General features: G+C 39.8%; 3 protein-coding genes across 12 annotated transcripts; 1 reads left to right on the top strand and 2 right to left on the bottom strand.

Moving 5' to 3' along the window:
• Nucleotides 1-3,641: 3,641 nt before the first annotated feature.
• On the bottom strand, nt 3,642-27,691 carry FAM186B (family with sequence similarity 186 member B). 2 transcript variants are annotated; one of them, XM_051963082.1, is made up of 8 exons: nt 27,336-27,691; nt 26,387-26,612; nt 25,901-26,071; nt 22,954-24,676; nt 22,032-22,224; nt 6,762-6,949; nt 5,818-6,003; nt 3,642-3,911 (listed from the first exon to the last, which is right to left on the bottom strand). In XM_051963082.1, the coding sequence occupies exons 1-8, from the start codon at nt 27,465-27,467 to the stop codon at nt 3,821-3,823; spliced, it is 2,910 nt and encodes a 969-aa protein (XP_051819042.1). In that variant the 5' UTR covers nt 27,468-27,691; the 3' UTR covers nt 3,642-3,820. The 2 variants fall into 2 exon arrangements, with proteins under 2 accessions (XP_051819042.1, XP_051819043.1); XM_051963083.1 differs by having other exon boundaries at nt 5,900-6,003.
• A 14,345-nt stretch (nt 27,692-42,036) lies between these two features.
• PRPF40B (pre-mRNA processing factor 40 homolog B) lies at nt 42,037-58,835 on the top strand. 6 transcript variants are annotated; one of them, XM_051963088.1, is made up of 26 exons: nt 42,037-42,177; nt 48,054-48,134; nt 48,918-49,061; nt 49,516-49,581; nt 50,237-50,264; nt 50,503-50,528; nt 50,634-50,744; nt 51,065-51,185; nt 51,290-51,314; nt 51,519-51,695; nt 51,932-52,046; nt 52,143-52,207; nt 52,617-52,781; nt 52,903-53,011; nt 53,401-53,551; nt 54,287-54,438; nt 54,885-54,999; nt 55,150-55,241; nt 55,452-55,568; nt 55,993-56,130; nt 56,315-56,401; nt 56,639-56,725; nt 56,871-57,045; nt 57,611-57,672; nt 57,893-58,039; nt 58,180-58,835. In XM_051963088.1, the coding sequence occupies exons 1-26, from the start codon at nt 42,175-42,177 to the stop codon at nt 58,204-58,206; spliced, it is 2,586 nt and encodes an 861-aa protein (XP_051819048.1). In that variant the 5' UTR covers nt 42,037-42,174; the 3' UTR covers nt 58,207-58,835. The 6 variants fall into 6 exon arrangements, with proteins under 6 accessions (XP_051819048.1, XP_051819046.1, XP_051819045.1 ...); XM_051963086.1 differs by having other exon boundaries at nt 42,038-42,177; nt 51,065-51,137; nt 58,176-58,835; XM_051963085.1 differs by having other exon boundaries at nt 42,038-42,177; nt 54,305-54,438; nt 58,176-58,835.
• A 462-nt stretch (nt 58,836-59,297) lies between these two features.
• On the bottom strand, nt 59,298-141,537 carry FMNL3 (formin like 3). Of its 4 annotated transcripts, none has more exons than XM_051963078.1 (27): nt 140,970-141,536; nt 87,414-87,497; nt 85,589-85,669; nt 85,252-85,328; nt 78,360-78,443; nt 76,236-76,391; nt 74,266-74,374; nt 73,848-73,924; nt 73,451-73,544; nt 72,898-72,972; nt 71,639-71,749; nt 69,557-69,703; nt 68,956-69,057; nt 68,033-68,306; nt 67,560-67,628; nt 67,099-67,223; nt 66,696-66,898; nt 66,098-66,332; nt 65,889-65,957; nt 65,717-65,797; nt 65,438-65,567; nt 63,086-63,246; nt 62,436-62,537; nt 62,027-62,119; nt 61,403-61,526; nt 61,099-61,216; nt 59,298-60,472 (listed from the first exon to the last, which is right to left on the bottom strand). In XM_051963078.1, the coding sequence occupies exons 1-26, from the start codon at nt 141,093-141,095 to the stop codon at nt 61,125-61,127; spliced, it is 3,081 nt and encodes a 1,026-aa protein (XP_051819038.1). In that variant the 5' UTR covers nt 141,096-141,536; the 3' UTR covers nt 59,298-60,472; nt 61,099-61,124. The 4 variants fall into 4 exon arrangements, with proteins under 4 accessions (XP_051819038.1, XP_051819037.1, XP_051819039.1 ...); XM_051963077.1 differs by having other exon boundaries at nt 69,557-69,706; nt 140,970-141,535; XM_051963079.1 differs by lacking the exon at nt 61,099-61,216 and having other exon boundaries at nt 69,557-69,706; nt 140,970-141,537.
• Between the last annotated feature and the right edge of the window lie 2,642 nt (nt 141,538-144,179).

The raw sequence follows: 144,179 nt of genomic DNA, 5'->3' as shown, positions 1-144,179 counted from the left end.
AATAGTTCAAGCCATTCTCCAATTGATCAAATGATCAAATTTGATCCAAATGATCAAAGCGTATGAACAGACAATTTTCAGATGAAGAAATTGAAACTATTTGTAGTCATATGAATAGGTGCTCTAAATTACTATTGATCAGAGAAATGCAAGTTAAGACAACTGAGATATCACTACACACCTGTCAGATTGTCTAAGATGACAGGAAACAATAATGACTAATGTTGTAGGGAATGTGGGAAAACTGGGACACTGATACATTGTTGGTGGAACTGTGAACGGATCCAATCATTCTGGAGAGCAATTTGGAACTATGCTCAAAAATTTATCAAACTGTACACACCCTTTTAATCCAGCAGTGTTTCTACTGGGATTATATCCCAAAGAAATCTTAAGAAAAAGGGATCCACACGTGCTAAAATGTTTGTGGCAGCCCTTTTTGTAGTGGCAAGAAACTGGAAACTGAGTAGATGCCCATCAATTGGAGAATGGCTGAATAAATTATGGTATATGAATGTTATGGAATATTATTGTTCTATAAGAAATCACCAGCAGGATAATTTCAGAGAGGCCTGGAGAGACTTACATGAACTGATGCTAAGTGAAATGAGCAGAACCAGGACATCAGTATACACCGCAACAATAAGAGTATAGGATGATGTTCTGGAGAGCAATCTGGAATTATGCCCAAAAAGTTATCAAACTGTGCATACCTTTGATCCAGCACTGTTTCTATTGGGCTTATACCCCAAAGAGATACTAAAAAAGGGAAAGGGACCTGTATGTGCCAAAATGTTTGTAGCAGCCCTATTTGTAGTGGCTAGAAACTGGAAAATGAATGGATGCCCATCAATTAGAGAATGGCTGGGTAAATTGTGGTATATGAATGTTATGGAATATTATTGCTCTGTAAGGAATGACCAGCAGGATGAATACAGAGAGGCTTGGAGAGACCTACATGGACTGATGCTAAGTGAGATGAGCAGAACCAGGAGATCATTATACACTTCGACAACAATATTGTATGAGGATGTATTCTGATGGAAGTGGATTTCTCTGACAAAGAGACTTAACTGAGTTTCATTGGATAAATGATGGACAGAAACAGCTACACCCAAAGAAGGAATACTGGGAAATGAATGTGAACTATTTGATTTTTGATTTTCTTCCCGAGTTATTTTTACCTTCTGAATCCAATTCTCCCTGTGCAGCGGGAGAACTGTTTGGTTTTGCAAATATGTATTGTATCTAGGATATACTGCAACATATTTAACATATATAGGACTGCTTGCCATCTTGGGGCGGGGAGGAGGGAGGGAAGGGAAAAAACAAAACATAAGTGAATTATCCTGGCATGGATCTGTCAATACAAAGTTATTATTAAATAAAATTAAATTTTAAAAAAAATAATAATAATATAGTTCAAGGTTTTTCAAGGATGAATGCTGGAAACTATCTTTGCATGTATTTTGAAAATAAAAGGCTATTATTTAAAAAAAAAAAGAGTATAGGATGATGGACGTGGCTCTCTTCAACAATGAGATGATTCAAATCAATGCTACTTGTTCAGTGATGAAGAGAGCCATCTACACCCAGAGAGAGGACAATGGGAACTGACTGTAGTTCACAACATAGCATTTTCACTCTTTTTGTTGTTGCTTGCATTTTATTTTCCCTTTTTTTTTTTTACTGGTTTGATTTGATTACTCTTCTGCAGAACAATAATTATATAAATATGTATACATATATTAGATTTAACATATATTTCTACCATGTTTAATATATATTGGACTATTTGCTATCTAGGGGAGGGTGTAGAGGAAGGGAGGGAAAATTGGAACGCAAGGTTTTGCAAGAGCTAATGTTGAAGGATTGTCCATGCTTATGTTTTGAAAAATAAAAGACTTTAATTTTAATAAAAAATCTATTTGGTTATTGTTCAGTCATGTTCTACTCTTCATAACACTATTTTGGGCAGAGATACTGGAGTAGCTTGCCCTTTCCTTCTCCGATTCATTTTATAGATGAGGAAATTGAGACTAACAGACTTAAGTGACTTGTCTAGGTCACACTACTACTGTCTGAGGCTGAATTTGAACTCTTGACTTCAGGTCTGGCATTCTATCCACTGCTCCAAACACAGTTTAAGTACCACTTCTACATAAATCCTATCCTGATCTCCCCATTTCCTAGTACTCCAGAATATATATATATTTTGTATTTACTTTTTCACATATGTGTTGTTTCTCCTAAATAGAATATAAGTTCATTGAGATCAGGAACTGGTTCCTTAAAAAAAAAAAAAAAACAGCTTTTAATATAATGACTGGCACATTAGCAGGCGTTTAATGTTTGTTGATTGAGTAAAAATTCTGCCCTCCCTAGTTGCCTGCCTCCTTGCCAAGAGGACCATTATTTTTTCAGTAACTCAAAATTCAGCCTCCCTCCTTATAGGGATTTTTGTTTGTTTGTTTGCATTTTGATCAGCATTTATTAAATACTTACTTCACATACTGTCCTGCAATATGTTGGAAAGACTCAAAAGACAGAGAGGTTCCTAGAAGAAATTACAAATAGGGCAGGACGTGTATGTATTTGTTTACAGCCATTGTAACTAAACATTTTATTTGGTTGAGAGGCATTTTCAGGAAAGAGGTAGGTAAGAGGAACCCTGAGAATTGGCACAATGTATTTATTGTGAAAAGCCCAGATTTGGAATGAGAAGCGTTAGGTTTTGTGTTTCCTTTCTGGATCTGTTTCTCTCACTTCCCTTCCAGCTCTAAATTCTATGAACTCTTGAATCCATGGGGATATTTTATTTTTATTTAATTTTTAATTTTTTAATTTTTTGCTGAGGCAATTGGGGTTACGTGATTTGCCCAGGGTCACACAGCTGGGAAGTGTTAAGTGTTTGAGAACACATTTAAACTCAGGTCTTCCTGGCTTCAAGGCTAGTGCTCTATCCACTATGCCACCTAGCTGTCCCCCATAGGGATACTTTAAATAAAAAAAGATACAATATACAAAGTTACATGCAAACCAAGACTACAAAGCTAGAGGTATGAAGAGGGTAGTATTGATCAAAGTAAGTGGAGCTGGGCTTATTTATGGGATATATGGAGGAATATGAGCTAGATTTTGAAGGGTGTAAGGGCAGAAAGATAAAAGAGATTGAAAACCAGAAAAATGAAGTTGCTTCTAGGAAACCTTCCTAGATTTGCTTCCTTATTGCTGCAGATACCCCTTCCCTGACCCAACCCCATTTGGACCTGGAAGTCCCATAGCTATACCCCTTGCATACCTCTTACTCTCTATCCTAATGATGGATTCACCCTTAGCTTCTGCTTCATTATACTTCATCTGATATGAATTTGCTATTGATATTTCAATTTCTATTTGAAGGTACTATGCTTTTTTCTCCTTATGTAATTGCCCACACCTTAGGTTCTATCATCAGTTATAATAAAAGTGTGAATTCTCAGAAGAGAGAAATATCACTTGGGCAAACCTCCTCAGACAATTTCTAGCCCATACTCTGGTAAATCTCTCTAAGTTATACTTATAGAGTATAAAGTATTTGTATTGTTTATGGGGCAGTCATAATAGTCATAGCCTTTGTTTTTTAAATTAATTGGGGGAAATGTGGGCATCAGTGAAGAAATGAAGAAAATAACAGAGATCTATTTTATTCATTAAGCGTGTACAAGAATAGGTTTGAGGAGCTTAGCAAATCAAAGTGGATCAAAATGGTGGAGTTTGGAGAAGGAAGAGGCATCTCTCTGACATCGTCCAATATCTCTATCTATGTTCTTTTCTTAGCTCAGATTTCAGACACTGATTCAGTCGGCTCCTCATGAATGAGTTCATTGTCTCTGTCAACGATGGATTTTCTTTTGAAAATGGTTGGTGATCTGAAAAAGTAAATAAAGCTTCCACAAAGGCTGTGGAGAGGTCTCCTCAAGTAGAGCATGGTGTGCTTTAAAAAATAAAAAGATCTCTCCAGCCTCCCTGGGAGTCAGGTTCACAGGGCAATCCCATTTGGTCTGGACATGAAACCTAGCCTGCATTCCTGCCAAATGCCTTGAGTGCAGCTTTTCTGTCTTGTTGACACCAGCCTCCTAAGGTTACTCTGATGAACAGTGACTCCCTAAGAATCAAAAGTAATTGGGGAGCCTGAAGAAAAGGAATGTGGCTGATAAATGATGAAGAAGTAGAGAGAAAGTAGACAAAATAATGGATGCTCTTCTATTTGGTTTTACCTTCTCTCTCTTGCTTATTCATTCACCCACTCCTTTTTCACATTTCTTATCTGGTTTCTTACCTACTAGAATTTTTTTAATCTATAGATTTGTGTGTTAAGTGACTATTTATGTACAAAACCATATATAAACCTCTTATTTATCAGTCTCCAAGTGTGTTACACTTGCCCCTATCTATGGCTCTATCCAAGTGATTGTGTCAGCAGAACAAGGAATAAAGCATAACCTGCCATAATCGAGGAGCACCAAAAGCTTCCCCTGCACTTTAGACCTCCACGACTTTAGGTCTGCCTGGCATTCTCTCATCCCACTCCTTTGACTAGTAGTATTCCTTCCCTGTTAAATTACAACTGCTACATGGGAGCAACATTAACTTAGTTGCACTCATTGACTTGGATTAGTTTATCAAATTAATTGAGAATCCAGTATAGGGTTGGGCCTGAGGAAATGAGGCACAGGGCAAGTTTGGATGGGGAAGTTGGGTTAGCTTATTGCCCCCTTCCCTCCAAAGGGTTGACCCAGGTAGAATAGAAACCAAGTATTTTAGTGTGAGTAAGGAAGTAGTGGGGAGGATTTTTGAGCAATTAAAGATGTAGCTTCTGAGAGTGGATGAAGAGAGGCAAAACCAGAAGGGAAGTACCACTTATTGCACATTTTTTAAAAGAATGGCCTAATGAAGATTATATATGTATATCCAAGATCACCGATTTCTAACAAATTCAATTGGGACTAAAATGCAAATTTTATGGCTTAACAGCTTGGAGCTCTCAAAAAAAAGTGACAAACAGATGGGATTGAAAGAAGACTAGTTTTTCCATTGGGAAAACCAAATGATCTCCAAGAACTCAGACTAGGGAGAAGCCATTGGCCAATCTAAACCCTACTCTCTTAGTATTTCCCAGCAGTTCTAGAAGCAACAAGGAAACTGAAGCACTAGAGGCCCATCCCTCAGATAGACTGATTGGTTTATAATTTCATTATAGTGTCTAGAAAAGCAATTTGACAGAGTGGAGAGATGGTCAGTCTGGGAGTTAGATATACCAGTACTCATGTCCTGTTTCTGACATACACTAGCTATGTGATCCTAAACAAGTCCCTTAATCTTTCACCACCCAAAACAACCCTCTAAGACATTAAGGAGCAATGTGCTCCTCTGGAGGCAGTTTCCACATCATGGTGAAATCACAAGTCCAGACTGAGTCTAGACCTCTATCACTTTCCTTTACCCAACACATCTTTCCTCTTCATCCAAGCTCACTCTTAATCAAGTATGAGTAAGCAAATATGAAGGGTTAAAAATATATATTGTGAATTACATAAATGCTGAAAGCCAAAAGTTATATTTATGTCATTCTGAAGATCTAAAATATGCTCAAAGACTATTATTTTACATTCATATGAATATATGGTTGGCAAATGGAAACCAATGTCAATTTAAATGAATGAGTTATGAAAGATTTAAAGAAAGAAATAAAACTACTTTGGCTTTTTAAAAATGGAATTGCTGTAATCTGCCTCTTCTTGCCCTTTGTTAAAGCTGACCACTTCTAGCCCTCACCTTGTTCTTAGGAATTCCAAGCATTTGTGGCAGGGGGAATGGATATCTAATTCCACCATTCGAGGAAAATCTGGGTACCCACCAATCTGGGACCATATAACACTCGCAGGAGTCTTCTTTTGTACTGGATAACTGGAGGTAGACAGATCTGTCTTCCAGATAGACTCTATTCCAATCCCTCTTTGTCTAAGAGAATAAGAGAGAGAAAGTTAGAAAACACTCTTCTACCCTGGGTCCTATTTTCTCTTTTAACCAAGGAGAGTCAGCTCTACTTGCCCTTCTCCATGTCTATCCTTTCCCAGCTCTCCATCTATAATTGGAGAGGAAGAGATGCACTCACTTTTCCCCAGGGTGAATCTTCTTTAGTTTTCTGGGAAGGTTCAAGGAACAGAGACTAAATAGGAGGGAGGATATGAACCTGGATACTGTGTTTCTGACCACATTGGAGGTGAGAGACATACAATTGCCAAACACTGGCAGCCAGGGGACCAGTTTTGTCTATAAGTTTTGCTTACTTATAAAAACTTCTTTTGATATGTCTGCTTACTAAGTGGGGAGAAATAGATTTACATAAATGAATAAAAGGTGGGTGGTAGGTGTTTGGACTGAAAAGTTTGCAAATATGTCAAATTGGTAAATATGTTGATGCTAAAGTGGAATAGAACGTGACATCCAAAGCATTTCTCTTTTACTCTGATAACTTGAAATGTAATCGAATCTCAGATCAGAGCATACTCATCTATAATCCCCTCTCAGCCCTGATAGCAATTTGGAACCATTCTTAGCAATAGAGGTGAGGACAAACCATTCACATATCAATAAGAGTTGTCTCCTTCTGCATGGCTACCTGTGGGACCAGAGAAAACCTTTGTTTGTTCCCAAGGCTTATTTTGTCCCGGTTTCTCTATCTTCCAGTCAAATTATCCATTAGTGGTTTTGCCTACCGAGCAATCTTCAGAAATTCAAGATACTCCTGATGTTTAGCCATTGGGGGCTGTTTGGGATGTGTTCCGCCAGTCCTGATGAAATGGGTGTGTTTCTTTGGTATTGTTATTGTTGCTGTTTTTTTCTGCTTCTCTAAAGTAGTTATGAGAATTGGAGCACTCAGGTTCAGATCCCATTCCTCTCGGAGCTGAAGGAACCAAGAAGAGACAGGTTTTCAGGAGAAGAGAAGGGCAGAAAGGATAGCAGTTTTCTCCTCAAAGGTGTTGATATTACTTGGGATCTAGACATAAAAAAGGTTATTAGAGAAATAAGCTCTAAGTGCAGGCATAGACAGGGAAGTATAAGAATTAATAAATAATTGGCAAGTATTGACGGCTTGCAATATGCCCAGCACTAAGCTAGACTTGTGGATATAGAGTAGGATGTTATGCTTCTATATCACAAGGTTATGTGTTATGTTATGATGTCAACACTTCTAAGGCAGAAGGTAAATTACTCAAAATTCAATTCATTAAATACCTTTTTAAGTGCTGATACTATGTGATCAGTACTGTGTTAGGTGCTATAGGAGACAAATGAACAAAAAATCTTGGGTTTGAATCCTACTGTCATTAGCTGGGAGAACTTGAGCAAATCTGTCTTTTTGAATCTCAAGTTTCATCAGTTATAAAAAAGAAATGATAAGATTTGTCCTTCCTTCCTCACAAGATACTTGGGAGAATCAAGCAAATTAACTGATGTAACTTCTTTGTTTCCATAAAGCAGTATATCAATATAATAGAATTATGCTACTTGTGCTCAAGGGAGGCCCCATGATATACTGAGGAGAAGACCAGACTTTGAGCCAGAAAATCCATGTTTGAATCCTGACTTTTTACTACTTGAATCAGATGTATGACTTTAGGCAAATAACTTGACATTTCTGGTCCTCAGTTTCTCCAGCTGTGAAATAGGAATATTGGACTTGACAACTCTAGAGTTGTCTAGAGTGTCAAGTAGAGTATCTTACAGTTCTAATATTCTTAAAGGTCTGACAAATAACATTAAAATCTGATTGGGAGTTTGAAACAAACAACAAAGAAAAAATAAAACGGAAGACTGGAAGGAACTGTAGAACTCATTTCTTCTAATTCTAACCTATGAAAAAACTGAAATACACTCTATTTGATGTTCGCTTGCATTTTATTTTCTTACTCATTTTCTTTCCTTTTTGATCTGATTTTTCTTGTGCAGGAAGAGAATTGTATAAATATCTTTACACATATTGGATTTACCATCTATTTTAACATGTATAACATATGGGGGTGGGGGGAAGAAGGGGAAAATCTGAAACACAAGGCTATGTTTTCAGTGTTGAAAAAATATCTGTGCATATGTTTTGAAAATAAAAAGCTTTTAAAAGCTTGTGATTGAGATAAAGATTTTTTCAAAGTTCCATAGATAGAAGATAAGAGTCTCCAAGATTCCAACCCAGTTTCTCAGACCCACAATCCAATACTGCATCATACAAGAGGGAGGAGCTAAGATGGGGGAGAGAAAACAAGAAGTTGCCTGAGCTCTCCTCACTTTCTCTTAGAAACAATACTAAAGGCTCTAAACAGATTCTGCAGTAACAGAATCCACAAAAATTCGGAGTGAAACAATTTTTCAGCTTAAGATAACTTGGAAAGACTTCAAAAAAGGTCTATCTCACTTGGGCAAAAGGGGAATGGGGCCCAATAGGTACAGTGTTGGGAATCTAGCAAGAGGCACTCAGCCAAAGTATAGACCACTAGTAACAGAGAACCTCCTGTCCTGGCTCAGCAGACCTGCTGTGAGCTCCAATCCAAAGACTGAAAAAAATTGTAAGCCCCTGAACTACAACATAATGGCTAGTGCCTAATGGCCAGGCCAACCCAGTATAGTACAAAAACCAGTAGCACTTCCAGCGCCAATGCAGAAAGCCAATGAGAATGTCCTGTCCCCCATCAAAAGAAGCTTGGGACAGTTTCCCCTATGCCCTAGGAGTAGAGGTCAACTTTTTAAAATGAGACTATCCTGGCACACAAAATAACAGACTATGCCTTTGCTGGAAAGTTAGAGAAATGAAATCTCACAACATTAACTCATTCATCCTGTCATTAAAAAAAAAAAAATTACATTGATCTATAAGTTCAGTTCCCAAAGTCAAACTATCAACCCTGACATTTGTCCCTACTAACCTACTCCTAATTCATATATTCAAAAGTGCTTGGGTCTGTTTATCCTAGATTGGTGCATTTGTAAAAACAAAACTAAACAAAAAATTATAGGCTATTTTTGTCTCCTCAATATAAAACCTCATAGTTCACCTCTAGGTTATTTTTAATTGATTTGAAGTTTCTAGATCAAGAAGATTTCCTGGTAGGTGAACCTGAACAAAACCCAATAATGATAGTGAGATCAAGCTCAAATCTCCTTGATTCTTATTCTTTTTTTTTTTTTCTAGTTCAGTATTCCATTGGTGGGCAGAGGATAAAGTGCCAAACCCAGAGTCAGGAAGACCTGAGTTCAAATCCAGCTTCTGGGCAACTCACTTAGCTCTGTTTGCCTCTATCCTCAACTGTAAAAACAAGCTGGAGAAGGAAATGGCAAAGCCTCCAGCATTTTGTCAAGAAAACTCCACATGGAGTAACACAGACACTGTTAAAATGACTCAACAACAAAAATAACATTCAATTGGTGTTTTAATGCTATTAATAAATCTTGTGTTTTAGATTAGAGAAAGGTATTTTTCTGTTTCTTGAAATCCAGAACAAGGACTTATTCAATAAGGCACGCAACTCTTGGTTATCTAGTTGTTGATGGTCCTGGGCTTTGTTTTTCTTAACACTGTCCCACTCTAGGAGTTTGGAGACAGAGAGAAAATAAAGTCTCCCTAGTGCTTCTGGTCCTTCTGTGGCTTTCTGACCCTAGGCTTAGTATAAGCTACCTTGTGACCTGTAATGTTAGCACAATCCACTAGCAAGTGAAAAAGTATAAATGGAAGTTCCAAAGGCTTCATTAAAAGGAAAAAGACCAGTGGTGAAGGCTATAGGTAGCTACTCTCAATGGTTAAAGCCGTAAACAAATAGCAGTTTTGTGATGCTTTGAAAGATATTGGAGCCTTGTAAAACAATTCACTTTAGTCTAACAAATATTTATCAAAAACGTCCTTTGTGCAACTTTGTTAATTGTGGATGGTGGGGATACAAAAACAAAGAGAAGAATCTCTGTTCTTAGGAAGTTCGCAATCTAATTGGAAGTAGAGTCAAACATGTAGAGAAATGTAATCCACTGTCTAGAGCTTCCCAAGATTCCAGGCTCAATAGACCAGATGTTAACCACCAAAATTAAGTTTCTTCTTTTAGTTTGTTGCCCCCACTTATGGGGAAATCTCTAAATTTAAAATGCTCAGGTCTAAGATTTCACAAATGTGGTTAATAGGTGTCCTCACTTTCCATAAAACCACCTGAGGTAGTAAATTCATGAATACCTGAGCAGACTTATATGAGCTGATACAGAATGAAATAAACAGAACCAGGAAAACATTGCACATGGTATGTACAATAATAAACTGTGAAAGACTTAGCTGTTGTGATCAATACAATAATCCATGACAAATCCAAAGGACTCATGATAAAAAAAAATGCAATTCACCGCCAGAGAGCAAACTGTTGAACTAAATGCAGATTGAAGCATATTTTTTCTCATTTTTATTATTTTTCTTGCTCCTTCCCACACACAACATGGCTTGTATGAAAAATATATTTTACATAATTTCATATGTATTAATATTTCTTTTTATTTTTAAAATGCATTTGAGTATAGGATTGGTTGCCTTTATTTCAGCTCATAGAATCTGCAAATAAGTCACAGAAGCCAAATCAGATAGAGTACATAAGAGAATCGTTCTAGTAATTCCCCTTGGAAGTGACCAAAATTGAGGTTGTTGCTGGAACATCTTGCACATTCTGGTGACTTACTAGTTTTTTCACATAATCTTACTATGATAATATGTAATAATCTTATTACAGGAGTCCTCAAACTTTTTAATAGGGGGCCAGTTCACTGTCCCTCAGACTGTTGGAGGGCCGGACTATAGTAAAAACAAAAACTTTGTTTTGTGGGCCTTTAAATAAAGAAACTTCATAGCCCTGGGTGAGGGGGATAAACGTCCTCAGCTGCCGCATCTGGCCCATGGGCTATAGTTTGAGGACCCCTGCAAGACATATGTCACCTTGTGGTTTGAATTTTGGGGCTATGGAACATGCAATAACTACATTCTAAGGAGTCCCTCTTTTTACCTTCTCCCTTCCCAAGAGACTCATACAGAAACTTGACCAAATGGTACTACTTTGAAGGAAAACAGAAGGACAACACTTTGTGGAAGTGCTAGATGTCAACTTCCTTGCTTAACAAATTGCACTGCCTGAATAAGTCAGTCTGATATTGGAAAGTGGCTGTAACTTTAAGTACTTCTCTAGATTCAGAGGCCCCTTGAGTAGTGTTCTTCTTTTAAAGAGATGCTACCAGTGTTATTACTGGGCTTATATCCCAAAGAGATCTTAAAGAAGGGAAAGGGACTTGTGGAAGAATGTTTGTGTCAGCCCTCTTTGTAGTGGCCAGAAACTGGAAATTGAATGGATGCCCATCATTTGGAGAATGGCTGAATAAATTGTGGTATATGAATGTTATGGAATATTATTGTTCTGTAAGAAATGACTAACAGGATGATTTCAGAGAGGCCTGGAGAGACTTAACACGAACTGATGCTGAGTGAAATGAGCAGGATTAGGAGATCATTATACACTTCAACAACAATACTATATGATGATCAGTTCTGATGGACGTGGCCTCTTCAACAATGAGATGAACCAAATCAATTCCAATAAAGCAGTAATGAATTGAACCAGCTACATTCAGCAAAAGAACTCTGGGAAATGAGTGTGAACCACTACATAGAATTCCCAGTCCCTCTATTTTTGTCCACTTGAATTTTTGTTTTCCTTCACAGGTTAATTGTACACTATTTCTAAATCTGATTCTTCTTGTGCAGCAAAATAATTGCATGGACATGTATACATATATGGTATTTAACATATACTTTAACATATTTAACATGTTTAACATGTCTAACATGTTTACCTCTCGGGGAGGGAGTGGGGCGAAGGAGGGGAAAAATTGGAACAAAAGGTTTTGCAAGGGTCAATGTTAAAAAAATTACCCATCTATATATCTTGTAAATAAAAACAAAAAATAAAGAGATGCTATCCTGGATCTCTACTTTTATCTTTAAACTATAAAATTGGGGTTATTCACAAAGTAACACCCAAAGTTTCCATAGGCAATAAGTCTACCTTTCCTGTTTAGAAGGTTAGCTTATGGGACTTTCAAATGTAGTTTTGCCTTCAAGACAATCTTCAGACCTGGCCCTTGAGGGAAACAATTGGATAAATATCTTGAAAATTTCTCTGATAAAGGTATCATTTTAAGATACACAAGGAGATGATTCAAATTTATGACAAGATTTGCTTCCCCAATGAATATGAACTATTTGCATTATTGATTTTCTTCCCGAGTTATTTTTACCTTCTGAATCCAATTCTCCCTGTGCAACAAGAGAACTGTTCAGTTCTGCAAACGTATATTGTATCTAGGATATACTGCAACATATCTAACATATATAGGACTGCTTGCCATCTAGGGGAGGGGGTGGAGGGAGGGAGGGGAAAAATTGAAACAGAAGCGAGTGCAAGGGATAATGTTGTAAAAAAAAAAATTACCCTGGCATGGATTCTGTCAATATAAAGTTATTATTAAATAAAAAAAAAAAAAAGATTTGCTTCCCCTACAGAGAGATGATCAAAAGATATGTGTAGGCAGTTGGCAAGGGAAAAAATCCAGGCTATCAACAACCATATAAAAATGCTCTAATAATTTTAGAACCTCAAATTTAAGCAATTCTGAGGGTCTACCTCATACCTATCATATTAGCAAAAATGATTAAAATGGAAAGTGGCAAACGTTGGAGGGTCTATGAGGAAACAGGAAACAACTTCATTATTGGTAAAGCTAATAATTTGTCCAGCTACTCTTAAAAAAACTATTTTGAACTATATTCCCCAAAACACTAAATTGTGTTTATATACCTTTTGGGCTAGCAAAATCATACTAGGCTTATACCTTCAGAGTTCAAAGGAATAGGAAAAGAATTCCACATATATACAAAAATATTTGTAGCAGCTTTTTTGTGGTGACAAAGAACTGTAAATTAAGACTTCTCATAAATTGGGGAATCAGTGAACAGATCATGGTATGCGAATATAATTGAATATTACTATTCTATAAAAAATTACAAAGGTAACTATTTCAGAGGAACCTTGGAAGATATGTATGAAATGATGTAGACTGAAATGAGAAGAATCAGGAGAGAAAAATATACAATAACATTATAAAGACAAATGGCTTTGAGAGACTTGAGAATTCTAATCAATATAGTGTCCAACCATGACTCCAAAGTATTGCTAATAAAGCATGCCATTCTCCTGACAGAGAAGTAAGTGACTCAAGATACAAAATGAGACACATTTTTGGACCTATCCAACATGAGACTTTGTTTTGCTTGACTATTTGTTTCAAGGGTTTTTCTTTTCTTTTTTCTTTCTTCTTCTTCTTCTTTTTTTTTTTTTTTTTTTTTTTTTAATGCAGATTGAGTAATGGGAAGGAAAGGAAAAGGATTCCCTTTTCCAAAATGGGAAGAGAACAGAAGGAACCATAGACAAGACAGTTTGAAAGTTATATATTGAATTTATTATATACTTAAAAAGAAAATCAAAGAGTACAAGTCATTCCCCAATTGATAAGTGATTAGAGGATATAAACAGGGAGTTTTGAGATGAGATGATGAAATCAAAACTATCCTTAGTAATATAAAAAAATGCTCTAAATCCCTATCAGTTAAACAAGTACAAATTAAAACAATTTTGATGTACCATTTTACACATATCAGATAAACTAATATGACAGAAAAGGAAAATGATAAATGCTGATGTAGAAAAATTGGGACACTATTACACTATTGGTGGAATTGTGGATTCAACCATTCTGGAGAGCAATTTCTAACTATGTCCAAAAAGCTATAAAACTATGCATATTCTTTGATCTGACAATATTAATACTGAGTCTGTATCCTAAAGAGATCAAAGAAAAAAGGAAAACATATATATAGACAAAAATATTTATAGCAGTGGTGGCATAGAACTGAAAATTGAAGGGATGCCCATTAATTGGGGAATGGTTAAACATGTTTTGGCATGTAATTGTGATGGAATATTATTATACTATAAGACATGACAAACTAGATGATTTCAGAAAAATCTGGGAAGATCAACTGATGCAAAGTGAAATGAGCAGAACCAAGAGAACATTGTACACAGAAACAGTAATATTGTATGATGATCAATTGTGAATGATTTAGCTATTCTCAGCAATATAATGAGCTAAGACAATTCTGAAGAACTAATGATGAAAAATGCTATCCATATCCAAAGAAAGAACTGATAGTGTAAATCGAATCATGCTTTTTTTTAAACTTTATTTTTCTTGTTTTGTTTGGTCTCTTTTCTTTTGCAACATGGATGACACAGAAATGTTTTTCATGACTTCATATGTGTTATCTATATAAAATTGCTTGCCTTCTCAAGGAGGAGGAAAAAGGCAGAAGAGTAAAAGAATTTGAAACAAAAAAATTAATTTATTTTTAATTTAAAATTTTAATTTAATTTAATAGATATTTACATGTAATTGAGAAATATTTAAGGAAATTTTTAAAGTGTTGGAAATTTTTAAAGTAAGCCAGGAAATCACCTAAACTCTTCCAAATTCACCCCCAAACAACTTTAAAATACTGCTTCAAAATAAATTCTGGAATAGCAGAGCCAACAAAAAAATAGATTGGAACAATTTTCCAGTCCAAGACAACTTGGAAAGTAGACAGGAATGATCTGTCACACTCAGGTAAAATAGAAGTGCAGTCCAGAACAGGCAGCATCCAGGCAAGCCAGCAGCAAGTCATGCCCCAGCATACCAATGGGAGGCCCTGAGCCCCTGCACACAGCAATGTCTGAGGACCCATGGTTCCAATGCAGCAACAGTCTTCTAGTGATCAGACCATAAGCAGCACTCGATAAGCAGTCAGATTCTATGAAGACCCAGTGCAATACCAAACCCACTGTAGGTCCTAACACTGGAACAAGTGAATGACCAGACTCCATTGAGAACTCTAGAGTATCACCATGAGAACCGTCAGACCTCCTGTGGCCTAGCACCACGATCTGGTTCCCCACAGGTCCTAGAGCAGCATCAGTATCTAAACATGATATGTTATAATTGATTCTAATTAATATTATGTCTAATCATCATTCATTGAATAACACCATTTAGAATTAACCACGTGCGCTGCAATCATCCTCACTTGATGTCGTTGGATCTTGTTATGTAAGTGACCAGATATCCTTTGGTACCTGCAAACATCGAACAAATAGCCAGGGCTTATAGCTTCTGGTACAAGAAGTTTGGGATCCTGTCCCCCACTCCAGGATCAGAGCTCAACTTTTAAAGTAGTGAAATAGACTAGAAAAAAAGAAGGAAAAAAATGAACCTGATCATAGAAGTTATTATGGTGACAGAATAGATCAAAATACAAACTCAGAATAGAACATCAAAATGCCTATATGCAAAGCCTCAAAAGAAATTGAGAGTTTGTCTCAGAACCAAAACAAACTCCTGGAAGAACTCAAAAAAGGAGTTTAAAAATCAAATAACAGGGGTAGAAGGAAAATGGGTAGGGGAATAAAAAATTCAAGAGAATCATGAAAAAAAAGAATCAACAACTTGATAAAGCATAGAAAATGGAGATTCATAAAAATTTACTGAAAACAATTCCTAAAAAAAGTAGAATTGGTCAAATGGAAAAAGGGGTTTAAAAAAAGATAACTGAGGGAAAAAAAACTCCTTAAAAATTAGAATTGGCTAAGTGGAAGCTAATGACTTCATGTGATATCAAAAATCAATTAAACAAAATCAAAAGAATTAAAAAATTGAAGAAAATACAAATTATTTTTTTGGAAAAACAACTGAAATGGAAAACAGATACAAGAGAGATAATTTAGAAATTATTAGACTACCTGAAAGTCATGATCAAAAAAAAAAAAAAAAGGATCTGAACATTCGAGAAATTATCAAATACATTATTATTTGATAATTATCAAATTATCAAAATAGCTTTGATACATCCTAGATCTAGAGAGTAAAATAGATTGAAATAATTGAAATAATTCATTGATCCCCTCCTGAAAGAGATCCCAAAATGAAAAATCCCAGTAACATTATAGTCAAATTTCAGAATTTCAAAATATTGCCAAGTTGCCAGAAAGAAACAATTCAAATATCATGGAGCCACAGTCAGGATTACACAAATTTTAGCAACTTCTACATTAAAGGATCAGAGAGCATGGAATATGATATTACAAAAGTAAAGGATGTAGTATTACCATCAAAAATTACCTACCCAGTGAAACAGTGTATAATATGTTACAGGGAAAAATGATTATTCAATGAAATAGAGAACTTTCAAACATTCCTGATGAAAAGACCAAAACTGAACAAAAAGATTGAGACTCAAGAGAAGCACAAAAAGATAAAAAGGAAAGAGAAAACATAAAGGATTCAATAAGGCTAAATTATTTACATCCCTATACGAGATAATACTTTTAAGTCTTAAAAACTGTATCACTATTAGTATAGTTAGATTATATTATATAGTATATATATATCTATACTATATAGTATAGATATATTAGTATAGTAATAGTATACTATTAGTATAGTATGTATCAAAGGGTGCAAGTATAAGACAATATGTGAAAAACAATTAAGGGATGAGAAAGAACATTACTCTGGGAGTATAAGGAAGGGAGAGATAGAATGAGGTAAATTATCTCACATGAAGAGGCATTAAAGACCTAGCACCAAGAAGGAGAAGATGGGGGTGGAACATGGAACATCACTTGAACCTTACTTTCATTGGAATGACTCAAAGAAGAATAACATACACAATCAGTTGGGTATAGAAATCTTATCCTAAAGGGAAGTAGTAGGGGAAGACCACCAAAAAAGAGGGCAGTGGTCAGAAGCAAAATACTAGTGAGGAGAAAAATAGAAAGAGAGAATGATAAACAAAAGGAAACATATGATGGAGGGAAATACACCGTTATTAATCATAACTGTGAATGTTATGAACTCACCCATAAAACTGTAGCAGATAGAATGAATTTAAAAAACTAGAATTCTGGGGTAACTAGGTGGTGCAAGGGATAGAGCACCAGCCCTGAAGTACAAATCTGGTCTCAGATACATTTAACACTGTTTGAATGACCCTGGGCAAGTCACTTAACCCCAATTGCCTCAGGGGGGAAAAAAACTAGAATTCTACAATATGTTATCTATAAGAAAAATACTTGAAGCAAAGAGATATCTCTAATCTATTATGCTTAAGATTAAGTTTAAAAAAGCAGGGTTAGCAATCATGAACATAGACAAAGCAAAAGCAAGAACAGATCTAAATTAAAAAGGAAGGAAACTATATCTTGCTAAAGGTACCATAGCCAATGAAATAATATCAATACTAAAAAATATGCTCTAAGTGTATAGCATCCAAATTCTTAAAAGAGAAATTACGTGTCACAGGAGAAAAATAAAGCAAAACTATACTAGTGAGAGACTTCAACTTTCCCTTCTCAGAACTAGACAAATCTAACCACAGAATAAACAAGAAAGAAATTAAGGTGAACAGAGTTTTAGAAAAATTAAGACATGATAGACCTCTGGAGAAAATTGGTTGGAAATAGAAAAGAATATAACTTTTTCTTAGCAATATATGGCACCTACATAAAAGTTGACCATTTGTTAGGGCATAAAAATCTTACAATCAAATTGTAGAAAGGCAGAAATAGTAAATTTAGATCATAATGGAATAAAAATTACATTTGATAAAGGGCAGTGGAAAGATATTTAAAATTAATTGGAAACTGACCTAATCCTAAAAAATCAGTGGGTCAAAGAACAAATCATAGAAACGATCAATAATTTTATCAAAGAGAATGACAACAATGAGATAGCATATCAAAATTTATAGGATGTAGCCAAAACATTATTTAGGAGCAATGTTATATTTCTATTAATAAAAAAGAGAAAGTTCAGAATAATGAATTGGGCATGTGACTAAAAGAAGAAACTAGAAAAAGAACAAATAAAAAAATCTCCAATTATACACCAAAATGGAAATCCTGAAAGCCAAAAGTGAGATTAATGAAATTGAAAGAAAACTATTGAGCTAATAACTAAAAGTAGGAGTTAGTTTTATGGGAACCCCCCCAAAAAAGATTTATAAACCATTGGTTTATCCAAAAAAAGAAAGGAAAAAAACCCCAAATTACCAATATCAAAAATTTTCATTTTTTCAGGATAAATTCACCACCAATGAAGAGGAAATTAAAATAACTGTTAGGAACTATTTTGCCCAACTATATGCCAATAACTCTGATAAACTATGCAAAATCAATGAATATTTATGAAAAAATAAATAAATTGCCCAGATTAACAGAAGAGAAAATAGAATACTAAATCTTAGAAAAAAATTAAACAAGCCATCTATGAACTCCCTTAGAAAAAAATCCCCAGCGTCAGATGGATTCCTAAATGAATTCTGCCAAATATTTAAAGAACTACTAATTCTAATACTTTATAAACTATTTAGAAAAATAGGTAAAGAAGGAGTCCTATCAAATTCTTCATGACATAAATATGGTGCTGGTTCTTAATCCAAGAAGAGCTAAAACCAAGAAAGAAAACTACATTCTAATTTCCCTAATGCACACTGTCAGAAAAGTTTAAATAAAATATTATCAAGGAGATTGCCATAATACATCACATGATTCATACAGTAGGAACATGTGGGCTTTATATCATGAATTCAGGACTGGTTTAATATTAGGAAAACTATCTGCATAATTAACCATGTCAATAATAAAATCAACAGAAATCACCTAATTATCTCAACAGATGCAGAAAAAGTTTCTGACAAAGTACAATACCCATTCCTATTAAAGTCACTAGAGAACATAGAAATAAATGAATAAATTTAAATAGTAATATTTATCTAAACCATCAGCAAGTATTATCTGTAATGGGGATAATCTAGAAGCTTTCCAATATAATTAGGGGTAAAACAATGATGTCCGTTATCACTTCTATTATTTAATATTGCCCTAAAAATGTTAACATAGTAATAAAAGAAGAATATAAAATACAAGAATACAAATTTAAAGGAGTTAGAATAGGCAATAATGGAACAAAATTATTATTCTTTACAGATGATTTGATGTTACACTTAGAAAATCCCAAAGAAGTGACTAAAAAATTACTTGAAATTATAACAACTTTAGCAAAGTTGCGAGATACACAATAAACCCACATAAATAATCAGCATTTTTATATATTACCAACAAGACCGAGCAGCAAGAGATAGAAAGAGAAACTCCATTTAAAACAATTGTAGACAATATAAAATATTTGGGAGTCTACCTGCCAAAACAAACCCAAGAACTATATTAATACAACTATAGAACTTTTTACACCAGAACTAAACAATTGAAAAATATTAATTGTTCCTAGACTGAGCCAATATAATATAATCACAATTCTATCTAAATTAATCTATTTATTCAGTGCCATACCATTGTGAACACACACATACACTGTCTACCCTAAATAAGGAAAAAAACAAGCATTTATTAGGTACCTACTACGTGCCAGGTACTATGCTAATTATTTTAATATATTATTTTATATTGTTGTGATATTATAATATCTCATTTGAGATATTACCCCATTTGGTCCTTTGGAGGTAAGTGTTGTTACCTAAGATAAAATTGATTCTATTCTGTAATTGATTTCATTTTGTGTTGATACTCACATTTTGTATAACTACTTGTCACATTTCTCTAATTTAGAAGTTCAGTTTACCTGCTAATAACTGTTCTATTCTTGTGTCAGGGAAAGCTACTATTCTTAAAGGATAGCATGCAAGCAAATCTGGTCTGTTATCTCTGTAACACTAATTATCCTTCAAGAAAGTCTCATATAATTGCTGTGACACTAACTAGGCTGTGCAGACTGGTACTATCAATGAGCTTTCCATAGTGACAAGATGAAAGAAGGGGTTGTTATTAGTCCTGTATTCCAAATTTCTAGCCAATCATATTGTCCTTCACATCTATGATGCTGCCTTCTAGTTTTTGGATACTCCCTCCTTTTTTCATAAAAATAATCTTTAAGCCCTCCTTTGGGGGTCTTTTGGCTTGCTGAGGAGCTAAAGACCTCTTTTACTAGTAACTGGTAGCCTTACTAATTGAATATGCTCAAAACTTTGGTGCCTCAGTTTATCTTAATTTTTATCACAACAGAACTTTGGGAGTCTCTTCCTGGCCCTGGTATGAGAATCCAGTTCCATTGTCAAGGAATTTTTAACTCAGGGTATATATTATGATTCTTTTAGTTATGATAATACTTAGAGTATAATTATATTATAAGCCCTCTGTAACAACATCAACTGAGAGGAGGAGAGAATGGAGAAGAACCACATCTCTCCCCCCACTTCCCTTTTGATTGGCTATCATAGTAGTCCAAGGTGATAAGGCTCTAAACAAAGATATATAAGCAGAGAGAAGGGGGTGAATGTAAGAGATTTTGTGGAGCTAGAAATAGCAAGACTTGGCAACTGAATGGATGTGTGGAGTGAGGAGTCAGGGATAATACCAAGGTTAGAAATCTATGAGGCTGGAAGAATGGTGAAGCCCTTGACAGAAATAGGGAAGTTTGGAAATGGGGTGGATTCTGGGAAGATGATGAGTTTTGTAATTGGACATATGGAAAACATTGGTCTTGCCTTTCTTTGTATCCCCAGTTGTTAGCACAAGTGCTTGATAAATGCTAGTTTATAGACTTGACATGTTGAACTTGAGATGCCCATGGTACAATTTGAAATATTCAATGGACAGCTGGTGATGAGGGACTGGAGCTCATGAAAAAGGTTAGAACTGAAAATATAGATGTGGGATTTATCTGTATAATTAATATAGGAGCCATTTGCATAGTTTAACCTGTGGGAGCTGAGGAGGTTACCAAGTCAGGGAATGTAGAGAAAGGAGGGCTGCCCAGGACAAGAGCTTAGTCTACCTTCACTTATTAGGCATGATGTAGATGATGAATGAGTAAAAGATGCTGAGATAAAGCGAACAGACAAGTAAGAGGAGATCCAGGAGAGAAAGGGGTCATAAAAACCCAGAGAAGACAGAACATCCATGAAGAGGTGTTCAACAGTGTTAAATCCTTGAGAAGGTTCAAGAAGCATAAACATCAAGAAAAGGCTGATCAGATTTGACAATTAAGAGATCAATGATAACGATTTCTATTCAGTAATGAGATCAGAAGCCAAACTGTGAAGGATTAAAAATGAGAGGATGAGAGTTATTCAAATGTCCTTCTGAAGTCTAGGCAAACTATATCCACAGCATTCCCCTTAACTGTTATTTTAATAATGCCCTCTAAGAAGGAAATGGGAGTTAGTCTGGCATGATCTGTTATTGATGAAACCATGCCAGCTTCTAAAATTATTCTTTCTTTTTCTAAAAGTTTTCTAGCCATCTCCTTCATGAGACATTGTAGAATTTTGTTTGAAGTAGTTAAATTCACTAACCTAAAATTTGTGACGTCACAGGCAGCTAGGTGACACACTGGATAGAGTACCAGTCAGGAGACGGTGCTGAAGTTAGGAGAATCTGAGTTCAAATCTGAGTTCAAATCTGATCTCATACTGGCTGTGTGACCCTTGCAAAGTCATTTAACTCCAATTGCCTCAGGCAAAAAACACGTGATCTCAACTCTGTATTAACCATTTTTTGTTTTGTTTTGTTTTGCTTTGCTTTATCCTATTGTTAATGGATGGTTCCATTAATTCCATTTAGACCAGTTCTTAACATCTCACTCACCCTCTTCAGGATGTGATGCAATTTGTCAATTCACCTGTAACTCTCTTCAGGATCAGGTGGCTGTAACCCTTCTCCTTATCCATCAAATCTAGTCACGTCTCATTTTTCCAGGTATTTTCCTAGCTTCTGCATAAATTAGCATGTTTGGAAATCAGAACCCACCTGGGAGAATAAGGACATCATTTGCTCCAGACAATCTCCTCTGTCCTGCTCCAGAACTTTCTGCTTTTCTGTCCAGATCTGCAGCCTGCGGCTCTCATACTTGTCAATTTTTTCCAGAAAGATGTTAAAGTTTTGTGCATCATCGACATTTCCAGTTATTTGTCTGGCTTCTATATGGTTGCTTACTTCCTGCCTGGAAAGAGAAAACAGGAAGGAATTCTTTGGATAGAGATGTTTCTACAGATTTCTAAGTTTCAACTCAAAAGCCACCTTCTGTAACCAGAGTCTTCTGGTTTGTGGGATGGGAGAAGCGAAATGGAATAATAGGGGAAAAGGGAGTAGGAAAGATATGGTTGGGACAGTTTCCTGGGTTTGTTGTTGTTTTTTTAAAGAAAAGAAGGGGAAAAAAAAGAGATACTCCTGAAAGAATCACTCCCATTCCCATTCCTATCCCCAGTCCAAATGCAAAGTTTCCGGCAGAGTTCTGAGAAAGATCTGATTAAATCCCTTAAGACTATAACTTGGTTGGCAAGGATAGGAATCTAGAGTAAACAGGACCTCCTGTAAAATCTACTTGCATGTTTTGGATGGCTTCACATGTACAATTGATAATTATATTGCTTGCCTTCTCAATGGGTAGGGAAGGGGCTGGAGGACAGGAGAGAATTTTAAAATTAAAATTTCAAAAGAAGGAATGCTAATAAAGAATTAAGTGAATGATAGAAGTCTACTTGGGCATTCATTCTCAGAGGCTTTCTCTAGGTCACACTCCTGCCTTCCCTCAAGGAGACTTTTCACAAAGCTCTAAGTTTCTTCCTTTCCAAAGTGCCTATCAAACTGGCCCATTCCCCTGACATCCTTTTCTCTCCTTTTTTCTGCAGAGTCCTCTCCCCACCTAAGGTCATGGAGCTGAGACACCTACCTTAAACATTGGAACGTCCTATAGGTGCTGTATTTCTGGATCAGGTACCAGAACCTGGCGACATTAGTATAGAGTGTTTCTATGATCAGCTTCCTGGCCAGACTGTGCAGGTGAACAGGAATGCCCATGCTCTCAGCAGCCTCACTCAAGAGCAACAAGTTCTTTCTCTGAGCCAGAACATCCAAATAGTACTTCTTCTCCTTTGGTAGAGAGATCAGTCTTTCAAAAGTGCTGGATTTACTGGGAAAGGGACAGGGAAAAGATTTGAAAGACATTCCAATGCAGGAAAAGGGCCCCATTTTCATGGATCCTTGATGAGCCCCCTGGGATCCAAAAGTCCTGACTGAGGGCAGCTGGGATTCATAGATCATAGATGTTTGGAATTTCTCCCTTGCTAATTGAGTCTGATAAACCCTTTTCACCTCCATCCCCCTCCTTGTAGTTGGTGACAAGGACATAAAAGGCTCCTTGTTCTGCTCCAGCTTCTGCTCATCTAGCTCCCTTCTCTGCTTCATTAATAAGCTATAGTCTATATATTCTTGCATCTTCTTATACAGCTCTTCCTCCTGCAGCTTCCACTGCCGTTGTTTCTCTTTGTGTTCCTTTTCTAGTTGTTTCCACTTTTTCTGCTGCTCTTGCCACCTCTTCTCTTCTGCCTGCCATTCCTTCCTTCTTTTTTGCCAATGTCTCTCTTCCTCTGCTTGCTCTTCTTGTGGGAGGCCTGTCTTCTCTTTTGGAGACATTTTAGTTGGCAGGTCTCCCCAGCTTTCTCTGGACACATCTGAATCTTCTTCATTGATCCAGACTGTACTTTTATCTACTTCTTCTCTTTTTTCAGAATATATGTCATCTGTGCCTCTGTAGCCTGTAGGTTTCAAAGCAGTGACCTTGTACTTGGAAACTATGGCATTTTCAGCATGGATACCTAAGTCTTCAGAGTGTTCAGGGTACAAGTTCATTTTTGGAAGTAGCTGCTTCAAGAAAGGTGTGAAGTCATCCCCCATATCGACAGCCATATCCTTTGTCTGGGTGTTTGAAAAGAGCTGAGCTGCTTCCTCCTTTTCCTCTCTTTCCTCTTCTTCTTTCTTCTCTTCCTCCTCCTTTTCTTCTTCCAGGGATGATTGTCCTACCATTTCCTCAGGCTTCTGTTCCATTTCTGTCTCTAGTCCTTCTTCAGTTGTGGGGAGGCTCATATTTTGAGAGGTCTGAGATTTTAGGGGACTAGAAACATATTCAGTGAAGTCTCTTCTGTCCCTTTTACCTCCACCCATTTGCAATTGGTATCTCATGGTTGTTTCTTCCTGGAGAAGTTGTTGGTATTTCTGCTCTGATGCTTGGACCTGCATCTCTAGAGCATTCTTCATGTCCTCAAGGACTTGGAGCTCCTTCTGAAAGAGGAGCTTTTGCTTGTTTATCTCTTTTGACATCTCTACTTCTAGGAGTCTGTACTGGATTTCCATCTTATGGTTTTCTTGAAACTGAAGTATCAAGGCCTGATTAAGATTTTCTACCATAGTAGACATATACTTGATGGCTTTGATTTCTCCCTTGTTGAATATGGCAAAGTCCAAGAGCTCCTGAAGCATGGCCCGGACCTCAGCTATCTTTGCATTTGTGGTATTTTCATCTTGAAGCATCTGCTCTGGGCTCAGAGGCTGAAGTGAGATGGAAGATTTATGTAGAATCTTTTCCCTCCAGGCTTTCCAAAAATTTCCCTTGGGCCCTAAGGATAAAAGAAAAACTTTTTTAAAATGAGTTCTTGCTATGACCTAGAGTTGGCAAAATTCTCTAGTATTTGTTTGGGTCTAATTCCCATCTAATGCTGTTGGGACTTTAGAATAAATGAGTTGGGGAAAGATGGGAACCACTGGAAACTGTCAGGTAGAAAACTCTGTTATTCCTGAAATCTTACTCCAGGGAAAGCCCTTCAGATTCCATAGGCATGTAATGTACTGATGTATAATCACTCCCTCCTACCTCTCTCTCTTCTACCCACTGAGAAAGCAAGAAAAGGAGCAGTGGATAGAGCACTGGGCCCTGAAATGAGGAGGACCTGAATTCAAGTTTGACTTCATGTTGGAATCCTTACTAACTGCTAACTAATTAGAGTTGATCTAATCTTACAAGAAGATGTTTTGGGCAGAACCTGAAACAAGGTACTAAGTAGAACTACCCATAATCCCTCTCTCTGGAAGGAGCATAAATAGGCCAATGGGCCAGTCGGAGAGTTCTTGAGAGGAAGACGCTACAAGTCGAGATTTCACCGGAATGACATGAAGAGTTGGAGCTGGCTGGAGGCTGAAGAAAGCAGAGGCAGAGGCTGAAGGACCAGACCTTTGGATTTAAAGACATTTGGAGAGAGCTCTTGGAACCAAGCAGAGAGATAGGCCTCTAAGCTAACCGGGCTATATTGGAAATAATAAAAGATCTGAACTTTTATCACCTGGCTGTGTTTTGAGAAGAAAAAGATCACCACAACTTCAGATACTTAACACTTCCCAGCTCTGTGACCCTAAATGAGTCACTTAACTCCAACTGTCTTGCTAGAAATAAAGAAACAAAGAAACAAAGAAAGAAAGGAAGAAACAAAGAAAGAAAGAAAGAAAAAGAAAAGAAAGAAAAGAAAAGAAAGAAAAATCAAGGGAAAAAAGCAAATATTATTAAACCATCTTTCTTTCCCTTGCTTTTCTTCTCCCAGCTCCCTCTAGGATTACAACTGCATTTCCCAGAGGTAGTCCCCCCTTCTTCATCTCTGATAGCTCTGATACCTTAGAAAGAATTCCAGATGAACATACATAATCCTTTGGCCTGTCATTTCCCACCAATTAAAATCAAACTAGGGAATCTTTAGCTTCCATCAGGATCAATGCCCTCTACTCTTCCCTTCTCTATCTCTCCCATCCCATCCCATCCCATCCCATCCCATCCAAGTGCATGTGGGACCTACTTATCGTTCTTTTCTTTTGGTCTTCAATCAGATTAGAACAAAGGGAAATCAAAGACTCGATGCCGCCCTCTGTGGCAATGAGAGAAAGTGGTAGCACCCTCTCCATGACTTCCACCCATTCATCTTGTTTGTCACATTCCTTAGGTTTGATTTCGTAAGACAAACTGTCACCTGAAGAAGAGGCAAAGGGTTAGGAACCTCAGGATTCAGAATGGTGTTTTCTGTTAACAGAGCAAGAGGTGGACACTGACAGCATCAGTCCTGTTCATTGTTGGCAGTGAGCCTGCAAGATCCAAGAAGTCCAGAATTCTATAGGATTTGAGTCCTTGGGGGAGGAAGCAAAGGGGAATACCAGACATCAGTAAGTGGGTGAGAGCTCTCTTGGGACACTAGCTTAATGGGTTTGTACCCTAAATGGGGATAATGGGGATTCTATCCTTAAGACTCTAGATCTTAATCTAAATTAAGATTAAATCAGAATCTTACCCCAGTCACTCATCCAGTTGAGAATTTCATAGAGGTTCTTCTCTTTTGTCTCAGCAGCCTTTGAGAAGGAGGCTATTTTCTCCAGCAAGACGAACCTCTTCTTGCCCTTCTCTCGTTCCCCTCGACTTTTTTTGTTTCCTTTCAGATCTGATCCTAAATCTTCTTGGAAGCGTTTGATGACACCATTGACATTGCCCAAAATGTCAGAAAGCTGGATAGAAATGTCCTATAGGCCAGGGCAGGAAGGAAGAAGATTCACACTGGGACTTACAACAACCAATTCTTCAGCACTTGGGGTTGATGTGAGGCTCTGGATGCCTCTCCTCCCAGGATCTCTAAGGGAATGAATAATTAGAAACTCATTTCCCTTTGGGGAAAATGAGGTGCTAAGAACATCCCTACCCACATTCTGAACAAACCTGTCTTGAAAGATCACAGAGCCTTGGTCTACAAGTTTATATTTTAATCTGATCTGAATCAGCTTAGGGAATCCTATATAGGAAACTAAAATAGAATATATCACTAGAATTCTGTGCCCTTTCTGCCCTCCATGAAAATCTTCTTGAAAAATAATTTTGTAGTCCTGGATCTTTTTCTCAGCACCTCAGCACTTGATTCCCACTTTTCAGTTCTCTTCCTAATTCCTTAGACCTCTTGTCCTATGAAATCTGCTCCTTCTGTTTCAGAGAGTCAATTTGGTTCCACTTCATCCTCCGTGAGACAAATCTGGGAAAGGCATCTACTCTGGCTGGACTTCCTTATGTCTTACTTAGGTCGTAGGTGCTTAGAGCCATGCTCAAGACTATCTGAAAGTTTAGATGTAGGATCTCTGGAACCACCCCAGCAAGCAGTTCCCAGCCTACCACTCAAGACCCTGGAGTCACCACCAACCTATGTCATATGATAGAATCAGTGCCTTCTTTCCGTCCTCCTACTTCATTCCACTCACCTCTTGAGCTCGCTTCAGCTGGGCTGTTTCAATCTTTGAGATGACTGCCTTTACAGTTGAGGGAGTCACCAGTGGCTGACATCTAGTACGGTCTCTCCCAATGAGATCCCTTTTGGCCCTACCTTCTGTCATGGTGAAGACTTAGATCTCAGGGAGGAAGAACTGGGTAGCCTTGCTTATGTAAATGAATTGAAGAAAAAAATAAAAATACTACCAATGGCAGATTTTGTAGGAATATTTATAAAAATGCTTCTTGCTCTACTGCAGTTTTTTCTGTAACTGCCAGACATAGGGTTCCATTCATGTCAGGATTCTCAGAACTGACCCTCAGATGCAGTGACATCATCACTTTTGTAGGATGCTATTCCTCTGATATGCTAGCTATTTCTCTGATACCCATGCTGCACTTTGAAAAACACAGAATAAGTGTTCTACTTATTAATTGAACTAGAGAAGGGGTTAGAATCTCCTTAGAAGGTCACAAAGTCACAGCCAAGTCTGTTCTGTCTCTAATACTCCTTTACCTAATCAATCAATTTTATTAAAATTAATTTAGTATCAACACAGTGTCTGCACTGTGTTAATGCTGGGGATACAAAAAGGAAGATAGTCTATATCCTCAAATATCTCACAATTTAATTGGGGAAGATAAAATATAAAAGCTGAAAACTGGGGAGTAGACCCACTCAAAGAGGCATAAATGGAGTCTAAAGAATATGACTAGCCTGGAAGCACTCTTGAAATTGAGACTTTGGAAAGGATTCCTATAGAAGATTTTAGCTAAGACTTGAAGGAAGGCAGAAGACAGAGAAAGAGTAGGTAGAGAATTCAAAACATGCAAGACAGCAAGTGAAAACAGATTCAGGAGATGGAGTGTCTTGTGCGAAGAACAGAAGATTAGGCCAGTGTCACTGAGTCATGGAGTAGGTGGAGGGAAATAAGGTATAAGAAACCTGAGAAGACAGAAAGGGACCACAATATGAAGGGCTTTAAAAGACAAACAGAATTTTACATCTGATCCTGGAGGTGATGAAGGGTTACTAGAGTTTATTGAATAAAGAGATGATATAGTCAGACCTGGCCTTTGGGAAGATAAGTTTGACAGATGAATGGAAAAAGAATGGGAATGGAGAGATGTGGCAGCTGAAAGATGAAATGCCTGAGGAAATAAAGGTGTGAAATTCCAAATATATCAATTTATTAAGCAATGCTTGCTAATTGCTCAACAAATCAGGACCATCTGCCTTTCTCAGTATGACACTGTCTCAGAATACAGGAGACAGACTTTTTATACATTAAAAAAAACAATCACTCAAATAAGATTGGTTACTTAAAAGAAAAATGAGGATAGAAAATAAATAGAAAATAATCCAATTTCTTGGAAAGGCAAAAGGAGTTATACATCTCAAAACATCCATATATCTTTTCTAAAAATTGACCCCATAACTGATCAATCAGTTTCTATGTTCCTTTTACAGACAGGTGGGAGAGTAGGGTCTCTCTTCTGATTTTAGAAAATTATACTTGTTCACTCATCTCTTAAAGTCCCTAATCTTTCTGCCAATTAGAAATCAGATTATTTAATTTTGTATCCCACTTAATGGTTTTCTTTTAATTAATTAGTTTTGATTTTTTTTTTCCTAATGTATTTAAGTCTAACTCCTTCTATAATAGGGATCCAGTGCCAAAGCTGAGAAAGATCCTGATTTATTGGGCAATTGCAATGCATTGTTTAATAAATCAATATGCTCAGAAGCTCAAACCTTTTTTTTTTTTTATCATTTTATTCACTTCCCATAGTGAGACTTCAGATAGGGAGGCTGACCAGCAAGCTATTTTAATAGTCCAGGTGTGAAGTGATGAGGCCCTATGCTGGAAAGGTGGCAGTGTCAGAGGAGACAAAGGGGCAAATAGGAAAGGTGTTAGAATCAATAGGAGATAGCAAATGATTGAATATAGGGGGTGAGAGATAATGAGGAATCCTAGATGACAGGTTTCAATGATGGTAGCAGGTGAGAGGATGACTGGGAGGATGTTAGACAATGGCTTCAATAGTAAATAAAATCCGTTCTTAACTGTGGTAGCTTAATTTTGGATTCTTTGTTTCTGATTGCTTGCAGTGTTGTTTTTGTTATTGTTTTAATTTGACTTGGAAGCTCTGGATTTTGACTATAACATTTCCTGGGAAATTTTTCCTTTTTTCAAATTTTTTGGGATTTTTTTCCAGGAGATGACTAAAAAACTCCTATTTTTACTTTGCTCTCTGGTTCTGGTAAATCTGAACAATTTCTTGAAGTATGGCATACAAGCTTTTCCTTTTTTGGTCATGGTTTTCAGCTAGAGGAGACATGTCTAGACAGCATTTCATCTGATAAGACAGAGAAGTTTTACTTCTCTGCAAACTAAATATGAGTCAACAGCATGACATAGCTATCCTCCCAAAAGTGAATATGATCTTAGGTCACATTAGGCTAATAATAACTAGCCTTTATATAGCACTTATGATGTGCTTCGATAAGCACAATAATAACAATTGTTATTGTTAATTATAATAACATTTTAAATAAAAACTAACATTGATTCAGCACTTTTTATGTGTCAAGCACTGTGCTTTACAACTATTACCTCTTTTGATTCTAACAACACAAAGAGGTGTGTGCTATTACTTTCTCTGTTTTATAGATGGGATAAAACTGAGATTTAAGTACTTTGCTTGTGGTCAAATTTCATCTGAAACTGAATTTGAATAGAAGTCTTCAGTCAGTTCATCTGCTATGCCATTTAGCTGCAATCAGGAGACAAAGTGTCCATGAATAGGAATCTTTAGTAGTCCTGTTGTACTCTGCCCTGGTTAGAATTCATCTGGACTATTATGTTTAGTTTTACACGCAAAATTTTACTTAGGGAACCTTTCTGGTCCTATTTTCCATTATCCACGGAACTAGGGCACAACCTATAAAATTTTCTATGCCATTTATTCCCATCCACTTGAGAAGAGGCCCAGGAGAAAGGGGCAGTCACTCCTGTCTACATGACTTCTTGTAAACAGCTCTAAGGTAATGCAGGCATGGCGATATTTCCATGGTCAATATGCATGTAGTAATTTGCAAGTGAATTGGATTTAAGGGAGGGAGAAAGTCACAGTCCTCATTTTCTCCTCAGGAGCCATCTTGACAGAACAATTGGAAGTAGCCTTAGATGACCATGCTATATGAGAATCCATTGAAAGAACTAAAAATTTTTAGCCTGATATAAATTTTTTGTCTCCTACAGACTTTATCACAGGTGCTGCACAGAATAGGAACTTAATAAATGCTTGTTGAATGGCATTTAAAATGTTCCTGGAGCAACACTTGGCTTCTAGAACAGCTATTTTTAGTTTCTTGACTGATCTCATTACCTGGGGCTAATTTACCTAACACTCTCCAGGGGAAAGTGGATTCTTAATCCTGGGCAACTTTATAGTAAAAAATATTTCTAAAATGAGGAAGTTCTGCCAATGTAAATAGATTGGTTCTTATTCTCTTCACCTTAAACCAAAGGGTAAATTTGTGAGTGCTTAACTAACACTCTCCAGGGGAAAGTTAATCCTCCCAATCCTGGGCAATTTATTCAAAAATATTTCTAAAATGTGGAAGTGTTCCCAAAATAGATTAAACTAGGACATGTGACTCCTTTTGCTCTGATTCTCTGGTCACTAATGAACTTTGTGATTCCATAGGTCTTGATTGGGTAGCCATCAAGAAGAGGGGAATTCTAGCCGAATGATTTAGATTGACATTCTTAGGTGGGATTTTATTTTATTTCTGTAATATTTCTGCCATCCATTTCTTCTTTGTGAGAGTGTGTCAACAGGCTTTTGAAAGCAGGAGGCTCCGAAAAGGAATAAAGAAAGCACCAAGAGAAGTTGAAAAATGGATGAGATTTTGCAGGTGCAAACACATATGCTCAAGCCATCTCTTTTCTTTCCCACTTATTGTCTTTCCTTTGGGAACATTTACTAGGCTTAAATTCGTTGTATTTGAACCGACAGTCTACCTTCTTATTCTACCTATTTCTCATAGAAAAGCAGGTATTGTGTGGGTCAGAAACCATTTAATAAAAAGGACTGGAGAGATCTCTAGAAGCAAAGCAAAGTTTATTATACGTTCTCGTGAGAATCGGGCGCCCCACCCATCAAGCAGACAATCTAAGGGAGGAAGCACCGTAGGGGGCAGGGTCAGCGCTTTTAATCCCTAACACAAATTCCCCTCCCACTACTGACCCTCATCCTTATTGGCTGAGGATCTTAGGAACTACCCAAGAAATTGAACTTGACCAATAAGTACATAGTTGCCCATATTTAACTGAAATAGGGAGAATAAGAAGAAGGGGACTTAAGTATGCCCTTAGGAGAATAGCAAGGAGAAGACACTTTAAGTATGCCCTGGATTTAATGCTTAAAGTCCTTCAGGTCTACTCAAACTTTGAAATAGATGAAGTCTTACTCGATTTTCACAACTGTCTTGAAAGATCACATCTCATCTTATTCAGTCCCCTCTTATTTATACACTGAGATCTCTTCAAATTCTTGTAGCATAACTTCACATTCCCTATTGAATTCCTCATCCCCTTTTGGTTCCTATTGGTCTCCTTGGGCCACTGGCTCCCATCCTTGTCCTTTTAACACCATCAATCTAACAGATCCTTCGGCTTTCTCTTCCAACCTAATCATTCTAGGTAATGAGTTTTGGATTATTCTGGTTATCAATCGGATCAAACAAGGTATGCAGATAGGGAGTAATAACACTACTGAGAGCTATAAGGCCAAACCAAAGGAGCTGTTTCCACCAGCTTCTCCCAAACCAGGACCACCAAGAGTATTGAAGGGTGAGGTCTAGGTCTGTACAGGAACATGAGCAAGTTTCCTAATGTTCTTAGTTACTTCTTTTACTAGATTTCCAATGTCATCAATATTTACACAATACGTTGACAGATTTAGTTTTGCACAAGCTCCCCCTTCCTCCTCAGCTAACAAATAATCCAGCACAAGTCTATGTTGTAAAACAGCCTCTCTGGTTTGAGTAGCTTGGTCAGCCAAAAGATCTAGTGCCTCAGCTGATGGGTGATAATCTCTACAACTGCTTGAAGCTTAATTATCCTGTTCAACATAAATTTTGGGTTCTATATCCCCAACTTCCATCTTGAGCCCAGGCTGGCTCATGCTCTTTAACTGGTCTCTCTGGAGGCCAGGCAGCACCCCAACCATTTGCATCTCCAGTCTGAATAATGGAGGTATCTAAACCCTGTTTCCCTTTTCCCAAATCATCATACAACTGAATCCCTAAATATTGGTTTGCCTATTCTGGAAGAAAGAAAAATTTTGGCCTTAATTAGTCCAATATAGCAAATCCCTGTCCAATTAAGAGGTAGGTGAATATAAGCAGTTAAGCCACAGATCCAATAATGACCCATTAAAACAGGTTGTTCCCTCGAAAATATGTCTGAACTATTCCTTAAAAGGGTAATATTGCTGGTCTCTCATCCCTAGGGGACTTTCCCCTACAAAGGTGACATACTGACATTTCCATAAACCCTGCTCCTTCCTCCTACAATTGGCAACTCGCCATTGACCTATTAGGTTAGAGGTACTCCAAAATGTGGGAAACAGAGTCCCATGTTTCCCCAGTGTCCCTGGGGTGACATGGTACCAACCCCATTGATGTCTAGACAGGTAAAAACTTAAGTTTTCCAGTCCTTGCAGCCTCCCTCGTATCTCTTAGAGACAGAGCCAGACAAAGACAGTCTTTTGTCAATCCGCAGCAATTGTGCCGGAGCTCCCAAGAGCTCCAAACGACGACTGCAGTGTCCACTTGACCACTGCAGTGTCCACTGCAAGACAAGGAAAGAAAAAGTCTTTTACCTTGTCCAGAGTTAAGTCCACTCACATACACTATTTCCCAGCTTCAATCATTGTCCTGTTTAACAAATCCTATCTTCTGTCAATGGCCACTGATATTTCTCTTCTAAGTTCCAGAAATCAGTCCCATTATGAATTTGGGATCAGTTACTAAGGATCCAGGCTGGGCTTAAGGGGACAGGTTCTCATGGCCATTAGCTCAATTGTTGGGATCCACCACAGATCCAACAATTTGATAAGTTAAAAGTTCTCCCTATATTCTGCATGAGCAGGAGGAGCTGGTTCTCATCTCTGGAAGGTAAAAGTCTGTTATGGCTATCATGAGTAAATAGGCAAACCCAAAGCTCAGGGAAAGCCCCATGAGGGTTTCCCAAAGTAATTAATGTAAGAAAAGCCATACAGTTACAATGCACTGGATTCAGAATTTCTGTCCCATTCAGTGGAGGTCCCCTCCTCAAATGTAATTTGAGGTCTCTGCATCTTCAACTGTCCACTCGGATAAAGGTGGCGCCACAGCTCCTTTTGTTCTGGTGTGGCGTGTCCAGCCTCGTTCCTGGGTGCGAATAGCAGTGTCCAAGAGGTCAGTATCACCTGGTAGAGTCCGTCCCAGCACAGAGTCAGCTTCTCATCCTTCCAGGAACAGATCAACACCCAATCTCCACCTGAATTCTATGAACAGGGAAACCTAGAGGAGGAGTCTGAGCTATTAACCTTTTTGTTGAAGTTCTTGTAGATGTCTTAGCAATGATTTAACATCTCTTAAGAAATAAATCCTTTGTCTCTAAGATAGGGTCCCAGTTTCCCATAGGACAAGCCTGGAGAGGATGACTGTACAATAATTCATAAGGTGAGAGCCCAATTTCTCTGCGTGGCTTGGTTCTGATTCTGACCAGAGCAAGAGGAAGGCATTTAGTCCAAGGTAGTTGGGTCTCTAAAGATAATTTAGTCAGTTGCCATTTTATTTCTCAATTCATCCTTTCTACTTTCCCAGAAGAGGGAGGATGCCAAGGAGTGTGGAGACCCCAAGTGATTTCTAAAGCCCCAATCAGATTCTGCAATACTTGGGCAGAAAAATGTGTTCCCTGATCTGAGTCTATCCTTTCCACTATTCCATATCTAGGAATAATTTGTTTTAATAAGACCTTACTCACTGTTGAGGCAGTTGCTTGGGCTGAGGGGGATGCCTCCACCCATAAGGTCAGATGGTCCACTATGACCAGCAAGTATTTGAAGCGACCCAATGGTGACAGCTCAGTGAAGTCCACCTGCATGCTTTGGAATGGTCCGATTCCCGGAGCTCATCCCCCTTTTGGGATCTGGTTAGTCCTTTGACAAACGAGACAGCTGTCCACCAGTTGTCGGGCCATAGTATATAGGCCAGGGGAAACATACCTTGTCAGCACAGCATCACACAGGTTTTGGACATCCCAGAGACTGCCCTGGTGCAGCTGCTGAAGGACCTGCCTCATACTTGCTTTGGTCAGTACCTCTCTGCCATCAGGTAAGAGCCATCGTCCTTCTGAGTTCCCAACTGCTCCGAGAGTCGAGGCCTTCTCTTTTTCCTTTGGGGTAAAGCTGGGAGAGGGTAGACGCGGGGGAAGTACAGGTATCACAGTCATCATGAGAAATCTCCTGGTCTCCAGCTCCCTTGGCCTCTTCATCTGCTAATCTATTTCCCCTTGCCTCAAAAGAGCTTCCCATCTGATGTCCCTTTATATGTATTTATATGTATTACGTGTATTATATGTAGGGGCCAGAATGTTTTCCAGTACCTCTTAACTAGTGTATAATGGACCAGTTCCTTACCTTTACTATTTACAAATCCTCTTTCCTCCCAAATCCTTCCAAATCCATGCACCACACCCCAAGCATATTTCGAATCAGTATATATATTCCCATCTTGGTCCCTCACTAACTTCAAGGCTTGATTTAAGGCATACAATTCACAGGTTTGGGCAGACCAATGGGCAGGTAGACTGCCCCTGGTAACAGTGGAAATTCTATCTCCATCCACAATAGCAAACTCATTTTTCCTTTTCCCATCTACCACTCTAGAGCATCCATCTATAAACCAATTTACTCCGCCAGGCATTGGGGACTCTTGTGAATCCTCTTACTTTCATTTGAAAATCAATTAACTCTAAACAACAATATTCCTCTGGGGGGTGGTTCTGTTCCAGGGGATGGGAGGCAGGATTAAGATTATCAACATTCTGAAATCTGTGAGTATTTCCCCGCCCTCTGATTTAATATACTTCTTACTTGGTGTGGGACACTTACTATAACACTGCCTCCAAAGGTGAGCTTCCTACTCTCTTCTACCGAGAGAGTGGTAGCAGTTACTGCTTGTACCCAGGTCAGCCATCCTTTGGCTACCGGATCTAATACTTTAGAAAGCAAAGCCACTGGTCAGGGGTAAAGGATCAGCAATGCAACATGGGCAGCTGATCCTATAAGCATCCTTCCCTTCACCTAGAGTGAATTCCCCTTCATTTCATTTTCTCTGTGTATTTAACGGGGAATTGTTTGGGTGTCAAAAGTTCTCTTTCCATATACCCCCCCCACCATGATCATGCAAAACATGAAAACCGCATCTGACGACAATATAGATCTTTGATAAGTAAGTCAGGGGCCTAGGATTGAGGTTCCAGAGATAGCCCTGCTTTCCGTCGACTTACAGTGTAAAAGGTTTTAGGCCTAAACCTTAGCCTAATCAGGGATTCCCAGCTTTCTCTAAAGGCAAGGTGGGAGTGGCCCCAAGTACTAGGGAGAAGTAAACCTTTAGAGAAAGAAACTCTAGCCCCAGGAAGTAAAAAGGTTAAAAGATTAATAGCAGCAACCAAAGTCTGGCACCAAATTAAAATATCTATTTAAGACAGTTTTACTTCAGGTAACTGTCCTTAAATTTTAACCATTCCACCTTATGACCTATGCAGTCACACCTGAATTCAAAACTCCCAGCAAATATTAGCTGCAGTCCCAAAGGATTTTATCTTCTACAGCAATTATCATTAATCAAGGGCTTCAGTTGAATCTAGTTCTCAAAAATCACAGTAAATGGTTTATAGCTTATACAGCTATCTTTCTTATCTAAGTAGATAGTTCTAAGTTTAACATTACACAGATCATTTTGCCTTTAAAATAATCAAATACAAAGAAAAAAATTCTACATCGCATGTTGTGCATCCCGTTTCCACATAAAAGAAACTTTTAGATCTTTCAAATTTAACATTGATATTCTTCATTCTAAAAAAGAATTTTTGGAAATAACCTTATCAGATCAGATCAAAATCCTGCTTTGGATTTTTTATCATCTTCCTTAAACAAGGAGACTATCATGCATGTAAATAAGCATTAAATAATTTGCATTAGACAGATGGGATCTTAGTAGAAATAAATCACTTTCAGATAACTTACAGTTCCAACAAACTTCTTAGAGTAGACTTGAAAAATAAAAATAAAACATTCAGTTATTAACACCATATAAATGTAGGATGTTCCTTAAACAGTAGAAGCAATTGACATCCGAACCAGCAAGGTGTTGCAGCCACCATACTTAATGGGGAAGGGGGATTAGATCACCTGACAGGGTCCCTCTCCGTGTGGCCACCCTTCCCCCACTCCACCATGCTTCCCAACCCTAACTTATCACAGTTAACTTTTTTTAGGGTGCCATTTCCTCAGGATCCAATCTGCCAGCTCAAGACAGGCCCCAACCTCATGGGATATATCTCCTTTTCCCATGGCAAATGGCAGATTCACTAGGGAATTGTGTCTTTTTCTTCCCCATTTCTGGAGAGTTATTTTCCTTTCTTTTTCTCTCACACCATCTCTTCCTGTCCCATCTCTCTTTTTCCAAAGCTTTACTTGCTTAAACTTTCTCAGACATATGTTAAACACTCCCAAACCAATACTAGATGCTCCACTTAAATTATTAATTGCTTTTGCAAATCAATCTTTCTTGCCCCTCATCTTCAAGTCAAAAAAAAAATTTTTTTTAACTTTAAACTTCAAGGTTCGCAAATAACTGAACAAAATTTCATAAAACTTTGGTCCCTAATGGTCCCCACTAACGAGGAAAGGGAGCACCAGAGATGCCAGGCAGAAGGAAGAGTCCTATGCCTTGCACAGGGTCAACCAGTTAACAGGACACACAGTGCCCTTCGTGGGATAGGAGCTTACCAATAGCCGTCCTCTCCAACCACCTTGCCCTCTTGCTCCAAGCCTGGTCACCACTGTTGAATCACCTCCAGTCAGTATTCACCCTGGTTCAGTCCAGCTTCTCCAAGACAGAGGGCACATAGACCAGGCTCAGCTCACTGCCAAAGTTGCAGACGATGGCTGCATTGTCCAGCACGAGAATCTGGCGGGCAGGCTGCGCCTCACTGCTTTTGCCCAAGTAGACAGTTTGCAGCAGGCCCCTATAGTTTAGATCCCAGAAGGAGACACATCCCTGGCCTCCAGTGACCAGCAAGCTGTTGGAGATGACACCCAAGCTGGCCCCACACCCCATGTCCTGCTGAATTGAGTACAGCTTGATGCCAGTGCTCCGGTCCCAGATGATGATGAGGTCATCTAGACCACTGCTGATAATACAGGAGGTTGTGCAGGTGAGAGAGGTCACATCCCCACGGTGTGCAAACATATGGCTTACTCGACTACTTGTCAGAACATCCCAAAGGCAGATAGCTCCATCCTGCCCCCCCACTGGCCTGCACCATCGTCTGGTCAATGTACACGGCTGTGATGGCCCCTGAATGGCCCTGCAGGGTGAAGAGACAGCACGAGTCCTCCAGTCGATACACTTTCAGAGTGCAGTCCTGGCTCCTTGTCACCACACGCCCAACAGAGATGACAAATTTTAAGGCATAAGCGAGTGTTCCCTGATCCGCGTCTATCCTTTCCACTATTCCATATCTAGGACCTGCCTCATGCTTGCTTTGGTCACAGTACCTCTCTGCCATCATGTACAAATTACCCAATACCTCTAGAAAACACACCATCTAAGTAGGGAGATACAACCCCAACCTCCCCTAAGGTAAACTACCAGCATTTTGTTTTAATAACCTATATTTTAACTTAAAATCCCAAACATGGCTTTAAATTACCAATGATATAAAACCACTTTTGCCATATTTAAAATAATGAATTTCACTAAATAGCAGTTTTTTTTCCCCTTGGTCCCACGTGGCCCTGCTGCAGGTCAGGACATGTGGGAGGGAAAGGAAAGAAACCACCGTCTTCACTCTCTCGATCCCACATACTTCCCCGATGTATAGGATGATTGTGCTTCTGTGTGGGTAAAAAACCATTTAATAAAAAAGCTGGAGAGATCTCTAAAAGCAAAGCCAAGTTTATTATACCTTCTCAGGAGAATCAGGCGTCCCACCCATCCAGCAGACAATGAAGGGAGGAAGCACCCTAGGGGGCAGGGTCAACGCTTTTAATTCCTAAGGCAAATTCCCCTCCCACCACTGGCTCTCATCCTTATTGGCTGAGGATTTTACATTCTAAACGAGGGAACTACCCAAGAAATTGAGCTTGACCACTAAGTACATAGTTGCCCATATTTGGTTGAAATAGGGAGGATAACAAGAAGGGTGACTTAAGTATGTCCTTAGGGGGATAAAAGGGAGGAGATCCTTTAAGCATGCCCTTGACTTAATGCTTAAAGTCCTTCAGACCTACTCAAACTTTGAAATAGATGAAGCCTTACTCCATTTTCACAACTGTCTTGAAAGATCTCACCTTATCTCGTTCACTTCCAACTGGGACCTGCTGGGTATTCAGCTGAAACTACTCCTGCAGCTGGAGGGTTTCTCCTGTCCCACTCCTTCATAGTTGCACCTCTAATTAGTCCCCTCTCCTCTAGTGAGAAGGGAGAATTCAAAATAGACCTAAATTCGCCTCCAGGGCCCCCAGGGTCTTTGGAGGGGCTGATGGAATTAAATCCTTTCTTTCTCTTTCAGGTACAAATTCAGTCTTTAGTGCCTTCACCAATATCTTTGTCACCCCAGACAAAACAACAATTCCTAATCATTTTTCTTTTCCCTTATGTATTTTGGCAGTTCGTTCCAATTACTTAATTTATCTCCCAAGGGACTATCTAGCGGTATTTTCTGATCATTTTTCTCATTTCTCTCCGCGAGGGCCACACCCATGGAACTTGGACGGAATCTAAATTCCAAAACACCCAAACAAGCCAATTGTGGCCAATTGACTTCAGTCACCCTAGAAGGCCTAGCCAAGCCTATCCTGTCCAGAGACCCAGAATTTAGGACTTTAGGCCTCACAGGCTCCTGTCCAGAGACCCCTCCAGAGTTTATGACTCAAGGGTTTCACAGGGGGCTTACCTCTGGGTTGTTGCACAGCAAATTGCTTGATTGATCTGTCCTCCACCAATCGATCGGGATTTTTACCATGGAGTTTCTCTCGCTTTGCTCTGCTCTGAGTTTCTCCATTTCAGGCCCACTTTACCTTGGGGAGTAAAGAGAAGCCCTGGACGCTGGCGGGCTGCCTAAATCATGGCAGGGCGCCACCCTGCTAGCATCCCAGGGGTTCACCTACTCACCACAAGTAGTGTAATCCCGCAACGAGCCCCCAAGATTGTGGGTCAGAAACCATTTAATAAAAAAAAAAAACTGGAGAGATCTCTAGAAGCAAAGCAAAGTTTATTATATGTTCTCCCGAGAATCGGACTTCCAACCGACCCAGCAGATAATCCAAAGGAGGAAGCACCGTAGGGGTCAGGATCAACGCTTTTAATTCCTAATGCAAATTCCCCCTCCCACCATTGACCCTCATCCTTATTGGCTGAGGATCTTACATTCTAAATGCGGGAACTACCCAAGAAATTGAATTTGACCAATAAGTACATAGTTGCCCATATTTGACTGAAATAGGGAGAATAACAAGAAGGGGACTTAAGTATGCCCTTAGGGGGATAGCAGGGAGGAGACATTATGTTTGCCTTTGACTTAATGCTTAAAGTCCTTCAGGCCTACTCAAACTTTGAAATAGATGAAGCCTTACTTGATTTTCACAAATGTCTTGAAAGATCTCACCGTATCTCGTTCAGTATTGAGAGCACTTGGTAGGGCTATTTATGGTGTGGAAGGACTGCACAATGAAGGTGGAGCTGAGGCCGATGCCAGAGCACTGAGGTGGCTGCCGGGTTAGAAACAAGACCAATGCAGTCAAGTGATAAGTTAGATCATTCACGAGAAACAGAAATGGGGCAGGATTTGGCGGGCAGCTGCGGTGAAATCCTAGCTGCTGGGGAAACTGGATTAGAAGACAGAGGGTAGACTAGGGAGCACCCCAGGATAGCTCCCTTCTCATTCCGCACCCTGCTTCCAACTGTTCTCAGCTTTTTGAGGATTCCAACAGCTTCTCATGTCCTTTTCCTTTGTTTCCAGAAGTGACGGGGGTGATTAGGAGGACTTAGTGTTGAGGTCTAGATTTGGGGTACCTAAATGAAATTAGGGTTTAGTTGAGATCTAGTGGCATGTTTGGGGTATAGGAAGTCAAGCAGAGCTCCTCTGCAACCCTTTTGGATTAGGCACAAGGATACGGAGGTAAATGAAGACTATTAGTGGCACAGCATGAGTCCCCAATAAAAGCATTTATTGGCCCGAGAGCTAGATTGATAAAAGAGGTTTATTATTGGGTTTGGAAGTAGGGAGATAGGTGAAGGTAGAGATAAAGAGGGCACTGGACAGAGGGTCCAGTGGACAGAAGGTCCTCACATGGCTAGTATGTTTGGAATCTCTGCAAAGAAGGAAGTCCCAGCGACTCCCTTTTATAATGGGAGATTTAGCGCAAGGGGCTTTGGGGTGTAGCCCCAAAGTTGGCTCAGATCCGGGTGGGGCTGGGACAGGTCCTGATGTTCTATTGGAATTCAAAGGGACCAGCATTTGTGAGTTAAAGGGTAATTTATATTATTAACTAGGAGGGGATGGAATCTAGAAAGGAATCTTTCCCACATCATTAGGGTGGGACTGGGGGGGGGAGTTATGGGGTTATTTAGCCAAGTGATAGCCCCAATTTGTATTTTACTTTCTCCTGTATAAAATGAGGTCAGATATTAAAGGGGGGGAGCCAAGATTTGAGTTTTTCTTCACATGTTGATAAAGTTATTCTGCATTGGAAAGAAGAAGTCCCATAATTTAATCTTTATATTTTCCAGATCACAACAATAATAGCATTAATTTTTGGAATTATGGAATAATTTCCATAGTGCTCCCGGTTTTCCAGCTTTAGTTATTTTATTTCATTCCCACGAACAGTCCAGCGAGACGGGTGCTCTTAATATCCATCCCCATTTTACAGATGAGAAGGCGGAGGCTCTCTCAAAGCCACGCAGAATCAGAATTCTAATTTAGGTCCTCAAAGATATCCCGGGAATATAGTGGGCAAAGAAAGAAACTCCGCCCCTCTTCGATGCATCCGGCCGAATTAAGGTTGTCACCAAAGGGAATGAGGTCTCCGCTGCTGAAGGGCTTCCTAATTTAGGCTGGAGGTCTTTGAAGTAAAGTTCGACTTCCGTCCCGGGGCTGCAGACAAGGAAGGAGGGAGGGAGGGTGAAGGAGGCAGGAGGGAGGAGGGAGGAGCCTATGCTCCGGACAAGCCCGGAGGGCTGCCCGGGCGACTGCGCGGCCGGAGGCGGTGGGCGTGGCTTCGGGAGGGCGGTCCATCCTTCTTTTGGGAGCTCGGTTCGCGCGCTTCCCGCACGAGCCAGTATCCTGGGCGGGAGCGGGGGCGGGGCTGGGAAGGAGGGAGGAGGAGGAGTGGAGGCGTGACTCGGTGAAGCTGCCTCTGCTCCGGCACTGAAAAGGTGCTCTCCCCGCCGGTCCCACCCTCCTACCCGCGGCCCGGCCAATCCGAGAAGCTTTTACTGGCGGGTGGGCCGGGCCGGCCCAGCTGCTCGGAGGCTCTGGCATGGTAACGTCCCCGTGCGGGGGTGAGGGGGGGGGGGGTGGACCGGTCCCACAGCGCCCCCTGCGGCCCGGGTCGGCGGCGGGGGCTGGGGGAGAGGGACTGGGGGGCGGCGAAGTCCCGGCGGACTACCTGAGGGGAGAGGCTGGGCCGGGGACAAGGAAGCATCGAGGTGGGACGGGGGAGGGGCGACCAGTGGAGCTCAGGGGAGAGAGTCAGGAGAGGAGAGACAGAAGGGCTGGGGGCGACTTGAGTGGGGGGAGAGAAAGAGGGCTCAACAAAATGGGGCGAGAGGCTGGGAAAGTCGGGGTGGGGAATGCTTTAGGCAGAAATAGAGAAGGAAATACGAGAAGTCACAGGTTATCTTTCCTCCCTTCCCCCATTCTTCTTACCCCATCCCCCCTTCCCTTCTCTCTCCCCCCATGCCCTCTGGCACCCTTTGCCCTTCAGGGCAGCCCCTTTAGGGAGTCCCATGGGATCTCCCTCCCAAGTCGGTGCCTGCTTGATTCCACTTCCATAAAAAAGTGGTGATGGTGGTGGTGGGGTTGATGGGGCATCCCTGAACTGGAGGTGAAAAGTCAAAAGAAATAGCATCGAGCAAAGACAGGGAAGTCCAGGAGAAGGGGACCAAAAACCAGAGAAAGAGTGATGAGGATGCAGAGGCCTTTAGACTGAGCCCCCAAAAGTCCCTGGCGGCCCCAGAAGGAGCTAGAGAAAAGACTGCCTAGATTGGGGGGTGGGGTGAGGCATTAGGCCAAGGGAAGTATTTCCAGGAATGGAGGGGGAGGGTTGAGATAAAGATGGAGTGGGACGGAACTCTGTCCATCCCCCACTCCCCTCCTGTTAGGAAAGTGCAATTGTAGTGGTCAGATTTCTAGGCAGAAATGGATGAAATGAGTTCCAGGAGTCAGTCAACAAGCATTTATGAAGGGCCTATTCAAGGATGAAGTGCTAAGCTCTGGGGGTACAAAGAAAGGTAAAAAATAGTCACTGATCTCTGGGAACTCCCAAACTAATGGGACAAATAACTATGTGCCAACAAAATAGTTATCTATCAGATTAATTGGAGGATAATTATTAAGGGATATCTCGAAAAAAAAAATAGGAGGTAGTATTTTATCAGGGACTTGAGAAAAACCAGGAGGCAAAGAAGAGGGAGAGAATTCCAGGCATGAGGCTCAATTTATGAAGTGATGGAAGGGAGGCCAAGTATTGGTGGATTACAGACTGTTACATGGAGTGTGAAATAATGGAAAAATAGGAAGTCCAAATTATGAAGGACTTTAAAAGTCAAACAGAACATTTTCTCTTTCACTCTGGGGCTAACAAGGACCTGGTGGAGTTTATTAAATTGAGGGGATATGATGAAACTTGGGTTTTTGGAAGATCACTGCTAAAGCTGAGTGGAGAGCCAGCCTAAAATGGGAAGACTTGGAAAGCCATGGGGCAGTTAACTTGAAACCTGTAGTCTTCACTTTGCCTCCATTTGAAGCAGCTATTCATTTGTGACACTTGTAGTCTTTCAACTCTCCATTTTTTAAGGGCAATGCAGAAAAATGGCAGAGTAGGTTAAAGGGATCTGAAATCTCAGTCTGGCTCTTATTATCCTGAATAAGACTCTTGAGTTCTTCCTAGATCCTCGATCCTGACTTTTCCTCAGAGTCATAGGAGTAATATGGGGGAGATGGACAGGTATGAGGGAATGTCTTGTTGCAAGAAATATCATCTGTGGCAAGATTGTTGGAGTTCCCTCCATCAATATATACCTTCTCACTTCTATAGAAAATGGATGGGAATAAATGGAATTGAAATTGTTATTTGTTAATTGCTCTGTTTCCATGGCAAAAAAAATGGGTCCTGATCACTCTAGGTTCTCCATCAAAGACAAAATTATTCAGGTCTTGGGGGAACTTGCTATCCAGCAGAGAAAGGGCAGTAAAATTTAAGTATTTATATCTATATCTATATAGAGCATTGTAGTAGACCCTATTCGTGGGATTAAAAAGAGTCTAAAAGTTTGTACTTCTAGAAATTGGAACAGATCATATAGATAGATACATGTGAAGTAACTAGGGATCAATTAGAAACCAACATATAAAGTACGAAAACAACTACAATATTGTAGTGTGTACTAAATAAATATGTGAATGGCACATAATAAATTATAGAAATGGGGATGAAATGAAATTAATGAGAAAAAAAGTTTTGGAGGAGATGTTTTAATTTCAAAGAAAGTGATGGAATTGTAAAGAACAATAATATCGAGAATATATAGAGTTGATATGGTAGGAATAAATATCTTCTCCCTTCTATTCCTTCGTTTTTCAGAGTCTCCAAAATGGGGTTTGTGATAAATTTGTTGTTCTGTAAATTATTGATGATGTCCAATTGTCTTTCTCCTCTCTTCCTATCCAAGATCTATTTCATGGAAACCCCAGACTGCCACTCATAAATATTTCTACATTGCTTAGAAGTTAGAAAGTTGAAGGGACATGTGGGAGATGTATAGGAGAATGTGAAATGAACAGAGAGCTCTGAAAATTTTGCTGACATTTAAAATACATACTCTTCTCTCACCACGTTGAAGGAGGTGTCCAAAACAAATCTTAACCAATGTCAATCTCTAGCATTTAGTAGGTACCTTATAAATGCTTGTTGAACCTTTGCAGTTCTTGTCTCGATTACCTGAGATTGTCATATTTGATCTTAAAATAACTTTTCCCAATTAACTATGTATTTTACTGTTACTATCTCCTACTAGTCATTGTGCTCAATTAACTTGAACAAATAAAAACAAATATGTGTTTACATGTTTTTGAAAAGCGTATCTAAGAAAACTTTTGAAAGTTTAAATTTATGAAACAGCTAAATTAGGGTTTTTTCTTCACCTGATGAAAGAATCCACTTAGATAACAACTTTTCCTGGTACATTTAAAGATATGCCTTGATTTTTTTAAAATTCAGATTTCAAAAAGTTTAAAGGATGTATCCTTTGTGTAAAGTGGAGGGATATATGTATATATACATCTAGATAGATACCATCCTTTGTATGAGACTGTTGATGGTGGTTGGTATTTATGAACTCATCATTAAACAGATTAATTTTTATGTTCTGACACTCCACCCCAGACTATATCCCTTCCCATTCCAGTCCCATTAATGAATGGGATTCATTAATGAAAGTGTTTCAGCACTTTGAATTATAGCTACTTAGATACCTCCAGGTCGGCACTGCTGCTACCAAATATCCTAGTCCATGAAAAATAATTAGGAAAGCAAAGTTGCCACATGATATGTATGTGTATTTTATGTGTGTATATGTGTGTGTGTATATGTGTATATATATATATATATCCCACACTGTACTTCTTAGACAAATGCCAAGACTTTTTTTTTTTTTTTTGGTTTAATCTGGGCCTCTGCTGTCCTCCATTAATCCAGAGAATTGGGATATTAACAATGGATATATCGATGCTAATAAGGCTTATCTGTGTTTATTTCCCAGGGAGTCCTCATTTTGGCAGCCTGGTATGAGGTCTCTGGATAATGAAAATCTATAAGTAATCCATCTTTCTCACCAAATACATTGTTTCCCCCTTTTTCTCCATGCCTGCATTTCCTTAGAGCTGTTTGCAAGAAGCCATGTAGATAAGAATGACTGACCCTTTCTCGTGGCTCTCTTCTCAAGGATGAGGGAAGAATGGAAAATGGAATAGAAAATTTTATATGTTGGTGCCCTAGCCCCATGGATTTTCCATTGAAAATAGGACTAGATTGTTCTAGGTTCTCCATCTGCTAGGATTGTTCAGGTCTTGGGGAAACTTGCTATCCAAGAAAGATGGGGCAGAATTTAAGTATTTATTGAGTATTTATAAGGCATTGTAGCAGGCCCTCTAGAAATTGGAATAGACACACGTGAAGTAACAATAAATTTTATAACATATGAAGTACAAAACAATACAATATAATGTATACTAAGTAAATATGTGCTGTATTCAGCACATAATAAATTATGGGAATGGGGATGAAATGGAATTAATGAGAAAAAAAGCTTTGGAGGAGATATTTTTAATTTGGGTTTCAAACGAAGTGATGGAGCTGTAAGGAATGGAGTTTTAAGAATTGATGTGGTAGGGATAAATATGTGTATAAATACATGTTATCAAATATAAATAGTATGTTCATATACATATCTGATCCCATTGATGTAAGGATATCTTGATGAGAAAGTGCTTCTACTAAAGGAAATTAGCACCTCTTCATCTTATTCTAGAGAATTACCTGGGACACAAAAATTAAGTGACTAGTCCCAAGTTCATACAGCTAGTAGTTATCAGAGGCAGTGCTCCAACATTGGATCTTCCTGACTCGGAGGTCCAGTTACTAACACAGCCCTCTGTCTGTTATGGAAGGCATTAACTAGCCACTGTAATTCTTAAGCAGGAAAGTTATTGAAAGTAGTGAATTTCCTATCACTGAATGTCTTCAAGTGTAGGTTAAATAATCCATTGTTAGAAAAGATTCCTGTTGGAATTTTCTACCAATTCCATTGGTAGAAAAGATTCCTATTCTGTTAATAGATGATCTCTCTGATTCTGTGGTACCAAGGACAGATAGCTCTTCTATCTGCAGCCTCCAACTCTGTGCTTGTACAACCCTGGCCCTTCTATCTTCTATCTTCTGCTATCTTCCAGTAGAATCCATAGGAAGTTATGACACCATCCTGCCCCTCAGAAACAGGAAGGGTATTCATACACCATAGACATGATGTATTCATAGAGAGTCCCTACTCTCTTTATGGGATGGAACTGGTAGCAAGCACCTTGTCTAAAGTTTGTGATTTTCACTTTCCCACTGATGCTTTCAGAGGAAGAGAGGAAAATTAGGATTTCCCTAATCCTAACTTTAAATTAGATATAAAAATAAATAATAAAAATAAAAATAAATAAGGGTACAAGATTAGGGCATGGAGATGAGTAGAGGCAAGGACATACTGAACAAAAATAGCTAAGCTTTCCTTTTCTAGTCTTTTTCCCCCACTTTTAATCTTAGGGATAAGGCTGGCATAACATCTGAATTAGTTGGAAATAGGAAAGCAGATGGCATGCTAGAGTGAAAAATAGAGTTTCTCATTGGTTGGCTTCTTGGAGAAGAAAGTATTGAATACTTGTCTCAAAAAGGACATCTGAATGACTTTTCATTAGGGATGCCCTAACATCCTCTTAAATTATGGAAGGGTCTGCCAAGATTTCCTAAGAATTGGTTCCTAATAATTAACTTGGGTTAAGGCGGAGGACCTGGGTGAATTCAGAAGAGATCTCAGCAGTGTAACCAGAAAATCTAAATATATGATGGGAGAATCTTCAGGTCTGTCCACAATTTGGTAAGTCCTTGCCTAAGTCTGAGTCCAAGCATAGTGAGGAATCTTGAAAAGTGGAAAACGGGCTTTTTAGATGATGAAGGATCATTTGCAGAGGAAAGCAATAGAGTTAGTGGGAGGGTCTACAATTAATTATCAGGAAACACTTTCTGATACTAAGATTGTGGAAATGGGAACTTGGATCCATATCTTGATATGGATTTATGGGTTGCTTAGACCCTCCAGTTCTGCCCTAAATCAGCCGCTGTAAACAGGCAGCAATGTTCCCTCAGTTTATCTGTGTTTTTTGACATGGTTGAAACTCTTGGTTTGAAAGTGGCTTTGGAATAGCACTTTCAACATGGTTCTAGGAGAAACAAGGCCAATTTGAGGGGAAAATATTACCAGAAATCAGCTTGGGATAAGGAAGGATATCCTTCACTTTCATCCTCTCTTTGCCTTGTTGATAAACTCCATCTTTACCTATCCTAGATCCTATGACCATTTTTTTCTCCCTCAACAGTCGGTTCCTGATTCTGGCCCCAGGCCCTTGGCAACACCTGCCCCTTTCCCACCGGGGCCCCCCATGATGCCTCCTCCCTTTGTAAGTTTAATGTTTTTTCCCTGTGGATGGCCCTTTCAGTCAACTCTGAAACTGTGTTTCCCTGGCCATTATTCCCTCTAGGGCATGGTCTTCCTATAGTATTCTGCCCCGTGATCCAGAGACAAGATGGGGAGAGTCCTGGTGTATTTATGGGAGACAAATAACTAGTAACAAATTCTGTGTCTAAAATATGTGATTTTTCCCCCTTCTTTTAAGTGAGGCATTTGGAGGCGGGTAGGGGTAGGGGAAAGGTTTTCCTCATTTTAAACTTATATGGTAACATAGTTGGGGTTTCAGGGCATTCAGGGGGAAAAAAAGGGAGCTGAGATTTCTATTCTCTCAGTTTCTAAATATAAATATATTTTGGCATAATATCTGAATCAGATCTGAGGGGACAGGACATTGTTAGATGATTAGGGGAAGCTGGGTTCCAATTCTTACTTCATTTCTCAGGGAGTCTGTTTGGATCTTAGAGGATCTCATGCCATGCATCCTGAGAGGCTGTATGTTTATTAGATAAGAGTTTTGGAATTCTAGGCTTGTCTTACAATTCCATATCCTAGGCATGATTTTTATTCCAGTGAGAGCTCATGTTAATCCCATAATCCCACCTTATGGGTCACACTGATAAATGGTAACCTTCCAGGCCAGGAGATGCTATCCAGTATGTATTCTGAGTTTGGGGGTGATATTGAGTCTCCTATCAGCCTCGCCTAACTCTATAAGTGGGATCAGGTGGTCATGTACCTCCTTTTACTCAGTGTCCCTTCCCCTCATTTCCAGATGCCCCCTCCAGGGATTCCTCCACCTTTCCCCCCAATGGGGCTGCCTCCCATGAACCAGAGACCACCTGCCATCCCTCCCATCCCCCCTGGCATGATGCCCCCAATGCTCCCACCAATGGGGGGGCCACCACCAATTACACAGGTAATACTTATTTCTTTTTATCCTAGGGAGCTATAGATAGGCCTATTAGTTTACCTGAAGATGGGGAGGAGAATGAGAATGAGAAAGACAGAAGGAGCCTTAATTGACATTAGTAGGTCTGGCTTGGAAGTGAGTCTAGTGGAAATTGAACATACCCAGGACTCTTGAAACTTTCTACATGGGGATTTTGGGGGGCTGTTTCTGGGGATGGACCACAGAGAATACATGTTCTCTAGAGAATACTGGAAGACAAAAGGATCTTGGAAATTGGGAGGAGGAAGGGCACACCTGTACAGTTTTAACTTGAGCTCAAAGACCAAGATTTCCGGTGCCAAATGTTCTAAGTGATGTCTCCCTCTACTCCACCCCACCCCCTCCATGCTCACCCCTGCCTTATTTGGGACCCAGTCTATGTCCACCCTAACATCTGTGTTCTTGCCTTGCTTGTGCTCAGATACCAGGGATGGTACCACCCATGATGCCAGGGATGCTGATGCCAGCGGTGCCTGTCACTGCAGCGGTAAGCGTTGGGGATCCCCCTAGATATCTGAGCTTTGTCCTGCAGCCTTGTGGGTCTGACTCAAAGCAAGGGGTAATTCCCCTCATCCTCTCTTTACCTCTCTTCCTTTTCTATTCATATCCTAATCCATCAACTTATCCTCTAATCACCTCATATGTACTTCCTAGCTGCAAATTTAACTCCATGAATTCCCTATCACACCCTGAAATCTCATAGATTTTCTTCTGCTTTCCCATTTCACTAAGATGTGCGTACAGGCATTGCTTTTCATATTCACAAACACCCACTCAGATATATGCTAATGCTGGAGGTGGCATTGTCTAGTCGCATCTTACTCATTCTTTGGTGCCTATGGGAAGTTAAGCTTCCAGGGTAGAATGTAGGGTTTGTGTCTGCCACTAAGGGAAAGGAGACGTGGGATTTTACAACATTCAAAAGCATTTCCATCCAAGGAAAGAGAAGAAAGAAGCATCTAGGGGATTTCCCCTTGATGTCCCAAGGTTCCAGCTGTGGAGGGTTGGGGGGGAACAGGTTAAGAAGTACAAACACTTAAAAGCCAAGACACTTGGCCCGGCCTGCTTCCCCTTCCCCCAGGACCTAGGGTCCTGGGGACCAATGGGCTTGGCCCCGACCCTTCCCCCTCTTTCTTCGGCAGACGGCCCCAGGTGTGGACACCGCCAGCTGTGAGTCTTCTGGGGGCTTGGCCCCCCCAGGCTCGGAGGTTGGGGACATAGGGGGAGGGGGACGGTGGTCTGGAACCTGCCGTGGATCATGCCTGTTGGGGTGCCAGGGAATTTGGGGTGTTGATTGGGCCAGGGTGGTCATTGGTAGGGGTGGGATGATGGGGGACCAGGTTTCTGGGGGGTATTGGGCCAGAGTTGGAACTTGGCCTTAGATTATTTTTTCAAATTTTTTTTCCAGCTGTTGTAGCTGGAGCAGACCCTATGGTGAGTGTGCTGGGAATCATTCAAGATCTGAGGGCAAAGGGGAAAAAAAGTGGGAAGAGTTGGGCATTGGGAAGTAGAGCCTAAAAAATGTTCTCTGCTTCCTAGAGGGTTTTGTGGAGTGAACATGTGGCTCCTGATGGGCGAATCTACTACTACAATGCAGATGACAAGCAGTCTGTATGGGAGAAGCCCAGCATCCTCAAGTCCAAAGCTGAGGTGAAGGACCTGGAATCCTTGGTGCTTCTGATCTTCACACTTCCTTCCCCACATGTCTGTGTATGGGTGTGGGGGGAATGACAACACTCCCTTATAACTTTCTGAACATGCTTCTCTGTGAACATGCTTCTTTTCCATGAGCTTGCATATCATAGATCCAAGTCTTTAGTGTAACCAATAATTGGGTAGGAAATGTGCTTTTCAATCCTGGCCCACTTTCTGATAACACTTTGTGTTTCCACTCTGATGGTTCTGTAAAGCATCCTTTAAAAAGCACCATTCTACTTCTCAGTCCCTTAATTCCTACCATACTCCTACAGTTGCTGTTGTCTCAGTGCCCCTGGAAAGAGTACAAGTCAGACACTGGCAAACCCTACTACTACAACAACCAGAGTAAGGAGTCCCGGTGGACCCGGCCTAAGGACCTGGATGAACTGGAGGGTGAGGGGTCTGAGGGCAGGGTGGGGACTGGGTTGGGGGCTCTGGTGTAGGGAGCCCCTCCCCTCGCTGTGCTCTGACTCACAAACTCTCTTCCCTAATTGCAGCTTTGGTCAAACAGGAGGCTGCAGGGTGAGTGAGGCCACATATCTTCAGGGCTAGTGGGCTTGGTGGGAGCCTTGGGTATGAAATACTGAATGAGCCCCCACCTTTTACCTGTATCACCTCAGGACAATCCATTTCCAGCCCTTGGTCTTGCCCATAGTAGAAGGAACACCCCAACCCGACTTCATGCCTATCATACCCCTGCTCTACTGTTTACTGGGGTCATTGCAGGAAGCAGCAGCCGCAGCCACAGCTGCAGCCTGAGCCACCTCCTGCTACTCCTGGACCAGCCCCAGTCTCTACAGGCCTCATTGAACCTGAACCTGGTGGGCATGAAGACTGTGAACTGTCAGAATCTACCCAGCCTCTAGATCAGGGGCTTCTACATCTGGAGGAGAGCACCAGCAGGTAAAAGTTGCAGCACATGTGCATCACCAGCTATTTCTGGTTCCCACCCCGCCAGCCCCAGGCATTTCTCCCATCTTCTTTCTTCTGTGTGTCCAGCATCCACCTTGGTGCTTCTGCTGGGGATCTAGAGCAGTACCTGGATCCCAGGGTATGCCCTGGAGGGGAGCAGGACACCCAGAGGCTGGAGGGTAGGGGTATGATGAGGGCACTTGGGCTGAATCCTATCTGGCTCCCAGTGCGGCCAGGCGACAGGACGAGGAAGAGCCAAAGCTCGAGCCAGAGAGGTCAAGCTTCAGCTGGAGCAACCGAGAAAAGGCAAAGCAGGCATTCAAGGAATTGCTAAGGGACAAGGTGCTGCAACTCTTTGGAGGGTGATTTCTCAGCTAAGGGCTAGGGGGGCTTTGTGTAAGTGAACAACCTTTAGATCATCCACCTGTTCAATTCCAGGCTGTCCCTTCCAATGCTTCATGGGAACAAGCCATGAAGATGGTGGTTACTGACCCTCGCTACAGGTAGGGAGGGGTCTCTTGGGAAAGGGGGGACAAGATATCCCTTCAACCCATTTTATGGGAAGAACAGGGCTGGGAAAACTTGGAATGATCCTAGGCTCCTCCAGTGATCGGGGTGGTAACCTGGAAGGAGTGGGAGGGATATCCTGAGGCACCCAGGAGATGACAGTGAGCAGGGAAATATTGAAAGGTGGGAGGTAGGATTACAGGATCATGAAGGGGTTTGAACCTGATAAAGGTTTATCCCTGCACTTGGTACCCAGCCCTTTCCAAGCCCTTGATGGCCCCTGCTGTGTCCATTACTGGTTGATTTCTTGGGTTGTGTGCTAGGGGTTGATTGCCAGTGCTTCCTGAGTAATGAGATGTAACACAGATGGTTTGGACTGACTGACCTCAACCTTGTCTCCTTAAGTGCTCTGCCAAAACTAAGTGAGAAAAAGCAGGCCTTCAATGCTTACAAAGCACAGCGAGAGAAAGAAGAAAAGGAAGAGGCCCGTTTGAGGGCCAAAGAGGCCAAGCAGACCCTTCAGCACTTTCTGGAACAGCATGACCGTATGACCTCTACCACCCGATACCGGTGAGGATGCAGGGGTGGAGTGTTCAGGTGTCCTTACGGGATGGACTGTATCTAGAACCTACTGTTTTAGGGGGTCAGTGCCTTCTGTCATCTTACTGAGGTTCTACCTGTATAACCCTAGGAGAGCAGAGCAAACATTTGGGGAGCTGGAAGTTTGGGCTGTAGTACCTGAGAGAGACCGTAAAGAAATATATGATGATGTCCTCTTCTTCCTTGCTAAGAAGGAGAAGGTAACATTTATTAGCCAAGATTCTTCCAACACTCTTTCTTCTTTGTTCCTTTATTCAGTTCTCTAGTTCTTAAGTACTAATCTGTTCTCATGTTTGACTTGAGTAGTGCCTGCTCATTTGTATTATATTTTGCATGGTCCCCAAGTGTGTTTTGGAGAGCCTCCAGTCTCCAGTTTGTTTCTTCATTTCCTTTTTTAGTGTTCCTTTCTGATTCCAAGCAGTACTTGCTTGGGATCAAATAGAAGGATTCCCCTCAACCTTGGGAAAATACATCTTGCTTTGTATCCTGATGTCTTGCGGCCCCTGACCTCTCATTCTCTCCATCTAGGGCTCTTCTCTCCTAGACACATTTCCTTAACTCTTTCTTCCCTCTTCTTTGCCCATTACAGGAACAGGCTAAGCAACTACGTCGCCGCAATATCCAGGCTCTAAAGAGCATCCTGGATGGAATGAGCAGTGTCAGCTACCAAACTACTTGGTCCCAAGCTCAACAGCACCTCATGGACAACCCCAGCTTTGCCCAGGACCACCAGCTGCAGAGTGAGCCCAGGGCCTCAACACCCCTACATACCCTTCCCCTTCCCCAAGGACCTCCTGGGACCCCTGGAACCCACCTGGCCCTCTTTCCCTTGAACCTCTTATATTTATCTTGGACTTCTCAGGAGCCCCTAATGTCGAACTTCCGGGGACTCCCAGCACCTTCCATGTCCCTGAGATCGCCCTGTATTTGCCTGGACTCTAGGGCTTCCAGGTTCTTTTCAAGACATCCCTTTCCACTTCCACCGAGATCCACTATGACCCTGAAGGCAATGTGTAAAGCCTTAGATGGGACATTCAAGAAGACTTGAATGATAATTTTTGTAATACAGAGGAATATAATCCGAACTTGGCATATGGCCATATATGGCCGCACCTAACACAAATGGCCCTTGACCAAGCTCCTGATGATATGAGAAATACTGTGATCTGGAGTGGCAAAGCCTTATTAAAACCAATTCCATAAAAAAAGCCTCTTCAGTCACTGGTATTGTTTTGCTCTAACCCTCTTATAGGGTCAAATGTCTGGACTTTTTTCACGTATTGACAGTTCCTTCCCAAATCCTCCATCCCAATGGCCTTTCCCACCAGACCCTTCCCTGTTGTCACTGCCATCTTTTGGGGCCTCACTTCCTCACCCTGGGGGCTCTTGGGAGACAGTGGGGAAAGCATCCTTGTAGTGCTGGGGGTGCTGGGTTCTAAGAGGGTGCCCTCTACCTCCCTGCAATGTCTGCTGAGCCTGCTCCCTGCGGGCAGACATGGACAAGGAGGATGCGCTGATCTGCTTTGAGGAGCACATCCGAGCACTGGAGCGAGAGGAAGAGGAGGAGCGTGAGAGGGCACGACTTCGGGAGAGGCGCCAGCATCGCAAGAATCGAGAAGCCTTCCAGGTAGTCCTCGCAATCTCTTGATGGGCATGGATCCTAGATCTGACCCCTAGGCACCCTCTTGCTACTGCTTTGCTTCCTGCTCTGCTCCCTCTTCCGTTCTTTCGGGCCCACTGTATCTTTGCTCTTGCCGTCTCAGCTTCTCTAGAAGAACCAAAGGCCACATGCTTGGTACAAGGGGAACATCTTAAAGGCAATAGGCATTTTTAATGAACCTCTGGGGTGGCAAGGTGAGGGATGTGTTTATGGGGGGGAATGTAAGAAGTTCAGACAGGTTTCTGTCTTTGTTCCCTCATCTGTTTCAAATTTCCCTCCCTCTAAATCTCTACCTCTGCATTTTACCATCTAGGTATCTGTTTTCCCATCTTTCTCCCCTTATCTTTATCTCCATTTCTCTCAATCTCATCTCTTTCTGTCCCTGTCCCCATAACTGGCCTTTCCCTGCTCAGACCTTCCTGGACGAGCTGCACGAGACAGGGCAGCTGCACTCCATGTCTACCTGGATGGAGCTGTACCCAGCGGTCAGCACCGATGCCCGCTTTGCCAACATGCTGGGCCAGCCGGGTAAGGCAGCCGGGCTTTCCCTCCCCGGCTCCCTGCCCCTGACCGGTTCTCTGCACCACCTCTCCCTTGCCCTGTCCTTAATTTCATTCCCTAGACCTAAGGAAGATGCCACCAGCCAGGCCCCCTCCCCCCTCCCTGCCTCCTCTGCAGGCTCCACCCCTCTGGATCTCTTCAAGTTTTATGTAGAGGATCTGAAGGCCAGATTCCATGATGAGAAGAAGATCATTAAGGACATCCTGAAGGTAAGAAGTGAGCTGATCCAACTTATGAAGTATATTGTAGATTAATAATGCATCAAAGGGGCATTTTTTTTTAAGCAAAGGAATAAAGTTCTTAATTGTGGAATTTCAGGAATTGGGCAGAGGGAGGTATTGGGAGAGAGGCCTTCTCAGCAGTCTTTGGCGAGCCTTGGACTAGCATTTCAGAAAGACTTCTGTCTCCTTAATCCATAGGATCGGGGTTTCAGTGTAGAAGTGAATACAGCCTTTGAAGACTTTGCACACGTCATCAGCTTTGACAAGAGGGCTGCTGCACTGGATGCTGGCAATATCAAGCTGACCTTCAATAGCGTGAGGGGGCAGGGTTGGGGTAGGGGCAGAATGGGGGTCAAGGAAAGGACAGTTGAAGTGAATTAGGATGTGAAAGACACAAGGAGTTGTTTTCTCAGGGCAAAGTAGGGGCACAATTATCAGATACTTTCTAGTCCTCTTCCTGCTATGTTTGAGGCAGCTGCATTTCAGGGCTTGTTACCACAAGCGGTAGTAACTTGAGTGGAAAGAACCCAGATTTCCAAGCCCAGGCCCCTCAGATTCCTCCTCCTGAGTTATGATAATATGGGAAAGACTACCCTGCCTTATACCCATTTTTCCCTACACCCTACATCGCTGCTCCGCTTGTTTCTTCTCTATCCAGGTGATGCTTCTGCCTGCCCCTCCAGGCTTTTCCTGGTTGGGAATCGTAAGTCATCTTACTTAGACTCTTTTATACCTTCAGTTACTAGAGAAGGCAGAGGCACGAGAGCGGGAAAGGGAGAAAGAAGAAGCACGGAGGCTCCGACGTAGGGAGGCTGCCTTTCGGAGCATGCTGAGGCAAGCTGCCCCTGCCTTAGAGCCTGGCACTTGCTGGGAGGAGGTGAGAAAACCAGCTGGATACCAGACTTTCCATGAGGTTCCACAACTTCTAGTTTTGCTTCTTGCTCCAAAGATAGCCTGATTTGGCCTCCACAACCCTTATTTTTAGTCCCTGCCTCCACCCAGCTTTGTCGATCGTAAATTTCTGGCTCTTATTCACATGCTTGGCTCTTTTTCCCAACAAGGTCCGAGAGCGCTTTGTGTGTGACTCTGCCTTTGAACAGATCACATTGGAGTCAGAGCGAATACGCCTCTTCCGAGAGTTTTTGCAGGTGCGGGAGGTGAAAAGCATTACCATTCTGTTTTTTCTCTGGTTTCTTGGGTCTACCCCATCCTCAGCTTGGCCAAGGCTAAGCTGAGTGACTTCTTATCTTTATTTAAATCCTTTTGGGGAACTAAGAGGACAAGGAGGTAGGTGGGTGGATGGGTGCTAGAAGTGAATGGCATGTCGTCAAAAGGCACAGGAGTGGTATTTCTGGAGCTTCTCTCTTCTTCCTGTTTCCCATCAGAGTGAATGTCAGCATTTTCACATCAAAGGCAAAAAACATGGCAAAAAGGGCAAGAAACATCATCGAAAGCGATCCCATTCACCCTCGGTGAGTTATATGTATGCGATGAGGCAAAAAAGATCCTGCTGGTGAGATAGGGATCATTTGGAAAGTAGGATGGATATTATTTATCTACCATTCTTTCCTGCTTCAGGCTCATTGAGAATCTTTTCCTTCCCTTAAATTTCTCCAGGGCTCTGAATCCGAGGAAGACGAGCAACCACCCCTTCTTCGGCCCACCAAACGAAGAAAATGGAATCCTTCAGAATCAGGCTCTGAACCTTCATCTTCATTCGATTCAGCTGAGAGTGGGGGTGGTCCTCTTGGGGGCAGGGGCTCTCCCTCCAGCCGCCCCCCTCTTGGAGCAGGCAAAGTCACTTAATGAATAGAGTCTATTGTGGGGGAGTAGAAAATCCTAGGAATAGCTGTATGAAATAAAAGGGGGAATAAAAAAGATGTTTGTCAGCGGAAGAGAAAGCTGAAGGAAGGAATCAATGACAGGGTTCCATGTTGTGAATTCATTCAAGGAAGAAGGCTCACTGGTTTTTTTGTTTGTTTTTTTTAAGCTCCCTTGAGGGTAGAGCACTTTGTAAACCTTAAAACACTATATAATTGTGAGTTTGTTATTATTAAGGGTTGAAAAAGGAGGATGGGCCAAAACTGCATAGGAAAATCTGAGATTAGAAGGCAGAAAGACCTTTACTTCTGTAATGTGGGTGAAGTGAAATGAATGGAAAAATGTGTGAGAGGCTGAAGGCTCAAAAGAAGTTTTAGAATTAGAAGGACCCATCTCTTTGGAATGGCTATAGGACATTCATTCTTCTTGGAGGCCAGAAGGATGAGATGGCCTGGGGCTAGACTGATTAAGTGTCTAGACTTCCTCTCTTTCCCAAGAGAGGTTGAGGATACTGAGCCGCCCTCTTCCAAATCTAGATCATGGCTTTCGGAAGTCTAAGAAGCCGAAGAAGAAAGGCAAGAAGAAGAGGCACAAGTCGGTAAATGGGGAAATGGTACTATAGGCTCAGGGGCATTGGTTCTTAGTTCATTTTACAAGAGAGCAGCATCAATTCCTTTGTGCCTCTGGCTCCTCCCCTTTGAACCAGACTACTTTTCCTGCTCTAGATTTAGTTTCTGTGTCTTTTCTTTGGGCCTCTGGCTTCCCTTCATTCCCATCCTTCACTAGGAACTGAGCAGTTATGTGGTGTGGTCTTACAGAACAGTCCTGAGAGTGAAATAGAACGAGAGAAAGAGAAAGGAAGCAAGGAAGTGGAAGAGAAAGAACAAGAACGGGACAAAGAGAGGGAGGCCCGGAGGCCAGAGCCCCGAAATCGGTCCCCTGGCCTTGGACTTAAGAAAGAGAAGGTGAGGGGGGACAGGGATACTTATCAGGGCTACCTCTGTTTTTGCTGTCAAACCATGCAGTACTTTTCTCTGCTTGTGGTCAGCTTTGCCCTAACAGCTTAGGGTCACTAGTCAGTCAGTGCCTTTACCCTTACAGACAGGCTGGGACACATCAGAAAGTGAGCTGAGTGAAGGGGAACTCGAACGGCGCCGCCGGACACTTCTGCAGCAGCTGGATGATCAGCAGTGACCCTGATCCTCACTCTCCCCTTGTGGGACGGTGTAAAGCTGTGTTCCTAGCACCATCCTTGTTAGCCAAGCTCCCCAGCCCAGGACTCCTTCCTCAGTCTTATCAAATGTCCATTATCCCTAAAGCATTCTGTTCCTATTTGGCCAAAGGTCAGCATCAGCACTATAAGGTGGTCCCAGCTGCTCTTCAGAGATGCCCCTCCCTCCCATTAACATCTTGGATGTCCAATATGGTCCCTACCATCACCCCAGCTCCCTTGACCAGGCCTAATGGGATCAGGCAGAACCAATAGAATGAGGATGTATGGTAGGGGAAAGTTATGCCCACTCCTACTTGTCATTTACCTCTTTCCCTAGGAAGGGCCATTGTATGAGAAAGCTGCAATCTGCCAATGGGCACTGAGCCAGCTGGGAAAGAGATGGGGAGAGGCATTCTAGGCCATTCAAAGTAGCTCTCTGCCCCTTATCCCTCCTACCTTGGCCCAATGGCGCTACTTCTTCCTCTCTCCAACTGGGAACTCAGTTGTTTTTTTTTAATTGATTAATAATGATAATATTTATAACATGGCTACAGACTCCTGTCTTTAAATGGTTAAGGTGGGGTGGCAGGGGAGAGGAAGAGAAGGTTTGGTCAATAAGTTTAGAATGAAATCTATAGACTCAATGGTCTATACCCTCTAAAGCCAGCAGGGGGGAGAATTGTATCATGGATCAACCTAACTCTTGGGCTACTTTGCATCTCAAACTTTTAAGGGGGTCAGCTGAAGGCACCATCTGGAGTCTACTATCCATAGCCAGTTTCTTGTTAACCAGTTTGTGCTTGTTACCACTTATGTCATGTTGAACAGAGAAGCTTGTAGTCCAAGGAATCTAGGGGTACTGCCCCATGGGTCAACCCATGATCATGAGAGGAAAGAATTCAGACATACAGTGCTGCTCTAAGCATTTGTTGGCATTTGGGAAGCAAAAAGATATATATATATATATATATATATATATATATATACACACACACACACAGACTCTCAAGACAAGTAGGGATGAGATGTTTTCCATATGCAAAACAGGATGGATAACGTACATTCTCAGAGATACTTGGCTCAAATAGAAAGCCCTACCCTAGCAAAGCTGTACATGGGCTTTTCTGTTTTGTTTTTTTCCCTTGATACTTGCTTCCGGAGGCAGTATGGCAAGTCCTCTGTCTGACTTTACTGGCTATGTGACTTCTTGGGGCATCGTGCCACTCGCAAGACTAATTTTAAGTTGCAGAACAGGTACTTTCTTGAATTAGCACTAGAAAATCACAGGTGTGGTCCATTTCAATGCTTATTAGCCGGCTGTTGTAGATGCCCCCTCTTTACCTTCAACAAGAAAGGCAATTCCAATTATTTTCTCCTTCCCCAGCTCTGCCCTTAGTCTCCACTCAAAAGACCAGATTTGGACAAACTAGAAAAGTTTTCCTCCACCATCAATACTGATGAGCCCAGGAGTTGGCCTAACAACCCACCCTGAAGTAGGGCAGGGCTCCAGTTGCTGGAGGAATAAGGAATGTTATTCTCAGTCCCAGTGCTCTGGCAGCCATCTATATCCAAGGGTCTAGAAGAAAATAATTCCTTTAGGACTTTTCTCCTTATTAGCACATACTTTGGGTCTTGCTTCTGCTCTCCTACAATCAGAATCTAGTGGCTACCCTTGTTCCTTTTTCAGGTTCTTTAGGTTGAGGTCTAAGGCCCTGGGGCCTGAGCTCTCAGGAAGTGCTAAAGCTGACATCTCCACCCTGATCCTGCTAAAGGTTGTGTCCACTCTTAACAGGCTGAGGTGCCTTGAAGGGATTAAGAGGATCCTAACAAGGCAGGTGGTGAGAGGCCTTAAGAACAAAGTGCAGTAAAAGACAACACATGGGTGCTGGGTGAGTTCTCAACCTGGGGAATCTGATTCCCACAGGGAGGATGACCACTGTCTCCCCTCTGAACCAGAAGCTGATAGGAAGCCAGTCTCAAGGCCTGGGTTGGGAACAGGAAGTGAGGGGATAAATGTGGCAGTCCCAGCTTGGGAGCCACTGCCAGTTCCAAAGCTCCGGATCAAACCCCTTCAACTTGCAGAGACGAGCTTGAGGGCCTGAAGTGCTTCCTTCTCCATGGTTAGTGCCTCAGTGGAGACCTGGGGCTCGGACGAGGGCATAGCTCCAGGCCCAGTGGTGCAGGCCTGTGGATGGAGAGAATTTTACAAAGTAGGTCATCACAAAAGTATACATTTGGTCCCCTACTCCCCTGAAAACAAGTCATCTTACTAAGTAGCTCAGGACAGATCATGGTTAAGTTGGAGGAAAGAAGTAGCATTATAAGTACCAAAAAGGCTAGTGAAAATTTTTATGGTTAAAGGACAGTGGAACCAGGGAGGATGAGAGAGTAATTAAGAGGCAAATTCAGCAAGGAAATCCCAGGCACAGAATAGACATCAGAGAACAGGACAAGAAGGCATCTATTCTCCTACTCAGAAAGAAGCTATTTGTTAAGCCATAGGTCCTTATTTATTCCCCTACCCCACAACACAAGGGTTGCCTTTGGCCACTAAGCCCTTCAGCCTCACCTGTCAAAAAGATTCTATGGTTCCAAAGCCCCAGTATCTGAATTCAAGATACTTTTTTCTCATGATTATTTCAAAGGAGCCATAACAATCACCCATGGGGCCCAAACCTAAGGAAGCATGACATGCAAGGACAGAGTGACTGACTGTAATGGCTGGGTACTAACAGGGAATAAACCTGAGTCATGCAGCAGACATCTCCAGGGGAGGACCATGCAGAGATGGGCAGCTCAGGTGCCCAGTACCTGTCAGGGGCTCCCAGCCTTGGGGGCTAACAGTTTGACTCATCATGATGGGCTGCATCGCAGAAGAAGCGTGAGCCCCGCTTGGCAGTACGGGCTGTGAAGGGGACACTCTTCAGCACTGTAGCCACCAGGAAAGAGAGACACTGGTCAGACTCCACATGAAGGAGAATGTGGGCAATGGGCACAAGAAGGACTGCACTTCGGTCAACTCAGCATAGCACAGTACATTTTGGTGCTAGCTCGTGTAGTTCTGGGCTCTCTGTAGAGCCCAGGGCAGGAGACCTTCAACAGAAAGGCATCTCACCTGTGATGATATCTTCTATGGTGCCATCCTTGCCCTCATAGACAGGCCGGTGCTCCTTGGCCTGGCGCCGCCGAAGTTCTGCGATCAGTTCTTGCTGCTGCCACTTGTTCCGCTGAGAGGGAGTCTGAGAGAAGAAATGTAAGGAAACGCATTATAATCATCACCCTGATCTGGCCTAAGGCCCTAAGAAGTAGCCAGAACTCCTTTTTGTAATAAGACTCTGCTCCCGTATCCACCACAAAGCTCAAGAACCCACTTGGCTCCTTGTCCTTTGTCTAGTCCAAGCATGTGTATTACTTAACCCAGTTCATTCCCCCCACCCCAAAAATATCCAAATACTGATTTATTATTATAGGAGTTATATACCTATTTTATATACCTATGTATCCAGAATCACATGAAAATTTCTTGGGCAAAAAGAGGTTGAGAATGGAAGAGGTTTAAGAAGTCCTGACCTAGATTACCTGAGGGCTCACTCTGCCCTTCTTGTCTTAGCCAAACAACTTTATTTTCCTTGCCTCTTGGCTTTCTATCCCACAGCTTCTGATACTCTATCCCTCACATCCTCCCTTAAACAACCCCCCTCCCCCCATAAACACACACACACTGCTCTGCCCCACCCACCTTGGCATCCAGTTTCTTAGCCTCCTGAGCCAGCAGCTTCTCCCGCATTACCTCTTCCTGCTTTTTTCGTGCTTCATTTTCCTGCTCTGCTTCCTGGGAACCAATGTGATTGAGGTATAGGGGTGAGGGGAGCTGAAATAGGGAAGGCTGGGGTGGAGGCTGCTGGGGATGATGGCTGGACCATATTAACCCCAGGTGGCCACCCACTAAGGGGTATTTCCTGCCCCAAACAATTACAGGAAGGGCTTGGGTCCCGGCCCTACCCACCACTCCCTAAGCCAAGGGGCCTTTCCACAGTATGGAACTTCCATCTCTACTCCACTGAGGAAGCAAGAGCTAGAGCTGAAACAGCATTCCTGTTTCTTACGCTAGGACTTCCCCTTCACTAATGCACCTTTTTCCTCCGTACCTTGTAAGAGCGGATAAACCGAACAAATACTGGAAAGAATACAGAAGGAGGAGTTGTCTTGGGGCTTTCACCAAAGTAACGTACAACGGTATTGTAAGCCTCCTGAATAAAGGAAGATAAAAGGCGGTTAGCACAGAGCAGACGGCAAGGAGGCCAACTCAAATACAGGAGAACCAAGATCAACACATGGAAAGCAATATACTCTCACCCACTGAGTTACAGTGGAGCAGAGAAATGCCATTAGGCAGCTAGGTGGCGAAGTGCAGAGAGCACTGGGCTGCAAATCAGAATTTGACCCAAGTTCAAATCTGGCATCAGACACTTACTAGCTCGGGTGACTCTGGGCAACTTATTTATTTGCTTTGTTTCCTCATCTGCAAAATGGAGATAAATAGGACTTCCCTCCCAGGGATACTTTGTAGTTTTGTGTCTGCCCTTCAAGAACCGGTCTTAAATAGCACACTTTATGGAATTCCACCCTGGACTGCCATCAGCCCCACCACCACCAAAATAAAAGGAAAAAAGTACACAAATGTTTATTAAATGCTTTTTGATGATGATGATGATGATAATGAAACTCATCAGGAGCTAAATTGAGAAATGAACATTTCTCCCCTCCACCATCTTCTTTTCCTTGTCCAGGGCCCTACCTCTGCTGTCCTGGCATCTCGTTGAAGCTTGTCCAACTTGCCCTCATTAGCACTGAGGAAGTTGCGGAGGACACTGTTGTCATGAAGGCTACATTCTCGCCGGATTAGCTCCATTCCTCGGCCCAGCTCCTTTACATCCAGCAACACATTCTCCAAGGAAACTATGGACACCAGAGTCCCAAGTTGAGGACATACATCAGATTCAGCATTTCTCCCTCCTTGCCCAACCCATTTCACCTAAAGGAAAAAGCTATCTTTAAACAAAATTTGTTCTGCCTTCTTTCACTTTCTGTAACTTTCTGTCCTCTGCAATTTCACCATACCTGCCAAACTCAATGGCCTTTTCTCAGTTTTCACCCTTCCTAACTTCTCTGCAACCCTGTATACTGCTCCTTCCTTCACACTCTCTCTCTTTTCTGAGTTTTTATGACACTGCTCTTTCTAGATTCTCCTCCTATCTGTTCAACCATTCCCCTGAGGTTCTTTTGCCGATTCATCACCTGTATCTCATACCTAATAAGTGTGCCCAAGAATCTGTCTGTCTCCTCTCTTTCTTTATGCTCTCCACTCATTGACCTCAGCAGCTTCTCTGGATTTAAACGTCATCTACATGCAGTCTCCCTCCTGATTTCTAGCTTCTAGCTCTTTCTCCTAATCTATCCCAGAAGCCTCCTATACCATGCACTTCCCCTCATACTGCCTGCAAAATGATTTTTCTTGAGCACAGCTCTGACTGACCATGTGATTCATTATAGGAGCTCCCTATTGTCTACAGAATCAAATATAAAACATCTGGCATTTCAAGGCCTTCACAACCTAGCCCAAAGCCTCCAAAGCTTAATTGCATATCAGCCCCAGCCCCATCCCCATCCTCAATGCAGCCCAATTCTCCTCCTTGCTGTTCCATCCACATACCTTTATTGGGAGAGCACAAGTCTAGAATACCTCCTTCCCATCACCTACTTACTCCCTAAAGAATTCCTCACCTCTCCCTATTATAGGATTCTTCCCAGGTCCAAACTACTTCCCCCAAATTTTTTATTTATATTATTTATTTGGTACATATGCTGTATATATTTCTCTCTCTCTCAAATACACACAGTGTACCAATAGAATGTAAGCTTCTGTGGGCAGAAACTTCATTTCTGAATCTGAAATCCCCAGTACCTAGCATCTAGTAGATTGCTAGATAAATGCTTTCAGATGAATACTATTCTTGCAATTAGACAGAGAGATATAGGCTAGAGGAAAGAATACATTGGTAGATTCAGAACTGATTCCAAAAGCAACATTTTTAATAATGTTTCGAGTAAAGACAAAGATGGCATTGCTTATCTGCCGACGAAACTGACTTGGGAAGGACAAGTAATATGAGATGAAGTCAGGACCCAAAAAGAGATCAGTGAGACCTAGAATACTGGACCAAAACAAATAAGGTAAAATATAATAGTCATAAATTATGGATTTAATTGGTTTGGATTTTTTTTAAATCAAGTTTAAAAAACAAGGAGAAATGTTTTTAAATGGATTGACCACAAAACTCAAAAATGAATCAATTGAGATCAAACAGCCCTTGAAAAAGTCCCAGTACTCAGGCTACATTAAAAGAAGAATGTCCAGAAGAGATCAGTCTGTATCTTGAAAACTTATGGAATGTCTGGAGAACTGTACTTTATTAAAGAACACCACCAGCAAATTAGAGAGCATCCAAAAGTATCTAATTAGCTCGATGATGGGAATGAGAAAATGCCATATAGCAAGAAATAATATGGGCAGTGACCTTATATCTATTCTACAATCTGAAAGAAGACTGCTTCTGAGGAAAGAATAGGGTCATATCCTCAAAGATTTAGATCTATTTTCCAAGAGTCAAGAGATTAAATTAAGAGATTCAGGGTTACCCAGATGAGAAGTTGAAAAAGTAGGCCTGCAGACTCTAACCCTCAGACTCTCAAAGTCCAAGTCCATCTGAGCATCAGGCAAGGAAAGACAGTTTTTAAAAATACCTTTCATTTAGAACACCACCTTTCTAAACACCTTTCTAAAGCATTTTCACATACATCATTAGAAAAACAAACTCTCAATCTACAACCTAAGCAAGAAGTAAAAAGGCCCCCCATTCCACAAAGCTAGAAAGGGCTAGGCCAGGGGCCCTGTTCCTGGAAGAAGGTCCTCCTCAGCAGTTCCAGCCATGGCCCCCCTCAGAAAACTTTTAAGTAGTCAAAAGGAAAAGAAAATAGAACAAAGGACCTACAAATGCCCCTGCTGCCCCTCCTCTTTGCTTCCTTGGATCGTCCTGGGGCTGAAACAGTAGGGAAGATGTCACAGAGCTTGGGGAACCTTGGATCTCACCTGCTGCAGCCTTCTCCACAAAGTGCAGCTCATGCCAGAAGCCAGCCAATTCTGGATACTTCTCTTTCACAGTTAATGCAATGAAGTGTAGCAAAGTCAGCTTCCGATCAGTAGATTTGGTATCCAATAGCTATAGGTGAAAATGACACAGGGTCGAGCATGACTTGCTGAGCACAGGCAGGGACATAGACTTCCTCTGCATGTTGGCTAATCAAAGAATCCCCAACCTTCCTATCATGTATCCCCTGGAGGATCCACCCACTCTAGCCCCATCTTTACCAGGTCCAGGCTCTGCAGCTTGAAGCCATACACTGCACCCCTTTTGCTGCTGTTCATGTAGTTCCCCAGAGCAAGGATTATCTGCCAAGAAACCACAGAGAGGAGATGGGAAAGCCCTGCTCAAGCAGGCCGCCTTCTCCTTGACCTAGAGCCCTGCCTTGCCTCAGCCTACCTCAAGCATCTGCTTCAGCCTCTGAGAAGACTTGACAGAGGCAGACGCTGCGATGATGGCATTGAGTTGCTGGAAGGAAGGACAAAGAAGCTAAGTTAATTACAAGGCTGGAGGTCCAAGGAGGCTGGATGGAATGACTAAGTGGACAGGCAGCCCGGGACACTCTCGTATGCTGAGTTGGGGTGAGAGCTAAGGGAGGAGGTGGGTACCGGAGTGAGCATCTGTAGATTGTCCTGGAAGTTGCCTAGGAAGGCCATGCCGGCCATGCGCTGAGTCAGTCGCTCCACTTTGCTGAAGAGCAGCATGAAACGGTCCTCTGCTGCCAGCTCCTCCAGGGGCTGCCGCTCCCGCTCATACTGCCGCAAGAGCTTTACTTCGGCCTCCGTTGGCAGGAACCGCATAAGACACTCCACAAAGTCCACCGGCAGTGTCTGCAGGTCAAACCTGATGCCACAGAAGAGAAGTCAGTCTCAGGTCCCTTGGATCTGTCCACCATTTTCACCTCCTTCTCCTGTAGAACTTCCATCTGTCCCACCCCTTGTTCCCAGCACTCTTTCCTAATCCTCAGGAAGAGGACGGTGAGCTATAACTCTGGAATGGGGATCATTAAGGACCAAGGGCTGCTGTTCCCAAAGCAGCCTCTCTGGGAAGCAGTGAAAATGCCCACAGAGCAAGCAGAGATGGGCTTCCTGGCATCCTGGCCTTGCTCTGACCTGCCCTAACTTAGATGGGATGTGGAGGATGTGGCAAGTCCCAAGTCCCCAGAGAGAAGGAAAAGAGAAGAAACAAGGCAGCATGGTGGCCTACATATGGATTGCCCGGCAGATTTCCTCAGCTGAGCGGCCAGCCTTTCGCAGAGTTATAGCCAGGTTCTTGGCTCGGTTGGCCTCCAGCAAGGTAACCTTGCTAGCTGCCTTTTGCGATGTTTTGTTCTTGGAGCAGACAAGATCAAGAGCAGGACCCTGTGCCTTCGTCTTGAACAGTTCCTCAAACTTATCCAGATCCAGATCCTGATGGAAACAAGGGAGATGCTATTTCCCCAAGCTGGCTGGCTATCCTGGCCCCACCACTGCCCTCCCAGTTTTAACACAGCTTTGGGCCTTCAGGAATCAGTCCTGATTAACTCCCAGACTGATGAGCTGGATGGATGAATGGGATTAGCTGAGGCAAGGTTAGTAGTTTGGGCCCCTGAACCCAAGCTTCCTCTCACTTCTAGGATCTTCTCATCATCAAGTTCACTGAAGACAGTGCCACTGATCTGGTTGGGCTTCAGTGCTGTCCAATTAAACACAGGCAGACGGAACTTGGTCTTGATTGGTTTCTTGATACGGATAGCTGGAATGGATGAGAAGTGGTGAAAACCAATGGAGAAATTTAGAGGTATGATTAGAGACAACAGCTAAATGGCTCAGTAATCAATTCCTGACTCCAAGAAATGCCAAGTCCAAATATGGCCTCAGACACCAAATAGTTGGGTGATCTTGGACAAGTCATTTAACCTGTGTCTACCTTAAGCCACCCTAGGATCTTGGCCAAAAAAAGACTGGGCAGTATGGTCCCCGGGGGGTCAGAGAGTACTGGACACACCCTTTTGCTGTTGCCGTCCAATTCAAGCCAATGAAGCCTCTCTGCTCACCTGATTCCCCACCTCAATCTTGATGGTTCTTTTACCTGACAGGCCCACAGTCAGGACCACTGAGGGAGCTGCTCCAGGGAGAGGCGGGGCAGGAGGACATTTTTCTAAGGGAAGAAAGGAAGAAAGACAGAACAATGGGGGAAATGCCTTTATGTCCTTCCTAGCTCCAGACTAAGCCTGTGATGAGGGCCCACAACTATTTTTTGAAATTTCTACATAAAGACTAACATTCTACTGACTTGCACTGAGAAAATGTGGACCTTTTTCCTTGTCTCAAGTTTAAATTCTCCCTTCCCTCTTTTTCTGCCCATGAAGACAAGAGTGTGTGTAACAGATTGACCTTGAAGACCACTGCATTAATCCCCTCAGCTATTTGGCTTCTGGTTCTTCACCATTTACTCAAAGCTCTATTCTATAACCCGTTCACCATTTTGTTTCCTCATCCCTGACTCTATCATAGGTACCCTTCTAAACCATGGCACTCACTGCATTCCAAGAACATGGTTACCTGGCAGGGGGGGTGCCGGAGGTGGGAGGGGCGGAGCTGGTGGTGGAGCCAGGGGCAGTGTCTCTTCCGGGGGTGAAGGTGGGGCTACTAGGTCAAGGTCTGATGGGAACACACTCTCACTGAGTTCAGTAGGGCCCACTCTGGTGAAATCACCCATCGATTCCAAGGCCTGAGAATGTGGATCCAGGTGGCACCTATGCTGAAAGGCTTCCTCCTTCTCCTTGATAAGCCTCCTAAGCGTGTGTACCTGATGATTTGTGTTTTCATAGGTCTCCTGCACAGAGTTAATGAGGTGGGAGAAGTAGAGCACAGAGTAGGTACAATTTGCCTCTGGGACCTGCATTAGGGCAAGGGATACCCCAGTTCAGGGATTTTCTACCTCAGCGCTTCTTACTCAGTCTCTATCAGAGTCCCCAAAGGAGTAAAACTTCAGAAATGGAAACAGAAAAGGCCTACAGCAGAGTAAAGGAGGCAACATGAATCAAAAAATAAACATTACATGAGAGTGGAGTTGATTTTAAATGAATCAGCATAAACAAGGCAGTAGAACAGAAGAGATTCTTTTTAAAAATGGAATGGCAAGGCCACCTCCATCTACAACACCAGGACTCTGTGGCATCTATTACCCCCAGCTCAAACAGCTCTTGGTAATTTGGGGAATGAGGTAATAGTGTGGTCCTAGGTTGGAATCAGACAATTTGGTAATTAGATTTTAATCCTACTTCTACACCTGACTCATCATGGGACAGAGTCACACAGTGATCCACCCTGGGCCTTGACTTCCAACAGGAGAGTGGTTTTCTCTCCCTAGGGGAAAAAAAGAAATAAAAGGATTCAAAAGCTCTTTAGAAGTAGAAATGTTACCAATATGCAAAAGGATTCCTGGGGTCCTTCTGATAATCCTCTACATTAACCCCCAATACCTTGATGTTCTCTAGCTCCTTCTCCCGCTGTAGCAGCTGCTTCTCTAGCTCTGCCACACGCATCATGTTTTCATTTTCAAGATCTAGCAACTTTTCTGATAACTAAAAGAGAAAAAAAAAATAGGAGACCCAACTGACTACTGTAGCTTTAGGGATTCAAAGGAACATGAATCAAAAAATAATAGCCAGGGCCTCTCTCATTCCCAAGCTAAAATTGAATCTGTCACTCAGTGCCAAGGGCTGTTCATTCTTCCAAAACACAAGCACGGGAGAAGTCTCTACAGGACTTCAGTCCTTGGGCCAACAGTCTTGACACAACTGTGTGTGATCTTGGCCTGGTGAGAAATGAACAGCCTCACAGGCCCAAGGGCTGGTTCATTTTCAGCACCAAAATCATCTGTTGTGGTCTAACACAACTCCAGGAAGTGAAGCTCAGTCTCAGTTTTTTCTTGTGTAGAGGACTTCTGACAGAGACCAGACTATTCCCAGAGCTACCCCCAGGACTTTGGTTTCATTCAATGATGATTGTGTTTTTACTCCAAAACTACCAAGATCCAATTCCTCCGCTTTGTCTCAAGCAGCCAAAGGAGCCAGCACCTACTTGGGAAATGTGCTCCTCCAGCTCTTCCACCTTCTCCAGCGCCACATTCTTGGTTTCTGCATCCTCGAGCAGTCCACCAACGTCAAATACATTATCTAGGTACGCCTGAATCTGCACTTGCAACTTCTCACTCTCTGTATGCCTTGACTTCTGGGAAAAAAAAAAACAGGAAATATGGAAGATACAGTTAGACCCAGAGTTGAAGTGTGACAACAAAGTCCTGAAGTTGTCCTAAATGGAATAATAGAGGTTTGGAATAGAGGGAAGAGAAGGGAATGACTACTACTAGTCCTGGCTGGATGTCAAGGAATCCTCCTTATCAAGAAGGATCAGGAGTTAGAAAAGGCCATAAGACTTGGCAATTAAGAGGTTAACACATGTTAACTTTAGAGAGTTTCAGTTAAGAGATGGAGTTGGAAGCCAAATTTCAGATTATTTAGAAGAAAGTGAGAGGAAAGGAAAAGGAAGCAATGAGAGTAGACACCCTCTTCAAAAAGGTGGGGTGAGAAAAGAGGAAATATAGGGACAACAGCTTATGGAGATAGTGTTTTTAAGAATGGGGGAGCCTTGGATATATTTGTAGACAGCAAGGAAGAAACTAGTCAATAGGGAGAAAGTGAACATTACAGAAAGGGGTATGGTTGTGGAAGCTATCTTCTGGAAAAGACTCGAAGGGATAGAATCAAGGGCAGATGCAGAAGGGTTTATTTTGTTGAGAAGTTCCACCTGTTAATCAGAAACTAGAGTAAAGAAAATAGTACAGATGGATGGCAAGGCATTGTGAGGTGAGCACATGGCAAATGGCTTCAATTTTTTCTACAAAGTATTTTTTCTACAAAGATTTCTATAAAATCTACAAATTTTTCTACAAGTAATGATTTTACTTGACAAGAACTGGAAGGGGGGAGGTGTGGGAAGTTTGCTCCTTGAATCTGATATTCCCTGTTGGAAACTCTGTTGGGAACATATTAGTTAGCTACCCTTCATTCTTGGAAGACTCTGCCCCAGGAACTTCACCTCTAAGTGTCTGTGGCTTCTTTCTAGACTTGGCTCCAATGCTATTTCTGCAGACCCTTACCAGTCTCCCCAGATGTAGTGCCTTCTTCTCTCTGATTACCTCCTTTCTATGCTGAGGATCTCTAGTTCATACCTCTTTATTTTCATGCTGTCTCCCTCATGTCCTGATGAGGACTATTTTTTCTTTTGTGCTTGTACTTGATAGCACATAAGTAGAAGTAAAATAAGGTGTGGTAAAATATAAGCATCAATAGAAAAATGGAGCAGTAGAAGAATTAACTGAATGGGGACAAGAGTTTGTGTAAGAACACAGACGGCCTGGAGAAGTCCAGAAGGTCAAAAAAGGGTGGAGGGATTAGAGGTCACCATGGTAAATAGGATTAGGCAGAATAAGGTCTAGGCAGAAAAGGAGTAAGAAATGGGGAAAAAAAAAAAAAAAAAAAAAAGGAAGCTGATAGGTAGCAGCTACCAGGATCTTTAGTGGGTGATTAATTTGGAGCAGTTGGTGAATGATGGCAGTAGAAAAGCAACAGGGAACAAGAAATTTCATAATTCTTCCTTTGGGGGTCATGTTAGGGACTATGAGAAGAAGATGCATCCAGTACTTGAAAAAATGGCCAGTTAGGCCATGGGGGAAGGGGAAAGTAGAAGAGATAATCAGGTCTCTGTGAATGCTGGAAGACAGGAGGAGCAAGAGCAGAAGAGAAGAAGAAGAATTTGCTAATTAGGAAAGGCCTCATAAAATCTGGTTATCAAGCACTCATTTCCCAGGGATTATGGTAAACATCAAAAGAGATGATGATTGTAAAGCACTTAGCTCAGTACTCTGTACATGGCAAAGTTAAATGCTCATTTCCTTCCTTCTCCATCCCTTAAAAGGTCAGACTGAAGAACTATTTGAGTGAAGAATCTTTTATAGCAAATTAATGCAAAGCCTCAAGCTATAATAAGGGTTAATCAAAGAACTGGAATGCATCCTGAAAACTAAGTATCTCGTAAGAGAAGCAATGGGAAGAAGACTGGCTGGGAAAGATGTTTTAGAGTAGGGTTAGGGTTAAGGCTCACCTGCAGGAACTCTTCCAGTCCAAGTTTGGTGAATTCATATTGAAGATGGACTCGGAAATTCATATCTTCCACCGAATGTACCACAATGTTGATGAACTGCATGCAGGCCACCTGGAGAAGGGGGAAAAGAAACCAAGCAAGGAAAAAACTCAGAGAAACAAAGCAGTGAGGAGAGAATCCAGGAAGCAGAGGAGGCAGCACATAATTATTTTATCATTCATGTTAATTTAGTTTTAACATGTTCTAATCACAGAGACCATTTTTCCTCATCTGTGTAAATAAAATCCCAGGATTGTGAGAACCAAAAGAGATAATGTTTGCAAAGCACTTTACAGTGTTTAGAAAACCAAATAAATGCCAGCTGTCATTATCACCATCAGAATGGAAATACCCTGGTCACGTGACAGGTATCCACTAAGAGCCACTGTACTGCTTTCTTCAAGAAGGAATGTAATGTGACCAAGTCCAAACTCTCCTCAATCATTTTATCAAGGAAAGCTTCCCGGAGACAAGAGATGCAGAAAAGGAGACTCAAGGGATGGGCAGGGGTTATAAAGCAGAAAAGATTCGTTCAAGTTAAGTAAAAGGAAAACTAGTGAGGGAGGACTTGAGAAACAGAATACTGAGGAATACTGATGGGATTAGTAGGCTTAAAGAATGAAAGAAAGGATGTGAGGAGGATAGAAGGTCAAAACTGTGGAGAAGGTAACTACACCAATATCAGTTAACTTCAAAGGAGGAGCAGTTGGTGAGTGATAGCAGCAGAAAAACAGGGAACAAGAAGTTTCATAATTGTTCCTCTGGGGGTCATCGAGTTTGGAACTATGAGAGAAGATGTAACCAGTACTGGGAAAAATGGCCAGGTAGGCCATGGGGCCTTGAAATGGGGCCCAAATACTCTCAATTATTATGGGAATTTGGGTCAGGGAATATAAATGAATGAGAAGGAAAGACGGAATCTAACTCTGATGAGATCAATATCACAGAGGACAAGGTTGCCAAAAAATAGGAAGAGACAAAGCTGGGAGAGTTCAGCCATGTTATCCTCAGGATTTTGAAAGTATAATGGAGTAGGCAATCTGCAAGTACCCACTGAGGTCAAATTGTGTTAAGGGCTAATCTAAGGAATTTATGAAATTGAAGAATTTATGAAAATATTAGTCTCACCCTTTCCAAATGTTTATGGACCTATAGGAATATGCTATGTACACATCTCCCTAAAAAACCTGGCTCTGCCTGACCCAAATTCAGGTCCTCACCATAAAGTCGATATTGCTGTCCTCATTCCGGAAGTATTCCATCAACTTTTCAAATCGGTAGAGCTCTTTGCATACCTGCATGGAACAAACACAGCTTCATCACACAGCACCACTGATGCACCCAAGCACTAGTTACCTAGTTAAGGGAAACTGGCCCCAGAAACACTGACTGAAAGGGATTCTCTCTGAAATGGGCAATTCTGAGAGGAAAGAGTTTAGGTGATATAAAAGAAAACTGGATCAGGAAACCTGAAGTCAAAATGTTGGCTCTCTTACTTCATCTTCCCTGGACATACATGCTTTGATCTAGCTGTTCCAGGGCAGCTCAGGTCATCTGGTCATGAGCTTTTCTGGCAAGGCCTTTCTTCCCTCTCTTCCCTACTCAAGGATAAAGTCCATTTTTGAGGTGGCAGCAGACGCTTATACAAAAACTCAAAAAAGTAAAAAAAAAAAAAAAGTCAAATTAACCCTAGACTATAAAGGGTAATGCTCAGCTAGTCTCTCACTTTCACCATCCCAGTTACTCTTCCCTCTCCCACAAGCAGAAGCTGACCTCTTTAAAGTTGTCAAAGGCAGCAAGGATGATTTCATGGCCTCCCCTCACCAAGCATACAGCAGCTAGCAGCTCCAAAACAAGGGCTTTGGTCCTGGGGACAAGAAAAAGACATGTACAGGTCCTAACTATCTCTGGACTTCTCCAACAAAGGCACATTTTAACCACTGATCATTCAGCACAGGGGAATCCAGAAATAGTGGAAAGCAGTAGGCCAGGAGGGCCAGCTTTCTCACACTAAGCTACTGTAAATTAAGGGAAAATAGACATTCCATTTTTCCCAAGCAAGAAAAAAATTGGTCTTTGGTGAGGTCTTTTATAGCCACAGAGAAGAATTCCTTGTCAGGGACAGATAGGTATATGTCTCTATAAGTTGGGGCTTGGCAAGGGCCCTCACCTGGGGTTCTTGTTGTTGAGACTGAGGGCAATCTCATTGACAGCATGAGGATGGGACATAACCAGGTTGAATCCATACTGTAGGAAAAAAGAATAGAAAGATGAACAGACCACAAAGGGAATGCTCAGCCAGCTGCAAGGTAGAAAATGATTTTTGATATTTTCTCTCCATTCTACATAAGGAAGGACATAAAGTTATAGCCAAATATAACATTTTGTTAGATAAGACAGGGTTGGTTCACTGAGCTTTGGGTGATCATACGTCTTGATACCAATACAGACCCCTTCCAAATGTCTAAGGAAAGGGGATTCAAAGAAGAATTTCAGTTTGCTAAATGCTTACCCGTTAAGGCAAAGCTGGCTTATGGCTACACGGGGTACTACAAGGTCAAGTAGGTCAGAGTTGTCTTTTTTTGTACCTGGTAGTTCATAATAGCCCTGAGGCAGAGGATACAGACATGGACATCATCCTTCTGGCTTACAAGGCGGGAGTTCTTCAGGGCCCTTCTCCCAGGAAGTGTGCTGTACCTGGGGAGGAGAGGAGGCTTTACAAAATAACAAAATTTAAAAGTTGGAGGGGACCTCAGCAACTATATAGCAGTTCAACTCACATATAAAAGGAAACCTCAAATAAAATACACCTGATCAACAAGTGCTTGTCTAGCCACTTGTCAGAAGACCACAAAGGATATATGCAGGACACCCCTTGTCCTGCCCCCTCCCCACGTATAAAGGTACTCAATTCTATTTTATAGCTTTTATAGGAAGAAGTACTTCCTGTTATCAAGCCTATCTTTGTTCCTTTGCAATTTATACCTGGTGCCCTTGGTTGTACCCTCTGGAGCCAAGTGGTGTAAGACTAATCTTTAAATATTTAATGTTGAAGCTAACATTACTAGCAGATGATGCTCCAGGAACCTCAAACTACATCAATCACAACAGGCTAATCTTCTAGAATATTTGTGAATGAGATTCTGAAGTAACTAACTCCTCTTCACTTTCCAATTTCTCCCTAACAGCTCACTATTCTAATTTCCAAACCTGGAATCTAGGCCCAGCTAGACTACCAGCTACCAGTTCACAGGACATCTTCATTTCTAAAGACTTTTTAACCAGCTATCTCTGAAGAATTAAAGTGCTGGAATTCCAAGCCAACAAGGAATAATCCTATTTTTCAATTTACTACCTTCTTACTCTCAATGACCAATTTGTTTAATCTAGTGAGATTAGCTTCCCAAGGAACCCACCATTACCACACATTCTATACAGCTTTAGGGTTTGAATCTCCTGCTTGCCACCCCATGTCTGATATCCCATGAAAAAGAGAGTTAAGCCCCAACTCGAGGTATCATCCAGGTAATTACACATCTGGCCTGTATTTTCTAGGTGTCTATACCTCCTATAAGTCCTCAGACTCAGGGCCAGAAACTCAATATCTTGCAAGGCATTCCAGAAAGGCAGCATATATAGCATCTTTCAGGGAAAGACTCAGGAAGCCTGAGGGTATAGTTGGAACAAAACAATATGGAGAGCAATCCCCCAAAAAAACAAAGGAGAGTGATATGGGCTTGAGATGGGCAGAGTCCAAAGAAAGGAGAAACAAGAAACCAAGAGAAGGAATTACTGGGCTGAAAAGGATTGAGTTGTTATACCATTCTGTCTTTAGATATGATGGTTCTTTAAAACGTCCCAGACATACATATGAGTACGTGTGTGTGTGTCTCCTTAGCAACAAGGAGCAAAGGTCAGGACAGCAGAGACCAGCATACAGGCTGAAGGGAGCAAAGATAAATGTACTTTGGAAGAAAAGCCCCTCCAAAGAGGAAGGAAAAATCAAAGGGAAGGGGAGCAGTTAAAAAAATAAGGCTGCTTGGACTCAAAGAAGCTTATGAAAAATAAAAACATCCAGAAGTCAAAACAGAGAACAGAAGGAAGAACATGTGCTAGCTAGCGGAAGAAAAACACCAGACAGAAAAAAGGCCCTGAACTCCCAAATACATGTGGAAAAGAACTAGCAGGAAAGATGACATTCTCCCAGGGTAAGAGGGGTTATAAAAGGATTTTTTAAAACAGTTTAAGGAAAGAAATTTTCCAGGGATAAAGTGAGAGGGGAAAAGATTTCCAGAAGAGGTGGGGGCACAGCCACAGGAACAAGTACTTACCCAAGACAAAACTGCTAGGCAGAACCAGGGGGACAGAGAGAGCACAAACCAGAGGACAGACTGTCAGGCAGAAGGAAAGAGAGCCGAGCCCTGGAAGCAGAGAGATGGAGAAAGAAAGGGGAAAGCCATGAGTGCTCATTGCCATCACTTTGGCTGGCTCACAGGGGAGAGGAGCAGGAGTAGGAGGAAGAAAGCAGGCTGGCACACACAGCAAGGCTGATACATACCGTAGCACAGACTGGCGGGCAGAGCGAGCAAGGCTACTGGCAAAGGGAGTGGACAAGGCACTGGGCTGCTGCTGCAGATCCTCGATGGACTTGCTCCAGGATCGCAGCTTCTCAAAAGCTCCTTCATCACTGCTTTCCAGACCCTCAAAATCAAACCTGGAGCACGGAAAGACACACCAGATACACATATGCATGCACATAGAGAAGAGGCTCAGATAAGGCTGCTGCAGATAGCTTCAATGATTTGCATCTCCTTAGCAACAAGGAGCAAAGGCCAGGACAGCAGAGAGTAGCATACAGACTGAGGGCGGCAAAGATAATTAGGACAAGGAGACAGCATTAAGGGGTACAAACAGCAGAGGTCAAATGTTGGCTCTGCTCCTCATATCCCATGGACCCTTAGGCATGTCAGCCTACCTTTCTGAGCAAATAAGAGGGGTCCATTTCTGTTCTCAATCAAAAACTATGACCCTTAGTGGGGAGTAGGAGCACCAGGGCTGACCCTGAGCCCATCCTTCTGGAAGATCTGGGAATCCACCTCTTCTGGCTGCTTCTGGCCACAAAGCATGGCAAGGCGATGAGGGCACTACATGTCCACAGAGTCAGCTCAGAACTGCTTCTCACACTTCTAGGGGAGCCAGCTCAGAGCTGCTTCTCACACTTCTAGGGATTAGAAATCCTCTAGGTAATCACAACTTATGGATGAACCTGCTTTTATGTGGGAAAGAGGACCTTGGCTGGCAATGTGGTCATCGTGAAGTGGTGTAGTGGATAGAGTGCCAGCCAAAGGACAGGAAGACCTGAGGTCAAATCCAGCCTCTGATGTTTTGTAGATGTGTGACCCTGTCTGTCTGTTTTCTCATCTGTAAAATGATCTGGAGGACATGAAGGACAAGGAGCACGAAGAGACACACCGGTATCTCTGCCAAGAGAACCTAAATGGGGTCATGAAGAGTCAGACATGACCCAAAAATGATTAAATAACAGCAACAAATGGTCACAATCTGGCCAACTTCCTCCCAACATGGAACCCAGAATCTAACTAGACAATACCAATGTTAAGCAAAAATGAAAGATTTCAAGGACTAAACATAGCAGTCTTCTAGAGATTAATGATCTGGCAGATTAGGTCTAGATTTCTCCAAATACTGACCATGACCATAGGGGGAAAGGACAGCCACTAGCCTGAGAATTGCTGACAAGTGTTTTTTTTTGGTTTGTTTGTTTTTAAAGAGTGATGCTGAAGGAATAATGTAAGAAAAACGTTGGAATATATACCCCTCCCATTGATCACACTTTTGGGGGTAGATTGAATACCAAAAAAAAGGACTCTGTGAAAAGTAAAAGCTCAGGATTAAGTTGGCAAATGAAAAACTTTAAAGGTTACAACAGCTCTCAATCTCAGTTTCCTCATTAGTAAAATGGAGGTATTACTAATACCCAACTTGTGAGATTAAATGAGATAATATATATAGCACTTTGCAAACTAAAAAGTACTATGAAAAATCCAGTTCATCATCATCTCCTCATTTTTATTAGTGTTACCAGGTATATTTTCACTTCTTGGGTGAGGTGGTCAATGCATATTCAATACTGTCTTCCATTCAGACTATGGGATTCAGATCCTTTTCTATCTGAACTATCTCTAAAAAGAATCCAGGGAGGAGGGAAAACCAAAAATTCTTCTGTCACAAAGTCTCCAGTTAGCTTCAAAGGAAAAATTCCTAATTATAAGTTTCATTTTCATCTCAGAGGTATTTCTAATCCCCTCTAAAGACTGTTCCAATGACCTCTGAAGTCAAATTGTACCTTCAATCACTTCAAGAGAAACAAAGATTGCTTACCTGTATATATGTTTACTTCTCCAAATGTATATTCTATATTCTAATTTCACAAGGAGTTTTAGGATCTCTGAATGGCTAGGAAAAAGATTCTCCAGTAATAGCATTTCTCCTCCCACTAAAAAACCCCAAAGTTAACCACAAAAACATTTCTCCATTCAGTCTACTGCTAGGCCCAGAAGTTACCTGCTTATTTAAGTCAAAGAAAGAAAGTGAGGGGCAGGTGGCAATGGCTTTACTCTCTATTTTTTTTTCTCAACCCTAACTTTCATGCTATACTCACATGACAGAACACTGTGCAAAAGACAGGTAATCGACCAACACATCCAGTCCTTTGTTCTCATCGCTCAAAAATTCTCGGACCCATCTGCAGACAGGAAATACAGACAACTCAGCATTGTTGTTCATAAAGCTGGTGTACTGTGTGGAGTAGGGAACATCAGTTGATGGGGGGAACCCTGAAACTGTCCTCTGACTTTGGTGGGGAGAAACTCTCCTTGAACTCTAAGAAAGACTTGACTCAGGAAATCAAGATAAGTTTTGGCTATTATTTTTGGCTCCAGGGTTGAGAGGATCTTGACTATTGTTACTGTGACAGTACTGTGATGGTTAGTGGCAGTGCAGAGAGTTGAGGTGTGAGAATCCCCTTTTGGTCAGCACAGGTTCAACGTGAAAGGATTCACAAACCTGAAATAGTAGACTGGCAAAAAGGAAGTTTATTGGCACTGCAGAAGTCAGCTTTGCTAGGAGACTGACTTCCTCAGTGGCAAGGTCCTGGCAGAGAGATAAGGGTCTCATTCTGTTTCTTGGTTTCATTCTGTTATCTTAGTGGGACTAGCTGTACCCTCTATTGAGCTTAAAATTAGTCCAAGACCACTTCTATTTATCTTGAACTTAAATGTTCTCATTCTACTGGAAATCTAGGCCTGGGGGCAGTAATTTCATTCAGTTGAAACTTCAATCTCAGATTTCCTATAAAACAATACAATTTTAAACTCATAATTTGCACAGGTGTCTACCAGGATCCTGTCCACTGTGAAGAGACACCCTTTTCTCAGTGTTAATACCTCTGTTTATCTCTCTGCCAGGATTTCTTTCCTAGGACCTTTATCTCTCTGCCAGAACCTTGCCACTGAGGAAGTCAGTCTCCTAGCAAAGCTGACTTCTGCAGTGCCAATAAACTTCCTTTTTGCCAGTCTACTATTTCAGGTTTGTGAATCCTTTCACGATGAACCTGTGCTGACCAAAAGGGGATTCTCACACCTCAACTCTCTGCACTGCCACTAACCATCACAGTATTGTCACAGTAACAACAGTCAAGATCCTCTCAACCCTGGAGCCATGACACTGTTCTGAAAGACTGACCTTGAAACCAGTGAAGAAATCAGCCCCTTTCCCAAAGCCCTCATACCAGGAATATCAAATTCAAAAAGAAACAGAGGCCACTAAAAGGATTCCTGCTGGGAACATACCCACTCAGAAAATCACATATTTGCATTACTTATGTTCTATTATGTTTTTATTTGTTTTGTTAAATATTTACCAATTAAATTTTAATTTGTTCAGACCAATCTCAGGTTGGGAAACCTAGACTGCTGCTTTTTCCTGGCCGGGGGAAACAAAAATAGAAAACTGAATTAAGGAATTAATTCCATTAATCATAACAATACAGAGTGATCTGTCAGGAGGAAGAAGGGGTTTCTAAAATTATGATGGTTTTTAATAGCCCAAAGCCCTTAAAAGACAACCACCTTACTAGACAACTATTTTACTAGTCCTAAGTCCTACTTAATATCCTGAAAATGGGAGAATATGTTCTTCCTATCTCTGAGCTCAGGACATAATACCTTAAAAGTTTAATTATGGCCACAAACTAATAACTTCTCATCCTACTTTTTTCAATCCTAAAATATGGCATTAAGAGACATTGAAAGACCTTGAAAGCTAAGAGCCTTAGACACACCTAAGCTGTGTGATACATCACTCCTACACAGAGGGCACATAAAGCTCTCTCATCTCTGGAGTTTTCTGTTAAATCAGAATGCATGTAACTTTCTGGCACCTCTGGCAGGACAATCTCTACCAAACTTCGGCTGGGGTGGGAGAGATAAATTTGGACACCAGGTACCATGACGCAAGCCACACCCTTCAAGCAGATCTGGCCCAGAAAGCCAGTCTTGGTGGAGATCTGGCAGTAAGCTCAGGCTGAAGCTGACACTGGAGCTGCCTCAAGTTAGCTTCCTCTCCGGGGCCGACAGGCCTCCCATTTCCTGTCTGTCTGCTCTCCAGCTCCCCACCCCCATCTCATTTCCTGTCTGAATCCACATTGCTATTTTCAGGCCCTTAAAATGTTAAGGAAAGGTTAAAGGGCACCTAAGCAAGGCAGAAATACCAGTGCACACAATAAGCAAGTAACTAAGTAAAAGCTGCTCAGAAATGTCATTTTCTGTCCCTTGTGGTGTTCTCCTAAAGGCTTAAAGTGCTCTCATGCAGCCCAACTCAGATGCTCCTCCTGTCACACTTTTAATTCACTAGGTACTGAGAACCAGCTTTCTGCTCTTCCCATCTCTGGGCTTTGTTCTCTTGTCCTACTTACTATCATATCAACCTCACACTTTCTTAACTTAAGAGATACAAAAAAGATAAGATGGAGTCACAGGTCAGACTTCTGAAATGTTAAGTCAGGAGAGAAAAGTGTGTCTTTAGACACTTCTCTGGCTATAAACCATCCCAGGCCCTATTCTTCCTAGGGACCTTCCATGGTATCTATGGTAAGATTTTGGATTTGAAGTCCAAAATTTTATTTTGCATATAACTGAGTAATCAGTTCCTTCAATTGCTTTAGTTCTAATCCTAAAATGTTCTAATGCTTGCTTGAATTTCATTTTGCCAAGTTTTTCTTAACTTCTTAGAATATTTCTTGGATTTCATCTTGGAAAATGGTTAAAAGACCAATAATTTGACATGGTATCATTAAAGAATCATGTTAGAGGATTCCAACATATATACTGACTCTCCCTCAAATACTCAGCTTCTTAACCTATTCACTTTCCATGACCTGTTCCTCCATTCCTCCTCAACTATATACAAAGATGATCATACCATTGATCATCACCCATAAATCCATCCATCACTTGTCATCACCCATAAATCTACCACCTCCAAGTAACCTCTCCCTCTGACTTCCTTTACATAGCCTACATTCTTTGTCTACCCTGGGATTTCCAATCCCTTGACCCCTCAATTCTCTCTCAGCCCATCTTCTCTGCATGCACTTTCTCTTCCTTTCCCCATCTTGACCTCATGGTGAATTTTATGTTGTCCTTCTCTTTTGAATTCTTTGCCCCCCTATCATTTCACTGATTATATCCAGAGACAGCTCAGCCCTGGATTATTCCCACTAGTTGTTACCTTTGCTCCTACATGTGCTACTGAACTATTCTGACTGGGTCCACTACAAATTTATCTTATATAGCTTCAACTGGGCCCTCACAGCTGCTAATTGTGTATATTATATAGTAATATAGTATATAATAATCCTAATATATCTCCCTTATCAACTCACTATCCCACTCTCACATTGCCACTACCGTAGTACAGGCCCTCATCACCTCACTCAATAACCAGCTGATGGATCAGTTTGTCTCAAGTCTCTCCCCACTCCAAACCAACCTCCATTCAGCTGCTAAAGTGATTGTCCTAAAAGCAGACGTCTGATCATGTCCTTATTATCCTATTCGATAAGCTTTAGTGGCTACCTATCACCTTCAGGATCAAATATAAAATCCTCTGCTTAGCATTCAAAGCACTCCATAATTTAGCTCCCTTCTATCTTTTCCAGTCTTTTTATATCTTACTCTCCACCAATTACTAGTCTATTCAGTGACCCTGGCCTCTTGGCTGTTCCATGAAGAAGCTACTCCCATCTCTTAGCATTTTCTCAGGCTATCTCCCATACCTGGAAAACTCTCTCTCTTCCACTCTTGACTACTGATTTCCCTGCTTCCTAAAATCTCATTTTCTATAGGAAACTTCCCCAACTCCTCTTAATTCTAATGCCTTTCCTCTGTTAATTATTTATAGCTTGCTTTGTATTTGATTGCATTTGTCTCCCACATTAGATCATAAACTCCTTGAAGGTAGGGATAATCTTTTATTGCTTTTTAGACCCCTGGTCTTTTGCACAATGGTACACCATGAGCACTTAATAAATGTTTACAGATTGACTAATTAATCTATCATCACAAGAATTTTCTACATTTTGAGGTTGTTTCATTTTAACTTTAATTCCTTCCTTCAGTTCTGTGAATCATCCCTGGCAGGAGGAGGATTTGCATATCAAGTGTCTATGCTCAGCCTCTTTCTTAGAGGTTTCTCTGGCCAGAACAGTGTTTCCTTCTCCCTCTCCTCCCCATCTTTCTCTTTTCCCCTCTCCTGCCTTACCCTACCCCAAGGCTATAAATATAATCATCAATATAGAGGTGATAATTAAACCCATGTGAGTGAATGAAGTCACAAAGAGAAAGAAGAGTATCAAGGCCTGAGCAGGGGTGGGAGGAGGAACACTTACAGTTAGGGGGCATTTTGTGGATGATGATAATCCAATAAAAAAGATTGAGAAGGAACAGTCAGAACAGGTAGGAAGGAAATCAAAAGAGAGCAGTATCCTGAAAAGGAGAAACAGTTACTATGTGCTGGATACTCTATTAAAATACTGAGAATACCAAAAGAAGCAAGCCAATCTTGAAAAAGCCTACTTGCTGATTTATATTCTTAAAGGAGAAGATAATATATCAAGAAGAACTGGTTAGAAAGGGGAAAGGAGTTCAAAGAATACACACACAGCTACATGATTTAGAAATGTCTGAGAATTGGGGTGACTGTCTGGTTTTGGGCTAACGTAAGACGAAATTTAACTTACAGGAGGCCAGAGTCCTAAAAGCAGAGGGTCATGGTTAGGAAAAAGGAGAAGGCTCTAACATCAGAGCCTAGTGTCCTAGAGGCTATAAGCTTATGGATCCTATGGTCCCTTCTACCTACTATCGACAAATCCTGAGTCCAGAAGACACGCAGAGAATTCACATGGGGTCAAAAGCCATTCTGCTATAGTTATAGCTATAGCTTTCTAGTTAGAAAGGTTATTAGAAAGAAGAAATAGGGGTGGGGTGAAGGGCCATAGAGCCACTTACTACTCTATGGCCTTTCCTTCTTGAGCATTTGACTGCAACAAGAATTTCATAAGAACTACAAGAAGCCCAGGAAGAACCCTGGAATCATATAAGCAGTGATAAACTACTTAATTCTCTGTGCATTTGACAGGATGATCATGGGGGGGAAGAAGAGGGCTGAAATCTGTGAAAGTATCTGCATAGGTTCCAATGATTAGCTCTAATCAGGTACATCAACATCAAACCCCTTCTCTTTTCAGTGCTTGGGTTCTTCTTCCTACCTGACATTATAAAAATTATAAATTATAAATTATAAAATTTGCCAAATTAAGATTTTAGGAAATCTAAAAGCTGTTTTCAGTATTTGATTTGACAATAAATTGGGCAGTAGCTACCAAGGACAGGAAATTCTCTGGTGACATTTCCCATTACTGCTGTAGCTCTCCAGGTGTCCTGCCTACTTCCTACCTTCCCTTGCCAAGAACTGTAGGCAAAGTCAGCCCAGACATATATGTAGTGTGGATAAATGAGTAGGTGGCTATCGGCCAACATTCAGCTTGGATAAAAGACAAAAAAGCATCACTGGGCTTTGTTCTCTTCTCTTTCCATTGCTACTCACAGGAAGTCAGGGAATACAGAACTGGCAATAGTCCTACTCTAGTCTCTCCTTGGGCCCCAAGTGTGCTTCTTCTCCCCACATATCTGAGGCTTGTTACAAATGCTAAGGATAATGAAAATGACTTTTTGGCTTTGTTGGAGGGCAAAGAAAATGAGCATCCAAAAAGGGAATGGGATGACTGTTCAGATAGGATGGTAATAATGTATAAAAGTGACAAGCAGAAAAATTTCCAAAAGAGGTGACCAGGATGATGGAGGGCCACATATGTAAGGATCTCACGAAAAAAGTGGGGATCATAAAGCCCAGGAAAAATATGGTCTGGGGGCGTATGAAACATTTTACCTGTCTGTCTTCAGCATTTTAAGAGCTATTATACAAAAAAGAGCATTAGACTTGTTCAACTTATCCCCAGAGGGAAGAACTAGTAGCTGTAACAGATAGAAGTTGCAGAGGCGCAAATTTCAGCTTAATATAATAGAAAACTTCCTAACAATTAAGAATTGTCCCAAATTGGAACCTTGGAAAGTAGGGAGCTCTCCTTTACTGAAGTTCATCAAGCAAGAGGTCCAACATCTTTTAACTAAGGATGTTATAGAGAGATTCTACTCTGGTCAATGATCTCAGATCAAATGGACCTAAATGAGACTAAGAGTTTGCTCTTGGTCTCTTTTTTATCTATTTATCTTCAGTTCTAACTGTTAACTGGATATACAGTTTTCCCAGTCTAATCTTTCCTTAGTCCTGACACAGTAAAGCTATGCACTTTTCCACTTCACTCTTACCTAACACAATCACTCTATGCATTCTCAGTATTCTCTGGTTCCCTCACCTATCTTCTTATAGACTTAAGAACACCAAACTTATGCCCCATTTCAGAGAGTTACCAGAACAGAGTTTGGAAACCAGAACCTATCCTCACTCTATATGAAGAGTCTTTCTGGGACCTGAAATTTAACCTCTCTTTAGGGGTCAAATGGGGAATCTACTTTCTCAGAATCCGAACTCCTTAGGTTGCTAGTCCCCAAATAGCAAAGAACCAATTCTAGTCCAATCGAAATGAACTTCTGAAGCTTCTCTGGATTTCCTTTGATTCAAGCCTTGCCTCCACCCCACAAGCTGCTGCTGTGGGAATATTTTTTAAACACAAAGCTCTAGGATAAAGACCACAGGAAAGACTTCAGTTTGCCAGTATTATCTAGTCATCAGCTGGCAGAGCTAATGGGGAAAGAAGCCAGAAAAATGAACAGCCTGTAACCCTTAAGAAGTCCAGAGCAAAAAACCATAACAGAAATAGGCTCATTCTTCCACATAGAGGTCAAAGGAGTTCTAAGTGACAATGACATTCATCCACTTGCAACAGTCAACATGCTTAGATCAGTTCAACTTACCCAATGTAATTAGTCCGAAGAGAGATCTCTAGTTCCCTCAGCACTTTGGTCGATTCTTGGACTCTCCTCCTGAACTTCTACAAACATCAAATTCTCAGTCATTCCCAAAGGACCCCACCCTAATTTTGTAGAACAAAAGCAATGCAGGAAGCACAACATTCTAGGACCACAGCTTAAAATGACTCTTATAGTATCATGGCATATCAATTCTCCCTTAGAGGTAGCTCAATCCCCACAATCCTATCCCCATTTCCAAATGAAAATATTCTTTTAACTGCACAAAATCACGAGGACCACAAAAAGTAGAACCCAAAATTCAGCATAAAAAATACATCACCTTTCGAGTCACACTGGGGTCCAGGAAGCTCTGTAGTTTCTGGATATAAGTGTGGGGAGGATTCTTCACCTGAAATCGCTCCTGCAGGGGCAGCACATAACAGAAATAGAATGCTCAGAAGAGACAAGTCAGTCTTCACTGTGGGAATCAGTTCTCCCAACAGTACCTATATTTCCCATCTCTAGTCTTCTCTTCTTGTACCATATTTTTTCCAAAATATTTTCTCCTTCCCCATCAATATTCCCCTTCATGCAAAATATTCATGATATATCAGAAATCTCTGAAAGCCTTTTTCTTCTAATATTGAAGTGCCAAACTAAAAATGTTAAGACATCTGTCTTATTGCTTAAAATATCTAGCTAGTATAGTTCTCTAAACACATGGACTCAATACTGCTGATTGACTGACAAGAGAGCTTATATGAATTCCTAAAGTTTTCAAGACCAGCCAGAGATCTGAGGGACTTCGTTTACAAAAATCTTGTCTCCTAAACCAGTCTGTCAGTCTTTTAAACCTCAAGTCGGAGCTTGGTCTTATTTTAAAGAGCCAAAGAAGAGTATATCTGTCAGTATATCTCCTCTTTGCTTAGTTTCCTATGATTGAATGATCGATCAATCCGTCTAAACTTTGAAGTTCTACATAAAGTGAGCTGTTAGGATATCCTAACTTACTTAATGTAGAACTTCCAAGTTTAGAAAGTACTTTCCATACCACATCCCTGTTCAGTAGGTTACCCACTTTTTATAAGTCATTTACAAATCATTTGTTCCAAGTCACCTACAGGTAGTAAATACCAGAGTCAGAATTTGGAACCACGTCTCCTGATTCTAAGTTAACACAATGCTTCCTCATATATGTGGAAAAGTAATCCCAAATGACCAGGGAGAAATAATATCTCCTAGAAAGCAATTACAAAATCATCTTCTCACACCATTTGGTGCTACTTAAATTCTTAACAACATTGGATAAATTTGTATTCCTTCACTATGAAATGTGAAAAACTGGGAAAGAACAATGAAGATAATTAGCATTAGGGGGGAAAAAAAAAACCTATCAGAAACATGTAACAGAATTGAACTTATTGGGACTGGAGAAAATAACAATGGAGAACAGCCATCTTTAGGAATGACAGGAATCATGATCAAATATCCATATTTTCTCAGAGCTGAGCAGAAGCAATGGACTTTTAACCAAAGAAGAGTGTTAGATGTCACAAAGAATTTCTGGACCTAGAAGATGCTAAGACCAAGAGACTGACAGGGAATAAAGAATATTCCCTATATTGGAGAGGTTAATAAGACCTACTGCAGGTCATGAATAATACTGCCTGGAGGCAGAATAAAGGACAAAATTATCATTTGGAAGGTCCTGTCAATTTAAAGAAAGAATTAGTTATTAAACTAACACTATTCCCCTAGCTTGGGAAAGAAAGATTCAGGAATTGGCTCTGATCCAGGAATTCCCTGTGTTATAGACCTAAGTGCTATGTTATTTTAGCTGAAAAAGTCCCATCTGTCTAGAACTGACTATAGTCCCTGCCGCCAATAAAACTGCCTACTAGGGCATTGCTTTTCTGGAGAAATTAAAAACAACAAAAAAACAGAAATTGCTGTGGAAACAGAAAAGCAAATTTGGCATTTGATTAGATCCCCATCATAAGTGTCTACCTGAAACATGAATGATAAGCTCCAGAAGGTGGGTCAAGTAATGTCTGATGAACCAGCAATGGACTCCTAGAGGGATTGGAGGAAGCAACAAACCTTGCCTGGCTGGCGTATGGGACACCCCACCCCACTCTTTCCTGTTCTTCAGCTGAGCCCAGTACCTGATCACAGATGAGATCCCACTTTTTCTCATTGTCATACTGTCGTAAGAGGCGGGCCTTGTCTGGAGGCAGATTCATGGAGCTCTGGGGGGAGGAAAAAAGAAAGAAAGAAAGAAATGAAATGAAATGAGTTCATGACTGTTAGAAGATAATGACTGAATGGAAAACACCACCTCTTTTCTGTTCTTGGGCCTTTGCCTCAGTGTACTTTGGAGGACTGGAATGGTGCAAGAAGGGCCATGAACCTACCCTTTATCACTTGGTACAAGAAACTGATTGAGAGAAACCCCTCTCGCCCAAATCAATGCAGCCTGACAGCTCTTCTCCAAGTCTAAGTCTTGGACAAACAGGATGCACGGCCATTACCACCACTTCCACGTTCCCCCTTTTCAGTCAGGTCTTGGTAGGCTTGGGGGAGGAGGAAGGGAGAGAAATAGGGAGTAAAAGCCATTTGGCAGGTTATGCCCTGCATACTTCAGAGATCATACTAGAACTAAGGACTTCTGTAACTAATCTCTCTACCATCCCTTTACTAATTGATTGTCCCCCACTTTGGGCCACCTCGATTTTAGACCAGAGACCCTCTGCTTGGAAGTCTTGTATGGCACTAGAATCCCTCCTACACCTTATGTGCCTTAAGGTGGCCTAACAGTTCTATTCTCCTTCAGCCAACCAGAAACTCCCAATTGCCATTTTCCTCAAGTAGTGATTTCCTATATCAATGAAATAATGGGTTTGGTCTCTATTACTACTATAATGATTGTTAACAAAAAGAATGTATGTGTGCTTTAAAGTTAGAACCTGGCACCAACATTATCCCTTTTATTTGACCAAAGTTTTGCTGTCTTTTCTATGTTATGGTCATCATTATTCTTTTAGCTCACCTTTATTCATCTTACAGACTAATCCAATCATATAATACAGTTTGTCAGTTTTTCCCTAATTGTTGGGCACATATGGTTACCACAAATAATGCTATCCACATTCTTGTACATGTTTGGTTTTTTCCCTGTCAGTGACCTCCTTAGGGTTATGCCTTTATTTTCCCTATGTATTTATTTTTAGGCAGTCCTCAATTTTTCAACCATTCCCACTACCAATCAGCATCTAAATTAGTTCTTGCCCATCTTATCAATCACATCCTGGATTAACTTTTGTAAAGTAAAGCTCCAATTATGTCACCCTAATATTTAAAAACCTTCAACAGCTCCCCCGTGCCTATCCCAGTCAGCCTCCAAACTCTCTTAAAATAAGCCTCCAAACTATTTTACAGCCAGCGCCATCTCCAATTTTCCTGATCTGTCTGGCCACTGAACCCAGATGGCTTTGGAGAGAAAATGAGGGAGGTGATCTTGCACAGCCCTTCTGCCCTTAAATCCAATTCACTTGCATGTCATGCCATCACCTCCCTGATGTCCTTTATTTTGAGAACAAAGGACAAACAACAACCAGTTTCTTCCCCTACTACATCCCTGCAACTACCTTATGTTATAGTCACATGTTCTCTTTGGCCATTTGCCCGAAAAAGTCTAATGCTTTCTCTCTAAAACTTTATCATGCACCTCCTTCTATCTTCAAGGTTCATCTTAAATGGCACTGCCTTTATAAATGTGACTTTCTTCCAAATAAAATGTAACCTCTTCCTCTGAGCTCCCAACAAGCATCTGTACTCCTCATGACACATATCAAATGTTTTGTACTGTATTTACTGTGTATACCTGATAATTCCAAAAGCTTGTGAACTCCCATGAGGAGTCCTTACTTATCTTCTTACCTTTGTATAACACATAGTGCCTAGAAAAGGGCCTTGAACATAGACTACCTCAAATGCGCGCGCGTGCGCGCACACACACACACACACACACACACAAAACATACTCACAATTGCTGATGTGAAAATTTTATCTGTAGGCCAGCTATTTGAAATTAGAAAACACAGGAACAGTATTATAAGTGATGGTTAGGTATCAAAACAACTCATGAAATTCTACTATTATAACCCATAGTATACCACCAGCAGTCAGAAGTTGGGAAAGCTTCTGTAGAAGGTAGAACATGAACTGATCTGTGAAGAAAGTCAGAGAAAACAAGAGGCAGAGGGAAGAAGGAACACTCTAGGCATAAGTAACACCCAGGAACAGACCTTGGGTGTGTGTGTGGGTGTGTGGTATGTGTACACGTATGGATTGCTGTGGTTTGTCCTTCCTTCTTGAAGAGAAGCTGGACTGAAGGGAGGGAGGGCCAGGCAAGGTCACCTGCCTCACTTTTCCCTCCAGAGCCATCGAGGGACCAGCTGTAGGTGGTCTCCAACTGGAGATGGCCCTGAATGCAGAGGAAGAGCAAACATCCTTATGCCCCACCCACCCATCCAAGAACTCTGTGAATTCTTGCTGCTCCTTATACAAAAATTCTATCTTCCACATTTTAATTTCCATAGGCTGTCTGTCTGTCCCGTGTGCTTAAAACACTCTCCCTCTTTGTTTCTTCGTAGCTTCCCAGGCTTCCTTCATGTCCCAGCTAAAATCTTACCGTGTACAAGAAGCCTTTTCCCACTCTTCTTAATTCAAGTGCCACATTTGACATGAAGAGAAGGAACTCTGATTGAATAATTTTTATTGGAAAAATGTATTTTTAAAAAATTGATAAAGAGTAAGGCAGAATTCTGGAGAGCAATTTGGAACTATGCTCAAAAAGTTATCAAACTGTGCATACCCTTTGATCCAGCAGTGTTTCTACTGGGCTTATATCCCAAAGAAATCTAAAAGAAGGGAAAGAGCCCTGTATGTGCACGAATGTTTGTAATGGCCAGAAACTGGAAATTGAATGGATGCCCATCAATTGGAGAATGGCTGAATAAATATATGTATATTATGGAATATTATTGTTCTATAAGAAATGACCAGCAGGAGGATTTCAGAAAGCCCTGGAGAGACTTACATGAACTGAGGCTAAGTGAAATGAGCAGGACCAGGAGATCATTTTATACTTCAACAACAATACTATATGATGATCAATTCTGTTGGACGTGGCTCTCTTCATCAATGAGATGAACCAAATCAGTTCCAATGGAGCAGTAATGAACTGAAAGAGCTACACCCAGTGAAAGAACTCTGGGAGATGACTATGAATCACTACATAGAATTCCCAATCCCTCTATTTTTGTCTGTGGTGTTCACTTCTTTTGTATAATATATGATGAGTCTCTCGGGGAGTAGGTTTCTTGGGGAGGTTCTCTGGAGGCAGCCTTAGTTTCAGTTCTAAATAATAATCATTTCAAATGCAGCCAGGAGTTAAACTCCAGTCCTTTATTGTGTCCTTCACAGTCTTGAGCTTCAGCCTCTCACTACCTCCGAATGTCTCCAGCCGACACAAAGGTAGAATTATGGAATGACTCTGTCTCCGCCTCCGAGAGTGGGCTTCTGTATCTCCCATAGTGCTCTTTGGCCCTGAGGGCTTCTTGCTTATATGCTGTTCACTGAGTACACGCCAATCATTATATAACTGGGAAACCATTATTTTTTGTAGGATTAAATCAATGCTAAATTAGATTTAACCATTGTCTCCTCAATTCCACTTAGTACCTTGTTTCAAGTTCTGGCCCATAACATCTCCTTATAGGATCAGATCAATCATACTGAACCATGCTAAATTAGATAATTATTGTCTCTATCAATTCTAATGACTTAACACTTTATAAGGATTCTAACATTTGTCTGCCTGCATTTTATATTTCCTTCACAGGCTATATATTGTACATTATTTCAAACTCCGATTCTTTTTGTACAGCAAAATAACTGTTAGGACATATCTGCTTTAACATACTTAACATGTATTGGTCAACCTGCCATCAAGGAGAGGGGATGGAGGGAAGGAGGGGAAAAATTGGAACAAAAGGTTTGGCAACTGTCAATGTTGTAAAGTTACCCATGCATATAACTTGTAAATAAAAAGCTATAATTAAAAAAAAAAAAGAGTAAGGCAGAATCCTATGAAAATAAGTGGAGGGGGAAGTGTGAGATGTCAATCAGTAACATTTATTAGCTACCTACTATGTGCCAGGTACTGGGTCAAATGGAAGTGATACAAAGAGTAGTAAAAAGTAGTTCCAGCTCTCAAGGTGCTCACAGTCTAATGGGGGAGGCAATGTGCAAACTATAAACAGCATTAACTGGAAATCATCTTAGACTGAGACTGTGTATGGAAGGAATAAAGTATAAAAAGGCTGCAAAGACAGGAAGGGGTCGTTATAAGGACTTTTTCAGAACATTTTCTATTTCACCCCGAATCAAAGTGGAAGTGGGGGGTGGGCTGGGGAGAGACATAGTCAGACTTGAGCTTTAGGAAAATCACTTTGGCAACTAAGTGAAGGATGGAGAGAAGTGGGAAAACTTGAGGAAACACCAAGCCGAAGGTTATTACAATAGTAGAGAAGAAGTGATAGGAACTTGAATTAGAATGGTAGTTGCTGGAAGCAAAAAGAAGGGAATACATGAAAAATGCTATGAAACTGGAAATGACAATCTTTAATCAAAAGATTAAAATTCTGGGATGAGTCAGAATAAGGAATCAAGGATGACACTGAGGATTCAAAGATGGATAACTGATTGGGACAAAACAGATACCTTAATAGTAATAGGGAAATTTTGGAAAGGAGAATGTCTGGGGGGAAATCAATTCTGAATGTGGATGTGTTGAATACAAGATGTTGACACCCTTGGAAAAAAGCAAGTTGCATTCTAAGCTTTGGAAAATTATACTGTCCACAGTTTAGTGGTGAGGTGGGGCGTATCCCTTTGAAAGGAAGAATATCTTTAAGTCAAAGGGAGGGAATGTTAGCACTGTAATTAGAGAAATTCCATGGAAACACAGGGACCAAGTAGAATATATTATGAACAACTAGGCCTGGTGGCATGCAGATGCAGTATTAACTGGGCAGAAGGGTGGGGTGGGGGGGAGGGGGCTATTGCCAGTAAATACTCTAGTTTAGGATTGCTTTTAGATGGATTTAATAGCAAACTATATTTAATAGCAAATTATTTCTTAGTTTCACCTTTTGCCCTATTTCAAATTCATCTGCATGCTAAATCAGGGAAACATCTTTAAACTGTCAAACCCTGATAAGGAATGAAAAAGCGTAAAAAAAAGGAAAAAGCAACCCATTTAGATTTTGTTAGCTGGATGTAACCAAAAAGCTTTTAATTTACTTTTATCAGAGAGAAGCGTTATCCATTACATCTTGGGAGACTAGACCAGAAATAGCCAAATGGTCCCGAAATTGAAAGAAGGAACAACCTCCAACAGAGATGATATAGCTATTTATACAGATACTTCATTATGACATACACTTGAAATGCATGCTAATAACATTGATAGATGACTATAATACAGCTTTATATATACATATATGTATATATGCATATATACACAAATTAAATCATATATGGTATCTATAACATAGCATGTATATTATAAACATACAAACATATGAATATGTATGTACATTGGTATTGTCCAATTACATTTCAATTACATTCAACTCTCCAAGAGCCCATTTGAGGTTTTCTTGGCAAAATGGTTTGCCATTTCCTTCTCCATCTCATTTTACAAATGAGAAAACTAAGCCAAACAGGGTTAAGTGACTTGCCCAGAGCCACACTGCTGTATGTGGAGGCCAAATTTGAACTCAAGAAGAAAAGGTTTGTTGGCTCTAGCCACTGTGTCACCTACCTGTCCACATATGTATGTCTTATATATCAAAATATACATTCACAAGAGCAATACATACATAATATTGCATATTGGCATAGTAAGTAATGAGTTCAGCACAGAAACAAGTATGCTGCACAACAAACATAAGCTGCTAAATAGCAGAGAGTTCTATAAAAAAAAGGATGTGTAAGCTGATTTCAAAAAGGCTTGGAAAGATTTATGATGAATTGATGCTAAATGAAATAAGCAAAACCAGAAAAATATTTTACAAAGCAAAGTAAGACTGTGTGTGATAATCAACTTTGTTCTTCTCAATGGTTCTGTGACCCAAGGAAATACCAAATTTTGGATGGAAAATGCCAGCCATTTCCAGAGAAAGAACTATGGAGACTAAATGTAAATCAATATATGCTATATTCATTTTTTCCCCTTTTCTTCTGTTTTTTTTTTTTCTCTCTCACGGGAAAACCCTTTTGTTTTTATTTTTCTCTCCCAATATGATTCATAAGGAAATATTTAAAAAATGAATGTAACCAAATGAATAACCAAAAAAAAAAAAGTTTTTATATGTAACTGAGAAAAATAAATTTTCTTAAAAAAAAAAAAAAGACTACAGGTTTCTACAAGGATTTAGTCTCTGCTTTAATTCTATCCACTCCCCTGAGCTAGAACAAGAAAAATTCAAACAAAAAAATAGAAACAAAAATTTGGTTTTTTTAAGGGCTTCTGATTTATACCAATCATAGTAATCCCAAGAATGAAGGTAAAAATGGCAATGCTTTTAAAAGGAGGAAAGGAGGAAAATGTTCAAAAACTTTCCCAGTGTTTTGGAAGCTTTGAGAAAAGACCAGGAAGTGGGCTAATTTTGAGTAGATCATATGATATATATTTAGCAGATGTTGACTAATCCACCCTCTTTATTTTAGAGATGAAAGAACTAGGCCCTAGAAAAGGGAAATGATTTACCAAAGTTAAATGTAAGGTAGTAAGTGGCAGAATCAGGATTCAAAAAGCCAGGTGCTCTGTCCCCAAATCCAGAATCTTGAGATCAATCTTAAGATAAAAGATGAGTAGAAAATGCTATTGTGCTAGGCAACCACTTCTTTAGCTCTTTCCCCACCCCTCCAAATACATGTCTTTTTGAAATTTCCCAGCAGTATTGCTGCAGTCTCTCTATAAGAAAATCCCCCTGAAGTCTCTTTCAGCCTTCTATCCAAGAGAATTAAGCCTAGAATTCCCCATGAGATGAAACAGTACCTTGTTCTGAGCACCATATGTTTTTATTAATGCTATTGAACTCTTGGTGAAATGCTACTACAATATAAAACAGCCATATCTTCTGTGACCAAACAGAACTGGACACATATCCTTGGTATAACCAGACAAAGCCCAGGTCAATGGGCTGGCTGGAGCCACCAAAAGGGTATTCCCAAGCATCAGCATCCATGCCCGAATTTCAATGGATGAGGTAGGAAAGTCTCAACTACCTCAACGTGTCTCTACTTATAGTAAGGCCATCTGGCCATTGTTCTCAATGAGTTAAGTCTCTCCCTGAACCAACCTAGAGACGGCAGGATGCTCAATTCATGTTATCCTGCTTCCCCTCTAAGGCTACAGCCAGTCCTAATGCAGTAGCAGCTCCCAGACAATAAGGGTTATTTTCAGCCAGTGACTTTAACACAAGCCAGCTGGCTTGTGTGCTGGGCAGGAGTTCTCCTCCACCCAGCCCTCCCAGAGGGCTCATAGCCCACACTGTTTCACTGCCTTTGCTGTTTATCTAGTTATTTCTGCTTAGCTCCTCACTCCTAAATAAAATGCAATTCTGTGTGATTAAGCAGTTTGATCAAAGGTAGACAGCCAAAATTTTATGTCCAAACATAAAGGGCATGTTTTTTCCCCAAATACCCACATTTTTCTCCAGCCCATTTGGCAGTGACTGCTGATAGTAGGAGTGTTGGGAGGACTGAATTTACTGACTGCATGATCTCCAGGCAGCCTGGCTGTGGTCAACCATGACGACAAAGCACACCAAAGCTACTTTTTCTGCCTTTTCTCCCTAACCCAACCCGCACTTCTGGAGCTTGAGTTTAGAGAAGACAATCTGAGACAGATAGTCCTGGAATGAGACTGAGTTAATTACTAAAAGCCTTTGGGAAAACTATATCCTGTGGCAGAAAGGAAATAGCAGGAACAGCTAATGACACTTGGCCAGAGGTAGATCCAGCCCCTGGCTTTACTGCAGGAGGATGGAAGCAGGGCACTGTGACTCTCATCAAGCAGCTTTCCCCAGACTAAAAAACTTTGGAAATTGAATTAAGTAGCTGGCAGCAGTTTCCAAAAGGATCTAACATTCAAGACATTCCTTATGGCTATGCTGAGCTGCCACCAATTCCATGGGTACAAAACTCATCCCTATGCCCAGTACATTCACATTCTCTAAAGGTCTCTAAAGAAGTAGCCACACTTTGTGGAGAGGATAGGTATAGGTCACAGTTTCTCTGTCAGCAGGACTTCCAAAGTTACAGGAAAATACCTAAGGTATCAAGGTACTAGGAAAAATGGACTACTCCTTGACATTGATACGACACAACCCTGGGTCATGGCTTCATGATGTGACTTCAGTATGTGAGTCCTAAATGTGAACAACAGCTGCCACCAGTGGGATCGAAGCCTATATCAATACGGTCACTAGTGGATTTGTGACTCGTCGAAAAGTTATTGCTTAAGTCATCAAGAAATCTGGAAGGAAAAAAGGGAATCCATTTGGATGATTGCTCCATTATCAGGATCTCACATTAGAATCTGGGGGAAGGGGAAGGGAAACCAAAATGAACTTTACAGGAAAAAGTATTAGACTAGAAGGCCCAAGACTTTCCCAGAAAAATGGGGTTTTGTAGGACCAAAGGCAAATAACCATAGGCAATTTTGAGCCTTAAGAGTCTTTATTCTTGCAATGCTGTGTCAGCCTTAACATTCAATAGGTCTGTGATTTTTACTGCATTCTTCAAATAAAGCTGAGTTCCCTTTGCCCAGTTCAGGAACCCTAAGCAGGAAGAGAAATAGGGACAAGAACAAACCAACTGCCACTTTTGGACAACACAAAGGAACACAGCATGAGGAAATGAGACACAAAGCAAAAAACCAAGACAGAACACTTGTTTGTGTAACACTTGATATTCACAAAGTACTTTCAACTACTTTCTGAACATCAAGTCCAACTTCAGATGAATGATGTCTTAAATGCTGATTTATTATCTGCATGAGATACTGATCTTTCCTCAAAACACTTTGAGAACAGTCAGCAGTATCAAGCTCTGTTTGTGCCTTCAACAACCAAGAATCTCGGTTATGGAAAAAGTTCATTACTTCTCTCAAACTCCCAAAGTACTCAGCAGACCAGTCACTGAAGGAACGTGGTCTGCTTGCGGGCTTCTCAACCCAGTGATGCCTCAGACTGGTGGTTAACCAGCACACTTCTGGTTATTCATAATGGAAACAAATCATTTGAGGAGAAATAAATTCTCAAAGTCTTTGTGGCAAGAAAAATTTTAAAATGTGTTGATCCATGGAACTATGTTTAACATGATTGCATATAATCTATATCAGATTGCTTGCTGTCTTGGGGACAGAAGAAAAAAAGAAAAGAAAGAGGAAGAAAAATTTGGAACTCAAAATCTTCTTTTAAAAAAATGAATGTTAGGGCAGCTAGGTGACGCAATGGATAGAGCACCAGCCCTGAAGTCAGGAAGATCTGAATTCAAATCTGTCCTAAGACACTTAATACTTCCTAGCTGTCTGACTCTAAGCAAGTCATTTAATCCCAACTGACTCAGCAAAAAAAAAAAAAAAATGTTGAAAACTCTATATGACTGGAAAAAATAAAATGTTATTTTAAAAAAATGCATTGAACCAAGATAAGATCAAAATGGGTCCATGACCTAAGCATAAAGAACGAGATTATAAATAAATTAGAGGAACATAGGATAGTTTATCTCTCAGACCTGTGGAGGAGAAAGAAATTTGTGACCAAAGATGAACTAGAGACCATTACTGATCACAAAATAGAAAATTTTGATTAGATCAAATTAAAAAGCCTTTGTACAAACAAAACTAATGCAAACAAGATTAGAAGGGAAGCAACAAACTGGGAAAACATCTTCACAGTTAAAGGTTCTGATAAAGGCCTCATTTCCAAAATATATAGAGAACTGACTCAAATTTATAAGAAATCAAGCCATTCTCCAATTGATAAGTGGTCAAAGGATATGAACAGACAATTTTCAGATGATGAAATTGAAACTATCACCACTCATATGAGTGTTCCAAATCATTATTGATCAGAGAAATGCAAATTAAGACAACTCTGAGATACCACTACACACCTGTCAGATTGGCTAGATGACAGGAAAAAATAATGATGAATGTTTGGAGGGGATGCAGGAAAACTGGGACACTGATGCATTGTTGGTGGAGTTGTGAACGAATCCAACCATTCTGGAGAGCAATCTGGAATTATGCCCAAAAAGTCATCAAACTGTGCATACCCTTTGATCCAGCAGTGTTTCTATTGGGCTTATATCCCAAAGAAATACTAAAGAAGGGAAAGGGACTTGTATGTGCCAAAATGTTTGTGGTAGCCCTGTTTGTAGTGGCTAGAAACTGGAAAATGAATGGATGCCCATCAACTGGAGAATGGCTGGGTAAATTGTGGTATATGAATGTTATGGAATATTATTGTTCTGTAAGAAATGACTAGCAGGATGAATACAGAGAGGCTTGGAGAGACTTACATGAACTGATGCTAAGTGAAATGAGCAGAACCAAGAGATCATTATACACTTCGACAACAATATTGTATGAGGATGTATTCTGATGGAAGTGGATTTCTTTGACAAAGAGACCTAACTCAGTTTCAACTGATAAATGATGGACAGAAGCAGCTACACCCAAAAAAGAAAGAACACTGGGAAATGAATGTGAACTATCTGCATTTTTGTTTTTCTTCCCGGGTTATTTATACCTTCTGAATCCAATTCTCCCTGTGCAACAAGAGAACTGTTCGGTTCTACAAACATATATTGTATGTAGGATATACTGCAACATATCTAACATATATAGGACTGCTTGCCATCTAGGGAAGGGGGTGGAAGGAGGGAGGGGAAAAATTGGAACAGAAGCAAGGGATAATGTTGTAAAAAAAATTACCCTGGCATGGATTCTGTCAATATAAAGTTATTATAAAATAAAATAAAATATAATATTTAAAAAATGCATTGATTCATTCTGTTTTAACATGATACTACAAAGGAAACCTCTATAAATGAGGCAAGAACAACTAAGTAAAACTGTCTAATGTCGATACTAAAAATTAGTATCATCCATCAATTTTGTAGTTTACAAAATAGTCAAGAAAAAGGAAAGGTCATGTGCTTTAAATCTGAAAAAATGGTCAGACATTACCTGCTGTTGCCTCTTAGTGGTGACTTTATTTACCTTTTAATAAGAGCATATAGTTCTTTAGACTCTATGCTCAAGATTCCATGTCATTTCATTTTAAAGTTTTCCCATATATCTAAGGATAGCTTCAGATCTGCCATTTCCCTAGTATAGTAGTTTTCCATCACATTGATATACCAGTTTATTTGGCCATTCCCTATGAATCCCTAGCCAGCCATTGTTCTCTCCTTTACTGAGGAGATGCAATAGCATTGTATGGGGGACCGTAACAAGGAAGTGTGTAATATTCTTCTCTAAATGTAATCTTCTCTTGTTGGGGTTTTCTTGGGGGAAGCAGCCTTAGTTTCACTTCAGTAATCACCCCAAATGCAGCCAGGTGTTACAGTCCAAATCCTTTACTCTCTCCTTCAAAGTTTTGTCTCCTTCACTTGGGGCTCGGCTAGTTTTTCTGGAGGCCTATCTCTCTCCTTGGTTCTAAGAGGCCTGCCTTCTCTGAATTTCCCAGATTCCAACGGTATGTACTTCAGCCTCCAGCCACAACAAATTGGAAGATGGAATGAATCTGTCTCAGTCTCAGAGAGCTTTTAGTGTGCTTGTTCTTTCTGGCCCTGACCGCTCTTTCTTATATGTTCCACACTGAGTACACGCCAATCATTATATCACTAAGAAACCATTATTTGTTGTAGGATTAAATAAGTCCTAAACTAGATTTAAGATTTTCTCCTCAATTCCATTTACTTAGCACCTTGTTTCAAGTTCTGGCTCATAACAGAAGTGCATTCCACTTAAGAGGATGCACCGATTCTGGTGTTCAATTCCTTTCTTTCATTCATTCATTTATTCAATTTTTCATTCATTTAATACAGTATTGATATGTGATTTTATCCATACTGGTTCTTTCTCCAAAATCACAGATAGCAACTCCTCTACATCTTATTAGATGGTCTTTGGGAGATGCCAAGGCTAAAAATAAAAAAAATTTGTAATTCCACTGCCAATCTAGTGAGGCCTAGTTGTTCTAAAATGCTACTTCCAGGATCAACTCCTTTTCTTAAAACCTTCCAGTAATGCATACTTCTCTTTCTGAGCTTCAAATGTAATCTTTGTTCATTTCATAAATCCATGTCTCTTTTGTTTCATGTAAAGTCTCTTGCCTACTCACTGCACTTTTTTTTTTAAGTTTTATTTATGCCTTTTAATTTTACACCTGTCATTTTTGGATATGGGTCCCATTCACTCCAACATAGCAAAACTGTACCCTCTCTATCAATGACAATTTTTTAAAAATCTGAAACAGTGACCACAGCTGATAACATAGGCAATATTCTGCTCATGTAATTCCCTACTTCATCAAGAGGAGAATCATATTTCTTCATCATTTTTCTTGAGTACTTACTGGACTTTCAATTTAAGAATCTGACTTCCTTTTAGTGAGTTTTTTAATTGCATTGCACATTCTTCTGGTTCTGTTTATTTCACTTTATATCAGATCATACAAATTTGCCCAAGTTTCCCTGAATTCCTCAAATTTCTCATTTCTTACTATATCATCAGCATTCCATCACATGCATATCATGACTTATTAAAACATTCTATAAGTTACTTTCTAGTTCACAAAAACTGATGTTGTGGTAGACTGGAAACTTGTTTCTGTCTTTGACCTCCTTAGAGTGTATGCCTTGTAGTGGGATCCCAGGTCATGTCATCATGATACTTGCTGCAGGTTACTTGCACTCACCATAATTTTCTCCATTGATTTCTGGGTCTTCTACAACTTTGTTTCTTCAGACTTCAGACAGATTTTTCAGAAGGCATTCTGAAATTTGCAACTGTAAAGCAAACCTAGAGACACTGTGCCAGTAAGAACACTGGAATTTTGCACAATCTTACAAGAGAAATTTATACTCCTCTGTTCCTTCTATTCCATCCTGGGTCCACCAGATGATTCATCCACATTGCCCACTCCAGATACATATATAAAACAGTAGATTATCCACCCAACTGCATTCCCCAGTTGAATATGGTAGTAAGAGAAAAAACAATTATGAAAGTGAGTTTTTTTTAATAATAGCTTTACATTTTTCAAAATACATGCAAAGATAGTTTTCAACATCCATCCTTGCAAAACCTTGTGATCCAAGTTTTTCTCCCTCCTTCCCCTTCTCCCCCTCCCCTAGACGGCAAGTAATAATATAACATGTGCAATGTTAAACATGTGTAATTCTCCTAATCAAATTTCCTCAATCTTCATGCTATATAAGAAAAATCAGATCAAAAAAGGAAAAAAAGAAAAAAGCAAGCAAGAAAACAAAAAAAGGTGAAAATACTATGTTGTGATTTATACTCAGTCCCCACAATCCTCTTTCTAGATGTATATGGTTCTCTCCATCCCAAGCCTATTGGAATTGACCTCAATCATCTCATTGTTGAAAATATCCATCACAGTCGATCATCACATAACCTTGTTGTTGCCATGTACAATGTTCTTTTAGATCTGCTTACTTCACTTAGCATCAGTTCATGTAAGTCTTTCCAGGTCTCTCTGAAATCATTCTTCTGATTGTTTCTTATAAAACAATAATATTCCATAACATTCATATGCCATAATGTATTCAGCTATTCTCCAACTGATGGGTATCCACTCAATTTCCAGTTCCTTGCCACTACAAAAAGGGGCTGCTACAAATATTTTTGCACCTATGGGCCCTTTTACCTTTTTTTAATGATCTCTTTGGGATATAGACCCAGTAGGGACACTGCTGGATCAAAGGATATACATAATTAGATAGCCCTTTAGGAATTCCAAATTGCTCTCCACAATGGATCACATTATGGATCAAGTCACAACTCCATCAACAATGTATTAGTGTCCCAGTTTTCCCACATCCTCTTCAACATTCAAATCTTTTCTTGTCATCTTAGCCAATCTAAGAGGTGTGAAGTGGTACTTTAGAGTTTTCTTAGTTTGCATTTCTCTAATTAATAGTGATTTAGAGCATTTTTTGATATAACTAAAAATGGCTTTAATTTCTCCTTCTGAAAATTGTTCATATCCTTTGACCATTTTATCAATTGGAAATTGGCTTATATTCTTATAAATTTGAGTCAATTCCCTATATATTTTTAAAATGAAGTTTTTATTTGAAATGTGATGTAAAAATTTTGCTCCAGTTTTCTGCTTCCCTCCCAAGCATAGCTGCATTGGTTTTGTTTGTACAAAAGCTTTTTAATTTATATTATCAAATATAATATAATATTATATTATATTAATCAAAATTATCCATTTCACATTTTATAATATTTTCTAGTTCTTCTCTGGTGATAAACCCCTTCCTTCTCCACAGATTTGAGAGGTAGACTTTCCCTTATTCTCCTAATTTGCTTACAGTATCACCCCTTATGTCTAATCATGAATACATTTTGATCTTGGTACAGAAGTTTAAGTGTTAGTAAATCCCTAGTTTCTTCCATTTTCCCAGTATGCCCAGCAATTCTTGTCAAATAGTGAGTTCTTTTTTATTTATTTATTTCATTTTTTTAAAAATAATTATAACTTTTTATTGACAGAACCCATGCCTGGGTAATTTTTTTTATAACATTATCCCTTACACTCACTTCTGTTCCGACTTTTCTTCTCCCTCCCTCCACTCCCTTCCCCAGATGGCAAGCAGTCTTATACATGTTAAATATGTTATAGTATATCCTAGATACAATTTATGTGTGCAGAACCAAACAGTTCTCTTGTTGCACAGGAAGAATTGGATTCAGAAAGTAAAAATAACCCGGGAAGAAAAACAAAAATGCAACCAGTTTACATTCATTTTGCAGTGTTCTTTCTTTGGGTGTAGCTGTTTCTGTCCATCATTAATCAATTGAAACAGAGTTAGATCTTCTCTTTGTCAAAGAAATCCACTTCCATCAGAATACATCCTCATACAGTATCGTTGTTGAAGTATATACTGATCCTGCTGGTCATTTCTTACAGAACAATAATATTCCATAATATTCATATACCACAATTTACCCAGCCATTCTCCAATTGATGGGCATCCATTCATTTTCCAGTTTCTAGCCACTATAGGGCTGCCACAAACATTTTGGCACATACAAGTCCCTTTCCTTTCTTTAGTATCTCTTTGGAGTATAAGCCCAATAGTAGCACTGCTGGATCAAAGGGTATGCACAGTTGGATAACTTTTTGGGCATAATTCCAGATTGCTCTCCAGAATGGTTGGATTCGTTCACAACTCCACCAACAATGCATCAGTGTCCCAGTTTTCCCGCATCCTCTCTAACATTCATCATTATTTTTTCCTGTCATCTTAGCCAATCTGACAGGTGTGTAGTGGTATCTCAGAGTTTGTCTTAATTTGCATTTCTCTGATCAATAATGATTCAGAACACTTTATATGAGTGAAAATAGTTTCAATTTCATCATTTGAAAATTGTCTGTTCATATCCTTTGACCATTTATCAATTGGAGAATGGCTTGATTTCTTATAAATTAAGAGTCAATTCTCTATATATTTTGGAAATGAGACCTTTATCAGAATTTTTAACTGTGAAAATATTTTCCCAGTTTGTTGCTTCCCTTCTAATCTTGTTTGCATTAGTTTTGCTTGTACAAAGGCTTTTTAATTTGATATATTCAAAATTTTCTATTTTGTGATCAGTAATGATCTCTAGTTCATCTTTGGTCACACATTTCTTCCTCCTCCACAGGTCTGAGAAGTAAACTATCCTATGTTCCTCTAATTTATTTATAATCTCGTTCTTTATGCCTAAATCATGGACCCATTTTGATTTTATCTTGGTATACGGTGTTAAGTGTGGGTCCATGCCTAATTTCTGCCATACTAATTTCCAATTTTCCCAGCAGTTTTTGTCAAATAATGAATTCTTATGCCAAAAGTTAGGATTTTGGGGTTTGTCAAACACTAGATTGCTATAGCAGACTATTTTGTCTTGTGAACCTAACCTATTCCACTGATCAACTAATTTATTTCTTAGCCAATACCAAATAGTTTTGGTGACTGCTACTTTATAATATAGTTTTAGATCAGGTACATCTAGGCCACCTTCATTTGATTTTTTTTTTCATTAATTCCCTTGAGATTCTCGACCTTGTTCTTCCATATGAATTTTGTTATTTTTCTAGATCATTAAAATATTTTCTTGAGAGTCTGATTGATATAGCACTAAATAAATAGATTAGTTTAGGGAGTACTGTCATCTTTATTATATTCGCTCGGCCTACCCAAGAGCACTTAATATTTTTCCAATTATTTAAATCTGATCTTATTTGTGTGGAAAGCGTTTTGTAATTTTGCTCATATAATTCCTGACTTTCCTTTGGTAGATGAGTAAGTTCTCATCCCAAAAGCTGGAGTCTTTGGGTTTATCAAAACATTAGATTACTAATCTTTGACTACTGTGTCTTGTAAGTCTAACCTATTCCACTGATCCACCACACTATTTTTTAGGTTTATCTCTTTGATTAATTTAAAGATTTTATTGAGGAGACCTTGTAAAGGGTTCAATGCAATCAGTAAAAAGAGGAACATCTAAAAGACTTTAGTACAGAAAATCCATCTTCTATTTGGACCCTACATAAGACATCTTCCACAACAGTAATAAACATTTTTTGCAAGTATGTTATCTCCCCAGTTTATGCCTTAACTTTCATTAATAATCAAGGATGATTGGAGGTCAAAATTATTTCTGTGGTTTTCTTTATCAAGGTATCTTATACCACATCAGTACCTACATGACTCTGATGGAAGAGAAGAATTGAAGCTAGCTGCATTTTGCTTCAAACAATGACCAGAAAAAGTTCTTGTGGTCTTTGAACTTTCTAGTCAGGTGAACAATCATACAAACTACTAAAAATTGCTCCAAATCACAAGTCAAAAACAGCTCTGAGGTTGTAAAAAAATCCAGCAAACTGAGGAAAATGATGGAAAAGAAGGAAACAAATGCTTTTGAACTTCTGCAATGTATCAATCAGTATACTGATTTTTTTTTTCCTCATATGGGATGGCCCTCTGAGAGCAGAAGAGATGCTCTAAGGTGATGTGAGAAAATATCAATAAAAACTTATTTTTAAAAAAATTAGAATAGCTACAAAAAGATATACTGCTGGTGGAGCTGTGAAATAATCCATCTGCAAATCTCTTTGTAATGATGCTAAGAAAATGACTAAAATGTTCATAGATCTAGAGAACTCATTGTAAGGCATATAACTCAAAGATCAAATATAGATGGGGGGAAAAAGAGCAGATCCTAAAAATACCAAATTATTCATAGCATTGTTTGTTAAAAGGAAAAAATTAAAAACAAAAAAAAAAGGCTAAATGAAACAGGGCATATGAAATAACAGATATTACTGCATTATAAGAAAAACATAGAAAGACTCATATAAACTACTACAGAGTGCAAAACATGAAGACAAAACAACATGCATGACTTGTTGCTCTTCAGCTGTTTCAGTTGTATCTAACTGCATAACCCCCATTTTGTACTTTCTTGGCAAAAATATTGGACTAGTTTGCTGTTTCCTTCTCCTGATCATTTTACAAATGAGAAAACTAAGGCAAACAGGATTAAGTGACTTGTTCAGGGTCACATAGCTATTAAGTGTCTAATGCCAGATTTGAATTCAAGAAGACAAGTTTTCCTGACTCTGAGCGTGGCGTTCTATCCAATGTATTTTTTTTTAATAACTTTTTTATTTACAAAACATATGCATGGGTAATCTTTCAACACTGACCCTTGCAAAACCTTCTGTTCCAAGTTTTCCCTTCCTTCTCTCCACCCCCTCCCCTAGATGGCAGGTAATGCAATATATGTATACATATTTATACAGTTATCTTGCTGTATTGTATATAGTGACAGAGATATGGGTGATGTGTTGGTTAGTTTTACTGAAATGCTCTTTCTGTATCTATCTCTTTGGATTTTTGTTATAAGGAGAAGGTAGAAATCAGACATATTTATAAATGAATGTAATCTAAAAATATCTACATCTATAAAAATAAGGTTTTTTCAGTTTTAAAAACCTGTCTCATTTTTGACACTTGGTGGAAGAAAAATCGCATCTAGAAAGGAAAAAATCTGAGAAGGAAAACAAAAATGCAAGCAAGCAACAACAAAAAAGAGTGAAACTGCTATGTTGTGAACCACATTCAGTTCCCACTGTCCTCTCTCTGGGTGTAGATGGCTCTCTTCATCACTGAACAATTGAAACTCGTTTGAATCATCTCATTGTTGAAGAGAGCCATGTCCATCAAACTTGATCATAGTATAGTTTTATTGTTGCCGTATATAAGGATCTCCTGGTTCTGCTCATTTCATTTAGCATCAATTCATGTAAGTCTCTCCAGGCCTTTCTGAAACTATCCTGTTGGTCATTTCTTACAGAACAATAATATTCTATAACATTCATATACCATAACTTATTCAGCCATTCTCTAACAGATAGGTATCCATTCAATTTCCAGTTTTTAGCCACCACAAAAAGGGCTACCACAAACATTTTTGCACATGTGGGTCCCTTTCCCTCCTTTAAGATATCTTCAGGATATAAGCCCAGTAGTAACATTGCTGGATCAAAGGATCCATTGGCCAATACCCATGGTTACAACAATGTAAATTGAAAGACCACAGGACAAACAATATTGAAAACTACAAAAGATTAATCTACTAAGATTAGAAGAGTTGAGCAACTAAAATTCACTTCTTTTATTGCAAGATTCAACATGATGGATACATAGTATTATATATAGACAGAGATATAGTTGATGTGTAGGTTAGTTTTACTGAAATGCTCTTTCTGTATCTATCTCTTTGGATTTTTGTTATAAGGTAGAAATCAGACATATTCATAAATGAATGTCATCTAAAAATATGTACATCTATAAAAATAAGATTTTTTTCAGTTTAAAAAACCCGACACTTTATAGAAGCATATTAAAAACCAGTTGAAAATAGTAAGAAGCAATTATTTTTAGAGTCTTTTCCAGACCTTTTCCTCTTTGCTTAGACTCAAACTAATTCCTTAGGAAAGAGTAAGAAAGATCAAGAACAAAGAGCTAAAAACCAAGGAATATAGATTGTGTGGTAACCAAACTCAGGAAAAGAAATACTCCCAAAATCACAGGCTTTTTTATCCCTTAACGCAGTAATGCCATTATCAAACAGAAGCAGAACTAGTAGCTATACCTTAACATTCCCTAGAAGGTCACATGACTTAGAAAAATCACATTAATATTATGTTCTATTATATATTATTTTAAATATTTCCCAATTATATTTTACTTGGGTTCAGGCTACACTAGGGAGAGTTGTTGTGACATGACATCTCTACACTAAAGGAATTAGAATTATAAACCAAGTATGGATAAGTATCTTTTTAAATTTCCATTCTGAAGAGATTAGGATAATGATTGTGGGAAGGAGATTAGAACCCTTAAGAAGAAAGATCAAAGGAAGAAATAAATGGTTTTAATAAGATTAAACATTCCAATCCATTAGATGAAGTATAATGTTAACACAAAACTGTTGTACTTTAACAAACTGTTCAAGATTTCTTTTGTTTCCTCAAATTGTCTTATGGTACAGAGATGTCAGAGGGAAAAAGGAAACCAAAAAAAATGCCCTCAAGGGACTTTTTTTTTTTTTTGGCTGAGGCAATTGGAGTTAAGTGACTTGTCCAAGGTCATACAGCTAGGACGTGTTAAGTGTCTGAGACCAAATTTGAACTCAGGTCCTCCTAACTTCAGTGCTGGTGCTCTATCTACTGCACCACCTAGCTGCCAAGGAACTTATTTCTAATAAGCACAAGACAACATAAAAACTGCCGAAAAATTGGGTGGGGGAAGAATAAAGAGAAAGAAAAGGTCCCAACATAAGAGGCATGGGGAGAAAGTCAGTAAATCTAAGATAAATTCTGGGAAAGGCTTCTTGGAGAACAAAGTCAATTTCTGAGACATGAAGAAAGAGAGAGGGCTAAGGGATGAAGACAGATGGCAATGAAAATGATGAGTCAGAAGATGAAGTGCTCTGTACCAGGAACAGCAAGGAGATCAGTGTCACTGAAACCCAGAATACAGGTTAGAAGGTAAAAAGACCCCAAAGTTTAGAGAGTGCCTGGTAATGGAAGGGGTCAAAAGTCAGCCAAAAGAGGATTTAATGTTTGATCCAGGAGTCAATAAGGTGACAAAGTTGAATCTGTACTTTAAGAAGATCAGTTTGTACATCACACCACCAGTTTCTGTTTCTGGTTTCAACAATATTTGGACAGAACAGAGGCAGGGCACTCAGTGCTCCTCATTATTGGCCTTCATTTTTCCTTGGGTCAGCTGCCTCCTTCCTTTGTCACCAGTACTTTGCTTCTGAGATTAGCCTTTGCTGCAAATCTTCTGCTTCCTCAGTCACAAGCTCTCAAGGGGTCCAAGTACCCAGCCAATCTCTACCTGTCCCAAATGTCCCTCAGTTTTTATTTCAGTTCAGATGTTCTACTGAAGCTGCATGCCCTGGGCCCTACCTAAGGAGTCACCTATCTCTCCATCTTCCTAGAGAAAGACTACTTGGGGGAGGAGATGCTGCTGCTGAATCATCTGGGTGACCACCTGCAAATGGGTCCCAGCCTGGGCTGAATGACTATCTGTTCTGAGAGGCTGAGCCTAAAAATGACTACAGGGAAGCTGGACCTTGTTGCCTGCCTGACATGGGCTCATCCTGATCCTCAGAACCACTCCAACCCTGAAACTAAGGGCCAATAATAAAATTTTCTTGCCACACAGCTACAAGTCAGTTTGACAGCCAAGTGAAGGAAGGATGCGGATGTCACCAAGGCAGAAATGACAGGACAGATTCAACAGGAGCTAAAAGCCTGGCTCACCAGGTAGACAGTGGCCCCCATGACAGTAATAGGAAACACTTGGGAGAGAAAGGGTTTGCTGCAGTGCTGGTGGCAACGTCATTACTGTCATTCTGTGATGTCATTTGGGTGTTCTCGGCAGAGATGCTGGAGCAGTTGGCCACTTCCTTCTCCAGCTCCTGTTGCAGATGAGGAAAACGAGGCAAACAAGCTTCCATGGCTTGCCCAGGGTCACATCAGGAAGACCAAATTGGAAGATAAAGCTTCTTAATTTCAGGCCTAAGACTTCATCCTCGGCAGTGTCATTTCATTGCCTCAAAGGATTTGCAGGGAAACATAACGAGTTCAGTTCTGGACATATTGAGTTTAAGATGTCTATAAGACATACAGTATAAAACATCCAATATCATAGAAAAGCTCATCTGGAAGTTTATTAGAGAAAGAAATTATTAGAAATTGGAAATATAAAGAACAGGAATATTAGAGAAAGAGACTCAAGAATCATCTGTATGAAGATGACAGTTGAATCTGTGGGAGCTGATTGTACTCTCCGCTGGCGCCGGTGGCGGCAGCGAAGGCGGCGTCCTTGGGATGGGGGCCCGGCTCTTCACTCTCAGACCACCCGCCTGCTCTCCCTGCACTGACCCGGTCGGCCCCAGGCCAGCTTGCGCTCCTATTCCTCAATGAGACTTGTTTCAACTCTAAGAACTCTAGTTCAGAGAACTAGAAGTCAGACAAGTGTTGATCCTGACCAGTTGGAACAGAGGCCATTCTTTGACTGAGGAAGATAACCACAAAAGAGAAAAAAGGAACAGACGTGGATCTTTTGGGCCCTATCTCAGTAAAGGAGGAGGAAGAGGATGAAGACACTTGGGGTCAGGTCTCAACCTCTATCCAGAAACTTGAAATACTGTGGGGAAAAATAGCAACCCTAGAAAAAGTCCAGGTGTCAGCTCTGATGTCACTCAACAACCATTCATCAACTGGAACCCCTTTGCTGCCTGCTGTGATGACCAGATACAGGGACAGAAAACTAGAAAATCATGGGAGTATGGTAAGACCAGATCTGGAAATGATGAAATTTCTGAAGAAAAAGGATCCCATACAGTGGCATCAGGAAGACTCCAGCACACTATTCCCCTGGGATCTGAGTTTATAGAAGCTTGTGAAGAAGAACATGATGAGGAAGTGAGGCAGCTGATAATCCCTATTAGGAAGATAGTAAAGGAAGAGAACCAAGATTTCCAAAGAATTATGGACAAAGATAAGACAAGCTCCTCAGGAGAGAAAAGCCAGAACTGTGAAAAACTGGGAGAAAGTTTCAATCTTGGCTCAAAACTTGCTACACACAAGAGAATTCAGAATGCTTATGCATGTGATGAATGTGGAAAAGCCTTCAGTCAGAGTTCTACCCTTATTGTACATCAAAGGGTTCACACTGGAGAGAAACCTTATGAATGTCAGGAGTGTGGGAGAGCCTTCACAAGGAGTTCCCATCTTATACGACATCATAGAATCCACACTGGAGAAAAACCCTATAAATGTAATGTGTGTGGGAAAATGTTCAGTCAGGGCTCAAGTCTTATTGTCCATCAGGGAGTCCACACTGGGGAAAAGCCCTACGAATGTAATGAATGTGAGAAAGCCTTCAGTTGTAGTTCTTATCTTATTGTTCATCAGAGAATCCACACTGGGAGAAGCCCTATAGATGTAATGAGTGTGGGAAAGCCTTTGGTCAGAGTTCACATCTTATTTTCCATCAGACAACTCATGCTCGAAAGAAACATAAGCTAGCTGCACTGGTTAGAGCACCATCTTGACAGGGCAAAGTTTCAGCTGTGTTAGGTCAGTAAATATTTCTGTGCTCTTCCATTTGCCTAATAATAATGCTAGGTGCTATGGGAGTGGGAGTTAAGTTGGACATTGAACATCAATTGGATATAGATAGAGAGAAGGAAGGGCATTCTAGATGAAGGGAACAGAAAGAAGAAAGGTAGTAGGAGTGAGTTGTGTGTATGTATGTATATGTGTGGAGAGGGTTGGGAAGGGGCAGAATAGATGGAATAGGCTATTAGTATGTAGTGGTAAAAATTGATTAAATAAATTGGGCTAAATTATGGAGGACCTTAAATTAAGAACTCAATAAATTTCCTGAACCTAAAAAAAAAAAAAAGAATCTGTGGGAGTTAATGAAATCACCAAGAGAAAAAAACAGTATAAAGAGAAGAGAAAAAGAGACATAGGAAAGAAGCTTGGGGACACTCATAAAGCAGGTGTGACCCCATAATATGAATGATGATATAACAAAGGAGACTGAGGAATGGTCAGAAAGAAAGAGAACCAGGAGAGACAGTTATCATGAAAACCTAACCCTGTGGCTTATCTGAAAGCACTATATTAACTTATAATTCAAGCTAGCTTGTTTTTGAATCTTTCACTGTTGTTACAAAATCACTCAACCTATACACCTATAGTCTGAAAATATCTATTATTTCCGATACATACAACAATTCCTAGAGTCCTTTATGTCTTATGATCTAACAATTGTTTAGACTAGATAAACTATGTTTGGTATTGGTAAAACTAGTATTAAGTGCTTCAGGAACTTCATGTCCCTGCATGTCCCCATGCCACCTGACTAAGATTTTCTACCTTTACCCTTAAAGTCCCTGTTGCCCAAGCACAAGAGTATCTCAGTATGTTTAAAACTTCCCATCTTTGTTCAGGGTCTAAAGGCAGAGATTCTGTTTATCCATCACCTGAGAGAATCTTCCATATTTTTTTAAAAGAAAAGTTTTCCAGGACAACATAATTTGGATGAAACCAAGTGAAATTTCATAAAGTCAGGTAACAGGGTAGCACCTAGACTAATGTGTGGTATATGATAACAACAATAGATATTTGCTGGATTTAACTGAGTATATTAGAGGCTTGAAATAGATTAGGCTTGAATCAGGAAACACTGTATACTAGATAATGATCGACTACATCAGACTTAGCTCTCCTCAGCAATACAGTGAATTCAAGACAATTCCAAAAGACTCAGGATGGAAATGCTATCCACATCCAGAGAAAGAACTATGGAGATTAAATAAGGATCAAAGCATACTATTTTTACCTTTTTAAAAATTTGCTTTTCCCCTTTTGTTCTGATTTTTTTTTTTCATGACATGACTAATATGGAAATGTTTAAAATGACTGTACACATTAACCTATATCAGATTGTTTGTTGTCTTGGGGAGGAGAGAGGGAAGGAAAGGAAGAAAAAAAATTGGAAGTCAAAATCTTAAAAAAAAAAAAAAAAAGGTTGAAAACTATCTTTACATGTAATTGGAAAAATAAACTACTATTGAGGAGGAACAAAATGTCTTGGAGTTCCACCTTAAAATAAGAAGCCAAAACCCTAAGCAGATCAAACAGGGCAATCACTCCCTTCCAATAACAATTAATACTTTATATTTTGTATAGCATTTTAAACCCTTTAAAGGGTATCAACTATTTTATTTGAAAAGTAAAATGGTCGCCTATGATTATTCACAACAGGTTAGTCAAAGACCTAGAACTGGTATGCCAGGAAGTATCCTGGCAACTAGTTTTGAATCTGCAATCAAAAGAACTGGATTCTAGATCTAATTCTGCTCCATGAGTAGCCATTATAAAATGAAGGGGTTCAACTAAAGCAGCTTTAAGATTTCAACTCAAAAAGTTTTAGTCCCAGTTCTTTCCATTAGACCAAGACCCTTTGTGTTAGGAAAGTAAAGCCTAATTATTAATCTCGGAGGCTAAACAGTTAAGCTCTGAGTTCTATAATTGATGTGTAACAATTTTCAATTTCAATAACAATACTATTTTCCTTTGGAAAGGGTTTCTACTAACTACCTCTGATCAAATGACCAGAAAAGCCACGGTCTTTTCCAGAAAGACTTGTCACAACTGTAAAGATGCTAATGTTCTGGCTTCAAACCTCATTACTTACCCTGCTGAAGAGAACAAGTATTAGTTTTGCAATTCCAATGACCATCTTCAAAGATCACATTTTTGTTTCCTTTCACTTGGTCCCCAAATTTCAGTACTTTTCCAAAGTGATGAAATTAATTTGCACTCCCTGTTCTCTGGAAATAAGTTTCAGATCACTTTTACCATCTTTTCCTCCCTTGCCTCCAAAATATGCACAAGCAGCTTATATAATTTATAATTTAATTTAAAATATAATAAAAGCAGTTTAATAATTTTATGGCATTTGCTGTTTCTCAAATATCTGTAGCCAACTTGTACTAGATGGTTTTCTTTTTGAACCTTAAGTAAAATCTACTGGGAAAAACATGTTATCAAACACTCCTTCATTGTGTGCCTCTCAACTCCTGAGAATGGGCTGACAATTCTTAAAAGAAACTCTGGAGAAATTATATCTAAATGCTTTGAGATTCTACCAGGATCTATTATTCTGTGATACATGAGAGATTGTAATTCTTTAGTCACAATGACAACAATAATTAGCCAAACACTTATTAAATGTTTATTTAATAGACAGCAATGACAATCACCTGGCCAAGTATTAATGTCAGGTATATCAGAAAATCAATATACAAACCTGAGCACTTCAAAAGGAAACAGGATTTCACCCAATTCTCAGTCTTACAAGGACAAACATAATTAGTGTTTCTAAGGATGCTGATTTTTCTGAACATTGATTAAAACTCCTGAAACCTCCAAAGAATAAAAAATTAAGAACTCAGACATACTCTGGCCGTTGTAGGTACAAAGAAAAGGTTTCCTGTTTTCATTACTCATTACTTTCTTCCAAAATGAAAGTTAATTGATGATAATATCACACTGAGATAAAATTATACAGGGCAACAATATTCTTGTCTTCTTCCACTCCCATGACTCAGAATGCCCAGGTCAATGTAAAGCACTAAAGGTATCTATTCTGTCCTCCTATTCAGAAGACTCTTAGAAGAGATTTCAATGTAATTTCAATGATTATAATAGAACTTTAGCCATTCTATGGAAAAATCAGCATATACCCAGAATTAAACCAGACTCAAATCCTATGCCAGTATAGACATAAATCTTTCAGATACACAAGAAATTAGATCAAGTTCAGGAGAGGGACAACAAGTCACAACACCATTTCGGCATCCATTCTGGTGTTTTTACTACCACATTGGCTTTCAGAAAAAAATCACATTATCTGAATTGTGCTCTGCCCTTGTTGAGCTAATGGAATTTCTGGTTTATCTGATATTCTCCAATCTCCCTGGACTCCCAATTCCTTTGGATTCCTCTCCTGACAGAAAATAAGCTGAGTGACTTCAGGAAACCTTGAGATAATTAGCAGATTGAAATGACAACATGAACTATTTCTAGTCATATGAAAAGATGCTCCAAATCCATAATCAGAGAAATTCAAATTAAGACAACTCTAACATACCACTATATACCTGTCAGATTGGCTAGAATGACAGGGAAAGATAATGCAGAATGTTGGAGGGGATGTGGAAAAATTGGGACACTGATGCATTGTTGGTGGAATTGTGAACACATCCAGCCATTCTGGAGAGCAATTTGGAACTAGGCTCAAAAAGTTATCAAACTGTGCATACCCTTTGATCCAGCAGTATTTCTACTGAGCTTATATCCCAAAGAGATTTTAAAGAAGGGAAAGGGACCTATATGTGCAAGAATGTTTGTGGCAGCCCTCTTTTTGTGGCCAGAAACTAAAAACTGAGTGGATGCCCATCAATTGGAGAATGGCTGAATAAATATATGTATATGAATATCATGGAATATTATTGTTCTGTAAGAAATGACCAGCAGGATGATTTCAGAAAAGGCTGATGCTGAGTGAAATGAGCAGGACCAGGAGATCATTATATACTTCAACAACAATACTATATGATGATCAGTTCTAACGACTTGGCCCTCTTCAACAATGAGATGAACCAAATCAGTTCCAATAGAGCAGTAATGAACTGAACCAGCTACACCCAGCAAAAGAACTCTGGGAGATGACTATGCACTGTGGTGTTCTCTTCTTTTATATAATATATAATCATTCTCTCTGGGAGCAGGTTTCTTGGGGAGGTTTTCTGGAGGCAGCCTTAGTTTCAGTTCAGAGTAATAATCACCTCAAGTACAGCCAGCTAATAAAATCCAAACATTTATTTTCTCTTTCCTTGATTCCAAGAGCTCTTGCAGCTTGTCCTTTGTTTCTGCCTCTGCCTCAACTCCCACTCATGGCTTCTTCTGAACTGACGCTCCTCCACTCTGAATCTTTTCAACTGAACTAACTCCCTGAAGCTCTAAGAGCTTCTTTATATATGATCTCCCAAAGGTTGACTTCTCCTCTGAGAGAGTGGGATTGTGGGTTTCTGACTTGTGAATCTCCCAAAAGTGTGAACTCCATTGAGTACTTAAATATATTAAGCTAGAGAATTTGCTAAGTACCATGCTAAATTAGGCAACTGACATCACTTTGTAAGGAATCTAACAATGAACCACTACATAGAATTCCCAATCCCTCTATTTTTGTCCGTCTGCACTTTTGATTTCCTTCACATGCTAATTGTACAATATTTCAATGTCTGATTCTTTTTGTACAGCAAACATACATACATATGTTGTATTTAACTTATACTTCAACATATTTAACATGTATTGGTCAACCTGCCATCTGGGGGAAGGAGTGGGGAGAAGGAGGGGAAAAGTTAAAATAAAAGGTCTTACAATGGTCAATGCTGAAAAATTACCCATGCATATATCTTGTAAATAAAAAGCTATAATTAAAAAAGAAAGAAAGAAAGAAATGACAATATGAAAGGTGATAGAAGTCTAGCGCTACACAAAGATACCCCAAAGTACTAATTGAGAAGTCCCAGCAGGAAAGCCAATGTGAACTCAGGTAAAAAGATAGAAACCTGCAATTGTTTTAACAAAGAATGTTCCAAGAGGCCCTGAGATCTGCAGTACTGTGACTGGAAATGTTCTGGAGAACTGGAAGTCCACAGCACTTCAAACAAGAATTCCCTAGGAGACCAAAAGCCCAGTCCTGATTAGAGACATCTAAAGTGAGTCTGAAGCTCAGGGCTCTCACAGACATGCCATGGGAAGTGGAAGCCAGAACTAGAAATCAGACAAGATCTAAAACGGTTTGAATGTAGACCTGGCACAACTCTCAAGTCAGAAACTCTTGGGTAAGAGTCACCCAAGAGGTAAATGCAGAAGAGTTCCTCTTCTGCAACTATAAACAGATCCTCTGAGAAAAAAAAAAGGGGGGGGGGGGAGTCTTACTAGAGTATCTGGAAGAAAAGAGGTAAAAAAAAAAAAAAAAAGGAGAGAAAACTTAGAAAAATAAATAGAATTAAAGGTAGATAACCTTGCAAGACACAATGGAGAAGCAAAATGGAGAAGGCAACAAGATAGCATGTATATAGAGAATGCAAGGCCTAGAATCAGGAAGCCTCATCTTTCTGAGTTCAAATATGGCCTCAGACACTTAGTAGCTATGTGACTCTCAGTGTCACTTAATCCTGTTTACCTCAGTTTCCTTATCTGTAAAATGAGATAAAGAAGGCAATGGCAAACTATTTCTGCTTCTTTGCAAAAAAAATCCCATATAGATCAAGCCATTCTCCAATTGATAAATGGTCAAAGGATATGAACAGACAATTCTCAGACGAAGAAACTGAAACTATTTCTAGCCATATGAAAATATGCTCCAAGTCATTATTGATCAGAGAAATGCAAATTAAGACAACTCTGAGATACCACTACATACCTGTCAGATTGGCTAGAATGAAAGGGAAAGATAATGCGGAATGTTGGAGGGGATGTGGAAAAACAGGGACACTGATACATTGTTGGTGGAATTGTGAACACATCCAGCCATTCTGGAGAGCAATTTGGAACTATGCTCAAAAAGTTATCAAACTGTGCACACCCTTTGATCCAGCAGTGTTACTACTGGGCTTACACCCCAAAGAGATACTAAAGAAGGGAAAGGATCCTGTTTGTGCCAAAATGTTTGTGGCAGCCCTGTTTGTAGTGGCTAGAAACTCGAAAATGAATGGATGCCCATCAATTGGAGAATGGTTAGATAAATGAATGTTATGGAATATTATTGTTCTGTAGGAAATGACCAGCAGGATGAAGACAGAGAAGATTGGCGAGGCTTACATGAACTGATGTTAAGTGAAATGAGCAGAACCAGGAGAACATTATATACCTCAACAACGATACTGTCTTCTGATGGAAGTGGATTTCTTCGACAAAGAGATCTACCTCAGTTTCAATTGATCAAGGATGGACAGAAGCAGCTACACTCAAAGAAAGAACACTGGGAAATGAATGTAAACTGCTTGCATTTTTGTTTTTCTTCCCAGGTTACTTTTACCTTCTGAATCCAATTCTTCCTGTGCAACAAAAGAACTGTTCGGTTCTGCACACATATATTGTATCTAGGATACATCATGACATATTTAATTTGTATAGGAATGCTTGCCATCTGGAGGAGGGGGTGGAGGGAGGGAGAGGAAAAGTCGGAACAGAAGTGAGTGTACAGGATAATGTTGTAAAAAAATTACCCAGGCATGGGTAATAAATAAAAAGTTACAATTAAAAAAAATTTCAGACAGAACTGAAAAAATTTAAAAATAAATTAGAAAGAATACACCAGTCACCTCCAGGAAGAAATTCCAAACTAAAAATGTTTTAGAATGTCAATCAAAATCCAGAGCTTCCAAGACAAATACTACTATGAGAAGTCAGAAAATCCAAGTAGCAAGAAACCATAGCTAATATCATACATGCTGAAACTACCAAAGAGGAAAAAAATTCTAGGAATCCAAAAGGCAAAAAACAAAGACTTACTACCAAGAGTTAAGTAACTATCCTGCAAATCTTGAGTATAATTCTACAGAGGGAGAAAAGAACCTTCAAAAAGAATAGATTAGGACTTCCAAACTTTTCTAATGAAAACATTAACTGAGCAGAAATGCTGAAATGTAAACGCAGGAGACCAGAGGAAATCTAGAAAAGTAAATATACTTTAGCAACTAGAAGAGACTAAATGTTATTACTTTAATAGAGAAAAGAGACAAGTATTCTTTAAGAACCTCACCATCTTCAAAGGTTACAGAGGGAGTTAATAAGCAAAGTAGTAGAGTAATGGATGAACCAAAAGATTGAAGTCAAGAAAATTAAGTTCAGATTAGCTGTATGACCCTAGGCAAGTCACTTAATTCAACTTCAATTCTTCATATTGTAATAATTGTAGTAATCACCTGCCTTCCAGCAATGTTTTAAGGATCAAGTGAAAAAAAATATGTAAAATGCTTTACAAACTTGAAAGTATATAAATATATATATGCTATTGTTATTGATATTATTATTTAAAAAAACAAGCATAGATTCTGGGAATGATTTTGTTCTATTTTGATGGTTTTTAGGAGGGGAAAACAAAAGGCATACACTGAGGAAGAGATGAGGAAGAAAAAACAACTTACTATTTTTTGTAATTGAGACACACAAGGAATATACAAACATGGAAAATGGCACAGAAAATGCAAGCACCTCTAAACCACAAAAAGGAATTTGTGCTTGTGGATATGTGATGCTTGTGAGTACGTGTTCACACATACACAGGCACGGAACATGAGTTTGGTGTAGAAAGACAATAAGCTTGGGAGCATTCTGGGAAGATAGTGGAGTGGGTCAGTCCATTTCAAGATCCTCAGATTTCCCCCACAAATCGAACAAATCTACGCTCCATGCGGACACAGACTTGGAGCAGAATAGAGTACAACCCAAGAAGATCAGAAAAAAGACCCCTGCCTAGTTGTACCTGATCTAAAATTATATTATAAAGCAGCAGTCACCAAAACCATTTGGTATTGGCTAAGAAATAGATTAGTTGATCAGTGGAAAAGGTTAGGTTCACAAGACAGAATAGTCAACTATAGCAATCTAGTGTTTTACAAACCCAAAGATCCTAACTTCCGGGATAAGAATTCATTATTTGATAAAAACTGCTGGGATAATTGGAAATTAGTATGGCAGAAATTAGGCATGGACCCACACTTAACACCATATACCAAGATAAAATCAAAATGGGTCCATGACCTAGGCATAAAGAACGAGATTATAAATAAATTAGAGGAACATAAGATAGTTTATCTCTCAGACTTGTGGAGGAGAAAGAAATTTGTGACCAAAGATGAACTAGAGACCATTACTGATCACAAAATAGAAAATTTTGATTAGATCAAATTAAAAAGCCTTTGTACAAACAAAACTAATGCAAACAAGATTAGAAGGGAAGCAACAAACTGGGAAAACATCTTCACAGTTAAAGGTTCTGATAAAGGCCTCATTTCCAAAATATATAGAGAACTGACTCAAATTTATAAGAAATCAAGCCATTCTCCAACTGATAAATGGTCAAAGGATATGAACAGACAATTTTCAGAGGATGAAATTGAAACTATTACCACTCATATGAAAGAGTGTTCCAAATCATTATTGATCAGAGAAATGCAAATTAAGACAAACTCTGAGATACCACTACACACCTGTCAGATTGGCTAAGATGACAGGAAAAAATAATGATGAATGTTGGAGGGGATGTGGGAAAACTGGGACACTGATGCATTGTTGGTGGAGTTGTGAACGAATCCAACCATTCTGAAGAGCAATCTGGAATTATGCCCAAAAAGTTATCAAACTGTGCATACCCTTTGATCCAGCAGTGTTTCTATTGGGCTTATATCCCAAAGAAATACTAAAGAAGGGAAAGGGACCTGTATGTGCCAAAATGTTTGTGGCAGCCCTGTTTGTAGTGGCTAGAAACTGGAAAATGAATGGATGCCCATCAATTGGAGAATGGCTGGGTAAATTGTGTTATATGAACGTTATGGAATATTATTGTTCTGTAAGAAATGACCAGCAGGATGAATACAGAGAGGACTGGCGAGACTTACATGAACTGATGCTAAGTGAAATGAGCAGAATCAGGAGATCATTATATACTTCGACAACGATATTGTATGAGGACATATTCTGATGGAAGTGGATTTCTTTGACAAAGAGACCTAACTGAGTTTCAATTGATAAATGACGGACAGAAGCAGCTACACCCAAAGAAAGAACACTGGGAAACAAATGTGAACTATCTGCATTTTTGTTTTTCTTCCCGGGTTATTTTTTACCTTCTGAATCCAATTCTCCCTGTGCAAGAAGAGAACTGTTCAGTTCTGCAAACATATATTGTATCTAGGATATACTGCAACATATCTAACATATATAAGATTGCTTGCCATCTAGGGGAGGGGGTGGAGGGAGGGAGGGAAAAATTGTAACAGAAATGAGTGCAAGGGATAATGTTGTAAAAAAAATTACCCTGGCATGGGTTCTGTCAATATAAAGTAATTATTAAATAAATAAATAAAAAAGAAAAGAAAAAAGACCCCTACCAGGGGGATTAATCAGTGTGGAGTGCAAACACTTGGGGAGCCCTGGAGCTGGCTGAATTTGGCTGAAGCCTTAGAAGGAGCCACAGAATCACTATGTCTGGAGTCTGGGGTCTGAGTTCAAGGAAGACTGAGGAACTGTGGCTGATGAGGGACCCCAGGCCCAGCTTGCTGCTGAGTCATGGCCTTGGATGAGAAGGAGCCAGCATACCTGGTGAGAGCAGAAGCAGTAGGGTAAGGACACGGCTGGCTGAGGGCACTTGCAAGAGGATGGAGCTCTTGATTTGGGGTTCCAGGTCAGAGGGGAGAGCTGAAGTGAAGCTACCATCCTTGCACTCCATCCATGATCAGAGGTGCTCACATTAATACCTCTTATTTAAAAAGAAAAAGAAAAAAATACCAACAAAGAACAAACCCCATCACTGAAACATTATAGGAACAGGGAAGACCGGGTTCAACTTCAGAGGGCAATGAAATAAAAAAAGCTTCTTGCTACTCCAAAAAGTAATGTTTAAAAGCTCTATGCGGCAGCTAGGTGGCGCAGTGGATAGAGCACCAGCCCTGAAGTCAGTAGGACCTGAGTTCAAATCCAATACTTAACACTTCCAAGCTGTGTTACCCTGGGCAAGTCATTTAACCCCAATTGATTCAGAAAAATAAGTAAATAAATAAAAGTTCTGTGCTCAGTGAAGATTTATAGAAAAATTCAAAAATTAATTTTGAAATCAAATGAGAGATACTGTGAAAAAACTAAAAATAAATTTAAAAATCTAAGAAAAACAAGATTGGGGGTGGGGGTGGGGGTGGAGTTAACCAACTAGAAAAGGAGATAAAAGAGTTTTAAAGCTGAAACTAACTCTTTGAAATTAGAATTGGGCAAGAGGAAATTAGTGAATTTATAGGAAACCAAAAAATAATAAAACAGAATATAAAGAATGAAAAATCAGAACAGAACGTGAAACACAAGAAAAACAACAGACCTGGAGAATAGATCAAGAGAAAATATAAGAATAATTGGACTACCTGAAAGTTGTGACCAAAAAAAAAAAAAAAAAAAAAAAAAAGACCATGATACAATAATGCAAGAAATATTCAAGAAATAATCCAGAAAAATTGTACCTGAGTGACAGAAAATGAGGGGAAAGTAGAAATAGAAACTCTAATCATCACCTCGAGGAATATTATTGCCCCACATCAAAGAAAAAATTTTACAGGATTTAGCAGCAGAAATAATAAAAGACCACAGATCCTGGAATCATTTATACCGGCAATCAAAAGAACTAGGCCTATAGCCAAAAATGATCCATAATATTGAATGGGAAAAAAATGAATTCAACAGACTTAAAGATTTCAGGACTTTCTTTCAACTAAATCTGAACTAAATAGAAAATACAGGTAAAATGCTTAGCACAATGCTTGGCACTTCCCTTTTTCCTTTTTCACTTATTTGAACAAAACTGCTGGGAAAATTAGAAAGCAGTCTGGTAGAAATAGCATTTAAATTAGACAAGCATCTCAACCTACATGCCACAAAAAAAGCTCCAAACTGATACATGATCTAGATATATAAAGGGTCATGTCATAAACAAATGAGGTGCAGAAGAGAAACTTGTCCCAATAGTGACCAAAGAAAGTGATGAGGTTATAGAAGTTATTATAGAAATTATACCTCAAAAGTCATTAAATTATGCACCTTCTTTGATCCAGCAATACCACTACCAGATATTTACCCCCAAAGGATCTTTTTTTTTTTTAAATGAGTGAAAGAACTGTATGAAAAATGTTTACAGCAATTTTTTTGTTGTTGCAATAACAAACTAGAAATAAAATGGGTGTTTTATCAACATATCTTAAATATTAATCTAATAGTAATGAGTGAACAAACTATGGCATATTAATGTAATAGACATTTCCATGTTATAAGAAATGATAAAGGGTTCCAAAAAAAAAGTAGGAACACTTATATGAACTGATGCAGAGTAAGTAAGCAAAAGCAAGAGAACAATGTAAACAATGACTGTTGGAATCCTTACAAAGGGCTAATTTAGCATGGTACTTAGCAAATTCTCTAGCTCTCAAATGTATTTAAGTATGCACTGGAGTTCACACTTTTGGGAGATTTCAAGGTTTAGTATGAGATATCTGAATTCACACCTCCCTTAATCCCTGCCTCCAGAAGGAGGAGTCAACCTTTGGGAGATCATATATAAAAAGGCTCTTAGCTTCAGGTTAGTGAGTTATTTCGGAACATTGCCAGGGGTCAGAGAGGAGCACTCTGGGAGATTGACAGCCAGAAGCTCTCTCTCAGAGGCAAGACAGATTCATTTCAACTTTCACCTTGGTGCTGGCTGGAGGCTGAAGGAAACAGAGGCAAAAGCAAAGGACAAGCTGCAAGAGCTCTTAGAACCAAGGAGAGAGAGAGGCCTCTAAGAAAACTAACCGGGCTATATTGAAGGACACAATAAAATATGTGAACTTTTAGCACCTGGCTGCATTTGGGTGATTATTACTCTGAAATGAAACTAAGGCTGCCTCCAGAAAACATCCCCAAGAAACCTGCTCTCAGAGAGAACCATTATTATTTTAAAGAAGAAAAACACCACATTTGGTTTTTCTCCTATTAATTTCCACTCATTTAAATCCAATTCTTTTTCCATAGAGAACCAAGGACATATGTGCTTTACAGTTTCTAAAAGTTCAGTGATCTACTCCAAAATTATAATCAAACCTTGGCTCTCCATAATCTTGACAATGCTCTCTAAACATTTTCCTTGAACAGAAATAGAAGGCTGTTTTCTAAACATCTGTCCCATCTTAGCTGAAATTCTACTTTAACTCTTTTAACATAATTTCTTTGTTGTACTCACTCTAATTTCTGGGTCGAAAAGCCTTTTCCACTGGAATCAGGATCAGAGGCTTTTCCACTGAAAGCAGCCTTAGTTAACACTATTCAGTATCCAGTTTTGAAGGACTGCCATATTAAGTAAGCTCTTTCAAACTATTTGACCCATTTGGTATCTGGGATCCACAAACCACAAAACACTCCCTAGTACTTCTCCTTTTTCCTTTTCTCATCTTAATCATCAAAGCTCCCAGGAAAATTTACAACTTGGGCTCCTGAACTTAGAGGCCGAATTGGATCCAAGCTGAGGACATCAAGCTCTTTCTATGATATCCAGTCTGCCCTAACTATGTAAGTCTGGTAATTTCCCAAAATCTCTCTCCTGCCTGCTTTAATCTTTTCTCCTGACAATCCCATAGGTGTTGGTTCTCCCCAGAACCCTAACCAGGTATGAGAAAGAAAACAGAAACAGTCGCTCTGCCTAGTGAGAAGACACATTTTCTATCCAGTTAAATACAGTCCTGAACTTGTGCAAATTAAAAGCTCCCTCTCAGCTGAACCCACTCTACTTTAGTTACAGGTTGCACTTTTTATTTTTGTAACCAGCCAAACCACAAAATTATAGGTTAAGGCTGGGGAGCCAGAATGGCAAATGAAATGGCCAAGATGGTTTTTGCTCTACCCTTTGAGCAGAAGCAGGAGCAGGAACAGTTGAGCACAAAGCTGAACCTGTTGAGGCACAGGAAGCAGTTACCCCAAACTGGGTCCATTGAGAAACAGAGTAGGACCTCAATAGCACCAAACAAGGAAAGGCAATCATTCTAAGACTATTTGCAAACCTTCATCATAATTGCAACATCTTATGGATTTTTCCCATGTGAAAGATAACATGTAAGATGGAAAAAGTAATGGATATGGCAAGACTGCAAGTCCCAACTCTGAAAGGAGCAGTATTACCTTGAGTAATTTACAGTTTCCTTATCTATGAAATGGAAATAATAATGTTTGTACTGCTCATTTCATAGAATTATTGTAAGGAAGTACTTTGTAAACATAAAGCATTATATAAATATGAACTATTACTTATGTTTTAGCTATTTCATCATATGTGAAACAAAGGTAGTAACATCTACTTATCTACCTCACGAATTTTTGTGATGATCTAATAAAATAATGTAAATATAAACATTCTCCAAATTATAAAGTTCCATGGGACAGCTAAATGGTGCAATGGTGCAATGGAATCAGGACGGCCTGAGTTCAAATTCAGCATCAAACACTTCCTAGCTATGTGACCCTGGGCAAATCACTTAACCCTAACTTCCTTGTAAAGCAAACAAACAAAATATACATATATAAAATTCTATGTAATCCACATAACATTTCTATTCTAACCAAATCTATTTATGCAAGGCCTACCATATGTGTGCACTGTGAAATACATGGCCTACGCATTCAGATTTTAGAGACTAGTTCTTTGTACCTAGTAGACTGAGAAGTTGAGGGCTGAATGACCCTAACTAGAGAAACAATGTTTAAAAATCTGAAATATCAGGGGAAATAGCTTTGACAGTTTTCTACATCTGTGGACATTGAAACAAATTTTATTTTTTTGTGGCATAAGAGGGAAGTTTAAAATTGCTTTGATTCTCTTAGTCATAGGACCTAATCATAGCACTACATCTAATTTCAGCACTTTTTGCCAACCAAATCGTATGTCTTTGAAAAATTTGGACAGTGATTATTGTTTAAGTACTTTGCTGTAACTACCTGCTGTTACTATTTGAGTCAAGTAAAACCTTGGTAAATCATTATATTCTTCATATCTGGCCAGCCTCATTTCACTAAGGCACTGATGATCCAATTACACCAGAATTCTGTCCCCTTCGTATATCCTGTTTATTCCCACCACGACTTTGCACATGCAGCATCTCAAGTTAGAAGGGCTGGCCATCCCCTCCTCTGCGATAATCCATGTCCTCTGCTCTTAAAAAGTCTTCCCTGACAAATTCCTTTCTTTATTTTGTATTTCCTCTGCACATGTACAATATCATGCAGTGCTTTTAGTTCTCTAGTTACATATAATGTACATTCTAGATTCGAGTCCAATTAGATCTGAAGTTCTTTCAAACCAGAAATCAGATCTCCTTATGTGCTGGAATAGTACACAGAACACACTCATCATGTATTGAAGGAATGGAGTCAAATTGATAATGGTAAGACTTGGAAAATATCTTTCTCCAAGTTTTCTACTGACATCCTTTTCTGCTTTGTGACATAAATGTATAATCTTTTCCTTCCTATTCCAACTATTTGGTTTTAAGCCAAAAGGCAAAGACAGTAGAAAGGACTAAATAACTAGACACTGTTCTACTCCCTGATCTACACGAGAAAAAGAATACTAAGCCATATTATAAAATTACATTTTAATTTAATTATTTAAGTTTAGGTATGACTTTGCCTGCAAAACTAAGACTAATTTGAGATACATTGTTTTTAGAGCAAGAAATTTCCCAAACAATCTTTGCAGAACTATAACAAATCAAAGTCAGCAAAAGAAAGATAATAAACCTGATCTGTGTTTCTCCATTAAGTATGTTCAAAAGGAACCAGACCCTCTCTGGTGAGAACAGATTTCTCTGGACTGCTATCTCCCAATGAATACTGAAAAACACATTATATCCTTTTCAATTTTCTGCATCCCTATCCCCGATTTTGAGGGGAGGCAAGAAGTCATTCTAGGACATAAAAGGGGCAGATCAATGGCTACTTCTTTCCCCTTAAAAGGACAAGTTACCATATGAACTGATATTTTTCTCTCTCCTTACCCTACCCCCACCCTCCAGCAGGAAGGTTTATTAATTTATTAATTTTTTTTAAGAACTTAAAAAAAGTGGGGGTGGAGAGGCTGTCAAGGGTCTCAACTACTTGGAGCTGTGGCATTCCTTCCCAAAAGAGTTGAAATCTGAGAATTTCACTCAGCAAGAGGTGAAATTATTCTGAAATATATAAACATGGTTTTCATATAAGAGAAGCCCACAGAGAAACCACCTCACAGTCATTTTCAGGATAAGTAAGGTAGAAGTGAATTTTGTAAGATAAAAAATATGGATGCAATGACTAGAACAACTTATTTTGTACCTTCCATGAGAATGAAACTAGGTTTTTCCCTCCATAATTCCTATAGGAAATACCTATTGTGGCAGGCCAGAAATTGGGTCAGGTCACTACAGAAACACAGCTCAGGTTAATAACCAACTCTTCAGGTAGATGCCCCAGGACACAGGTGTGGCTATGGCAAGCATTTACCTTAATAGGGAGAGGCTCCCCCATGAGTTTCTAAGGCAGTGGTCCTCAAACTTTTGTTTTCAATATCTTTATCCTATTAAAAATGATTGAGGATCTGTCCAAAGAGTTTTTGTTTATGTGGTTTATAGTTATAGATATTGATCACATTAAAAATAAAAACTAATTATGAATTTGTAGACTCTCTGAAAAGATTTCAGAGATTCCCAGGATGCTCTGGACCAGACTTTGAGAACCACTGCTCTAAGGACTACCCTAGAGACTGCTTGCAGTGCAGGGCAAAAGACCCTCTTGAATAGGTGTGGTCTGTCCTGTTTTTGTGAGTGGAAGATCATTAGTAGGAAAGAAGGCCAAGGGAAATTGTACTCTATATCCTCCTTATAAGTACAAACATATCTATGGCCCCCCAAAAAGATGATTTTCCAGAATGAAACTCCTTTTCACAGCAGATTATCACTGAGAAGGCCCTGGTATAATGGCCTCATGGTTCTAGAGGGGCAGCAACAGGAATGGACACCTTCAAGCACAGAGACAGGAAATAATCTGACATGTCTCTGCTATCCAGGTGCCCAAAAATTATTAATTTTTCAAGTTCTTAAAAAGTGGGGGTGGAAAGTGGGAAGTATTCAACTTGTGATCAACTGTGATGGATTGGGCTCACCTCTCAATGAAGTGATTTAAGGCAATTCCAATAGAGTTATGATGGAAAGAGCCATCAGCATCCAGAAAGGACAATGGAGAATGAATGTGGATTACACCATAATAATAAATTAATAATTACAACATAATAACCTTTGAAATTTTGTTCATTTTGTTTACTTGTTTTTCTCTATTTCCCCCTTTTTGATCTGATTTATTTGGGGATGGCATGACAAATCTGTTTAGAAGAATTGCATATGTTTAACTTATACTGGGTTACTGAATGTCACGGAGAGGGTATGGGAGAGAGAAAAATATGGAATATAAGGTTTTACAAGGATGTAGGCTGAAAACTATCTCTGCATGTGTTTTGAAAAATAAAAAGCACATTATTAAAAAAAAGGAAAAAAAAGTCGGGGTACAGAGGCTGTTATGGTTTGAAACTGTGACATTCCTTCTCAAGAGATGAAATCTAAGAATTTCATTCAATATGAGGTAAAATTGTTCTGAAGCATACAAATATGGGATTCATATGAGAGGCCCACAGAGAATCCACCATTTCAGGATAAGTTAGGTAGGAATGGACCATAAGGGGTAAATCCCAAGAATGAAATTAAGAAGCAAGCCTCATCAAGTCTAAAAATAAAGCCTGGAGGGAAAGGCCAATGGAGATGAGCTCCACCAACTCTGGAGGAACCAACTTTTTCTCCACACTTAGGAATAGAACTATTTACTACACCACCTACTAGCCTCTAATGGGAGAGACAATAAGAAAGCAAATAAGTACAAACAAGCTGAATAAATAAGTAAATAAGAGAGGAAAGGCACTAGAATTAAGAGGGGTTGGGAAAACTTTCCTATAGAAAATGCAATTTTAGTTAGGACTTAAAGGAAACAGTGATGAGGAAGTGATGAGGAAGAAGAGCATTCCAAGTATGTGGAAGAGCCAGAGAAAATGCCAAGAGATGGAGTGTTTTATTTGTAGGACAACAAGGAGGACACTGTCACTAGATGGAAGAATATGAAGAAGGGAATAAATTGTAAGAAAACTGGAAGAGCATGAAAGGGCTACGTTGTAAAAAGCTTTGAAGAAGCCTTTCTAGTCACTAGTACAAAACCAACTACAAAGTAAATTCCAACAGGAACCAGCAAAGATTCATTATTGATTCCAACTAAGCAACAATAATACAAAAGCCATGTTAAATCAGAGAATTTAAAGACTTGCATATGCTAACAACCTTTGGCGTGTCTTCAAATTTAGCAAACTAAATTAATATCATCTCAGGAATCAAATCAGTCAATAAACATTCATTAAGTGCTCACTAAGTGTCAGGCTAAGAACTCAGTACAAAGAAAGGCAAAAGACAGTCTCTATACCTGGAGGGGTACCCAATCAATAGGAAAGACAACATGGAAACAATTATATACAAAACAATTATATACAGAATGAATAGGAAATCCACTAAAAATAAAAAAAGGAAAGCAGTGGAATTAGGAGAGATTAGGAAAAGCTTCCTGTAAAAGATGGGATTAAAAAAGCCAATAGTCGGAACAGAGGAGGGAGAGCATCCCAGGCCCGGGGAAACAGACAGAAAGTGCCAGGAGATGAGAGATGAAACTTTGTGGAACAGCAAAGATAACAATATGCAAATAAGCTAAATTCATCCTGCCCTTGTTCCAATATGAAGAAGGATCATTAGGAATTCAATGACTCACAAAAGGAGATTTTTTCTTCCTGAAATTAGACAAATGAACTGACCCCTTAAAGAAAGCAGCCTTTTTTAGAAATTACAATAGTGGGGTTAGATCTATGAAACTTCCCAGATGTGATGCAAAATTTCTTCAAGACTTCTGCCTACCTAAGGCTTCATTTCTTTCTTAATGGACACCTCTGGGAACAGGACATAGTGCCATATAAGACAGCACATCATGATGGTAAAGGTAATCTGGGAAAGGAAAACTCCAGGGAAACTCCTAATAGTACAATAAAAGAAAAAGAAGTATTGCCTCAAGAACAGCAATGAAGGAGATACAAAAACCCCATTCCCACAGATACCTAGAGCTAAAAAGCTGCAGAGCAGAAGCTGGTACTTTTGGCCATAGCACGTTAGATAAAGAACAGGAAGCTTTACCCGAAGGGGAATCTAAGGGTCCACAGACAAGATGAAGAACAAAGGAGATGGAAGAGCAGAAGGATAAATGGCAGTGTGCCCTGATTACTGGCTCTGGCACTAACAATTATAATTATCTAGGAGAATCTCATATAAACTAGAAAGAAGAGATTGTGCAATCATCCACAAAACCAGCTCACAGGTCATCCCCATGAGAGTCCTATGCAATGCTTCAAAAAATGTTCCTAGGAGGAGATGGTAGATAAGAGATCCTTAACAGACACTTTTCCTCATGGACTAACCCAACTATTTTTCATCCCCAGGCCAGCCAGCATTGGCTGAACCTAACTTTAGAAAGTCCTTCCCACTGATCCGAACCTTAGGGCTCTTCCCACTCATACCACCAACACAAACTTGATTTGGACAAATCTGGTCTGACCCTGCAAAGCTGGCTGACAAAATCCTTGACTTTCCAAAAGTAACAGAGAAAGTAACAAAGTACTATTACTTTAGTCAGGCAAGAAAGAATATATGAAGGAAGAAGAGGAAAGGACAGCCCAATTACTGGCTCTTCTTATCCTCCAATATGTGTGACTAGATAAGAGGAATATTAGTAAGAATCCAGAAAATAAGACTGGATCAATGGACCCTGGGAGACAGTCTATAAGTTCAGAAAACAATGAGTGGATCCTTGAGAGTGCATTCTAAATGCTAACCAGTTCTCTAGAACTGGGCATTTTACATAGAGATCTCAAGCAGGATCAACCCCGTAACAGATATTTCCAGTGGTCATGTCTAAGCCAACCAATAACTTCATTAATTTGTATTTTGACGTATTTTGGCATTATACATGTTCACATATAGAGCAAATGGGATTTAACAATACTAAACAATTCCTGAAGCCCTATCAATATTTGTCAAAATTATACATCTGGGAATTGGTCTGGGCTACAATCAGATAGATATGTAAGCTTAATGAAGAAGCTCACCTCCAGGAGATTCCCCAGGCAAGCAAGCACCCTTAGGAAAAAGCCCTGCCAGAGCAGTACGTACCATAACAATACCTTACCCACACATCTTTGAAAGGTGAACTTAGAAAGCTGTTCTAGGGTATCCTAAGGTGAAATTTGTGATTGAGCATCTGATCACTGTACCAGAGAAAACTGACTGAAATTTCTGCTTATGATACCTGCCCATCAGGGAAGAACTTTACCCTTCCAAAAAAGGAAATCACAGCAATTTCTTGTACCACTTAGGATAGAGATAGCATTTAAGATGCCTAGTTAATCAATGTTAAATCATAATGTTCAAAAGATATGAACTCACACCATCACATTGGCAAAGATAATTAAAAAAAGAAAAAATAGCAATTACTGGAACTGTGTGAATATGGGCACTGAAGGCGACTGTGGACATACCAAACATTCTTTTTTTTTTTTTTTTTTTTCCCTTGGAAATTTTATTTATTTTTTTTTTAAATTTTTTATTTAATAATTACATTATATTGACTCTCGTTTCTGTTCCGATTTTTTCCCCCTCCCTCCCTCCACCCCCTCCCCTAGATGGCAAGCAGTCCTTTATATGTTGGATATGTTGCAGTATATCCTAGATACAATATATGTTTGCAGAACCGAACAGTTCTCTTGTTGCGTAGGGAGAATTGGATTCAGAAGGTATAAATAATCCGGGAAGAAAAACAAAAATGCAGATAGTTTACATTCGTTTCCCAGTGTTCTTTCTTTGGGTGTAGCTGCTTTTGTCCGTCATTTATCAATTGAAACTCAGGTCTCTTTGTCAAAGAAATCCACTTCCATCAAAATATGTCCTCATACAATATCGTTGTCGAAGTGTATAATGATCTCCTGGTTCTGCTCATTTCACTTAGCATCAGTTCATGTAAGTCTCACCAGTCCTCTCTGTATTCATCCTGCTGGTCATTTTTTACAGAACAATAATATTCCATAACATTCATATACCACAATTTACCCAGCCATTCTCCAATTGATGGGCATCCATTCATTTTCCAGTTTTTAGCCACTACAAACATTTTGGCACATACAGGTCCCTTTCCCTTCTTTAGTATTTCTTTGGGATATAAGCCCAATAGAAACACTGCTGGATCAAAGGGTATGCACAATTTGATAATTTTTTGGGCATAATTCCAGATATACCAAACATTCTTGACAAGCAATCTGGAACTATGTCCCAAAAATCAGTATACACCCCAAAAAGATCAAAAGAAGAGTAAAAGGAGGCAGCTAGATGGTGCAGTGGATAGCGCACCAGCCCTGAAGTCAGGAGGATCTGAGTTCAAATCTAGGCTCAGATACTTAACATTTCCTATCTATGTGACCCTGGGCAAGTCACTTAAACCCCAACTGCCTCAGCAAAAAAAAAAAAAAAAAAAAAAAGAAGAGTAAAAGGATATACAAACATATTTATAGAATCGTTGTTGTTGCAGCAAAGGGTTGGAAAACTAAAGGAATTGGAAACTTTGCCATCAGTTGGGTAATGGCTGAACAAATGATTATAATGGCATATTACTACATTGTGAAAAAATAACAAAGGGGATGGATTCAGAGAAACATGTGAAGACATGAACTGATTCATAGTGAAGTGAGAACAATTTTTCCAGTGGCTACAATAATGTAAAGGAAGAATTAAGAAGTCTGATTAAACATGGTTTCAGAAAACTGATAAAGCATACTTCCTTCTTCTTGGCAAAAAGGTGATAGACCAGCAGTGCAGAATGAGATATGTGGATTTGTTTTGATTGATCATATTTATTTGTTATGAAGGAGGACTTCTATTTGGGGGGAAAGGAGACAGTTGGTAATGATGTAGGGGGAAAAAAAGAAGAAAAAAGAATGTCAATGAAATTTTAAAAATGGAAGCGAGCAGAAGGCAGTTCAGAAAGGATTTCGGAAAAACAAGGCAATGTGAGTACTATTGACTATATATACTTTTTTTTTTTTTTTTTTTTTTGCTGAGGCAGTTGGGGTTTAAGTGACTTGCTCAGGGTCACAACAGCTAGGAAATGTAAAATGTCTGAGACCAGATTTGAACTCAGATCCTCCTGACTTCAGGGCTGGTGCTCTATCCACTGAGCCACCTTGCTGCTCCAGCTATATATACTTTTTAAAAACAAGTTATATGTATTAGAGATTCAGTTTTATACTTCATATTTGTGTATACTGAAGAGTTCACATCTGTTAATATTTGTTAATATCATCAGCAAGAGATCCTACAATCATATCAGAGATGAAACCATGCCTTTAATCTAGCCTCCCTCACATCTTCAATTCCTCTAATCCAGTAATAGCAATCTATTGACTTAGAAAACCTATACCCTATATTTTATTGTATTTTTGTTTATTTTGTTAAACATTTTCCAATTATATTTTAATCAGCCATACATAGGCTGCAATTTTGACGTTTCTATTCTAAGCTATAGGATTAGTCTGGTATCTAGGAGCTTACTTTTTAAAAATAAATTCTGATAACTGTATTTCAATGTAATTGGTTTCCTTTGTAACTCATGTCTTATTTTATGCATTTAAAAATATAATTTTGAGAAGAGATCCATAGGTTTTCACTAGAAAGAAACTGACAAAGGAAAACAGGATGTAAAAAAGGTCAAGAACCCCTGACCTAGTCTATCTAAAGTCACTGAATCTCTCCAACAACAATTTCTCTCCAGAAATTGGAATTTCTGTCCCAGAAAAAAATAATCTTTTTTTCTTTATTGTAGATAAAGACTGTATACTAAGTATACAGCATTTTTGTTGGAGGCATTATGGTATTGTGGAAAGAGAAGAATAAGACTAAAGAGATTTTATGATCTAGTAATGCTCTGCTATTAATCAAATGTGTGACCTTGAGGAACTCAGCTTCTGAATCTCAGCTGCCTTATCTGTAAAACTGGAAGGCTTGGAAAAGACGATTTCTAAGATTCCCTACTGGCTCTAAAACTCTTATTATCTTCATAAACTCACTATCAATGGCAAACCAAAGTAATAGGGATGAAAAAGGAGAGGAAAGGTATAAGCATTTATATAGTACCTACCGTGCTAAGTACTTTACAATTATCATCTCATGTGATCCTCACAGCAACCCTTCAAGGTAGGGGCTGTTATGAGCTCCATTTTACAATTATGAGGCAACAAGAAGTGTGTGTCTGAGACTGGATCTGAATTAAAATTTGAATTCGGGTCTTCTTGACCCCCAGGCCCAACATTCTCTATTGAACCACTCTAACTCAATGTTTCCACTCTCTCCATTGCAGCTACCCACAGCATCTCACTCTGATAAAAAGACTAGTATAACAGAAAGTAAAGCCTGAAGTTAAGGACCATTAACATATGAAGATAAAGGGGATATATTGATGAATCAGGAGAATATAAAGAAACAAGGATCTATCCTCTCTTAATCTACCCTCTCTTAATTTTCAAGTGGGGCAGAGTATAAAGAAAAGGTTTTTTTAAGTCCCAAAAAATACAGAAGCTGAGAGTATTGGGCTAAGGAATGCAGGTTGAGCAAGGAACAAAGCTAAGCAAGGAAGCATATCAGGTCAATGGAAGTTCTGAGGCAGCTCTTGGGCAGCTACCACAAACAAGTTGTATCTCTTTCCACAGATTTTAATTCCATAACAAAAAGAAAAAAAAATGTGAACAATCACTGAGTCACCTCAATCTGACTCCTTCTCCTACCTGTAAAATCAGTATAAATAATTCTCCCTAGAATATCACCTTACAAATACATATCTTTTAAAGGATCTCAGAGCACTCTGTACATGCTAATAATATTTTCACAGGATCTGAATCGAGGGAAGTGAAACAGGAAGGAACTGCAAAGAACACCTTTCCTGCAAAACCATAATAATTTATTTATTATCCTCTTTCCCCTAACCCATCCTTCAATGACTGAATACAGAATATTTCACTCATTCAAACAAAAATATTTCATATAATTATACACAGTTCTTTTTGATTAAATGCTCTTTTGCACTCATTTTCAAAATCTTTGCTATAAGAAATAACCACTCAAAGTAATGACCACCTTCTCACACATGACTGATTAAGATGAAGAATTTTAAAAATATTTTTCAATAAGTCATTCAACCAAAGTTCCCTTTTTGTTCTTCTCAAATGAAGGTGATGTAAAAATTTTAAAAATCAATAAGATGAAAATAAAATGTATCCCAAAAATAAAAATAAGACAGGAAGAGCTCCAAAGCTTTAGAAATCTATCACATATGCAAAACTGATTTAAGCAGTCACCATTCCCTCTCTTCAAAGTATTCTTCACCTCAATCATTGCAAGCAGGCAAAGTGGCCTGAAATGTTTTTTCTGAGGGAACCAAAAAAGAACTGAAAACAATCCTGTCAAGTCTTGATTCTCTCCAAATTCCCTTTATTCTCAAGTCTAAATCTCCCCTCTACAGCCAGAGCTTCAGAATTCCTAAGATCACTTTCCTGGCATGCAAGTGATAGGCAAAAAGACTGTACAAAAACTATATGTGGCAAAGAGGGCAGCAAGAGTGGCTGGATCACGTTTCTGGGTCTGGAGTCAGGAAGACATGAGTTCCCTTTATGACCAACTAGGTAATAGATGCAATACCTCCTGCAAGGCTGTATTAGAGACAGTAATGAGAAAAATCCCATGCAAAAGTACTTTTTATTATATTATTATAGGGAAGTTGTACAGACACAGTTCTCTTTCAAACCAAAAGGATTCTTCCTTTTCTCTTTAAGTATATTACCAAACTGGAATGATGTCTTTTTTTTTTTTTTTTTCTGACCCTGCTTCATTTCAATTTGGGTGCAAAGTTTCTGGAAAACTAAAAGCAATAACTAAGAAATCCTAACCTTTGCCCAATCTAGTAAAACTCAGATCTATAATTTCCACTGAATTAATAATCATTCTGGAGCTAATGCTTGACTCTGTTCTCTCTAAAGGAAAGGAGTTCCTCCAGCTCTGTCCCTCCCAAAAACTCTCTGGGACAAGGGAAGATATCTGCAATCTAATTTCCTCTCCACCTCAGCTTCCTTTGTCACTCCACTGAAAGGATTAGGTTTTTCTGTCAAGATAAGTTCCTTTTCCCATCAGCTGTGATGGTTTTCTGGGCGAATGGAGGGGAAGGCGCCAATAAAATTGCAGCTCACCTGGACAGCCTGAGCTGGAGTCCAGTATACTCATCTCAACTGTTTTAAGGCTAAAACAAATTTTTCTTTACAAGCAAAAGCAAAACAATATGATGTATGATGGATTCATGGATTCAGAAAAGGCTTTTTTTTGGGGGGGAGGGGGGAGAAATTGCATCAGATAGTCTCTCGTGGACAGAGACTCCTCTCTACTTCAGTCAAAAATATACCACTGAGCAAAAAAAAAAAAAAAAAAAATTGCAAATAACAGGAATAGGGGACTTTTTCTGAAGTCTAGCGTACTCCCCTTGTGAGATCTGTGGCCAGAAAAGGGTTCTTTTATGATAAAATGTTGTTAAGGTCCTTTTCCCACTATGCATTATCTCAGCCAACTATAATTCCCAAAACTGGAAGAAATTTTCAAAATGCAGATTTGTTATCTGATCCTTATTCCAGGTTCTTTCTAGCTGAGGAAATGCCTCTTAGCCCTTATGGGTCTCACTGACCAGCTAAAAGGAACTTTTCATGGAAAAGAACATTGAACTGGGAATCAGGAGACCTCTCTTCTACTTCTGTCTCTACAATTAAATGGATCATCCTGGGATATCACATCTTTGTTTCAGTGCCCTCATCTCTAAAGGTCCCTTTCAGTAACAACTGTAGTGCTTTCTTTTCTTTTGGGAAGTTACCTGATCTTGATCAACACTTTGCTAGAGTCTTTATAAGTCTACCCCCCAGTTCGGCCTCCTTACTTCCTAATAGTAGTGCTAGGTCTTTGCTGGCTTCAAAGTTTTCAGATTCAAGTCCAAGTCTGCAATGCTTTTAGGAAAGGTAAAAAACGGCTCCTAAGTGTTGGTTTTGTAACCCCTTCTAACAAGGGGTTCTATGTGACAGAATGCTCAATGAGGAACAAAATCTTAGCCTCTGGACAAGGTTCAAAATGGGAGTAAGGAATGCTAGGAGGCTGTGTGATGTCAGAGTATTAAAATAAGCTAACCCTGAAAAAATAGCTCCTCCTGCCTCAGTTTCTCCTACTTAACTCTCTTTAATCATAGGACAGAATCAGATTCCTGAGCTAGAAAGAATTACAGAAACATAGATTTAGATCTGAAGGTGAATCTCAAAGGACATCAAGTACAACCTTATCAATTTCAGATGACAAAAATTTAGACTCAGAAAAATTGAATGAGTTGCCATTGATCACATATTAGGGAGGGTCTGAGATGGGATTTGAAACCAGGTTTTACTGACCCCAAGTCCAGCATTATCGTTTTGTCACATTCTTACACACACACCTCACTCCCAAATCTTTACAGAAAGGTCACTGGTTTTGATACTGTGCTAGTCCTTGCTTCCCACAGAAAGGATATTTTTAATGGATTAGTCCAAGAGCTAAGGTAGCAGATGCCTCAATCAAACAGCTCCAGTTTGCATTTCCCTAGCAAAGGGGGGGAGGGGAGAGAGGGGGAGATACGTATGGGGAGGGGGGGAGTTGCTATCACTTAGTAAGTGGTTTTCTTAAATATCTGAATTAAAAAGCTTTACTTTAGGGAACATAAAGAGTCTCAGAAACCAATTGCCCCCACCCACCAAAAATCCCTCTTCTTGGGCCAAAATTCCCAAAGAAACTAAGTAAACAAATAAGGCTGAGACATCTTTTCTCAGAGGGAGACAGTGTTAATAGACCAAGACGTTCTTGATTAAACAAGAAATTTAAAAAAAAATCAAAGTACAAAATGGAAAACTTTGATTACATAAAAATGAAAAAATTCTGCAAACAAAAAACAATTAAAATTAGATGAGTAACAATTCATTGGGAAAACTTCTTTGAAGAAAGTTTCTCTGACTGCTACTCAAAATAGAATCAATTACCCAATAGATAAATATGAATGGGAATTCTCAAAAGAAAATTGGCAAGTTATCAACAATGAAGGGGATAATGTTCCAAATGACCACTAATAGGACAAAAGTAAATTAAAACAACTATGCAGTCTGACTCACATCAGACTGGCAAAGATGACCCAAAAAGGGGAAGGTGATAGTTTTTGGAATGGCTATGGAAAAACAGGCATAGTAATGCATTCACTGCCACTGGAGCTATGTCCTTTCTGGAAAGCAATTTGAAACTATACCCAAAAAGTTACTTACTCTCTGACCTAGAGATGCTCTACTAGGCTTATACCTCAATAAAATCAAGAAAAGAAAAGGACTCATCTATCAAATTTATAGCAACACTATTTATTATAAGAAAGAATGGAAAATAAAAGGATGTCCATTCAAAAGGAACAGTCTCAGAAAAGCCTGAGAAAACTCATGAATAAACTTATGGAAAATGAAGTGAGAATAAACAGGAAAACAATTTATGCAACAGCACTGTAAAGAACTTTGATAGAATTAATCCTAATCAATACAATGATCATTCCCAAGGAAAAAATGATAAGCATGCTGCCTACTTCTTTATTGAGGTAATGGACTCATGATTCCAAATAAATCAGATATTTTCTGACATGACCAAGGTGAGGATTTCTTTTGTTTGATCATACTTATCTACTGAAAGGCTTTCTTTTCTTATCTTTTTCTTTTTTTTACCATTTGGAGGGGCTAACAACAGTGATGTCAAAAATGTAAAAAGAGGGTCAATGAAACATTTTAAATGCTTAGAAGACAGAAGTTCAAAGAGAAACCCAGAGCAGCTCTAAAAATAAGTAGTTAAAAAAATAATAAAATAAAATAAAAATAAGTAGTTAAATATACACATTTTTAAAAGCAAAATATATGCAATATTTGTAGCTTCATAGACAATCTTTTCTGTTCTACTTTGTATATGGAAAAGGACAAATTCTTAACATTTAAATTTAAAATAAAAATATATTTTTAAAAAGACAAAGGAATTATCTTGCAGAGATTCCAGAGACAACACAAATATCTCTCACTCAGCAATGTTTGTTAATGATTAGAGTGAAGTGGCACACCAAGACTCCTGAGGGTGGTTCTAACACTCAACAACTTTCCACATTACATCTTAATTTTCCTATTTTAGAACAATTATTAAAGTTCTTTACTTCCACCCTCCAAGAGGGAACCTTTGAGAACTCCTGAAAGAAGAGTTCAAAGCCCCAGGAAATACTTGGGGGGCTATTAAGTTCAGAAAAATTCTGAACTCTTCTCAGACTATCCCTGGACAATAACTACTCCCTTACCCTAGTTAAAGAAATAAGGAATTTTAGAGGACATCTGGAATATTACAGAATTACAGAGTACCCAAAGGATAATCTATTCCAAGCATTTTTATTTGGGGTCTATGACCCCTTTGGTAATCGGGTAAAATCTACAGACCCCTTCCCAGAATGTTTTTAAATATATATAAAATGCATAGGATTCCAAAGAAAACTAATTATATTGAAAAGCATTATTTAAAAAAAAAAATGTTTTAAGTTCCAGGACCCGGAGTGAAGAATCCTTTGTTATAGTCCAACACTAGCAATTTGCACAAAGCAATTAGAAACACACCATTATCTTAGTTCTCCTTTTTCAGTCAATCCAGCATCCCATCTAATACAAAAATTCTCTCTATGATATCCCTGACAAGTGGATTGCTTGAACACTGAGAATTACAGGGAATTTAATAGACTATTGGATTTTTAGACAGTTTTGGTAGGAAGCTATATTAAGCTAAGCATCTGACTCTGAAATTCCGCTTCTGGAACTACAAAGTGTAATTGTAATCTCCACCTCCTAATTTCCATTTGAAAAACTTAATATTAGGTATATCTATCATATTTGCTCTAAATCTTTTCTTTTCTGGGTTAAATAACCTTATGTCCTTCCATTTTTCCTTATATGACCTAAATTTCAAGTCTTTCTACCATTTTGGCCGCTCTTCTCTAATTTAAGCATCGAGTCCTTAAAGAGTTCTCTCCAGAATGGTATCTATTTATCAGTATTATCTGAGATAATGCTGTTCAAATCTGCTATGAATCCAGCCAATGAAACATCATGCAATCTGCATTTCTCTCTTTTGTCCACAAATGTATCAAAATTTTGACTTAAATCTTGCTGAAATCTGTATGTACTAAAAAGAAAAATATACTAGAAAAAAGTTCTAGCTCTTCCATAGACTAGCTGTGAGATTCTGGATAACTCACTGAACCTCTCAGTTTCCTCATATGTAAAAATTAAGGGTTTAAATTGAATAGTCACTTTAAAATTCTATTTCTACAGCATTCCCCTAGTCTAATAAATCATTTTAAAATTCATTCTTTTCCTCCAATTTTGAAAGTTTATGTATTGGGTTCTTTGAATTCCAATTTCCTTGCTCAGGGTAGTACCCTATTTCAGCATAGTAGGGATTTCCAGACACCCAAGAGCTCAGATTCCCTCCCATTCTTTACCCCAACAGTTGAGCTCTTGTTCTCTGGGCATCAAGTCCCTGTCTCTCCTTCTCTGAGATGGCCACAGGACATTAGTAATTACTTAGTCATCCCACTTGTCTATAATCAGGGGATAAGAAAGAATTGGAAGGGGGAGGAATAAGGAGCACCAGAGGATATAATGAGGCAGTCCCAGTGTCCTTATACCACTTTTTAGTTCTAAAAAGCAGAAAAATGAAGTCGTTTAATTATACACATATTGTTTCCCTTTAGAAATTATCTGGGCCTTTTTTGGTCTGGCTTGTATACCATTCAAGCCAAGCTAATCCAATTCTTCTTTACTTTCAACTTGGATGTTCAAAATCGTTGAGATGTTCTACTATAAGTCACCAGCTTTAATATCCCTATTTCAAGCCAGATGTCCCAATTTCAAGCCTTCAAGAAGGCTGCTAATTCATTAGTCTGTCACCCCTCATGGTCAAAGGCCTGCCTAGCAGGACCATCAATACAATAAACATGATTTCCTACTGCCCTGGATCGAGGACTCCAGGTGGACTGGAACTTCCTTCCCCAGCAACTTATCTCCAGCTTCAATTAAAAATTGTTTCATCTTCCAGTTCACTTTTCAATCATTCCTCCTGCTCCATATTGAGCCTGACTCTAGTTTCCAGTTCCTTCCTGCTGGCCCTTTAGTTCTAGTTCGGAGAGCCTTCAGGCATTTGGGCAACCACCAGGGTAGAATCCCAATTTCTGCCCTGTCTACTTTGTTCATTTGTATCTCTACATTAGCACTGAAAATAAATATGGTAGGAAAAACAAAACAAAAACAAAAAACAAAAAGGAAAAAAGAGGGATGAATGATGGAGTTGTTTAAATTCCAAGTGTATATTTATCCACATGCACAATCTTTTGGGGATAAAACTGTTAAAAACTTAGAATGATTGTAGGCAGAATGGCATCTTTCCTCATTCCACTCTCCCACATCCCCAAGCAATATCACCCATTCTATTTCCTCCCTCAAGCTGGGAGAGGGCCCACTCTGAAGAAAACCTCCATGTTAACATCCAACAGATTGATTGAGTCAAAGTGACTCGAATAAACCAGAAAAGTGGGATGGGAATTAGGCTTCTAAATATCCCAATCAAAAAGGGGGGTGGGGAGAGAGAGGAAGTTTTTTAGGAACAGGAGAATCTACGATTTTTTCCCCTCATTTCTTTGCATCTCTTTGGAGCACAGAGCCTCTCACAAAATGGGAGAATAATAAAAGTTGGTTCAACTTAACAGAGTTGAAAAGCTTAAGGATCTAATGGAAGAAGCATGGGGCAGCGAAGGGGGTGAAGAGACTAATCAAGGTTACAGAAGGAAAGTGGTTAGTGAAATTTAGGTCCAGGGGTGAAGAAGGGGGAGGTGCCCACACTTCCAGCTTATCCTAAGCAGATAAGGACGGAGGAGGACCCTTAGGGCCAAACGAGGGCTCCTCCCCACCCCCTGCCCCGGGTGGCCCCGGGGGTAGGATGGGGGCGGGAGGAAGCAGAGATTGGTAAAACTAGAGGAAAACAGGGTAGGTGGGACAGGGCGCTCGTCGGAGCGTGGGTGCCTGGGGTGGTAAGCAGGGAGTTTGTTTGTCTCACCAGCACCAGCGTGAACCTCTCCTCCAGCTCGCACGGCTCGGGCATCGGCATCCTGCCTGGGGGTAGCAGCAGCGGTACCGGGGTCGGCTCTCCCGGCCCGGCCTCGGCGCTCTCCAGATTGCCCATCCCGGCGGAGCCCCCCAGCTCCTGGCACTCGAGTCGGGATCCTGAGCCCCAAGTGCTCGGCTTCCCGGCGTCTGTATGCTGTCTTCACGCCGTCGCAGCCGTCGTCCCTTCAGCTTGCTAGCGAGTATTGTGAACGGGAGGGGGGCGGATTCGCTCCCTTCAGGTTGAGAAGTCCGGGCGGGGTTTGAGGAGGTTCCCGGCGGGTGGGGAAAAGCGAAGGAGGGGCTCGAGGGGAGCTAGGAGCTCGAGGCTTCGGGCTGGCGCTCAGACGTACAGCCTCCCGGGGTTCCCCTTCGAAGCCCACCACCGCATCCGTGCGGGCGCTAGACAGAGCGGCGTCGAGCCTCGCACCCACTGCTCCCCCTCTTCTCCGCTACTCGCTTCTCGGATTCTTCTTTTCCTACGCCTTCTCTCCTCTTCGCTCCCCTCCCCTTCCTCTCTCCCACCCACTTCAGTCTAGACTCAGCCTCCCTAGCATTCCACTCTAAGCCTGGCTCCACTCGCCACCCATTCATACGAGGTCCACCTCCCTCCCGCGGTTATTGGACAGATCGTCCCACCTCTCGTGGCTAATTGACTAGAGTCTTAGCCAATCATAGAACAAAGAGCCTCCCCATCTCCGCCCACGAGGAGACTAGGAGCGCGCCCTAGCGACGTCTGTTGGGAAAAGCCACTGCAGCTCCGTTATATCTAAAAATTGCCTGGCAGATCTAATTCCTCACTCCTTAGATGCCCCAATCCATGCCACCACTAAATTAATTTTATCCCCCAAATTTCACCATGCTGTGCTTTGTCTCTCTTTAATTAAATAATAAGATTTTGAAAAGTAAGGGGACTTAAAGATCCAACCTCCCTTTTTTGCAAAGAAAAGGACAGAGGTTTTGAGAGGTCATTTGCCCAGCCTGTAGAAAAGTGAGCATTCAAATACAGGTCATCTATGATATTCCTAGAGATCCTTTTCTAAAATTCCACATTTCTAAAGAGTCATCCATCTCCTCCATGAAAGCCAAAAATCTAAACTCTTCTGGTTTTGTCTACAGAATAAAGTTCAAACTCTTTAATTTAGTATTCAAGGCTTTTCACGATCTGTCTTCAATCTATTTTTCCAAATTTACTCCCTACAATCCACACCAAACATTCTCTAATACATCGAGTATTTTATTCATTATCTTCCTGATAGGATTTGCTTATTTTCAAACCTCCTTGATTTAATTACTGCTGTCTTTCCGTTCCTTTATTTAGATTACCCATATCCACCAACTAAATCCAACCAACAAATCTACACAAAGAAAACAAGAAACATTATTTCATATCAATTTGTTCTTGAAATGCTTAGATGAGCTTTTCTTGATTTTCTTTTATTCCTGTCAGTCAATCGATAAGTAGCTTCTATAAACTATTAGTATAATTGACCATATCAAGTAACCAAAATAACAAAAACCATATGATCATCTCAATAGAGGCAGAAAAAGCATTTGATAAAATCCAACACCCATTCCTACTGAAAACACTTGAGAGTATAGGAATAAATGGACTTTTCCTTAAAATAATCAGTAGCAATTATTTAAAACTATCAATAAGCATCATATGTAATGGGGATAAATTGGAAGCATTCCCAATAAGATCAGGAGTGAAACAAGGTTGCCCACTATCACCATTACTATTCAATATTGTATTAGAAATGCTAGCCTCGGCAATAAGAGTTGAGAAAGAGAATAAAAGAATTAGAGGAGGTCTATTTCACTACTACCTACCCCAGGAAGCAAATTAAATAAAAAACAAGTTCTTTACATATCTATATAATCCATCAAATTCTCACAATGGCCATGTCTGAAAATGTCATGTCTCTTTCTGTATTTTAAGTTCATAACCTCCTGTCAGGTGTTTTTCACCTTAATTCTTTTGGACATTGATTTATCATTATGTTGATCAGTTCTAAAATCTTTCAAAATTGTTTGTCTTTATGATATTTTCATTGCATAAATTGTACTTAAATGCATTGTTCTCATTGTGTATCAATTCATAATGGTTTTCCTTGTTTCTCCTGAAATTGTCCATTTCATAATTTCTTATGTTACAGTATTTCATTGTATTCCATCGCATTTGTACAAAATTATTTTTTAGCCATTCATTAAAAGGAGTACATCAAAAAAAAAAAAAAAAGAATTAGAGGAGGTAATGAGGAAACTAAACTATCACTCTTTGCAGATGATATGATAGTATACTTAAAAGAGAACCCCAGAGATTCTACTAAAAAGCTATTAAAAGTAATCTACACCTTTAGCAAAGTTGCAGAATATAAAATAAACCCACATAAATCATCAGCATTCTTATATATCAGTAACAAAATCCAACAGTTAGAGTTACAAAGAGAAATTCCATTTAAAGTAACTACCGATAGTTTAAAATATTTAGGAATCTATCTGCCAAGGGAAATTCAGGAACTATATGAGCAAAACTACAAAACACTTTCCATACAAATAAAGTCAGATCTAACCAATTGGAAAAATATTAAATGCTTTTGGATAGGGTGAGCAAATATAATAAAGATGACAGTACTATCTAAACTAATCTATTTACTTAGCACAATATCAATCAAACTCCCAAAAAACTATTTTAATGATCTAGAAAAAATAAAAATAACAACAAACCATCATATGGAAAAACAAAGGTCAAGAATTTCAAGGGAACTAATGAAAAAAAAATCAAATGAAGGTGGCGTAGCTGTACCAGATCTAAAATTATATTATTAAGCAGCGGTTACCAAAACCATTTGGTATTGGCTAAGAAATAGACTAGTTAATCAGTGGAATGGGTTAGGTTCAAAGGACAAAACAGTCAATAACTTTAATAATCTAGTGTTTGACAAACCCAAAGACCCCAGCTTTTGGGATAAGAACTCACTGTTTGACAAAAACTGCTGGGAAAATTGGAAATTAGTATGGCAGAAAATAGGCATTGAACCATACTTAACACTGTACATCACGATAAGGTCAAAATGGGTTCATGACCTAGGCATAAAGAATGAGATTATAAATAAATTAGAAGAACATAGGATAGTTTACCCCTCAGATCTGTGGAGGA

Source organism: Antechinus flavipes, chromosome 5 (genome assembly GCF_016432865.1).
Source record: "Antechinus flavipes isolate AdamAnt ecotype Samford, QLD, Australia chromosome 5, AdamAnt_v2, whole genome shotgun sequence".
NCBI lineage: Eukaryota > Metazoa > Chordata > Mammalia > Dasyuromorphia > Dasyuridae > Antechinus > Antechinus flavipes.
This window is presented reverse-complemented; position numbering and strand designations above follow the sequence as displayed.

What these genes read in the sequence shown, in the direction of transcription:
- PRPF40B (XM_051963084.1), top strand. An exon ending in CGGTGCCTGTCACTGCAGCG is followed by an intron (nt 49,582 to 50,236) that starts GTAAGCGTTGGG and finishes TTTCTTCGGCAG; the next exon opens with ACGGCCCCAGGTGTGGACAC. An exon ending in AGCGATCCCATTCACCCTCG is followed by an intron (nt 56,726 to 56,870) that starts GTGAGTTATATG and finishes AAATTTCTCCAG; the next exon opens with GGCTCTGAATCCGAGGAAGA.
- FMNL3 (XM_051963077.1), bottom strand. Translation starts at nt 141,095, where the DNA reads ATGGGCAATCTGGAGAGCGCCGAGGCCGGGCCGGGAGAGCCGACCCCG. An exon ending in ATCTACAGATGCTCACTCCG is followed by an intron (nt 65,958 to 66,097) that starts GTACCCACCTCC and finishes CCTTCCTTCCAG; the next exon opens with CAACTCAATGCCATCATCGC. An exon ending in TGTGGAGAAGGCTGCAGCAG is followed by an intron (nt 63,247 to 65,437) that starts GTGAGATCCAAG and finishes TGGTGTCCATAG; the next exon opens with TTTCCTTGGAGAATGTGTTG.
- FAM186B (XM_051963082.1), bottom strand. Translation starts at nt 27,467, where the DNA reads ATGACAGAAGGTAGGGCCAAAAGGGATCTCATTGGGAGAGACCGTACT. An exon ending in AGCTGAAGCGAGCTCAAGAG is followed by an intron (nt 26,613 to 27,335) that starts GTGAGTGGAATG and finishes CCTGGCCTATAG; the next exon opens with GACATTTCTATCCAGCTTTC. An exon ending in GAATTTCTGAAGATTGCTCG is followed by an intron (nt 6,004 to 6,761) that starts GTAGGCAAAACC and finishes TTATTCTCTTAG; the next exon opens with ACAAAGAGGGATTGGAATAG.